This window comes from Phaseolus vulgaris, chromosome 3, assembly GCF_000499845.2.
Source record: "Phaseolus vulgaris cultivar G19833 chromosome 3, P. vulgaris v2.0, whole genome shotgun sequence".
Classification (NCBI taxonomy): Eukaryota; Viridiplantae; Streptophyta; class Magnoliopsida; order Fabales; family Fabaceae; genus Phaseolus; species Phaseolus vulgaris.
Window position 1 is genome coordinate 46,756,630 of NC_023757.2, and position 141,950 is coordinate 46,898,579.

The following is a 141,950-nucleotide window of genomic DNA, read 5'->3' on the forward strand; positions in this document are numbered from 1 at the left end:
GTGATCAAGGTGTCGGAAAAATTTAGTTATGGCATTGTGAATGGTTAAAAAATAATACTCTACTTAGTAAGAATAAAGGGTTAGTGGCTAATGGAAGTTTTTACCTTTACGTCTTTTTAGCATTGCTTAATTTTAGGATAATCTTTATCATCTAAATTTAGCTAAAATTCAGGAGTTGTTTCCTTATTTTCAGCATTATTATTCATCTGTAAAATAAGAAAGTCTACTTATATTTCTCAGTTTAGTTATTAAATAAATTACTGATTGAATTTTACGAATTTTTGTCCATATTCTGAATAATACATTTTTTTAAGCTTAAACTTAAAAGTAGAAAGTTACTTAAGTAGTTTGGATTGGATGTAAGATGTTGCATTAACATTCTAATACTTAAAACTACAAAAGGTTGAATCTAAAAATTATAAAAATATAAAGTAGTTTTAGTTTATAGAAATTGTATTTATGACACTTATTGTTATTATGATTATTGTCACCTCAATATAATTATATTTTTAAAGTAAATTGAAATAATCAAATAATTCAAATTAAACTAATTATAATAAATGTATTTTACTTCTAGTTGAAATTAAATTCGTGATAATTAATTTAAGGTATAATTATTATTTCATTTTGACCCATTAATTTAATAAATATTACTTCATTTTGACCCATTATGTTTTTTAATTACTCATAATTTTCTTCCATTTTTTATTTTTGAAAACGTTCGACAATACGCTTAACATTGACTAATTAAGTGTGTTTGATATAATACTTGAAAACTGAACTATTAGATTTTATTTTTTCACTAAAATGTAAACTGTAATATTTAAGAATTATAATTTTTAGGTAAGTTATTATTTCGCTTTAGTCAATTTATTGTGATTTTTTCGTTCTCATTTAATTTGAACGCAACCCATCCTTAAAATGGAAAAAGAAACCTATTGACATGAAGTTGGTCTCTTAAATGCTAATAAAATAATTCAGAATTTACTAAAAAAAATATTAGACAATGCATAAAAACCTTCTTTTAACTGTATAATAAAATGTTTTAAAAAAAATTATGGGTGATTAAAATTTAAATTTTGAAAAATTAAAAATTAAAATCTGTGGATTTTTAAAATAATAATTAAAATTACAAAAAATTGAAATTAATTTATTTATTAAATTCATAAACGAAAATTATAATTAACTAGCGTGGTATGTTCAGACAATTATTTTTTATTAAAATTATTTAAAAGTTATTTTTCTCACCTAACAAAAATCTTTAGGCTGTGTTTGTATTTAGGCATAGAAACACATTGAAACACTATTCACAATTAAAAGAGTTAAAAGTCACCTAATAACAACAATAAAGCATACAAATCTAAAAAAAAATTCATGCAAAACTTTCTTCGCAACTTTGTGAAAAGAAAGTGGTATATATATATATATATATATATATAATTAATTAATTCTAATTTACTTCTTTACTCTTTTTATTTTAAACTTAAATTATTATTTTTTATTTAAAATATAATTATAATTAAAATATAAAAATATAAACATTATAAAAAAATAATTATTATAAAAAATAATTAATCATATTATATATAATAAGTTATAAATGTAAATAATAGTAAAAATAAATATATATTTTTAATAATTAACAAATAAATTCATATAATAATTATATTAATTAAAAAAAGTAAAGATAAAAATTATAATGCTATTTAATATAAAAATATTTTTTTATCAAATATTTATAATTATAAATATTTAAATAATATTTTAATTAAAAATAATTATAATTTATAAATAAATAAATTAAATTAATTTTTGAATAATTTTTAAATGTAAGGGCAAATATGTAAAGTTGCATTTTTATCAATTAAAAAAAATACAATTTCAATCACACTCATCACATCACTCACAAACTTTCATAAACTTTCCTCACACTTTTCACTCTATTTACCTTAATCCAAACATCCTAACTTTCTTTACAATTTCTCTTCAAATCATCTCAAATCCACTTTATTTTAAATTTTCAGACTGTTTCTTCTTCTTCTTTTTTCGTTATATTAAGTAAGGTGCAACATTTTATAAAATTTTATTTAATTTGATTTCTCTTATGCATTTTGATATCTTAAGTAATTTTTTAATCGTCTCACAAATTAATTTAAAAGATATTAATAAAATTAATTTAAAATATCTAAATTTTTTTTCATGTTATGAAAAATGATTGTTGTTACTTGAGGTGTCAGCCTAGCTGAGATGTCAAGTAACGTAGTGATTCCTAACATGAAAGTTTTTTATAAAAAAAATAAAAACACATTAAAAGAGATAAAAAAAAAGGTCTCTAATGATGTAAATTGAATATTGTCACGTCAACACTACCATCATGCAGTTTGCAAACAAGATAATGAGTGTTTTTTTTATATATATATTACCAGTGCATTAATATTTTTTTATTTTTTTAATAAAATTTTAATTTTCTTATATAGACTGACCCAGTCTCTAACCCATCTCTTAGGGAGATCAATGTGAAACAGGCTAATACAGGACAGACCAATACATGTGAATATTTAGCATACCAATACGAGGATTGACCAACCCATATGGTCACCCTTACCTTCATCACACATTCTTAGCTAGAACACTTAATATCAACCTATATTATTGATTTAAAATAAATTAAAACAAATACAAATTATACATTATACATTAGTGATACTTAACACAACTAAAATCTTTAAATATATCTCCTATGATATCAAAATAAATTTGATATTACAAGACGTGTTATTTTAAGTATATTTTATTTGGGATTAATTAAAAACACTATTAATAAAAATCAACATCAACTTTTTATGTTATAACGTTTCCTTGTATTTATTATATAAATTTTTAATACATGTAATGTAGAGAATGAAAGAACCTAAGATATCTTATATTTTTTAATGATTTCATACACTAATACAAAGACTATAAATCACTATATATTATCCCAATCAAATATATCTCAATTCATTCATATCAATTTAATAAATTTATATAATACACAAACATGAAGATATTTTTCAAATTTTAGAATTTGGAATACAATTTTGAATTTTAAATTGTAGAGTTCAAAATCTCTATGATTATATAATTCAGAAATTAAAAAAAAACAAAATCTGCACTTTTTGTGGAAAGGTAATTTTGGAATTGAAATATGATGACTTTTTATATTAAATGCACCGCGTTTTCAAAAGTAATAATGCGTCCTTAATGATAGATATTGAACCCATAAGGAACAGTTGAATAATCAAGTAAAATATTTACTAAATATAAAACAAAATAATAAAAGTTTATTGGAGTTTGTTGTGATGACAATGATTAACAAGAAAACCAGGCAAAGAGTTGTTGCTTTAATTGGAAAAATAGGGATTAAGTTTCATCTTTCTCACTCGTATGTATCTTGATTAGCATGGTAACATTATGTCCTTTGGTTGATATTGATGTTTGTATAAAATTCATTTATATTGATTCCCCGCATATAAAATTATTAAGATGCTTCATAAATATCGATTCCTCGTATATTTATAAAAGCAAACTTAGAATCAAACTCAGACGTTGATAGCAATTAACATTTCAAGTATATTCCTATAACTTAAATATGTTAAGTATTATTGTTTAGCTCAGAACCATCAAAATACTTTTCAGTTAGATTTAAGATTCTAGATCAAGAATTAGAAACAAAACAATAATACCAATAATCAATCAAGAACATAATATTATATTCAAATATCACCTCAATACATAAGAATTCGAATAGATTACTCCCAAATCCACGGGATAGAATTAGCCACACATCTTCTAACACCTTCTATTCTCCCAATTGGGTTAAGAGTCACTCAATGATGTTTCCCTTTCAATCTTGCAAACTAGGGTTGAGTCTTAAACCCCCTATTTAACTTAATTTGCTATGATTAAGTGACTTCCTGCGTGGTGTTGATGGGCTCGTTGAATAAAACATAAAAGACCTAATGTCTTTGGATTTTTGTGCACTTTGTATGTTTTGGGACTTTTCAGTTTTCTCCTTTTAGCTTATATTATTCTTCTTTAGCTCAGTCATCTTCATTCTTTCCTAAAAACCTGAAATTAATACCAAATTTGGGAATAAAATGTCTTTATTCAAATAAAAAGCATAAAATATGTAAGAAAAGTATAAATCCATAAATTAAGGATTATTTTATATTTATTTTAAAAATTAATACTCATAAGTGTTTATATTTTAATATAAAATATTATTGAAATTAGACACTTATCAAAATATTTATGATGGTGCAGGAAAAAAGGTGGAGGAAGAAATTGTCTTTGTTTTATCTCTTTTACCACAAACCTTAGAAATGTTATTTTGGACTCTTTTCTTTTGTCCAATATTTTTTTCTTACATTAGAACAAAAACTGTGGGTAGTTTGGTTTACTCCAAAAACTAAAAAGCCCGATTATTCTGAGTTGAGTGGTGATTACTTTAGGCAAATGCTCCCTGCACCCAACACAATTTTAAAAATTCCAAAAATGCCCTTTATTCCAGAAATAAAAATCCAGAATTGAAAATAATATATTCCGGAAAAATATATCCAGAAGTGGTTATTGAGTTTCGGAAATAAAAATCCGGAAACAAAATTTAAAATTCAATTCCAGACAAAAAAATTCGGAATTGATAAATAATACATTCTGGAAAAAAAAATCCAGAAAAGAGATTATTGTATTTCGGAAATAAAAATCCGGAAACAAAAATGAAAAACTCATTCCGGATAAAAAAATCCGTAATATAAAATTTCGTTCCGGAAAAAAAAATCCGGAACACATATTTCGAAATTTTTTTTTAAGGATAGTTTCGTCTTTTCCGCTGGAATCAGGTGCAGTGATATGGTGCAAGAAGCAATTGTCATTACTTTAAGGGTGTGTTTGCTTCCAAGTGGGAGGAGGGAGGGAGTGTTTTTTGTGTTTGTTTCTATGGTTTTGAGGGTGGGGGAGAGGATGGGGGAGAGGGTGAAGGGTTTTTTTTATTCTTCACAAAATGAAGAGATTTGTGGTATTAAATAGGATAGTTGTATTTTACCAAAATACCCTTAGACATGCATTTTATTAAAATATCAAAATTAAATATTACATAAATTTATTTATAAGTTCAAAAATATTTAATTATACTATTAATAACAACATACAATTATAAATAATAAAAATAAAAATATACAAAAAATTATAATATTAACAAAATATATATAATTATATAAAATAATAAATAAATATAATAATAAATATTATTTTCATAAATTTTAATATATTTAATAATTTTATTTCAATTTAACACAAAAATATTTTCTATTATATTTTTTAATTTTTTATTATAAAATATAAGTAATTATGAATATTATATATTAAAAAATTTAATTAATTCAAACCTACACACAAAAAGAATCATAATTCATTATTTTAATAACAAGGACAAATTTGTAAACTTACAATAAACTATCCTCACCTCACAAATCCACTCTATCATCTTTCAATCAAAACAACCTCACATATCCTCACTCATCCTCCCTAATCCACTCCTTCCCCTCCTCACAAATCCCTTCCTCAATCCAAACAGAGCCTAAAAGAGTTGTGTATTATAAAATGACCCTCCTTGCGTCAAGTTACAACAAACAATGAAAACTACTTCATTTTATACTATTTGTTGGACAACGTACGAGAAACTAATTTCCTTTTGTTGATGATATGAAGACTAATTTCTATATGATTTAACATTACAAAAACTAATCTTTGTAAAAGTAATTTTCAAAAGAAAAAAACTATGCACATTGTGAAGGGCAAATAGGAGGTGTGAATAGAAGTCATTTTATGTAAGTCCTAGCCTAATATATAGGTAAAAACGTGAAAACCCAAAATATTTAAGACAATTGACTTGATATGGATCTCAATTAATCATGAGCATGTGATGCATAGGTTGGAAAAAAAAGGAAATGATGACAAGTGAAATGTGAAATAGCAAAAGATCATTTGAAATAAATCTGAAATCACTGACGAAAAGACAGCATCTGAAGTCATTAATGATGAACATCTTCATGAATTGGCAGCAAAGAAGAAAAGAAATAAAGTGAATGATGAAAAATGAAGTGGTAGGGAAGTAGGGATCATAATTAAGGAGCAGACCAAAGTTTGATAAAGTGTGGTGTAAATTGAAGTGATGGGAAATTTGACGTAAGGAATTAGATAAGATCTACTAATGGGTCTAAAATAAGGTATCTAACAATTTACTTTCATGCTATCTTCAATTGTATCATCTTTCTTAGTCATTAAGACAAAAGTAGATAGATCATCAACATTAGACCCAATAATGAAGACAAACAAATAATTCAATTTCTATAACACCGTTTCCTCCACGTTCAGTCGCTTCCTCACTCCCAAACTCACCAACTTAATGTTCAATCACCATAATAATAATACCAGAAAATAAGCAATTTTGTAACGGTAGGCATTTCAAAAAATTGGAAACTCTATGAGACGGTAACATCAACTCAACCTCTCTTTTGTTCTTAGTTAATTATCATTCTTTAAAACAATTAATGTTGTGATTGGGAAGAATCAAAATTATAAGTTTGTTCGGCAGAGGTTGTTATTGTATCACCTTCGCGTAATGTTTTAAAACCAGTACCTTGTCCAGTTGACTATTGGGTTGTGACTTCTCATGAGTTGTAGAGTCCAAATTTGACATTGCCAAAGGAGTTAGGATTCCATTACCGACTTAAACAATTACAATAGAAAATGTTATATGTTTTTAACTCCAGATTATAATTATATTTTTTTTTATTAGTATAGATTTCATTTAAAAAGATTAATCTTAACATTATACTATGTTACATTATCGTCGTAATTTTAAAACTTTTAATATTTCGCTGTGAAAATAACATTTTTAATTATAATAATAATTTTGACGCGACACATTAATGTCTAACCCTTGCTATATGAATAGTTCAAGAATAACAAAAATTGTACCAATGCCGTTAGTGTGTGCGATTACCTAAACAGCTTTTTTTAATTATGTCTAATGTTCTTATATGATTATATAAATGCATATTTTTATAACTACTTTGATGTTATTTTATAATTAAACAATTTAATTCTTTATTCAATAAAACAATTTTTTATTTAATAAAATACGTAATAATACAATATTTTTACGCGAAATAATTACATAGTTATTCTGTTTAAAAATAACTGCTACATATACTTTTAAAATTATGATAGGACTTTGAATTCTGTTTCATTATAGTATTAATTACAATAAATATAATTCTCTGCATCATTTAAATTAAGATTTAGAGTTCTGTACCCAAAAATTAATATTTAGATTTAATTCAGAAAGAACATGTATACCTAGACTTAACTTCAAAAAAACATTGTGATTACTAGCTGCCAAAAGTTGCAATAATTGCATGAAAATAAAATCATTATTTTTTTTTAGAAAACTAAATTGAAATCATTATTAGCAGGAGCTTTTTAAGGACAGATAGAGGTTGCGCTAACGAACTTATTAATATGTGCTTGTATATTAAACTTAATTGTGGTGCAATTTAGAAAAATATACATAAGTTCTCTATTTTTTTATTTGTATCATTGAATATTTAAAATTATTCATGTGGTATAACATTATCAAAACTATTATATTTAGTTTACGCATTATAAACTAATTTATCTCTTTGAAAAAAAAAATCAAACTTGTTGTCGATTATTACTATATTAAAAACTATATAATATATAGAAAAAATAGAGTAAATATCAAGATCTTTGAACAAGAGGAGTGTATAGAATATATATACTCATGCATGAATGATCAGAATGTTTTAAAGTATAGTGGTTACTTATAAAAGTAATGTAAGTTTTAATTCATAAATTAAATCAATAAGTAATGATATTATAAAAAAATTATTAAATATAAATTAATTTTAAAATAAAAAAATAATTAATTATTATATTAATTAAATTAGATACTATTTTATAAATTAAAAAAATAATTAATTATTATATTAATTAAATTAGATACTATTTTATAAATTAAAAAAATATTAATATTTAAAATATTTTTTATTACTAATAAAAAATTAAAATAATTTTTAAATTAATATCTAACATTAAATATTAAAATTTTAATTATTAATTACTTTATATTCTAGATTAATTATTAATTTAATTTAAAATTTAAAATAATTAATACTTAAAATCTTATAATTAATCTTAAATATCAATTTAAAAACTATTTTACAATTTTTATTAATACAAAAATTAAAAATCAATAATTTTTTAATTTATAAAATAATATTTAACCTAATTAATATAGTAACTATTTATTTTTATTTTTTAATTAATTTATATTTAATAGTGTGAAAATACATTTATATATAAATGTAAAAACAAAACAGACAATTAAATTAATCAAAAATTCAAAGAGTATGTAATTAAAATAATAATATTAACATGTGTTTAAGGATTAAATTGATTATGAGTAATTGAATTTCCAAACACTTATTTAATTCTCTTAATTTCATATATTAATGCAATGTAAGGTGTATTTTTACTTCAATAAATAATGACTCTTTTTTTTTTCTGATAAAAAATTACCTTTTTTTTTTATTTTACACATTTTACTCTATGAACATTTGTACGTCTTGTTAAGTTGGCTTAATAATTGTTAGACTTTCTACTTACAATCTAACACTAGACTTACCACTACTCAATGTAACGCGTATGCTTCAGTAAATGAGATGTGGAAAGTAATTTGGACTGTAAGGGTAAGTGAGTTGTGAAAGCATAAAAACAAAGTAATCTTTAATGGAAGAGTTGTTGATGATTTAGAAGTAGTTGTCTTGGTTTAAGTGAAGACTTAGTCTTGGATGACGTTAACGTCTCTCTCTCTGGTTTGTTATTCTTTTTCGAGTGGTGTCTCGAACCTTTGGTCTGTATGATGATGATTTCTTGATATATCTTTTAGCTCATGTGCTTGTTTTTAGTGTGTTTATTTTTGGGTTAAGTCAGGGATGTTTTGTAATCATAGGCGTTCGGCGGTGCGAGTTTTAAGATGAAGTGTCCTAGGTCTTTTATTTTATATAAGAGTTAGACCACCTCTGAAGTGATTCACATTTTTTTTATTGCCGATAAAAAAAAACCACTCTCACACTACCTATTTTCTCTTTTTATTCTAAAACTATATCTTCAATTTTAAGATATCTTTCGTTATAGCCTTTTACAAATTTTAAAGAAAAATAAGCTAGCACTGTATTGTGAAATAAATTTCACAATACCATCCAAACACAAGCTATAAAACAAAATAAGTTTGTTAAAAGGTACAATAATTATCATAAAAATCACACTAATAATGATTTTTAATTGGTTAACATTGTAAAATTGTTTTACACCAACACTGCACAACCTTTAAACTTAGCTATGCATCTTTTTTCCCCTAAAACTTATAATAGAGACTAAAAATACAACAAAGAGATTTGACTTGTGTTAAAGAAAATATTTCACTAAACACAAACTTAGTGAGATAATATGTGGAATGAAACTTATTTGTCTGAAAAAGATGTTTTAAGTCAAATATATATTAAAAAAACAAAAGAGTTTTTAGATTGATAGTCTCATAATGTTTATTTCTTAACAAATCCACCAAATTTCAGTTTGACTTTGAAAATTAAAATAATTGTTTCAATGGTAGCTACTAACTTAAACCAAATAGCTTTTTAACACTTTCTCCTAGCAAACACTCCAAAGGTTACTTTAGTATTAAAGTTCTTTCAATTATCTTATAAAAATTTATCATCTATTTTGTTATTTGGTTGTTTGTCTATCAATTTTATTTTTTTTTGTCTTTCCATTATATACCAAATAAGGATCTTTATAGCATAAGTGGATCCCCACACCCATAACATTGATGAATTCAATAAATTTTCTTATTTTCCTTCTACAATTGTTCTTTTTTATTTTTTTTCCTCTCACTTACTCGACCTAACACCATAGAAATCCCCTAATAGGCACTAGAGGATATTGTTACTAACCTCCTTTTTTCTCTTCAACTATTTCCACATTTTTATTTTATTATTTTCTTATTCATAAAATGGTATATATTTATAATAATAACATTTCTTCGTTTTTTCTTTCAAATCCATTCGAGACCAATATAGTCTTCACTAGTAAGAGAATTTGTTGTTTCAAAAACATCATTATCTAACACGTATAATAAATCACCCACTAAATTTATTATTGATTTTGCATTTCCTTATACCTCCCCACATCCTGTGATAGAATCTCAATTTTGTTTATTCTTTCGTCATCTCCTGTATATATAATAAGTACATGTTTTCAAGTTCTTTAAAAAAAAAATTCTTCTACCCCAACATTAATTACATCTCATTATCGTTGTGATTCCTCCATACCTAATAGAGAAAATTTGTAACTATTTTATTGACAGACAAAAATTTGTAAGTAAATTGAACGTAAATATTATTTACCTGCGAATATTATTTATGATTTTATTCGTAAGTAATTACCTATAGATATTAATATTATTATTATTATTATTATTTTTATTTCTATTCATATTAATAATGATATTATAATTATTACAATTTTGTTATAGAAGGAAATTAAACTCAAGTCCTATGAATACACATGGAACCTTTAACTATTGGAGCAACGAAATTTTGTAATTATATTATGATTAATATTATTAACAATAATATTAATAAAAATATTAATAATAAAAATGTTATCATTAATAATAATAATAACATTACAATATAATATTATCTCATTTTTTTTCTACTGCTATAAGAGTTGTTACCTAGATAAAATCCTCCAGTTGGTATTGATAGGTCTTGTCCTCCGGTAACACTGGTATAGGATACACTTATCACTTTTCCTAGCCTATTCTTGATGTTCTACTGCTTGGTTATTCATGTTTGTCTAGAACAGGTAGTTTAGCTTCTAATTCTTCTTATCAAAATATGTTTTTTATAGGCACTTGTAATTATTGTAATACAATTTATTCAATATGAAAATTTTAAAAGAAAAAATTATCTATTTCCATGACTTTTTAAAAATATATTATTGATATGAAAATAAAAAGTTAAATATTTGTTTAGTCACGAGACGGAAGAAGATGAATCAGATTAATATTTGGAAGATAAGAGAAAAAAATAAAAAAAAAATAACTGAATTTTTTAACTTGTTTCTACTTATCGTTTAATTCTATTTTCCATATATTTTCATCTATTAAACACACTTAATTTGTATTTTACTTTTAATCTAACTATCCAATTTGTTGTTGTCTACCAAGTATCCAAGATACAAGACATGAGGAGCGAACATCCCACACCCAAAACAATGATAACTATGTCATCCTGCTCGCTGCCCATGGATTATGACCAAATTCCGGAACCGTCCCGTTTAGGGAACATTACATTGCGTATCAGTCTATCGCATTGTGTCAGTCAACACACTCAACCCACCCATCATCAATATACAATATACAACGGCCTTTACTTTTGTCTTTGGGCTCCTAAAATTAAAAGAGTTCCATCATTCTTCATACAAACAAATACATTTAAATTATTAATGCAAGTTAATAAAATTGACCGTCACTACTTATGATGTAAAGGAAATTAAAGATACACTTCGCCAAGTTGCAGATTTAGTTAAGACAAGTTTTTATATGTAATCCTACATACTAAAGTAATAGAAAAGTTCAGTTGAAACATACTCTGTAATAAAATGGTAAAATGTAAGCGCATTTTCACATACCAAATTTGTGACGAGGAACTAAAAAACCAAACCATCACTCATGTGGTAAAGCAAATTTAACTTAAGGCATCTGGTGATGAATCTAAGATTTAAAAATAAAATAAAAGATAAGGCGTTGAAGCTGTGGTGGGTCAAGCCAAGAAGGGAAAGTAATCACTACCGAACCCATTTGCAAAATTACTTTTCCAATTATAAAAGAGTGCAGAGACGGCAAAGTTACGTTCAATTCAACTCCCAGGTGAGTTTTGCAGATCCAACACGCCTCAACTCAACTCAACTCCTCAATCTGTATTTATATCCACAGTCCCATCCTTGCTATAATATATTCTTCTTTTTTTCCTTTCATCAACTCATTTCTCTACCCACGCCTCTCCCTGTTCACATATTTGGCCTTACATTGCACTCGTCTACACATCCCTCACCCACGCTGTAACCACCATCACACAACCATTTCTAACTTAGCCATTTTTCATTTATTTAAGAAAAGAAAGATTCTGGGTATTTGTCGGATTCGGGTTTGCGTTGGTCACATCCATCAAACACACCTTGATTCTTGGCGTGCGTCAGTGAACCTGGAAGAGCGTCAGGTTCATTTATATCCAAACCCAAACAACCCAAGAAAGAAACATACCCCTCACTCTCTCTCACTCCCCCCTCTCCTGACACTTACCGTGTTGTACGTGTCTTTCAAACGTCACCAAATTCAAAACATATTCATTATAATATTTATTTTCCAAATTGCTACTACTCAAAATTAATAAACCCACCACACCACCACCCATTTTTCCACTACAACAATCACCGTAGCAATCGTTGTGTTTGCAAGCTAGTTCAGGGTCAGTTTGGTAATAATAAAGATGGGGAATTGCCAAGCTGCGGAAGCGGCTACGGTTGTGATTCAACACCCGGGGAACAAGATCGAGAGGATTTATTGGTCGCTTAGCGCACACCAGGTGATGGACTCCAACCCTGGTCACTATGTTGCACTTGTCGTGTCCTCGCCTACGCTTAAGTCCGACAATGGGACGCCAATGAAACAACTTAAGCTTCTCCGACCAGATGATACTTTGCATATTGGCCAGGTTTATCGCTTGATCAGTTTCGAAGGTATGATAAATTAATACCTCGTATTCTAGCCTGTCTTCGCCTTTTTATACAAAAAATTGACTGTGGGAGTGTTTGTGTTTTGGTGGGCCATAGATGTGTTGAAGGAGTTTGCTTCCAAGAAATGTGGCAAACTCGGGAAACTACTGAAGGAAACAGGGGGTCATGGGGTTCAGATGAAGCACAGAGATAACAGAGCTCCAAATCCTAGCCTGACTTCCAAAACTGAATACGGTTCCAATAAGGTAATTAAGTTTCTTCTTCTCTCTGTTTTCTTTTTTCCCCTTGATTTCTCTCCTGCAGCTAATTAGATTGGTTTGAAAATATTATAGTAGTATGCATGGTTGTGTGGGGATGATTTGATTATGATTATGACTATGATGTTGGATCTTTTTCATTTCCTTGTTGTCCAATTGGAGTGTCGAGGTGCGGCGTTTTTTTTTCTTCTCTGAATAAGACATGAATAAAGGATCTTTACAATACTTTTTCCCTTCCTCTGTTTGCATGTTAAATTCATACAAACCCTTAACTTCAGTACATTGCCAGAGTCTATCATTATTTAATTAAGTACGGATCTCGAGGGTGATTTTTTTTTTTTACAAGTTTGGTTATTATAAATATTCCTCACTTTTAGTTGGGACAGAGACACTGGTGAGTGCATGTAATGATTGTTTATTTTAGTTGCAAGTTTGTGCTCTACGATATTTGGCACACTCATCCACAATCTATCCAAACCTTCTACAGATCTTGCGTTAAGGCTGTTCTCATTACATAATTTCATTGTGTTAAATGGTTATAGAAAAAGGTAAAACCTACTAGAATTAATTTTAGTATATAATTAAATTTGAACCATTGAGCATAATTAAAATGTGTCTAAATTAATTTTAGCTAGAAATGGTGCATTAGAACATGTGTAGATGAAAAGAAATGAATTTTGAATCTAGTCGACCATGCAGTGGTAAATTAGGAAAGTACGTGAAACAGTGCATGCTTCACCATCCAAATAACGATACATGCCTTTGTTAGGTTGGTTTTTATCACTGACTGAGTTTCTTCACGTTTTCACTTCAAAAGCACTACCAAATTACAAAAGGCATGTCAGGACCGCTGGTGAGCTAATCATAGAATACCATGGATGCTTTTAATTAAAGATATCATCTTTTCAACTTTTTAAGTAACTTTTTTTTCAACAAAAAGAAAAGAGTGAATAAAGAGACCTACCTATACAAATAGTATAAATGGGTGGGGGTATTTTTCCACCCACTTAAATTCAATATATTAGTATTTTAATTGTATTTCTACTTTAAATATTAATATATTATTAAAACGACTTATTAAGTAGGTGTTTTATGTTTTAAAAAATTCAAAGTTTCATTTTTTTAGTAACATTTAGCTGTTGTTTACATGGAGAGTTGTACTATTAGCAAAAATGGAAGCAAATAGATTAGTGAGGACTGTGTTTGCCGGATTTTATGCACAATAGATCTGCGAGGATTGATTTAGGAAATTTTATATTTCAAAAGAGAATGTTGGTTTGCAAATTAAAATCATTCTTCTCTTTTATCTTTCCAATCAAACACATCTTGTATTCTAATTCTTTCCTTGTATTTTTTAATTCCTTCACCTTCTTTCGTATATAATTCAAATGAAAAGTTAAACGTACCAGTTTCTTTAAAGGGTCACTTGGATGATAAGTTAAATTTACCCTTCATGTGGTCAAGTTGGAATTATCTTGAAAGAGCCACTCTTTCTCCCTACCAATTTGTAGGCGTTAGACCTAAGTTATTATGAAGTTTATCTCGAAGACTATTTCATTCCTGTCTAACTTCAAATTTTACAAGCCTAATATGTTATTACAAGCAAACAATTTATGATGTTTGACTAATTTATTTTCTACAATAGAAAAAAAATGCAAACCACAGGCGAAAAGCAATAAAGTGAAGATATAGCAGATAAAGACCATATGTACTAAAAGTATTTATATTTCACAGACATGGATGGTTATTGGTATTAATATTATTATTAAGCACAGACATGGATTGTAATCGCTGTTGAAGCCTACCATCTATGATTTCTGTGATCTGTACTATGAATCAATACGATTTGTCATTTTCCCCTTACCCCTTGGCGTGTGCACCTATCCAACGCAATGCCAAAGTTATCTCTTTTTCCTGTTCATTGTCAGGTGGAACAAGAGATTCAACGAATGGAGAGCAATGCCAGCAGCAGCAGCAGCAATAACAAAGGTGTTGGAAGGCATTTCGTTGGTTCTAGTGGGCAATGGAAGCCAGCCTTACAGAGCATTGCAGAAATTGGAACATAAACGCACTATTAGCCCCCACTCCCATGAATAAACCATGCAGAGCAACATCATCAACAACCCTTCCTTTCATTTCACTCTTTCCAATGCATTCACATTACCCTCCTCCTTCATTAGTCTACTACACGTAGGGTTTGTGTTTGTTATGCTTATCTCTCTATGGAAAGGACATGTACAATTAGACATTAGCCAAGTTGCCATAGAATATAGCATATGGTGTTTTGTTTAATTTGTTAAACATAACCATGTTCTAAGTAACATATATTGTTATGGAACTATGGTAGTAGAATAGTGTAGCTTTGTTTGCCTTGAAATTTTAGTAGTGGACCACTATGGATTTTGTTAATTGAATGTTCCACGGCTTTTCAGACTTCTCCATTTTTGCCAAAATCACTTTCCCAAGAAACTTTGGGAATATTGAGGTTGTGCGTGTTCCTAGGGTCTATTTTTTCTAGCCAAATTGGTTCTTTTTCGTTTATTGATTATTAATATTATATATGCATAACCATCAGCGTATGCGATCAATTGAACACTTAGGCCCTGTTTGGATCAAGAGGGAATTTGTGAGAAGTAGAGGGAGTGGATTTGTGAGGATTAGAGAGGATGTGTGAGAATATGTGGGGTTGTTTGGATTGAGGGATGATAGAGAGGATTTGTGAGGATGGTTTATTGTAAGTTTACAAATTTGTCCTTGTTATTAAAAAAGATTTGAATAATGAATTATGATTCTTAAAAAAGATTTGAATAATGAATTATGATTCTTTTTGTGTGTAGATTTGAATTAATTAAATTTTTTAATATATAATATTCATAATTACTTATATTTTATAATAAAAAATTAAAAAATATAATAGAAAATATTTTTGTGTTAAATTGAAATAAAATTATTAAATATATTAAAATTTATGAAAATAATATTTATTATTATATTCATTTATTATTTTATATAACTATATATATTTTGTTAATATTATAATTTTTTATTTTCATTATTTATAATTGTATGTTGTTATTAATAGTATAATTAAATATTTTTTAAATTATAAATAAATTTATGTAATATTTAATTTTGATATTGTAATAAAATGCATGTATAAGGGTATTTTGGTAAAATACAACCATCATACATTCATCCTCACAAATCTCTTCATTTTGTGAAAAATGAAAAAAACCACTCACTCTCTCCCCCACCCACTCCCCCACCCTCAAAACCCTTGAAACAAATACAAAAAAATACTCCCTCCCTCCTCCCCCTCCCTCCTCCTCCATGGAAACAAACACACCCTTAGACTACACAAGATAATTTTAGTCTATTTTAAAAGATAAATAAAATAAAATGAAGTATGAATTTTTAAATTTAAATCGTATTAAAAAAATAATTTTCATTTTAGATATAATGGTGAATATGTATTTTAATAAAAGAAGTACTACTTAAAAAAACATAATTATGAGTTCAAAACAGTTGGGCTCATTAGTTTATGAGCTTAAATTCATTTTAGATCATTGTTATTTTGTTCTATAATCCATTTTATAGATTTTCAAGATCCATATCTAATCGTGATCTTAAATCTTTAGGATTCGACATACCCTTGCTAGTGCTAGTTCCAGTATGCACCATTTATATATTAATGGTTGAATGTTGGTTGGTTGCTTTGTTTGGATGGAAGCACAGGTCAATGGTACAATCAGTTTATCCCTTGTTTTTCATTCAATCGTGTCTTTAATTTAAAAGACAGGGTACTTGTTAAGAAGCAGAAAGGTTCATAGCAATTCAGACGTGAATATTTCTTGTTCAAAGAGTTCAGGTAACTCTGATCGTTGCTTGCCATTGTATTGGCACGAATCACAATGAAATCTTCCTTTAGGGAGCATAAAGGTTCAGGCGATTCTAGTGTGAATACCTCTTGTTCAAAGAGCTCAGGTAACCCTGATCGTGGCTCGCCATTGTATTGACACGAACAAAAGTGAAATTTCCCTTTAGGGAGCAAAAATGTTCATAGCGATTAGCGTGAATGCCTCTTTACCGCGAATCACATGAGGAGTATGAGGCGGGGTTCGAAATAAGGTAAAAAAATTGCACATTATAGCGATCTTTTGAATAACCGATGTAATGTATACTTATTTTACCAATATAGGCGCACACTACATCGGTTGTGTAATTTGACCGATGTAATATATTTAATTTTTTTGCATTATTACAACGGTATTTTAATGTTCAATGTAACATATATTTTTTTTACCACTAGGCGCACGCACTACATCGGTTGTGTAATTTAACGTACGCAAGTTTTGAATTATTATAGCAGATAAGTATAAATAGTTCTATAACTACTATTTGTTAGGCGGGGCACTATAGATTCGTAATTTTTGGAAACTTATTAACTAATTTGTACTTCTTATGGACAGTTTCCAGTAACTGTTATTTCATAGAATGTGGTAGTTTAGAACAATTATTTCTATAACTGTATTTATTTATTATTAACTAGTTTGTAATAAGAAATAAAGGATTGTGCAGGAATTTTCAAGAAAGTTATTATGAGCCTTTTATTCTAACAAACTGTACCCAATCTCAAAGACTCTTTCATAGCCAAAACAGAAGAAACTTTTGAACACTTTCATAGCCAAAACAGAAGAGTTCGAGCAGCAATGACAATGGCGACACTTCTTCACATCACTAGAGGTAAATGGAAGAAGAGTGCCTTTTGTTATCGATCAAAATGTCTACAAATAGAAGAACAGGATTATTCCAATTTTTCTGGCCAAAAATTCCAGAAATTCTCAGGTATGTGCTGTTGAAAGTTATGGATATGTGTTTCTCGATGTTACCTTCTTCTTTGCCTAACCACAATTTAGCTATCTCTATACTGCCGCAGTTAATCCGAGTACATTCACTACTCTAGTAAAGCAACAATGCTGGCAGAAGGCAGACAAGGTGGATGGTCGAGATCCTAACCGCTGAAGGAAGGACGTAATTGGAAATACTGTATTTCGAATGTTCCTTGGTGGCAGGGGTGCTTTGGTTACATTTGTGATCATATAGTTCCTTATTCGAAGGAGGAAGCCTTATGTATAATTGTCGAATCTTGCAGACAAAAGCTAATAGGATAAAAGGTGATCAAATTATGAGCATAGCCAACCTTGTTAAGATAAGTCCTCATTATTCCAAACCGTTTTAGCACTTTCCAATGCATACTTCTTCTGACCAATAAAAACACCATCAGATCTTGGCAAGACTTCAAGACTAAGGAAATACCTCATTTTACTAAGATCTGCCTATCAAACTCATGCTTTAGGTAAGCTTTAAACTCTCTAAACATCAACTCATCATTTTCAGTAAAAATAAGATCATCAACATAAAGACTTACAATTAACACTTTGCCTTCTTTTCTTGTCTTGATGAACAACGTATGCTCATAGTCACACTTCTCAAAACCTTCCTTCATGAAATAGGCTTCTATACGGCTATATCAAGGCGCGTGGGGCTTGCTTAAGTCCGCAGAGTGACTTTTTTAATTTGTAAACCTTATGTTCATGTCCCTTTTGCACATAACCGCAGGGTTGCTCCACAAAAATCTATTCATTTAACTCTCCATGTAAAAATGCAGATTTTACGTCTAGCTGGTGGATGAACCATCCTCTTTGAGCTGCAAGTGCTACTACCAAACGAATTGTCTCCATAAGTGCCACAAGTGCAAATACTTCAGTGTAGTCTACCCCATGTTGTTGAGTATACCCCTTTGCTACAAGCCTAGTCTTGTATTTATCGACATCTCCATTTTCATTGAATTTAGTCTTATAATAAATCCATTTTACTCCAACTTACTTTTCTCCTTTGGGTAATTTCTTCAATTCCCATGTGCCATTTTTGTTTATTGCTTCTATTTCTAGATCCATGGCTGCAGTCAACAAATCCGAGTTTCTTCTTTGCCGTGAGTGCATGTACCATTGTTATCTTCCATAATTGATAATTGGCATCTTTCAATTTGGTCGACACCAACATGTGTCTGGGTTGGTCCGAAGGATGAACATGGTAGGAATTGGTTGGGATCCATGGCAGCCGACTTGGTGGCATTACCAGTGTCTTCTTTTCTAGACATATATCTTATTTAGCAGATAAAAATGAAGAGGCTGTCAGAGCACTTATGTAGTGATCCACTAATCATGAAATTCTATCATTATCAAATTAATTGCGTATAATAATTGCGTACACTACAAGAAAAAATACATTTAGCTGCAAAAAAAGTGACAGTGGCACTTGTGGAAACTAAATAATGTCAACTAAGCCTTCACAATTAAAGAAAATAAAATAAAATTTGGGAAAACATGGGTTATACTCACGCAAACTTAAAAAAGAAATAAAAAATAATAATAATAAAATTTTAAAGGTTTAGAAAATTTGAATAAACAATAAAATTGTGAAAGTCAAATAGCCAACTATTCCATTTTTGGGGCATAAACTCATTTTGAATTTGAGTTTGAGCATTTGAGCACGGGAACATGACCGTGAGCTTGAGCATTTGAGTAGTAAGATATTGAGTGATTAAGCTTGAGCCATTGACCATTTCATACTCAACAGTGACCGCCGCCATAGAACATGACCGTGAGATGCACAGTGAGTTTCGCTTCTCCTTTAAATGCTTCCATCATCAGTGGCCAAAGACTCTACGTATCCAATTATATTGTTGGAGAGAAAAAGATCATATATGAAACAATCTTCAAAACTTCTTCAAAAACCTATGCATGCATTCACAGCAGGTAATGAAAATGAATACAAGCAACCCAAGTGGAATTAAATTTCAGAACAATCAATAGCCTTCCTAACAGAATGTCGCAACAAAAACGAATGTCTCCTTTGAAAATCCAAGTGCAAAGTACCAGTTAAACCAGCTTAAGTTGTTCTAACATCACATTATTTTATCACAAACTGAAGCATACTACTCCATATTAAACCTAAAAACATAACAAGCTGTCCAAAAAAGTCAAGGCGCGAGTCCTTATAATCACTTTATATTCTACTATATAGATGAGAACATCTAAAATACTCTCATCGGATTTTCTTATTTGAAAACCTCATGCATATAATCATCCAACAGGTAACCTCTGCTTTAATAAATGTGTAGCATAGACGCACACAAGAAGACATTGGGGGTGGGGGACATCATCAAATCATCAGATAAACATGATTCAGAGGGTAAATAACTTGCCCATCAGTTGTTAACATTCTTCGCATTATGGGAAGCAAGGTTGGCTCGAATTGAACAAATAGTTGAGGAAGACTGCTCACTGATTCAAGTATCGTGCTAATAGCACGCAGACAACCCACAGCAGCAAGAGCACCTGGATCGTCAGCTTCATCATCAGCTTCAGCGGTGTTCATGCACCTCCAAAATGCAGCTGCCTGTTGTAAGAAAGAAAATGACAATGTTATAAAGCAAACAGAACTCTTTTGGCAGATTCAAATGTTTAAAAAAATATATATTACCAAATTTTGGCAAAACCCAAGAGCATAAGGTGTCATTTCTTCCCAAACTTATCGACGATAGTCTCCAAGGTAAATACAAGGTCCTCATTCTCAATTTCATTCATAAGTTTGAAGAACTCTGGATTTTTTTTGTTTTCGTCAGTTACATCACTAGCGAAGCCAAATAATAAATAAACAAGTACAGACATTTTTTCACATTCACCTACCATCAAGGAGTTGAGGGAGAATGGGTCGAATTTCATTCAAATCTGCATCAACACAATAGAAAGTAAACATAATCAGTGCTAAGCTTTAGAAAGATTTATTAAAATCAAAATAGAACCAAAGACTATAAACCCACCTTTGCAAGCCTCAACAAAAGAACGCAAAGCAAAAACAGAATCAATGCGAGCAGGAAGTTCAGGATCACGCATTATACAAGAATTACTAGAATTTTCAAGTCCTCTCATAGAATTAGTGAGACAATTAACTTGAAATATTCCATTTTTCAGTTTCTCTTTTCAGGTACTATTTTCACATGAAGCATAAGTGATAGAAGTATAGAACTACTATACATAGTATTTATGCATTCCTCCATGTAACCAATTCCAGTTCTCATATGTTGAATACTAAATAGACCAAAATAGATAAATAAAAACATGACCAAAAAATATTGATCACCATCATAATCTAAATTTCAATCCCTTTTAACTGAAAGTATTAAATGTATGAAATATCTACAATACATGATTTGAACATTATGAAACTAATCCCGTTTGAAGCAGAAAGTATGGAATGAAGATTTGGTATGGAATCTGCACTTTCAATTTTTACAATCACGTGTATATCAGCATTATAACCTATAGAAAAAGGTTTACAATAATTTAGTTGATAATGAGAATGATGGGACTAGTAATCACTGTCATGAGAAGTCATGTATTATTAAATATTGAATGTAAGTCTAATAATAATGGTCATGCAATTTAGCTTAATTTGCCTCTGTTTTAATGAATAGAAATAAATGAAGAGATTCAAATCTACCTACGTAATCTTCTTCAGTGAAGAGTTTTGCTCTACAACTTACAAATTGCTAGAGTTAATTTATCAAACCATTAAGACAGCTATCCGGAATGAAATTCACCACAACTGAAATCTCTAAGATCCAAAAATCAACAGAAGAAAACAATACCAATCAAATTAGATAACACTAGATAAATCAAACTCAGAAAGAATTTGAACAAATCTGGACAAAGGCTCCGATGGTGACAATTTCGGATAATCACAAAATGATTTCCGTTTGAGTGTTTAGGGTTTGGTTGGGTTATGACTGCCAACTTGGCAGCATTACCTGTGCCTTCTTTGTCAGACATGATTATAAAAATATGGAGAGACTATACCTACAATAATTATACGTATAATTTAATAATTATTATTTCCTTAATATCTAAACGTTAACATGATATATGTATTTCATCTTAATCTTAAAAAATTCCCATAATTTATATATTATATATTCTCATAAGTGATGCGATGGATTTTTTTTGCTAATTCTTTATTGGTGTTTTTCTGAAACTTTAGGAGAAAGTGTTCTGAAAATTTGTGAAATATTACAGGTAAGTATTATTCGTAAACTTGATTTCCTTTTATTTATTTAATAAAAATTTTATCATAATATACAGGTAAGTATTATTGAATTCTATGCGTACGGTAATGTCAAACCCTGTAGAATTTTTTTGTAATGACGTTCTCTGCAATTTTCCATTATGAGAATCTGCTTGAATTCTTGTGACTTCTGTTAGATTTTCTTTTCACCATGTTCGATTCTGGTAGCACACTCCTTGCGTGCACCCTCTCTTTTTCCATGCCAGCACTTTTTTGTCTTAAAAATCTCCATGATGTGGCCTCATCTGATTGGAAGCAGCATTGCTACATCCACACACGGCTTTCCTTTACTGTTTGCTTTAGTTAGAATCTCCATTCACTATATTTTATTACATTTTTTTAAACAACGTTTTTTATAGTTTAAATTATTTAAATTATGTTTTCAAATATTCAACCACACACATTTTATTATCAATTAAAATTTATATTTTATCTTTTTACTATAGAACTATAATTTCAAAGTAGATTAAATTAAGTATGTTAGATGATAATATATGAGACTTTATATTAATTCAAATAGATTTCTAATGTCAAACTTTGTATATTGAGTTCTTTCCTAATCTTATGTATATTATGTATTGTTGTATTTATACTACTAGAACAACATAATTTGGATAGTGTATAATGTTAGATATCACAATAATTACTATGTTAATTAATAACTAACAAAATTGATTGACATCTAATAAAGAATTCATCAAGTATTGACATAATATTAAATGGTCTCCTAGATTCAAGTGCGAAAATAAAGAAATTAGAAAATAATGTTTTTCAAATTATTGCTTGAATGACACATTTTTCAAGTTTTGGTAATTTATAGTAGTTATAATTTGTAGTTATTTATAACTCCCACTTTATATAGAGAGAAAAATCTTATCTTTTAATTTGTCTTTATTAAATACTAGACAAATAAGCTCATGTCGAATATTTATCATAATTTTCTGAAGTTCATAATTTGTGTAATTCAGTTGAGTAAAAAAAATTGTTAGGGTAATAATAAATACAACTTTTTTTTTCTAAATACAAAATCACTCTGTCGCTAATATATTATGTTAAGCTTTTAAATGTTCTCATTTTTTTCATTGGACAACTTTTCCTCCTGACAAAGAGAAGAAAGCCATAGTTTATAAAAAAAAATGCAAATAATGAAAAAGGCGCTCCCTTTAGCATCTTTTTTCCTTTATACATGCTTAATCTGATTTTTCTGTTACAAAGATTCTTACAGTTCATTCAAACACTACAATCAAACTATTATATATTTACAGAAACATAATCCATTAATAGTTAGACTTATTTTTATTAATTATTTACCTTTTGATATGTTAAAAAACTTTATATTATTCTCACCAAAAAGTTGATATTATAAATTTATATTGAAAAAACTTCGGTAAGAAATTAATCTATTCCCCTGTACATGTTTTTTTTTGTTGAGAGAGTGAAAATGGGGAAGCGAGAAATAAAAGAAAAAGAAAATAGTGGAAAATATGATTTTTTTTTATTAAGGAAAAAAAGGTAAAAAGTAAAAAAAAAATTAGGGATGAAAAATACATTTGTCTCAAAAGTTTTACTTCGACTGTTTCAGTTTTGTTGAAGAATTATTTATTGACCAAACACAAATTTGAGTATAAGTAGAAATAGTATATAATATTTTATATTAAGTATAAGGATGTGTATGTATATTTTGTCATGTTCTCTCTCTTCCTACTTGGTACGGTTTTAATCTACTAAATACACTTAGTTTTAGTTTATTAGGTAATATAAATAAATTATTTTTAATTTTCTGTCTAATCCATTATTTAATTTCATTTAATTTTTTGCTTACGATATATTTTTTCTCTCTCTTTCACTTCGTTGAAAGACTCGTTCAATATCCACAAAGTTCACTTAATACTTTCTCTCTATTACAACAATTTTAATTATACATTTTTTTTATGTGATTTTGTTCACTAAATGTAAACATCAATTTTAACAAATTAAATCATTTATAAAACACACATTTGAACATATTGTTTCTTTTTAATATTTATTGATAGGCCGAAAGGTCGAGCCGAGAGGTTAAATATAAAAAATATAAATAAATAAAATTATAAATGGTTACGGTGGCAAATCCTATAATGATAGGGTCCAAATTAACATATACGTGTTTAAAAAATATATTAGGTATAAAAAAAAAGTCCAAATAGGTTCTTGGTCTAATAAGAGAATTTTATAAATAGGTCATCAATCTAAGAGGTAGGTAGATTCTGACTTTGACATCAAAGCGCATTGCAGGTACACACTCAACCGTGAGAGGAGACAAAGAGGAGAAGCTGAGAGGTCCAATTGATTTAGCCCAACCTAGTAAGCTTGTCAGCCATAGGCCCAACCCGAAGCAAGAGTGAACTGAAAGCCCAACTTGAAGTAAGAATGAACCGAAAGCCAACCCCGAGAAGTTCAGAAAATCTGAGAAGTCAAAACATTTTGCCGAAAGAAAAGTAGGTTTTTAGGCCATTTTTGTAAGAACATTTTGGCGCCCACCGTGGGACCGAGAAATAGGACAACTAAGAAAGTAAGCAGATATGAGTAGAAGAGAGAAACAGTTTGGAGAGCAAGGAGACAATTAGAGTATGATGCCAATGACAATGTTGATGTAGTTGCAAAAGAATTTGAAACATTGAAAAAAAAAATTAAGCATATTGAGAGCAAAAAATGCATATATGAAAGAAAAGTTAAACAAAAAAACAATTTTAAATACATAATTTGAAACTCTTCAACCAAGAATGCAAACGCATGAAAGAGTTCATAACGATGAAAGTTTTCAAGCAATAAGGAAGAGGTTACCTGAAACTTCCGAAATCTTTGTCGGAATGTTTGCTAGGAAGCATCCATTTTTTGATACCATTGTGGAAACTCCGTTACATAAGAATTGGAAGAGTTTGACCATAAAGAAGTATGATGGAAATACGAATCCTGACGAGCATATTGTAGTTTATATAACTCAGATCAGTTTGTATACCTGAAATGCATGTTGCTTCCAACCTTTTTACCTAATATATTTAAATATTTTGAAAATTTAAAACTTCGAAATTTAAAATTTTTGAAAATTTAAAACTTTGAAATTTTAAATATTTAAAATTATTATTTTTTCAAAATTTAAAGTGTTTCAAAAAGACTTAAGGTTTAAAATTTTGAAAAATTTAAATTTAAAATTTTATTGATATAAGGATAAAATGATAAAAGAATTGAGAGAAATTAAATAAGAAAAATAATATAAAGGTATAGATAAAATAAAACACAAACCTATATATTTTTTTCCAATAATTACATATGCTTTGTGATTAAATAAAATACTTATACTCTTTTGAAAATAAAGAAGCTAGAAGCTAGTTTAAAAGAGAATTAAAAATACCAACTATTTGTTGTGGTCGGTTTATTCGAATCTTCATCGTTAAATAAGGTGAGTGGTGAGGGTGAGAAGAGAGAGAAGAAAAAGGTCAAAAAGTTAACGGAAAAATTTGAAAGGTGCTTTAAAAAAAAGGAGGCAGAGGGTAGTGGAAAAACAGAATGCAAAATCCAAACTCAACGGGAATATGTTGTTATTTCCTATGTTATCTTAAAAAGAAAATATTGAGCAGATTTAGAACGCGTTTTTGTTTCCTTAGTCGATTCAGTTAAGCGAAAGAAACAGGAAACTTCTTCCTTCTCTCACCGCCACTGAATTCTCTTTATATACAACACAATAATCCCTTTCTCTTCCCTTACATCACAAACTATTTACTCCCGTTATTCGATAAGCCTAGTTCTTGAGCACACCATCAACATGAGCTACTACGATCATCAGCAATACCCTCCAGTTGGGGTTCCTCCACCACAAGGTATACATCTATCTCTTTCAACGCTTCTTTCTTCAACCATACTTTCTTCTTTCTCTTCATACCCACTCGGCATTCTCAACAGGATATCCAGCAAAGGACCCTTATCCCCCACCAGGGTACCCTGCACAACAAGGTTATCCTCCAGCAGGCTATCCTCCTCAAGGCTACCCTCCCCAAGGCTATGCTCCTCAGTACGCTCAACAACCTCCTCCTCCCAGACAAGAAACTGGTTTTCTTGAAGGATGGTATGTCTCTCTTTTTCTTTCTCTTTCTACCTATTATGCCTTCACGCCCTGTTTCTTTTTCTTTTGTTTTTATCAAGATCATTGAGAACAAAGTCAATAAGTTCACAGAAATTAATTTAAGCTTATGTGATCGGTTTGTATTTGTTTGATATAGGAGTCAAAGGATCTAATGATTCGTGATTTGTTTGTTTGTTTCGATCTTTAATGTTTTGTTCTGTCTAGTATTCATACCTGTAACTTCAAAAAAATAACAAAAAGCTGATGTTGTCTTTTTCTGTTGCAGTTTGGCTGCACTCTGCTGCTGTTGTTTACTTGATGCTTGCTTTTAAGTTCTTAAGAGACGTGACGGGTGGCTGAAACAGTGCCGTTGTGGGAGGCGTATTCAGAGTTCTTTCCTCTACATGTTCTGTTAATTCAATATTAGATTATTAACATTTGTTCAGGTTTAAATTGTAGCAGTATCAATGAATTATGTATTTACACGGGTTAATTCACGGATTCATTTTTAGCATAGTTATCATAATCTTTCTCTTTGATATATTTTTCTTATCTACGATCTCTATCTCAATGTGAATTTTAAACAACTTTGATACATTAGTCTATGTAATTTCTTGTTGAGATGTGATTCAGCAATTTAGGTTTTTACTTTTATACCAATTCTTATGAATAACACTAAAAAGTAATATATTCAAATTGTATTAATTTTATTCAATATTTGCAAAATCTCGCATTTTTTACTATTTTATATTTAATTAGACATATACCAATCAAGTTTAGGTAAGATATTTCAGTTTAAATTGTAAGAATGTTCATAACAATATAAAATTAACCATAATATTTAAAATTATTATTATAAAACTCTACGTAATTATGTCAGTTTAAAACATTAATTTATATAAATATATTATGAAAATCAATCTTATTAATGCAGATATCTCAATCTCAATGAATATTTTGATTTACCTATACAATATATCTAATTATAATACATAAATGTTTTAATTATATTATATAATACTTTGATTTTATATAATGATATTTAGATTTTACATGAGGATACAATAATATGTCACATTAAAATTCTGGAAAAATTGATGTCAAGGATCCAATCTCATCAAGATTTATAAAAACATGACCATTAATTATGATTATTATATATATAACTTTGTATATTTTTCATAATCATAACAATAATACACAATCCTAACTTCAAAATAAAGATGAGCATTTAATTATTTTGTACCTTTTTGTGACATATTATAATATCTTTTCATAAAATATAAATATTATTATATAAATAAGAATATTCTTTAATATAATTCAAAATTTTAATGATTTTCACGGATACTTATAATAATAATCCTAAAAATCATTATAGATTTTCTTACAATTTAGACTGAAATAAAATATATCCAATTCGAACTATTGGTAATCCAAAACGTTACACCGATAGATTTTGCAAGTATTCAATAGAATTAATACGATCACAATTGAAATTTCAACATATTACTTTTCAGTGTAGAATTGGTATAAAAATAAAAATATAAATTGCTGAATCACATCTCAACATGAAATTACATATACTAATGTATCAAATTTATTTAAAATTCATATTGGATAGACATCGGCAGATAAGAAAAATGTATCAAAAGAGAAAGATTATGAATACGCTTCCCACAACGCCACTGTTTCAGTCACCCGTCACGTCTTTTAAGAACTTAAAAGCAAGCATCAAGTAAACAACAGCAACAGAGTGCAGTCAAACTGCAACCGAAGAAGACAACATTAGCTTTTGTCATTTTTTTCAAGTCAATGATATGAAAACTACACAGAAGAAAACATTAAAGATCGAAACAAACAAATCACGAATCATATCTTTGACTCCTATATCAAACAAATACAATCCGATCACATAAGTTTAAATTAATTTCTTTCCAACTTATTGACTAAATTTTAAAATCTTAATTCAACCTCCAGTCCATAGTGAAATTTGTGTTCTTTCTCAACGATCTTGATAAAAACAAAAGAAAAAAAACAGCGTGAAGGCATAATAGGTAGAAAGAGAAAAAGAGATATACCATCCTTCAAGAAAACCAGTTTCTTGCCTGGGAGGAGGAGGTTGTTGAGCGTACTGAGGAGCATAGCCTTGGGGAGGGTAACCTTGAGGAGGATAGCCTGCTGGAGGGTAACCTTGTTGTGCAGGGTACCCTGGTGGGGGATATGGGTCCTTTGGTGGATACCCTGTTGAGAATGAGAAATGACAAGAAAAAGAATAAAGAAAATGAAGAATGCCGAGTGGGTATGAAGAGAAAGAAGAACGTATGACTGAAGAAAGAAGCATTGAAAGAAAGATGTATACCTTGTGGAGGAGGAACCCCAACTGGAGGGTATTGCTGGTTATCGTAATAGCTCATGTTGATGGTGACGAGGCTTTACAGTAAAATAGGTTGTGATTTGTGATGTGGGGAAGAGAAAGGGTTATTGTGTTGTATATAAAGAGATTTTCAGTAGCGGTTAGAGAAAAGGAAGTTTCCTGTTTCTTTCACTTAACTGAATCGCTTAATGCTACATATATTTTTGAGTGATATCTATTTTTTTTATCTTCTTATTATATCTAATAATTGTAAAGTTTAATTACATGAAATATAAACAGAAAATATATTCAATCAAATCATATTCTATATTTTTATTAATTATTGTTTAAATCAATGATATTTGTTTACCGTTGTATATAAAAATGTTTTATGTTAAATATTATTTTGTTGTTATCATATCATATTCTTTATTAATACTAGCAAGAACACATGTGCATTTGTGTATGCATTTTTTATTTTTTCATTTATATATTAAATAATGTTATTATTTGCATACTTGTATTAACAATAGAAATTTATAGTACATTATGAATAAAAAAATATCATTATAATCACTATTATGTAAAATCATGTACAATCATTATGTCTTAGTGTGAATTGGCTTAACCAATGCAAGTGATTAATCATCATTCTAAGTGTTTCATTCTTTACAAATTTTGTTTCCTACTAAAGAATGTCAATTATGAATAAATTACAAAATACACACACATATATGCAATATACATAAGTACTTGTTTGTGTAGATAAATGTGTGAATGCTTTGTATTGATATGTAAGGACTCCTTGTATATTATGTTACCTTTAATATATAATAAATAATGTAAATAAAATATTCACATGTACTTATCTTTATGTCGTGTTGTACGTTGGCCTTGAGGGATGCGTTTGGTGGCGATACGATCGGTTAACGATGTGGTGATGTGGTGTTGGGAGTAGCCGAAGTGATCTTCATTTTCAAAAGCGTTCGCGAGAATCATGAGATCATAACCTTCACCTGTGTATCTAAGCACAAACAACCACGTGTGATCTTCATTGTTTTCTCTCTCGCTCTAGATTTTCTCTCTCTACTCCCTCTGAAAAAAAAAAGTCAATAAAGGTTCAAAGAGAATGAAAGATAATAGATCAAAAACAAAAAAATTACACAAAATATTCAAATCTGTACTCGCATAATATTGACACGAAAACATACCCGGAGAATGAAAAAGAGAGGAAAAGAAGAAATCTGCAAAGAAAAGAAGAATAAATTTGTAGAGAAAATAGATAAGAAATGAGAGGTGAATAAATATAATGACAAATAATATATAATCATAAAAAGTGTAACAAAGAAGTTGGGTAAAGTGAATAAGAGAATGTGCATACCTAAGAAGAATGAAAAAGTTCTTTTTATTGAAAACATGAAATTTTATTCTTCTTCTTTTTCATCATTTTTGTTGTGGAGAGAAGTTCTTGGATGATGTAAGTAATTTTTCTCAACCATTGAAAAAGAAATGAAGAAGAATGGAATTTGAAGGAAAATGTTTGGTTGAATAAGTGAAAAGAGAAATGACTCAAAACATTTTAAATTATGTTTACAATTACTCCATAATTCACAATTCAAAATTTAAAATTTAAAATTTAAAATTCAAAATTCAAAATTCAAAATTTAAAATTTAAAATTTAAAATTCAAAATTTAAAATTTAAAATTTAATTCAAAATTTAAAATTTAAAATTTAAAATTCAAAATTTAAAATTTAAAATTTAAAATTTAAAATTTAAAATTAACAATAAAGAGATCATGACAAATATATCATCTCATATATTTTTAAAATAATAAAATAAAATATAAAATTAAAATTAAAATAAAACAAAATAGAAGTTAAATGGGAGAATTTCCTTTATATATTGGTATATATGTGAAATAAAGATGGAGGTTCATTGGGCTTTTCATTCACATATTTTATGTATAAATATCTCCTATATTTATTTGTTACTTTGATTTTAAATTATTTTAAAATTTAAACTATTTTGAAAATAATAAATTTAGAAAATGATATTAAACTATTTTTTAAGCATTAAAACTACTTTTTAGAAAATATAGATTTAAATTTCTCTCCAATTTTTTGATTTAATTCAACGAAATTTTAAATGATTTTTTAGATAATATAAAATTGAATTTAATTTGAATCCTGGATGTATAATCATGATTGGATGAGTAAAATAAAAAAAAGGATGTGATGTTTTGATGTAATGAATTTTTTTTCTTAAAAAAAAAGGTGCAGAGTATATAATTGGAGAGAATATAGTAGCGTTTGTTGTCATTTGTTGGTGCTACCTTGTGTAGAAAATCTGTGAGGGAAGAAAGAGAGTTTGTGAATTTGGGATGCTCCCTGCAAACAAAGAAGAATTCAAGGCTTTCATCAAAGCTACTCATTCACTTCTGTCGTACCTTCTTGGGATAATCTCGCAGAAATGTGCGCTTTGCTGAAACAGAAATTCTTGCACCTTTCAATTAGGTGAGGAAAGAAAGGAGAAGAAGAGAAGGCATAATGGGTGCGTGTGGGTTTTGGAAGCAACCCTTGTCTCTGAAAAGCAGCCGGGGAAATTGGATTTTCACGTGGCCCCACCACTGTGTTCAAAGCGTAAGGTTTAGTTCCGCTTCTGGGTGGCGGTTGTTAAAGATGAGAAAAGAGAGAGTCAAGGTTTGTGAAGAAATGTTGGGAGTGTGAGCAAAGGTGTGTGGTGGTGGCAGGGGAATCAGATGAAGAGTTGGTGAAGGTTCTCCGGCAAGTTCAACCTTGCATGTCTGTGCAGACCAAGATGGTGTTTGTTGTTGTTCTGTCTGCAGAAATTGTTGGTAGTCCTTGTTTAGGTGTCACTCTCAAGGTACCTCTTATCTCTCCAATCTCATCAATCATAAAATAAAACCATTTTTGCTACAAAACTCCAACAGTTTCTATTATCATCTGCTTAAAAAACAATGACTTCTTTTACTTTGCATGCAAACAAACACTTTTGATTGATAACAAGAGAAATACTCATCATGAACTCTAGAAAGCACTTTTCTTAATTACCTATTAATTAAAATTTGTTCACAATTTTAAATTCCACCCCTTATTTACTTAAAGGGTTTATTTCTATTTTCTCTCTAACAATAAATTTACTTGAATGGGAATAAATATAGAAAAAGGTGTGAATTATAACCTCTTTTCTTATTTACTTTTAAAAAATGAAAGAGGTTGACTTTGAAAACTTCTTTTTTCTTCAATTCAAATCTTAAAATTTTATCCTTTTTTTTATATCAACTTAACCAGAAGATCCTTAATTAATTAATATCAAAATCCGTTTAAATGTAACTTTTTTTATAAAAAAAATGCATTCATTACATTTATTCCCTTTTTTTTCTTTTTGGATGTCGGATTTTTAATAGAAAAATATACTTTATGTCACTTTTTAAATTTATATTGAACTTATTTTTTTGTAATTATATGCTTAATTTAATCAATATGAAAAGAGAGAAATATAACGACACATAAATATACATTACATTAAAAATTAAAAAATATAATAGATAACTTACTTAAAATTATATTAAAACAACAAAATAAATATTTTTCTTGATTTTGGTGAATTTTTTTTAATAATTATTATAAAGTACTTCCATTTGTTTTTAGTTGATAATTATTTAAGAAATTATTTTTTATCTGTTATTTTTTAATTTGAAAGTAACATCCTTTTCAATTTAATTAATATAAAAAAGAAAGATTACTTACAAAAGTTGCAATAACACATGTAAATTGGGGAAAGAAAACTGTTTTGAAGATTAAAAAAGTCCAAAAATTTGAAAGTTTTAAAAAGTCCTTGAACTTAAAAAAATTTAACAAGATTATTGGTTAATTTATGGATAGCATCTGATCTCATTGATTTCAGTAACTAAGCATACAATCCTGATAACTATTCCATCACTCGAGAGTAGCAGAAGTATTAACAATGATTTTTCTGGTTTCAAGGTTTTGCAATTTCCAGATGCTTCATATTTTGGAAAATTGTTTGTTATAGTATAATTTGTTGAAGAAATTAAGAAAGTTATAAAATTTGATAAATTGTATTTTACAAAAACACCTCTTCATTATTAAATATAATTTTAATAAAATAAATTATATAGAAGAAATTTGTATGTATCAAACATATATTTTTCTGTTATAAAAATTTAAATTATTTTTTTAAAATGCAGTTGTAATTTTTTAAACATAAACTTTTGATTACAAACACAATCATTGTTCGGACTGAAGGATTATTTTTACGGAGAAGAAAAAAAAAGATAGATTTAAAGGAAAAGGAAATAGAATGTAAAATTGTTTAGATCAAAAGAAAGAAATAACTCCACAATGACAGGACATGAAAGAAAATATATATATATATATATATATATATATATATATAGTTTTCTATGTGATTTTACGAGTTTAATTAATAAAAGTTTTTTAATTAATAAAATTGTGAGATTACAGTTGAAATATGATTAGTTATTTGTATATAAAATTTATACGAGATTAAAATATTATATTTTACTCTCTTTTTTACTTTTTTATTTTTTTTCTCTGTTAATTTAATATATTTTTAATTTGTTAATTGAAATAATGTTTTGGTGCTGTCATATATTCCTTGTTTTCAGCAGATTTTTGAGAGTGTTGGCTGGTATGGAAGAATTTGCGTCATTGCGTTCTTTATATGTTTCCATGCCTGCAACTCAATCTATTGTCTCCAGAAAATAATTGTCATCTTTGGATCCCTTTCAAAACAATAGAAATATGAGTGAACTGAGATATATAAAAATAAAAATATTGTGTCTGTTTATGAAAAATAAGAAAGAAAATATAAATTTTCCTTTCGAATCTAAGTTAATATTTTTATCCCAAAAATATTAAATTATTAACATATACTTTTATGTGAAATATCTGCACATGTTAATATCTACTATATAGGAGCTTAAACTTTTAGTGCATCATGAGATTGAAAACTTTCCATTAATGCAATGAAAAACTAATTACGCTTTTATTTTTAATATCAAATCGTTTCAAGATTTCATCTTTAACATATAATTATAATTAAAAAACTCAAATATAACTCAGACAATTTTGAATATTTCAAAAAAAACATTTTTTAAAAGCTATTTATTAATTTTAAAGATCTAATAACTTTTGTAAATACAATGAATGATTTTTAATAAAATTATCGGTTGTAGATTTTCAGTTGAAAATTGATTTTAAGAATAGATTTGTTAATGTAAGTTCACTCAACGATCTTTTTAGTAAGTTATAAATAAAGTTTTATCAAAACATATATAACTTTAATTTATTAAAATACTTATGCTATAACATAAGTGAGTAATAAATATAATTACTTTAAAAAAAAAACTTTAATACTAATTTGGGTCTCGTATACAAAAACTTATACATAATTTATGAAGATCAATAAAAATAATTAAATTAGTTATTTTTTTAATTAATAATGTCAAGTTTTATTTCATAAATATTCATAGAATTATCTGGTTTAAGTAGTGTTTTGATATAATGAGACAGCTAAATAATTTTTTAACCTTGTATTATTAATTATTAATAGTTCAACTAATGCATTCATTTTTTTTCATGAGAAACAATTATTCTAATAAAATTTGTCTTAAGATCCAATAAAATAAAGAGACGTCACTGTGATGATGCTAAAAATGTGTTGAGGAGACAGAACCTTGGGGTTTCTCTTCAGTTGTGTTGCAATCGCAGAGTCTCATGGCGGCTTTGTCTTCCACCTATCGCACATCCCTTCAAAACCTTCCCAAATTTTCATCCCCCAAATTTAATTTTCACCCACAGCATTTCAATTTACGCCCTCGCTCCCCAAAATCGAAGCCAAACAAACCCTTATCTTGGAACAGAGTTCCTACCTCAACATGCGAACGCTGCAACGTGTTCAGCGAGGAAGTGATCGGAAGCGTGGCGGAAGAGGAGGGTTACAGCAGCTCCATGGACGATAAGCAATTTGTGCGTTGGTTTCGTGAGACGTGGCCGTACTTGTGGGCCCACCGTGGTGCTACATTCGTTGTCATCGTTTCCGGTGAAATTGTCACTAGTCCTTACTTGGATCCAATTCTCAAGGCACCTCCAAATATTTTAGTTTTTTATTTTACTGGCTCATTCAGACACAGATAAATGTATCAAATTATTTTTTGGAATGTATCCTCGCAGGTATTATATGAGAGAGAAATATTAGATAGTCTGGGATCAAAACGTGTTTATGATCTTAATCAGTTTCTGTGTGACTCATACTTCAATGTTTCTATGTATGAAAAATAATTAATAAAGGGTGGTGTGATGGAGAGATTAGTTGAGACTGTGATGGTCCTGGATCGTGTGATAATTTCTCTTAGGGAAATAATCCTGAGTAGGATGATGAAAATTTCCTTTCAAGAACTTAACTATATATAAAATTGTTGAATTAATTAGTTTTTTTTTTATAAAGGAAATATTTTCTAGATTTATCTCATACTTAGCTATGTAATGTGCGTGCAGGATATAGCCTTTCTTCATCACCTGGGAATCCGGTTTGTTCTCGTTCCGGGGACCCATGTGCAAATTGACAATCTTTTGCGTGAGAGAGGTGAATCATACTTGCATCACGGGGACGAAATCATGGGTTGAATATGAATGGGTGCTAGCGGCTAGTTTTCTTAATGTAGTGAAAGTGACTATTTTTTATGATCTTATGTTGATTGATCCTTGCCAACCCAACAAGAGAGAAATGAAATTTTAGCTAGTGTGAATGAGCATTGATTAGTGATGTTGCTATTTTGTAGGGAGAGAACCTAAATATGTTGGTCCATATAGGGTAACTGATGATGAGTCTCTAGCAGCTGCAATGGAAGCAGCTGGGAGAATAAGATTGATGATTGAAGCAAAGCTTTCGCCTGGGCCCTCCATTTGCAATATTCGTCGACATGGTGACAATAGCCGTTTGCATGAAGTTGGTGTCAGTGTTGCAAGTGGAAACTTTCTTGCAGCCAAGGTTTGAATTCTGTGATTCAATTTTCTTCATTCTATTTGGAGAACATGGTTTCTTTCGATTCCCTTGTTCTGTTGTTGCGGTAACAATGAGATTCCAATGTTATCCCACTGTATTCTGCTTCAGTCGCTGTTTTAGAGCAAGTCTTTTTTAAACATTTTATTTGGCAGAGAAGAGGGGTTGTCAAAGGAGTTGATTTTGGGTCAACTGGGGAGGTTAAAAAGGTCGACGTTTCTCGCATGCGTGAGAGGCTTGATGGCGACTGCATTGTTATTTTAAGCAACTTGGGTTACTCCAGCTCTGGACAAGTATTAAATTGCAAGTATGCTTTAAAACCTCTGATAATTACTTTTTACAACCTGGTCCTTCTTCATTGCTTCCTGACATATATATTCTGTTATACAATGTTTGTAATTTCTGATTTTTACTCATGATCTATTATTATTTGACTATTGTAGAAAGCCTCAATATTTTATCGTTCATGTTTTCAATTCGGAGGTTAGCTGTGGACCAATGGTGAGGTTGTTGCCTTGTAACTAGGTCAAAGGTTCTAGTTGTGGTTCAGCCTCTGCTCTCAAGTGAGCACGGCTGTGCTGATTTTACCATCCCAAAACCAATCATTGAAGAAGCTTACTATCTATCATCAATTATGTTTCTTATATCAATACCTTGGAGAATATTAATATTTTTCTTTCAAGGCTAGCTTTTAAAGGTTGGAGTTAGACATAGATTGGAAGAAACAGCTTCATGGAGACTGTGTTAAAAAAATAAAAAAACGTTGGTTTCTTAGGAAAATGTTACATGCTGCGGTTCTGGTGCCAGCTGTCCGGTTTTTGTGTCAGCTGTCGATTATGTCAGTGTTTGTTTTGGTGCCAGCTGTCCAGTTTTTCTACAACTGCCGATTATGATAATTGTTTGAGAGAGTGACTGTTCATAAACAAAGATATGCGTGTAATTGGGGAATAATAATAAACACTCTTTGTTTTCATTCTTCCTTGTGTTTTCTCTTCCCTTGGTACCGCGCTAGACGCTTGCTGTATTGCGCCAGAGGCTTTCTTTCCATCACGTTCTGCGTCTACCTTATTAGAAAACAATAAAAAATACATTTACAAAGTTTTACATAGTTATTTAGTAAGCAAAATAGTTTACTATAGAACTTGACTTGTGGAATGTGAAAACAAAATACTGAGGAAATAGTGATACAGGTTTTTAAATAACTAATTTGTTTGTGAATCAGATTAACATCTGTGTCAATGTGTTCAATTTATTTTTCTTTTGAATTTGCTATATAGTAGTTGGATGTGATCCAGCAGAGGAAAAAGAAATGCTTAAATAGTGGATACTGATGATTTGTTTCCACAGTGCCTATGAAGTTGCAACAGCTTGTGCGTTGGCCATAGGAGCAGACAAGCTTATATGCATTACAGATTGTCCCATACTGGATGAAAGTGGACACCTTATTCGGTTCTTAACTCTTCAAGAGGCAGACATGCTAATTCGTAATCGGGTTGAACAAAGTGAAACAGCTGCTAACTATGTGAAAGCTATTGCCGAAGGAAATTTCAACTCTCTTAAAAAATTTAATGGGGCTCCCCAGAATGGAAAACCATCTTCAGAATGTCATATTCCAACCTTTCATAATGGTGTTGGTTCTGGCAATGGGAATGGCCTTTGGTCTGGGGAGCAGGGTTTTGCTATAGGAGGTCAGGAGTCTCTAAGTCGAACTAATAGTTACCTGTCAGAGCTGGCTGCTGCAGCTTTCGTTTGCAAAGTAAGTTGATGTTTCAACTTTTCCTTCACGCCATTGGTTATATAGGTCTGCAATGTGCTTTAGTATCTTCAGTCACTGCAAGTGTGAAATTTTTATTTTCATTGCCTCGTGTTCTGTTTAAATATGGCAGACAGGTTTGTTTCATTATTTTTAAAAAACCCAAATAGTTTTTAAAGAATCGTCAAGTGACTGATTTCTGTAAATATAATGACCTCAATATAACTATTTTTTTAGAAATTACCCGTTTTTTCCAATTATTTTCGTATCACTTCATTATTATACTGAAATTCCTTGAAAAGTTGCTTTTTCAAATAAGACGGCAATGCTTGATATCCCAGTTAATATGTTGCTAAATATAATTTCTTCTGTCTGTCAGGGTGGTGTTCAAAGAGTTCATTTGTTGGATGGCACTATTAGTGGAGTTCTATTGTTGGAATTGTTCAAGAGAGATGGGATGGGGACAATGGTGGCTAGGTGGGCAAGTTTTGTCTATCTGGAAATTTTTTCTTATTATTATGAAATATTTTCTCTATTACCTTGGTAACTAATTGGTGAGAGTAACAGTAGTATGGTAAGTTGTATCCTCATTCGTTCAACTAAAGTGTTCTGTTTCTTGTTTTTTATCAGCTATTGATGTTAATAAATCATAATTTTAGTTTGCATCCCTTTGGATTTCCTGCTAGAGTCATCACATCGGTTATACCAGTGAGATTCAAACTTTTTTGTAGTTATCTATGATGAGTTGATGGTTACTGTTACGCGGTTCTTTATTGAGATTGAAAGATGCAAATATTTGATTTGGGTGTATAGACCATTTGTGATCATTCTCCTGTTTTACCTTTTAAGGATAGAAGAATTAGTTGCAATAACTTGCTATATTAGTTATAAAGAGAATAAACTGGTTAAATTCTACTATTCCATGACCATATGCCACGCCCTTGAAAGAAATTTTTGCCTGCTTTTATTTTCAAATTAAATTAGTACCAAAATGATGTTCATGGGATTTCCATGGCTGGTACTGCCTACTAGCATAAACTATATGTGGCAGATTGCTGATGTTGTCATAGATAATTGAGGTCTTTTTTCTTTTCTTTTCTTTTATCTCGTGTTTCTGAAAGCCTTTTTATCTTCATTTGCTTGCCTTCAATTAATTTTGCAGTGACCTTTATGAAGGCACCCGGATGGCTCAAGTAACAGATATTTCTGGAATAAAACAACTCATCCAGCCTTTACAGGAGTCTGGCATATTAGTTATGCGGACTGATGAAGAGGTTTGCTCACTTTGCTTATCTTCTTCATAGCTATTGTAGAGGCCACATTGTAACCATTACTGGGGATTTCCTTAAGTAGTCCCGTACCTTTGACCATTGTCTGTTTATAGCTGCTTCAATCATTAGGCTCCTTCATTGTTGTGGAAAGAGAAGGTCAAATAATTGCTTGCGCTGCACTTTTTCCTTTCTTTGAAGAGAAGTGTGGAGAGGTTGCAGCAATTGCAGTATCCCCTGATTGTAGAGGCCAAGGACAGGGAGACAAATTACTTGGTATGATATGCTACTATTGCCTCTGGATTGACAATCTTGTTCTTAATTGATAGAGAACCAGTCAATGATTCACTATTGTGTAATATATTGAAACTCCATAGTGATTTATTGTTGTTTATTCTGACTTGTATCTAGTATTTTTTTCATAGGGTTGCATTAATAAAAAAGGTTTGAAACTTTGAATTGTGACTACAGATCCTCATATGAATTCGTTCCGTAGTGTCTTCAAGTCCTTGCCTTCCATTTCAATTTTCCAGTCATTTACTGTGGTTCTACTGAGGTTCCCATCATAGTATAAATTATTAGGGATTTAAGGACACTTTCGAAGTTTTCAATGTCTTTATCTGATACATAAAAAAGATCGTATTGTTTCACTACACTAGGAGGGACTGATTTTGTACTTCTAGTGTATACTACTTTTGCTATCGTATTTCAGAGCACCGTAGTTTTAAACCCAGAGTCCCAGATTGACCAACTCGACCAGGTTAAATGTAAACTGGTCTGATTAAACCTTTTAAACTGACATTCTAGAAAGGCCACTAGACCGAATGAACCTATACTGAACTGTCAAGACCATGCAACTGCACATGGTTTAACAGGTTCGTGCTGAAACCAAAAAACAGGAAATGAATATTCAAACTTCGGACCTGTGGTTGGTTAGGGTCCCTGAAACTGTCTTTCTGATACCAAGCTACTGACCACGTGAATTGGTACTGAACTGTCCAAACTGTTCATGATTAAACTTAAACAGCTTCAACCTGTCCAAGTCTATATTATAGTGATGATAGCCTGAAACTATTAAACCATGGTTTAACGTTAAATTTCTCACTTTGCCATTTCAATCACTAATTTAATTTTGAAATCATTGTTCAGGGTCCATAAATTTTGGGAAATTCATGTCAGAGTAACAAATGTCAACTTATATTCATAACATATTCATCTTATATTCCTTACTAGGGGTATTCAATCTGAAAGCATATAACCACTCTGTTCTTCCTTTTACTTTTTTTTTCTCCTATTTTGGCTTTGAAAAGTAGTGAATTCTACTAGGTTTGTGGGTTCTTGTATACACCTTCAGTTGCTGACTAGTTCCTTATGCAATTCTCCTTGGATCAGAAATTGTTTGTAAATATTGTATATCAGATCATGACATAAAATTTTAAAGGGAAAATTGTTTCTGATTTCATCCAGAACCTACTTTTAGGGTGTAGTATGAAGCCTATGCAGTGCATGGTAATTCACAGTTTTGAGAAGCCGTTTGATTTGATTATACTCTTTGGATATTTTCACTCATTCATAATAGTATTTATCTCATGTTTTGACTTTATCTGTTTAATGTTATGATCAAATGTAACAGATTATATAGAGAAGAAGGCATCATATCTTGAATTTGAAATGCTTTTCTTGCTTACAACTCGTACAGCAGATTGGTATGTACCTTGGATATCAAGCATATGTCAATATATTTATTTAGAATCAACGTCAGTTTTTGCTTTCAGTGGATTGTTACGTACTGCATACTGTATATTTTCTTGGATGCTGCATATGGTTTGTTAACTCCATAAATGCTTTTCTAAAGACATGGGATTCCTATTGTGTTAACAGGTTTGTGAGGCGGGGATTTTCAGAATGTTCAATTGATTTTATTCCTGAGAAGAAAAGGAAAAGGATTAATCTATCCCGCAAGTCCAAGTATTACATGAAGAAGCTTCTACCTAATAAGAGTGGAATTACTTTTAGTAGCAAATTTACTTCCCATTAGCATATCTTTTTTCACTGCGGAAAGGTTGGTTAGATAAGCCGTTTGGCATTTTCTTAGAGTGTAGGTAATAATCTCATAATTATATTATATGTTTGCTAGAAATCAATAGCTATTACAAGTTTTCTACCTCCCAGTTTTCTGTTTTTTTTTTATTATTATTTAATTTCCAGATTTAGAGCTTTTTCTCCCGCAAATCAATTAATGAATAATCTTGATTTTCTATTTGTTACATATATATGGGATGATTGTTCTTTTGTATCTAATATGTGATAAAGAAATTAGCACAGGTGAAGATTGGCAATTAAATAAAGCAGGATTTACAAAGTTCAATATTTAAGCAAATATTTTACTAACAAAGGACTCTTGGAGCTTTATAAATTAGAGACTTAAGCTACCAAGTCACATAAATAGGAAGTTTGTGACTCGGCTTTCTATCTGACATATCCATTGCTGAAAGTGAAAGGGTTTTAGTGTGCATATTTGTTGTATTAATATCAGGATTGGTATTATAGCAGTCTGGTGATATCAACAGCAGGAAGCACACAATTTATGGTTGTATAAACTATACTATTGGCATTCAGCACAGCGCATTCATCCTCATCATCATTTCAAAATGAAGGGGATTGTGCAATCATTTAAATGGGATTCATGTACTATTTGAGTAGCTTTATTCATGTATTTTTTAATTTTTACCCAAAGAATGATGAAAAGAGTATTCAGATGTGTAATCCACTTCATTGTTCCCGTTTCCTGTCTGTACATTCAATTACCAAGAACATCTTCAACAAGAGTTGGTTACAAGAGTCTTTTAGAAATAAAAGTATTGTTTTGATATGATTAAAATAATTTTTTTAATTATAAGCAATTCTTGTGAACAATAAATGTTCATATAATGTTGAACAATAAACTTTCGATTGGACAATCTTTTATAGGTTAGTTATAAGAGTAAAAAGGTTTGTTTATCAATTAAAACTAACTTATATATTGGTTAAAAATGAGCTTTTTTTAGAAATTAAAACTAACTTTTAAAAAAGTTACTTTTAGTAAGTGCATAAGAGCTAGACTAAATAAGTTAATCCATAAGCACTAAAAGAAAATGTGGAAGAAAATAAGTAATTTTTAAAAGATTTTTTTTAAAAAAAAAGGTGAAAAAATTGAGTGGAGGGTGAAGGATGAAAATAGTGTTTGGTGGAAAAAGACGAAAATATAGATTTAAGAAATAATTAAAATTTACTGTATTATTTCCCACTTAGTACATTTCTCTCTATCTCTATTTGTTATATTTTTTAATCAAACACTTTTCATGAGTGTTAACTTTTTGTCATGTGAGAAATGGAGTTCCATGTAAGCTATTTGTCCACAATGACCATAAATTTTCATCTTCTTCAACCACTTCATTTTTTCAAAATCCTATTTTCCCAATTTTCAAACCCTCATAGAACCCAGTCTGTCCTTTCATCCCTTTTAGCTTTCTCTCATAAAAAACTTTTTTCTTAGAATGAGATTGTTGCTTATTATCCTACTAATTAAGCTACATCTTATTATATGTACACTCCACCTTCATTAATATGTTGGTATGACCCTGATTTAGATGTTCTGATAAATATGGGTTTGCTTTTATTTCCTAAACCCTAAGCCTCACATCCACTCGGATTCCGACAAGTATCACACTGCAACTTTTTTTTTCTAAATCTGAAAATCAGGTGAATTTGGAAGCCACTGCAATTCCCACACCAACGCCAAAAATGCACCTTGAGCCCCAGCGAAGAGCAAGTCCAAATGCTTCGCGTAGCGTGAGGATCTGCAACCTCTCTTGCTCCTCCATCTTCTTGAAGAAGTGAATCGGCTTAATCGGGCACTACAACATAAATGCCACCGAGAACGGAAACGCGAACGCCACAAGACTCGACACAGACACCTCTGTTATAGGGCCCAATTACAAAACCACAATACTATAACTATTGCAGTCCGTAAAGATGGTAGAAGAGGAAGCTTCAATCAATGCTGAGTTGGCTGAAATTGCTTTTGCCACATGAGAAACTCCGTATGACATGCTGGAAATTTTTTAACACCGATTGCTAACGAGAATGTTACATGACTTCATAAAGTACAAGAATACAATCTACACTTTCAGTCACAAACGAAACAATTATTTAAAATTGTTCGATAACGAAAAACATATATTTAACCCTTTTTATAAGGGTTAAATAATACTTTATAAAAATAAAAAAAAGTTCGGGCCATTTTGTTTAGAAACTCTCGTGAACATAAAAAAAAACTATTGCCCAAAGTCAGTAGCTACTGTTGGATCAGTTTTTTCTTGCAAACAGTTGTTCATTAAAGAATACAGTTAAGATGTTAGGCAGAATCAATCATAATTAGATGCAGTGTCTACATAATAGAGGAAAACTAAGCCAATGACAGATCAGTCCGATTTTATTTTCAACAAGTAATTCACATTAAAACTTTCTTTTTTCAAGAAAAAATGCAGAGAAAACTGCTGCATGTTGAAACTCCTGAAGCCGGAATACATTAACATGAATACAAACCAAACAATCACTCTTCAGCAGGTTTGGGTGGGCCCTTCCATTTAAAGTTGTCCGCATATGATTTAACCTGCAACCACAAGTAGTAATTAACACGTATAGAGATATATTATTATTGATCGCACCATGCTGCCACAAACAATGTTGTGAAAGAAACAAACTCCACTGTTGTTCAAACTATGTCGTTCAAAAACACCCAGTTAAAGTACAAAATAGTGTAAGATGTTAAAACCTTCAGCAATGGTGTGTGGGGCTTCTTGACCTGCAACATGTTCAGAGCTTTTGTTAATATAATCATAAAATAAAACTCTACCCGGCAAAACATAATGAAAGCCAATGAACAATTGAGTTATTTCAATATAGGGGCATGATTCTTGAAGCAGAATTAGTGAATAACAAACATACTCTAATGACAAACATTTCACAATCATTTGAAAAACTAAAGGCATGCCATACTCAAACTAAAGGCATCTCCATCGTAAGAGTCATATCCTGGGTCATAAATTTAAGATTTGGGTTTCAAAGACCTCTGTGCATTGAATATGCTAATATGCTGACATGACAGGAAATTTAAGACCCCGAGTCATAAGAATAAAAAATATTTGTCTTAAAAACATCAACAACCAAATAGAACATTAATAAGTATGGGTCTTATAAGACCCTTCTATTAAAGTAAAAGTGATAAGGAGGTCTTAAAAGTGATATAGCTCAGTGGTGGCACCCACAAAAAAGTAAATTAAGACCTCATCTTCTAATGCTATGACTCTTATAATGGAGATGGCCTCATCCCATTCACTTAAGAAATAATACTATAATTTACATTTCAAAGGGCCATGAATATAGCATCTACGCATAACTTCGGTCTTGGAAGTTTTCTAGAGTTTCAATTTAATACGATTCCTCACAATTTTTAATTGCACATATTCACAGGTTTTGTTACATTGGCTGTGTGTTGTGTTCAACAATTTCCAAGTTGGTGGTAAAATGTTGTCTTCAGCAATTACATATCCAGGACCTCTGAAACAAATAGCTGTGTTCTGATGTATTGATTCTTCAATACCAACTACGGTTTCATGTGAATTGCAATGTCTATTGTATCCTCCGCCTTTTCTTTAGCAATTTGAGTTCTGTACATCCTTTGCATGAACAGGTTAGGGGAAGAAGTCAAGGATGAAATGAAGTGGCAATATAGATATTTTACCAGAGATGATGGATTAAGCTCTCCAAATCACCGAGAAGAGCTGAACATTTAACAGATGGGAATTTTCAGACAAGGAAAGGCCACATCGAGAAGTTACCCACCATAGTGGTTCTAGGTTATCTATGTGCCAAACAAGCAATTTGCAGTAATTATAGAATGAGAGAGATGGAATGTCCATTGGAGGATAGGCTGTTGAATTTCACCTTGAGGTCATTGATTATGAATTAGGACAAGGTGAAACAAAAAAATTTGGAGGGGAGGCTAGGGCATAGGAGAATTACCAGAGACCATTCGATATGGTCACATGACCATGGGACTTGATCACACTCGTATGTATGTTTAGCAGACAGTTAAGAGTCACATGTATAATCGAATCGGGAATAAAAGAGGGAGATGTGGAGTTAGCTAAGGGAGTTATTGATTGATTGAGAGGACGTTAGGGGAGAGTAAAAGGCTCTCAATATAGGAGGGTTAGGGACCTCTATTCTGCAATTGCTTTTTATCTTCTTTCCTTATCACTGTAGTATTCAATAACACAACCCAGAGGCAGATATAGAGGTCTCTGTCAACAAACATTCCATTTACTTTCTACTTTCCGATCCATATCCATTATTAATAATTTATTTCAATAAGAACATACATGATCTGTATCAAGAGACACATTGAACACTCCAAAAATACACGAGATATTATCTATGTTCCAATATTTGGATAGTAAGACATACCGAATATTCCCAACCATGTTTCTCTGCAAATGCTTTTGCCGCTGCTTCACTATCAAAAGTCAAGGCAGAATCACCAACATGAGAATAGGGATCCCCAGTGGATGTCCAGCCCATCAGTGGATTTTCCCACCTACAATTAGTAAAAAATTAATATTTGTTGAGCCATTACATATGATTACACAACAATTAACCCAGTTTAGGATATTCTACTGAAATTGCTAGTTGTGACTCCTTAAATTAATCAGGGATGCCCGGAATCACAAGTGCTATAAGTGTGAAACTAAAAGCTATGCAAATAGCAATAGGACAGGAAATGTCAATAATAGCACAAGTTTTCCTGTTATGAATAAGTCTAAATCATTAATTTGCCATGCATACAAAATCCTTAGCATCCCACCTACCCAATTATCAAACTCTCAAGGGGAAAAAATATTCAAATTGTACAACTCAGACAATGATGTTCATAAAAGCAGTGAAAAAACTGTGATAAGGCGAAAAAATATACTTTTGGGTTGATAAGAAGTTGATCTTCCATCTTCCAACCTTCCCAGATCCTTGCTGAGATGCTGTTCTAGCTGGAGAGTAAATTACAACCTGCATTGCAGTTAAGCACAAGACAGAAAGGGCCAACTGTGTCACAATGATTAACAAGTGAAAGTAGGGGATCTAAAGATGCATAAATTATTTGTAAACTGTAAAGTCGGTATATAGAACATGGGAGAGCCTACTAGCTGAAAGTGGGAAAGGCGAAAGAAGCCAATCACGAACATTGAATCCCTAGATGATTGAATGGCCAAGATTGGCCTCCTTCACCACTCACACTCTCAGTTAATACGCCCAATTGAACATTGTTATCGTCTAAAATCGTGAATATGGCTGCAGTTGTTTACACTAAGATTTATCAATTCGTATAATAACCACAAACATAGACGACGAGGTATGCATTTCTACACATGATTAAACTATGGTAAGAAATTTTTGGGTGAACAAATGGTAGGTTTTCTAAACAGATGAGTATGCATTGAAGGCGATTGAGAGCGTCAGAAATTGAATGAATTTAAAAGATATATACATATATAAAAGAGAATAAAAAGGTAAAATACCCTCCTACGAAGGTGTTCTTGTGGAATTCCGGAAACCATTCCGATCTCGCCTGGTTTGGTTTCGACCAATGCTTGGGTGGAGAAGCGACGGACCATGGTGCCGCGTAGGAAACGTTGTAGCGTATTCGCCATCGTCGAATAGAATTTCGATTGTGCGCACAAAACAGGAACAAGTGAGATTGGAATGGCAAAATGTTTGGTATTTCATTTATTAAAGGGTGCAAATCTGGGTTTTTGGCCCTCTAAAAAAGCTTCCAACATATTGCTTCTTAACACTTATTTTAATATCTTTGTTCCGTTTTTACAAAATACCAATACATTTTTTTATAATTTTTACCATCAAATTTGACTATTTTGTAAAAACGAGTATTTATTATAAAAATAATAATTAATTAAACTAAATTAATAATTTACTATTTATATAAAAAATATACTGTAAAAATTACAATAATTTATTATATAAATTTAAATTTATACTTATCACTAAATAATCAATAAAATTATTTAATTATATTCAACCTCCAAGCAATAATATACAATAATACAAAAAATGTAAATTACAGACAACACTATCACCTCACACTTTGTCTTGCAAGTTGGAAATTAAATATTTAGTCTAAGCTACACATTCTTTTACAGTAAATCCACAGTTAGTCTCATATTATCATGCTTATATTTTATTTTGAAAATTAACATATTTTACAACTACTAAGGAATCATTTGTTATATTATTTATAATAAATTTTAGTATTTATAATAAATACATGCCTTTAAAAAATATTTATATACTTTTCTGAACCTGAAATAAATTCATATTATATATATATATATATATATATATAACTTAGATAAGAAATACATATATGATTCATATAAGAATTTTAATCAGTGCACTATTACAATTAAATAATAATTTTTTATTGAATACTTATCCTCAATAATAACTCAGGTTATAAAATGTAGTTTGCTAGAAGATAAGGTGTTTGAGCAACTTATACTTCAATGTCTAAACTAATAATATTACGAGAGCTTCCTCACTAGTAATCTCATGAATCATATATTACATCAGTGCTTGAAAGTTTTTTTAACACTTCAAACATAAACTAAAACTAAACTTGTTCCCAAATCATGTGAATAATTATCTATCACAACTTCAGGATTTATGTTTTAGTTAAGATCTATAACTTTCGCATTCAATTAACACAAAAATAAATAATTAATTACATTATCTAAATTTTTAAAAATTAAAAACATGAAAAAACTCATACTTCTTTAAAAAAAAACACAAAATTAAAAAAAGCTAACAAACACGATTAAAAAAACAAAAAAAAATTATAAAACGTATTTTTTTTTTCAATTATTTATTTTATTAAATAAATAAATAAACCATCTAATTAAAATATGACACCAAAAGAATGTACCAAATCATATTTATATATTGATATAGATGGTTTTAATTAGCATGCAATTACTCATATATTAATTTTGTATAATGAACTTATAATTAGCATGTAATTATTTATATTTATATTTTGTATAATGGATTTAAAACACGATTTAAGAAAAAAACAATTATTTTTTAAAAAGTTAGTTCACTTAATAATTTTTTTCAATTTGATAATTTGATTGATAAAATTTAACGGAAAAACAAAAGGGCTGACTCAATATTTATGTAACTATAAAATAAACTTTAAAAGAACACATTTTAAATTGGTAAAAATACTTTATTAAAACTAAAAGGATTTAATCTGAGATTATTATCTTTTTATGTTTTGAAATATGTAATTACTTATTAAGTTGTGATAATTTATTTGTTTAACATTAAATTTTCAATTTTAAAAAGTAGTTTAATTCTCAAATTAATAATTTGTATCAAGCAGATCAAATCTATAAAACAGATCCCTATATTTAAAGATTAGTTTCTAAAATAATAAACCTAAAGTTGCTTGTAGAATGTAAAAAGAATTAATGTTTATCAAGTTATTTTGATTTGGTGAATGTTAGATTTGGATATGTTTTACAAAATTAGTGTTTTTTTTATTAAATTCATATTCTGTCTATTACCCTTCTCATGTATTCAGAGGACAACTTCTCAATGTGTAGAATATTTTTCCGACTAAATCACTGGTTAAATCAGAGACATATTTTTCGTACAAGGTTTACTCAGAGGCGTAAATTAAGAGATACTTTTTATTTGTATTTATGTATTTATTTTTCATTTCACCTCGATTAAATAAAACTCACTTCATGTGTCTCATTCTTCTCTGGTTTTAGGCAAAATCGTTTGGATTATTCATTTTCTGTGGGTAAATACTTCAACTTTTCCAATTCTCACCGTCCTCCGGTTATTCGGTACGGCTCTCTCCAGCGATTCTTTTATTTATTTTTTACCCTTTGGTTTTTATTTTTTCCCCCCAAAGAAAGTTGTAAATTTTGGCATTCATCAGAAGTATATGGTGTGGCATTTCTCTTCCCAGTTGAATGCATGTCTTTGTAGTTTATGCTGTTCTGATTTTTTTAACTTAAATGTTGTTACTTTGTCCGTCCGAGCTGAAAGGCTGTTCCTTTTCGTTGTCATTCAGTTCAATGTAAATTTAATTCGATCGATTCAATGAAATTTGAGGCTGAGACATTGAAATACTCAGATTTTGCGTATTGCATAATGCATAATTTTAGATTATTTTAGGTTGTTCCCAAACTACACCATGTTTTCATGAGGCCTGCCTGATAGCACGGGCATTTCATTAGTACATTGCAAAAATGTTTCTGCATGGTTCACAATGTTATAATTTCCTTTTCCAGCTATATTAGAACATTGGGATATTAGGGATGACATTGAAGTGAATATAGGAGTAAGGTCAATATTTGGGATTTATGGGAGGAGTTTTATTTATTTTTGATTTGCTGTTTTGTTTATGAACCTTGAAAATAACATGTTGAAAAGTGAAAGTATTTATTTTCTTGTTGGGGTTGTTTGTTGGTCAACAGTAGTCAGATTTTTTCTTGTTCAAAGATGCACAAGTAGAAGAGGGAAGTACTGCTTTCCTTTTTCCTCTAGAGTAGAAGCAAAGAGTAGTCTGTCATAAGCTGTAAGCTTTGCTTCAATGGGTGCTCCTAAGCAGAAATGGACTGCAGAAGAAGAAGCTGCGCTGAAAGCTGGAGTAGTCAAACATGGGGCAGGAAAATGGCGCACCATACTTACAGATCCTGAATTCAGTGCTATTTTGCGCATGCGTTCAAATGTAGATCTTAAGGTACGTCTTTACAATAGCATAGCAGGTTGTAGGAAGTGTTGCAGAAAGGACTTTATTCTTCTATCTTTTTCTGGTTGGGAAGCTTATAATTGCACTAGCCAAATGATTATCTGTGCATTGCACTATAAAATCAGTATATAATGTTACTTTCCTTTGCTTCAATCTAATTTACAAAGTTATAGCCTACCTGTGCTGTACTTGTTTATATGCTTTTGAACTGTGAACAGGATAAATGGAGGAATATAAATGTCACAGCAATATGGGGATCCCGGCAGAAGGCAAAACTTGCTCTTAAGAGGAACCTACCTGCCCCCAAAATTGACAATAACCATATGGCCTTAAGTACTGTAGTTCGACATGATGAAGTTCTTGATACTAAGCCTTTAGCAGTTTCTGGTGGACCATTGCGATCTCCTAATTTGAAAGAACAAATATCGAGGTTGCAGAATATCCAGTTAAATATATCTGCCACTTATCATCTAGAGAAAATAAATTATCTGTGACTGTGGTGCTGGATTTGTTTAATTTTGTTAGTGAACAGTATCTGGAGATTGTACACCTGTAGACGATACATCCCTTACTAGTCATTTGTTCTAAGAGAAGCTGTGTGTGTGCTGTTACCCAATTTTTGCGAATGAATAAATTACTAGACTGTTTGACATTCATATGTTGTCACATTTCCAATGTTTGTCTCTGTTCTGAGCATGGCAAAGGCATATGAAATAGAAGGTTTTGTTACCTATCTGGAATAAAGAAAAGGAATAGAAAGATCGTGGACCATGTTAGCTACCTAATGGGTCATTACTTTTGCTTTTTTTGGGGGAAAGATTACATCGTATGTTAGATAATTATTTGCTTAGTTGCAATTCTTTTATTCTATTATTTGAGTATCAGAAAATTTAAATCATGTAACACCATATACAAATATTTCTATCTCTGACTTTTTATCATTCTTTTTTTCTATGCATGCATCCAAAAAATACACCTCAAAATCAAAGGGGATAACTTTTATGCTTCGTATAGGAAAATATTATAAATAATTAGCAATGATTTGTACTTGGACTCCTTTTCTAAAGGAGTTCATGCCTAGGTATATTTATCTTAATGTTGTCACATTCCAGTGTATATTAATTCTAAATTAAAAATTCATGGCTGTGTACATAGGTTCTACATACTTTCAGGTTGCAATTGTAAATATTTGTAAACTGTTTTCCTGTTTGATGTCACTTCTGATTACATTTCATCTTGATCTGAATGTTGAAATTACGCGGCAATATATACTTTTGACTTATGAAAGCAATGATGATGCCAGGTTGGTGGATAATCATATATTGGAGGCCATTGTCAACATGAAGGAGCAAAAGGGTTCTGACAAGGGTGCCATTATTTCTTACATAGAGGTATTTCTACTTCACTTTTCAAATGATTGTAAAATCTAAACATCAATAAATGTTATCATCCCCTGAAGTAAAGGATAGTTTCACTTTTATATCAATTGATGGTTGATCTATCGTTCTAAAATATACATAATTCTGGATGATCTCTCAGCATTAGAAACCTTTGAAATGAATTAGAAATGTTTCCCTCCACGGTAGTTTTTCTTAGTTGCTAGTAATTTCAACCATGGTTATCAATATTGCATTATTCACGATATTACACATGATTCTAGTGGCTTGCATTATCAATTGGTGAGCAAACTGTTTTGATGATTGAATCACATCATGACTCACATGAATTTGACTTGAATCACAAGAATTGAGGCTGGGAGAAGAATTACATCAGTCTTGCGTAAGTTGTATGAGGCCTCAGAAGCAGTGATGCCACTCTGTCACTCTTCAAAGGGCTGTCGTGTCTGGCTCGAACAGCACCTTTTGCCTTGTTATTTAAGTATTGACTGATGTCTAATATCAAATAAAAAATGTTTACTGATATGATGATTATTGTCATATCAATTGTTTTTTAATATCTTTTTGTCATAAAATCTATTGTGTAAAACATAATAAAATCTGTTCTAGTTTTTTAAATTTAAAATTTAATTAATATATAATAAATTTAATAGCAGAATATTTATTAAAGTTTTATATTATTCTATTATCACAAATTTTGACTTCCGCAGCTCATGTTCTAGGGTTTTTCTTTTTGTTATTAATAATTAATATGTGCTTTAATATATGTCTTTGTTAGTTGCATACACTATGTGATCTCATTGTGTCTGCTCTCACAAGTAACAACTGTTAGTTGTTTTCTCTCTACAATGGTTAAAAAATAGCATAATTCAACCCATCATACTATGTGCTATATGTTTCATATCTTGTCTTTGGAAATGACCTGTGATTTACCTTTAGAATATTGGTGAATAGTCAATACAGCTAAGCGATATAATGATTGTTTACATACTTGTCTGCATAACTGCGACAAAATTCCAAAGTAATTTTGAAACTTTTCATGTGTTTAGGAAAAATATCGGTCTCCACCAAATATCAGTAAATTACTGTCAACCAAACTGAAGAATATGGTAGCAAGTGGCAAAATAATCAAGGTAGTTTTACTATGAGAAGCTCTCTGCCTGGAATCGTACGTAATAGACATAGTCAATCTGGTTTGAAGGTCGTATTGAAATTTTTCATGTATGCAAGTGATAAATATTTGATGTTGCTGAAAGTCGTTGAAAGAAAATGATTGACATTGAAGTTAATTGGTTATATCATGTTAAGAATGAGCAACTGGAATAGTGTATTAATAGATTTTTTTAGAACTGACAATATAAACAAAGAGTGAAATTTGTACGGTGTTGGAATGGTGCTAAGCACCTTACAATTATCAAAACAGAAATAAAGGCAAATAGGAAAACCTTGAGACACTCCACAGCTCAGCCTTGCATCAGCCATTCAATTGAGTTTTTGAATAACCTCCTGTTATTTGCCTCCCCCTTGCCACCTCCTTACTTGCCATTTGTCCATTCAGTTACTGCCCTCTTTCCCTCTTCCAAAATCCATTTAAGCTGCCTTAATCAGGCCCACACTGCCTTTAGGCCCATATCCCTCCAACTGTCTCCTTTCTTTTTCTCCTATTTACTTGCAAAATGGGCCTAGCAATTGCAATAAGCATAGATGGGCACTTTCTTTTGCGAGGAGAGTTCTATTTGAGTTGATACATTCCCCCATACAATAAACAGTTATTCTTTTGACAGGTTCGTTTGGCATGAAAATTCAATATATGATAAGTTGATCATGTGTATGACATCTATTGATAGGAGAAGCATAAGTACAGGATTGCATCAAGTTCAGTGGTCTCTGATAAAAGAAGATGCTCATCATTGGAGGGGAGGTCCAAAGATCCTTCAGAAGCAAATAGGAATGATGTCAACATCCTTTCAAAATCCCAAATTGATGAAGAGATATCAAAAGTGAAGGGCTTGACAGCTAAAGAGGCAGCTGCTGCTGCTGCAAAAGCGGTGGCAGAGGCAGAGGCTGCAATTGCACAGGCTGAGGCAGCAGCTAGGGAGGCAGAGGCTGCAGAAGCTGAAGCTGAGGCTGCTCAAGTATTTGCAAAAGCAGCAATGAAGGCACTAAAATGCAAAATGCTTCATATTTGGTAGCGTCCTCTCCATGAAATCTATATTGATTCCTGTAGATGAGATGGTCATGATAACTTCATTTAAATCTTATGTTCCTGTTTATATTGCATATCACGTCATAATTATTCAAATATTATGCTTGTTCTCTGCACTCTTCAGTTTGTCATTCCTTAACAATCTTCACATCCTTTATTTTGTTTCCTTTTGTTCTAGGTTACTTAATTAAAGGCTGATCTGTATGTGGTCAGACTTTCTTCATGTGGGTAATTTGCTCAAAACATCTTTTAGCCAACTTTTTAATACCTAATCTTAAATTTCTGATAACGTCTAAAGTGGGATTTCAATTTCAAAAAATGAAATGTACAACTCTAATATTAGTGAAAATTATAAAGACTTAGATTTAGAAGATGACATTGATGATTTGTACTTAGGAAACTTGTATTTGACTTTTATTAGTATTTACTTGTATGTTTTGCTTAAGACGCCTATGGCTTTTTATTGTTAATTATGAATTATGTATCTTATCATTTTTTGAGAATTTATACATTACATAGAAAATTTCGCAACAGTGGCTAGCTATAGCATTTTTTTGGGCCGGGTGCTGTGTTTTGTTATCCAAGATATAAGACATTGGTTATGACTCAACAACAAGCTCTACTTTGATGTCCTATTTGGTTGAGAGAAGAGACATAGAGTGGATGAAAATAAAAATAATGAGTGGAAATCGGACAGTAATAAAGTAGAAATTAACAGTGTTGAAAAGAAATATAAGAGATGAGCCAAAATAGGTGAGAAATTGTACAACAAATCCTACCATTTCAGAATTAATCTCCTCTAATCTATTGAACCAAATACCACCAACTTATTTCTCTATCCACTTGAAATATTTTCATCTTACATCCAAACATGGCCTTATTATACTCATGAAATTGAGGACTGGAATGAAAAGCTCAATTTCATTAAAGGTGACATATGAGACATAGAAATGATGACTTTGTGGCCAACAACACTTACCATACCAATGAAAATACATTTGATAGTCTGTGAGTCTAACTTTCTACACTGTTGACTGTGAGAGTGAACTAAGACAAGACATTCAAAGACAAGAGTTGAGAAACTAGACATGATAGGAGAGGAAGGGAAGAATGATAACACGTGTTGTACTGGGCCTGTATCATTTAAGAGCCAAGAAGGTAAATTGTTGATGATTAACTTCTTCCCAATAAATTTGGGAACAAACATCTATAAAAGTAGAACTCTATCTGCTTCAGGATGATGGTTTTCGTTTCTACAACTGCATTTTTGAAATTTGGGAACAAACATTTAGAGAAGTAGAGTTCCAACTTCTTCAAGATGACAGTTTTTGTTTCTACAACTGCATTTGAGAAATTTGGATTCACATACTTATTGCCATTATCAGACTGCAATCTTTTGATTTGATAGATTTTCTAAACTGATTTTGAATAAGATGGAAAATAAATTAAAGGACACCTGAAAAATCTCATTTATTTTTCATGGAAGTATCCATCTGACTCAAGTTTTTTTTTTATCAGCAAACCACACAAACCACTTTACCCCAAATTTAGGGGATATACAAATCGGTCTCCACACATTTGAATGAACAAAGTAAAAAGGTTCAAGACATGATTACTTAGAAAAAATGTTGCACAATGGTGTTTTGCTAATTGAAAATATTGCAATGAAAAATACTCCATTAAATCTTTTGTAAATAAGCGAGGAAACAAAAGCTTACAAACACTAAAAACCGGATGTGGGAGATGCATATCTTGATGCCAAACCTGGGAAACTGCCCAAGATTCTTAGTTTGCTTGATGATAGGTAGGCAACACCTTTTTGCTGGTACCACCATTGGTCTCCATATATTGTAAGCATATAATAGACCCTGCTCCTCGGCAATGAAAAACACAATGGGATTGAAAATGTTACCGAATATTTCTAGTCCTCTGCAAGTTTTTGTCTAGAAACAATGTTATTAGCCAGTTGGGAGCATGAAGGACATTATCTATCTATCTATATATGGTAAAAGAGATTTGAAAATCTTGTATTTGTTGATCGAAGTTTCAACTTTATAATAACTGGCATTGTTTTAAGATAGGGATGGTCAAAGTTGAATGTCACCTAATCTAACGATAGTGGCAGGAGTTACATTAGCAATAGCAATGTGTTAGTTTCTAGACAATGTGTAGTAAGATGAAAAGTATGAGGTCAAAGGTGTAATATGATCCGTTGGCTTAGAGTCATTGATCCAAATATCTTGAGGAACAATATTAGAGACATTGAAAGAACTCTTACCCGTCATTGTCATGGTCAAGGATAGGTGGTAGAAGGCTTACATAGAAATCTATAAGATCACGTAGAGGATACAAACCTAGCAAGTTTAGGATGTTATTGAGACCCAAGGATTGGAAGGAAGAACATGTATCTTCATCCATGGCAAAAGAAGGGCAATTACCATTGTGCCTAAGCAGGAGTAACATGTATCTTCTAAGAGGAGTAATTAGAGCTTTCAAATAGCCCCTAAGCAGGACAAGGTTGGGGAATATTTACCATTGTGCCTGAAAGGGGGGCTCACCAGTGATGATGTGAGAGCGGAATGGGCTGTTTGGAGATAGTGCTCCTTCGATGCAATTGCTGATGACCTCAGTGGTGTCAGTGGAGGAAAATGGAAAACTATTTGATGTTGATTCAATAAGGTTCTAATTCATATTAAGGGAAACTGCGATCAAGTTTAAGATGGAAAAAATGAAAAATCTATATTAATGATTACAATTATAATCTTAATATGTACCAAGATATTCTATCCTGAATTAGTGCCTATTTACAACACCCCCACCCCCATAGAAATGCAAAAGTGTGCTAGCTTCCAACAACAAAGTATGAGCAGTTTCATTAAGATGACATATTTTATTCTTAGCCAATCCATTTTGTGGAGGTATGTTAGTGGTGTTGATTGATGTAGAAACCCGAAGATGACAAAAATTCGTAGGAAATTATTATGTTCTCTTGTTCCTTCTCAAGATAGAATTGACTGGATAAATTGATTTTGAATTTCAACATAAAATGACTAGAAGGATTTAACCTTAGAGGGAGTTTGAACTTTCCAAATAGGTTTATCAAGGTGGAGCGAAACTCTGAATGGACTAGGAATTGAAAGGAATATAAGAATCACCAAAACACCCTAGGACTGAGGAGTAACTTCCTCCATCACGTTCTTCCAACCAATATTCTACTTGTTGTGAAAGGACCCTAGCTGTTAGTTACTGTTGGTTAAGTGGTTTTCCTAAGCTTTAATCAGTGGTGTGCATTATTCTGATGTCTGTAAAGTAGTTTATTTTAGGTCTGTCGGTTTTGTTGTTTTAAACCTATAGTCATCACCTCATTATTCTGATGCCTATATAGAAGTAATTTAATTTAGTTCTCTTTAGTTCTTTCTAAGCTTTAATCAGTGCTGCTTTATTCTATTGCGACATTGAAACTTCTGTCAGTTCTTTTAGTTAACCCTGTTTAATATTTTGTAAATTCTTTGCAGATGGTGTAGACGCGTGATCAATTATCAGCTGAGTTTACTTGAGATGATAGATTTTCTGCTGCGCTTCCTCCCTGTTTTCCTTAACTGTACATAATTTTCGGCTTGTAAATCTGGAATAGTGCAGGATGATTCATGGAATATTGACAGGAGTCAATAATAGCCTTTTTTTTTTCTTTCCGTTTTCTTATTCTTAAAGGAAGACAATGAGGGGAAGTTACTAAGCAGTAACAGAAGAGTAGAAATGGCCATGTTTTGCTGTAGTAGAATGATTGACATCCGCGTAGAGTAAATGAAGAACAATTTTTAGTAGTGTTTCAATAGCATTATGGCTTGTCATTTATAGGCAGATCTTATATTCAATTCAATGATGCTTGTTCTAAGACTTTGCTACATTACTCTTGCTACTATTATATTGACTTCCCTGTTCTGTAGTCTTTTCAAATTTAGCCCATACTGAGGACAGTACGACGGTGTATGAGTTTTTGGTAAACCTGGGGAACGAATAGTATAAATTATTAACAATTGTGCATCTGTACATTACTGACAATAGAGAAATCCTAGTTCAAAACTATTGGATAAATGTAGAATGTTACTCGGTCATGCGTACTGGTGTTGTGCTTGTTTGAAAAGGCTAGTATGATCTTTTACAAGCAATCAATAATATGCTTGAATAACAATTGGTTGCATTCTAAAACTGTAGCTAAAATATTTTTTTAGTCAGCCAAGAGATATAATTCAATGAAAAAAAAGGTACTAGTAGTGCCAGAAGTAGAAGACTATAATTAAGTCCAGCTGAAGTACATCAAGGATTATTGTAGAATACATGCACCAGTTAATTCAAGATAACTAAACCAAATGAAGTTTCCCACCTGCCAATAGACGTCGAGTAATTCATCCACCAAATTTTTATGCAGTTACCCTACTCACTTTCCAATGACCAGGTTAAAATGTTAATCGGTCAAAATCATGGTACTACGAAATGAATGAACCGGATTGCACAAAGCAACTAGGAAAAAAAAGGTTGGACTTCAGCCCCAGCAGTCACATATAGACAGAATGAATTTTAGTTGGGCACCGAATTCCCATCAAAAGAGAAGAATCAAAAGTTGAGAACCGAAAGGAGGTTTTGATGATGAGGTATTGTAAGATCACCTACTGTTGGTCACCTTGAATGTTCTAGAGAGGTCACCTACTGACTAACAAGTATATTGACTATTTGACGCCTTGATCAAAGGTCAGAGAGGGAAAGTCGAGACCATCGAGACCAAAACTAAAGGGACCAGGAGCAAATTGGTGAGGTAATAGTTGACAATTTACTAGATCACTTAAATCAATACTTAACTGATAAATGATTTAGTAATTTTGTGGGATATTTTTACAAATCAGCAATTTATTGTCTACATGGCCTCAGTTAATCACGCCACTTATCAGCAATCCTTTAACGGTAGGAACTGAATCTGACCAAGTTTAATATAATGAGAGGAACCAAAAGCAAGAAAAAAAAAGGAAAGAACTAGCTCTTAAATTTATTATATTTATTCAAGAAACTAAAAATATATTTAAATCATTGTATTGAAACATAAGTACAATCTCATGCAAAAAATATTATGACAAGGGAAAGGTTGCCAACATTTTAATTTTACAAGTTTTAATTGGGTTCCCTTGTTCTAATTATAACACCGTACCAGGTATCACCAAGGTTGATTGGAACAGGCAAATCTACAATGAAAATGGTTACATCTACTGTCCCTGTCTAGATAGTATAGGTAAGCACTTGAACAACTAGCAATCACTAGCCACGACCAAGTTCAGAGTGTAACAAACTCCCGTCCTCCTCTCTCAATTCCTTCCATAATTCTAATATTTCATATGCTGTGGGTTTGTTAGTTACTCCCTCACCATTATCATCTTCAGAGCTTCCATCATCCGAGAGCTCCTTGTCCAATTCATCAGAAGACTCGTCAAGTGCCAGATTATCAGTGCATTCCAACCTATCAGCTTGTGAGCTCATTCCATCTTCAATATCAGAGTTTTGAGGTCTGAAAACCATGACATCATTATTATCTCCTTCATTGACTCCATCACTAGTACAGGTAGACGTCACTAATTCAGTGTTGTAACTACCAACATAAATGTCATTCTCAGATTCAGTACCTTCAATCATCATTGTTGTGGAAAAATTTGGTACATTTTGATCATCATCAATTCTTTCATTCCGACCCTGACCATTGACAGAATCTTTACTTCCAAAAGGGATTATTCTAGATATACCTGACCCACAAAGAACATGTAATGATCTTGTTAAATTAGAGACTGTTGATTCTGAAATAACATCACAACTACCGAGAGCATCCAACAATCGCTCTAGATTTTCATGACTAATTCTGTCTTCACTTTCCTTAAACAAGTTTGTCCACTGTTTTTCACTCACTCGGAATGGTGCATAAGCCAGGGTGTTTATTAAGATCACAGCTCGCTCATAATTATGTTGAACTATAGCTTGAATCACCAATTCAAAAAAGAAAAGATGGTGAGGAATTTCTCCAGCTTCCAGAATCATGTTAAACGCATGCTCCAGTAAATGCAACTGCATTGAAACAAAAATATGCCATCAAATTCAACGTTTAGCTAAACACAAAATTAAAAAACCACTAAGATATATTTTTTGTGGTTCCATCAGATGACTGTGGAAACTAATAATAATAAGAAAAGCAATTGAATCTAGAAATCATCCAACAGATGTTAGTCTGATTCTAAAAGATTAAAGATTGAACTGCAAAGGTCTTCTATGGAGATCTTGGCCAAATGACTAAGTATATTACGTTTTTGAGCTGAACCATACATTCAAGCTTTTTACATATGATTGCGCACAGTACAAAATAATTTATAAAACTTATGCTGACACTAACAAAAAATAGCAGTCTTTTTTCACCCTGATAGTGAATTGATGGATGAAACAGAAGCCGTCTTAGGTAGAAGCATAGTTTGAAACACAAATTAATAGGATATGACACCATGAGCAGACATATAAAATAAGCATAGACTGAATATAAATAAGTACATTTTCTACCTTGCCGGCTCTTGAAGCTTTAACAAGTAATAACAAGTGTTTATTTTGATCCAATTGATAGCCAGAAACAATCATCTCTCTGTACACATGCTCAAAGTATTCCCATTGCTGTGCACTAGCTGAAGCTTCCAACATTGAGTTATATGTGTATGAATCTGGGACTGCAGAGCTATTACCACCCCCTGGAGTGGCATAAGATTCTGATTTGGCTGCTTTAACTTCCTCAAACAAAACTTTGGCTTTAGAAAACATATCATTTTGGCCATAAACTTTCAGCATTGTATTTATGGCCCCTATGTTAGGAGCACAGTGGTCTCTCATGTATTCAAATATACGTATGGAATCATCAATATGCCCACCACCCATGGAAGACTTAATCATGCCAGTGAAAGTAACCTCCAAAGGCTTGGCACGAGGAAGATTTCTAATATTGTCAACCTGTAGCCATGAGGAAGATTTATAATATTGTCAACCTGTAGCCATGTGCGAAGGTCAATGCATCTTAATAAGGATTTATAAGTAGCTACATGTTCATCTAGCCACATATATGCAAAAAGAAAAGCATGAACAACCAAATTCATAACCTAAAACCCCACCCGTAATCCCTAACAGTGTGCTCAAGAATTAGAAGACAGGGGGATGGGATCAAAGGGAAAGGAAAGGAAGGGTAAATTGTCTCTTGTTTGGCTGTTACTAATATTCAAGGAGAAGGAAATGACGGATTAGTAAGTAAAACAATTAATTGCAATATAAATTTAAAATTTTACCTTTTTTTAAAATAACTAACATGAACAAACAATATACTTTTTTACCTAAACCCCTGACTCCCCCCACTTTGAAGAACTCAATTGGGAGGTTGTTTGGAGATTTATTGCAAATCCAAGTTCCTTTCCCATCTCATTTAGAAGACTCCCAAGCAATGGAAAAACTGACCATAAGCCTTTTGTTCCCTCTCTCACCCTCCTAAGCCCTCATCCCCAACATTCCTCAAGGAAAAACAGATGTTGGCCATAAATCTAGGGCTAATGTAGTCAACATTCATGGTTTGTTGGAGACCACTGGGTGGATTTTATGTTCTCAGGACCTAATATGTCCACCACCAAATTTCTCAAGGTCAGATTTGAGTTTACTCAAAGATTAAAAACAGTACCTCTAGAATAGCATCTCGCCACCTCCCACAGTTGCAAAGGCAACAAGCTAGCTCGTAATATACACCAGCTGTTCCAATTACTCCTCTTCTTTCCATGTCCCTGATGGCTTTCACAGCTTCTTCAACTTTACCTTCCTTCCAGAAGGTTCTAACCAACACTAGAGAAGTGAGATAAAATATGTATTAGGCTATCGGCTACCAAATAACAGTAGCAAATAATACCAAGCAAGTAAAGTACTACCTTTATAAGTAAGGGCTTTCGGAACTTCCCCACTTCTCTTCATCTTTCCAAAGAACTCATGGACAAGATCGTAATTCCCTGACTCCAGCATTACCTTGTAACAAGCACCACCTGTAAGACTTGAATACAAACATGCTTTGAGGATGATAACATCCGAAGGTGACATTTTCCTCATCCAATAATTTTCTATTCAGCCATAAAAGACTCTGAAATAAAATATAACTTAAAGTAACTTGTAAATAAATAAAATGGAAATCTGAGCCACCATACAAGGATATATAATGCTTCTATACGGGGAAGATAGCAATAGCCACTTTATAACAAAATAGTTACCCTAATAAATAAGACAAATAGAATTAGTGAGCACACTTTTCCCAAGAACAGCTGATCTTTTTTTATTTCAAATAACATGAAACTGACTTAACTGTACTGATCTAAGTTGTTACTTGTTAATAAACAGGCTAAAGATGATAGCACAAGAAATACAGATTCAGAAAAGCAATTCTCAAATAGATTCAGCTCATCAAAAAAAGTAAAAACAGTTGAGTTAATTGTATCCCCCTTTTCAATACTACAGTATACACGCTTGATAAATTACTTGGCGTTAGATGCTTTCATCCTGTAATTACCTCCATTGCAAGTCCATAAGTTGCTCCATTAGGTTTTAGACCACTTTTTCTCAGTTGCTTAAAAACCCATGACACACCTTTCCACTGCTTGGATGGAACACAAGCATTAAGCACCTAAGAGCAATTGAAGAAATCTGACTATTCAATAAGTCTGCAAAATTGCATTCATTAGAAAGCTGTATAATAAATTTAAATATGTAGTTGTTGTCTTACAGCATTGTATATAACCAGATCAGGTTCAAGAACTGGATCCCAATTCTTACGATGCATAAATGCTTTGGGTTTCTGCCTCATGCATTCCACAATATTCAGCAACTCTTTCAAAAGACCAGCTTGACCAAGCGTAACCGCAATGCTGTGATATGCAGCAATATCAGGATATATATGGATGTTTTCCTGAATAAGTCGAAAGCAAATCAATTATGAAACATCCCAAAAACAATTAAAGACAAGTCTTAATGTGGAAAATAAACATTTGGTTCTTACACGCATCAAATTGAAAATTTGAAGGGCCTCCTTTGGCCTTCCTGCCTTCCCAAGAACTGCAAGAAGTTTTGTATAAACAAACCTACAAATTCATTATTAACTTCTTCGTGAGAGGACTGAGAATGCAAACATGTAAATAAAACAACCAAAATATAGACTCTTTAGAATTAATCATGCATAAAATTTTATACGCCAGGTTCAAGACATTCTCAACCAGTCCTGTACTATCCACGCTGTTTACACAATTACTAATAAAAAAAAATCATCTTTTCAATCTCCACATCAAATTTTGGCTGAAACAATACAGCACAAGATTGTTGCACCAGCTTAGTGTTTTTAAGCTGTACGTCCCATTCTTTTTATTTGCTTCCCATTCCATTTGTTAACATAATAACATTAACAAAAGCCATCTAATACCGTCAATCCATTTCTTTTATTAGTTGTTTCCTCCAAAAATATAAAACCACACACAACACAAATTTCTTAACGAGCCTTAAAAAACAATACCAGTAAGCCAGACAAATATCTAAATTCACCTGCTTTGAAACTTGCTTTGATCCTTATATCTGTACACCCACTGAACCACAGAAAGAGCTTGCTTCCAACAACGTTTGAAACCAAGCAGCTCGACAATCCTCAATAACTGTCGTTCGGTAAATGGCAATCCCGAGAGCTTCATAATCCTCGAAAACTTCCAATCCCTCGTTGTAATCTCCCTATAACTCAGCCTACATCGTAAAAAGAAAATTAACAGATACATTACTTTTGGGTTTCTCAATATCCTACATTAGAAGCATTGTCCGACACTAAATAAGGACACCATTTTCGGTGGTGATTCAATTACAACATCGAGGAAGAATAGTATATTCAGATAAACCCAATGTCCATTGGTTAACGAAGATATTTATTAAGTGAACACAATCCACATGAAAAAACAAATTGATTAACGAGATTGAACAAGAAACGAACCTATCAACGAGAAACTTGATAACCACACCCTCGCTTCGTTTCCGAGTGTCGCCCCTCGTCTCATGCCCTTCGTTGAACCAAACCTCATCGATTTCGAGGTCGGCGTCGAAAACCCACTTGAGTTCATCCATCTTCCGCTCCTCGAACATTTCTTTGAGCTCCGTTAAGCTCTCTCTTCTAAGCTTTCCTCCTCTGTACTCCTTGATCGCCCTCGCCTTCTCCAGAAACTCGACCGTTCCAAGCTCCTCCCAGGGCTTCCCCGCCACGACGCCCGTCTCGTGGAGGGCGGTGGCTTCCATTACTTCTCTAAATTCCCGTTTGATGACATGGAAGTGTTGGTCTTCCGCCAAGGCTTGGGCCTCGGCGGGAGTGAGTGGAGGAGGGGGCTGGGACTTCAGTTTTCGGTTGTGCTTTTGGATTTCCTTGTTGCGGAGTATGTGGACGATCTTGGGAGTTGGATCGACTCCCTTTTGGATGAGTTTGCGTCGGATTTTGTCGGTGTCTGGGCGGAATTGGGCGACGGGGCGACCTTGGAGATGGAGGTGCAGAGGCTCCATGGGATTCTGGGAGTTCACCGGTGGAGCTTCAGTTGCCCATTGTTACAAGATAATACTCGCGGGAAGGGCAAGATATTTCCTTACTCAATAAAATAATTATTCATTTTTTTTATACTAGTGGAAACATGTCCGTAAAAAGAAATAAATACTTTTTTATAAAAAAAATACTATATTTATAAAAAATATGTTCATAAAATATAGTCATTAAATAAATAAATACTCATAAAATATAATTATAAATAAATAAATACTTTTTTAATTTTATAATAGATATCTTTTACTGTAGATAGTTAATTGATTTTAAAAAGAATTACAAAAATTTAAATAATAAAACAATGAAATAAGATATTGTTTTGGTTAGAGATCTTAATTAATAAAAATCTCTTTCCAGATCAATAATTAGTTTCTCGACCTTACTAAAATTCTTACTTCTATCTAGTTTTCGAAAAATAAAGAATCAAATATTCTTTTCGGGGAGAGCTTATCTTAACTTTCCAACTTTTTCAGCCTTACTTTGGGGTTAATGGAGGCAAAATGAGTTAACCAATTCAAATAATTTGGATTGCAATCTTTTACTTATCGTATTTATTGGCTAATTATGCGGAATTCTACATGTCATATTTGCAGTTAGTTTTTTCGTCCAACCCTCAAGACACGTTCTTATCCAATCATGTGGATTATTTCATACCGAAACCCCAAAGTATAACATGTCAATAATCTTCAAAAACAATTTTTAAGTTAATGAGTAGTTCTTGTCGACATGGACATTTGAAAACTTTCGTGACCCACCTTCGTTTCTCTCGTTTGATGAACCAAAAATCTTTCCAAAGTACAACAAGTTTTGATACTGATTTAGCATTTGGGGTTTGCTTCGGTTTGAGAAAGAGAGCAACGGTCAGCTCCGACGACCGGAAATCCTTCTTTGCAACAATTCAATGTACGTCCTTTCATTCTTTTTCCCCTTGCGATGTTCACTCAAGCTTCAGATCCTACTCTGGCCCTCGCAGTTCCTCATGTTGGTTGGGTCCATCGGAGTGAATTATAAATGATATGGTTTGCTATTGATGATTTTCTTATGACCTGGGGTTTTTAGTTTTTGGCAATGGAATTGGAAAAGTGAGAAAAAAAAGGAAAAATAAAAGTTAATTGAAAAATAAAAAATATGAACCATCAATTTAAAAATAAAATTATCTAATGGTTCTCAAGTGGTTCTTTAGGGTGGGAGACATATATTGCTCTCCCACTCTAGCCTTCAACATTGAAAATCTGAGAACATTGTCATTACATGAACTTTATCAGCAAGGTCTTCAAAATTCTAACATACATATTGTCATGACTAGAGGAATAATGATAGTCATACGTTAGTTAGAAAACATCTTGGCATTGAAAGTGGATCCTCACCGGTACAAGAGAGAAAAGAATACGGGATGTGTAAGACCCACCATTCTAGGTGTCTTCTCTCTTTGGAGTTGTTCAATACTGGAGAGGAGTTGTGCTGGTTGACATTAGTATCGACGGATAAACTCTGAATATGAAATAATTTTTTTGTATAAAATTTATTGACTTATCCTTTTCTGTTTTGCTGGGATTGTAGTAGAAAGCAAGAATCAAAAACTTCAAACACGATAAAATAACAAAAAGAATCCACTTAAATTTGTTTGTATTTGACAGACCCCAGGAAATAACAATATCACACACTGCTCTGATCATTAGAAAAATCTAATGTAATTTACAGAGATAGACAACCAATGGCTCTCACAACTGCAGTTCTGCAAAGTATTCTAAAAAATGCAACTAAGCTCACAATGACAATATGATTCACTCGTAAAACAACCATTCACATTTCATCTTGTTGTTTGATACCCCATTGGACATGATATTTCATTAAGAAGCAAATGAGAAGAGGTCAGGAATAAAATATCTGCAACAAAGTTAGGCATGCAGATGCCTCCAGCAACAACTTCCAGATAGTAGAGTACAAAACATTAAGGAACCTCTTAGCTCTTTGATTTGGAGTGCTTTACAAGCCAATCGATAACAGAGTCAATGTTAGTCGAGTTTTTGCACGAGATAATGAAGCAGCAAACTTCTCTGTCAGTAATTGACTTCAGATCCCTGCATACCAGATAGCTCTTTTAGCACCCAAGCAATATAAAAGTAAAAGAAAAAAGAAACAGGAGAACATGTAATACTAAAATCAATTCAGTACATTTACTTTCTAGTGCTAGTTTACTTCGTTATTGCTCCAAATTAGAATAGAAGCGACATATCTTACATTTGGTCAGTCAAAGCTTCTTTAGAAAGAGCCCCTGGTTTGTCGATCTTGTTCCCCAATACCAACAAGGGAATACCATTCAATGATGGCTTACTCAATAGATCATGTAGTTCACTCTTTGATATGCTAAGGTTATCTGGATCTGCAGCATCAACAACGTAACTGCAGGAAAAATCATGTTAGGGGAACTGTAACCAAAATCCAATCATTAATAGATCAAGATAAAATTGGACTCCTACACTAATGCTAATGTAGGAGAAGACGTTAACTTATAGAAACATTAGCAACAACTGCATAATCCAATCACACATCTATAGAAGATCGAAGAGGAAGACCTATTCAGCAGCATCATAACCTCGGAATAACTAGGAAATCTGCATTGTAATATAGCAAACTAGGTCTTCTAGAACTGGAAGCAATAAAACATAGACAGTGAAAGATCTAACTTGTGAAATCGTATAACTCATTCAGTGAAGGACAATCCTGTCATACAGGACAAAGTTTCAAAGAGCTAGGCTCACTTCCTCGCACTACAAATTGCACTAGCCATGATAAGTCATATTAACTAGTAAATAAACTTTATCGTGACACGTCTTAAAGAGTCATTAATAAAATCAACTAGTGTGGACAAATCCCTCTGCACTTTTTCCCCTTTTTTTCGGGTACAGTACAGACAAAATATAATATTAAACCAGGGCAAGAGCTGTCGACATGGGCATCTAACTGATAAGTGAGTTCGCATCAAGTTCACTAACTAAAAATGAGTTTGGGCTCATGGAGGTAAAGAACAACTCGGTCTGCAGTCCTAAAAAGGATAAAATTTACCATAATGAAACAACTGTGGAAACCAAAACAAACAATTGTGTAATTTGATGAACAACTCTATTATGGAATTACCATGCATAGGTTGGAAAACTACCAATGCAAAAGTACAAATATACACTAGAAGATTTGTGCATTTATCAGTCATGTATGTCTCATTGCGTCTACCAGTGCTGAGAGAGAGAGAGAGAGAGAGAGAGAGAGAGAGAGAGAGAGTGAGAGAGAGAGAGATATTTAAAATCAGAAGGAAATGAGATGTTTGCTCCATACACAATAGCAGAAACTGCACGACAATAGCGCTCCCACATGCTGCGGAACCTAGGTTGCCCTCCAAGATCCCATAACTTTATTGTAACATTGCCTTTTGTTACTTTCCTCATATTGAATCCCACCTGGAATCAGATGACAAATAGATTCATCAGAATATCATGCTGCTTGATAAGCAGAAAACTTCGTATAGTAACTCAAGGAGAAAGCTATAACCGAAAGCATTTGGCAAATAACACTTACAGTAGGAATCATGTCCTCGCTATACCCACCGGTCTAGAAACAATATCAGGAAAATATCTTTCAGTGAATCAGTTCAATTAATAACAAATTACTAAAATAAATCCAAAATAATTATCATACTTACAGCAATAACATTTACAAGTGAAGTCTTCCCAGCATTCTGAAGTCCAATCAGAGATAATTCCATTTCCTGCTTGAAAAAGAGGCTGCAATCAAATTTACAATGTGGTAAGCTACTTTGAATAAAGTACTCCACTAAGCCCAGACCAAGCATCCGCATAAAAAGTAGATACCGAAATTCAACTTAGGTACAACCTAACACTTCAAAAAAGTAGTGTCATAAAAATAGAAGCAGATTTAGTGCAAACGTTCCTAAAATTCAGCAAACACTTTGTTCAAAAGTTTACAGATTACCTATACAGAGCAGCAGCTCCTGTCATAATCCGATGTTTGGGAACACTTTAATTTCGCAAGTGACAAGAATTCATTTAAATTGAAATGATTTTCCAATCATTAGACAACATTTTTGTAAACGAATTGAATACTTAAACTAATATAATCCAAAACAAGTTATATACAAGAATCCATTTAAGCTTCCATTTAAAATTTTGGAAACACAATCAAGAAAGAAAGAAAAAATAGAAAAATTGGATTTGCTCATACATATCTAATTAAACAAAAAACACATGCCTAGAATTATCACCTATTCAGTGATACAGAGAAACTATTTTGGGGGCAGTGAACATCTCAGGAAGTCCTATACATGATTACACTAAAACCTTAAACGAATTCACAATAGTTCATCTCAACAATCAATTAATTCGGAGTTTAAAATAAATATATAAATAAATAATGAACAACTGCATTGTGATAATTTGTTGGAGTAGAAAAAGCTAACTAACCTGCGAAGCCAATTGAGAAAAGATTCCCACAACCCCATCGCTTCTCTTCTCTGATAAAGAAAACTACACAAACAAACACACGGATCTCGATTCCCTTGTTTCACCTCGAACCCCCACACAGATCCTTCAACACTGTTTATCGCATTCGCATTATGGAAACTACTTTTTATTTTTCTAAACAGGGCTTATTGCTTTGGGGTTTTGAATCGCACGGGTCCCACGTAGAAGAGACAAATGAAGCGCATCTAGATCAATAATGGTGGCGATGCAGGGGATCATAGCTCCCGATTAAAGTTTATTTACACAATCTGAGCCTGTCCATGACCTTGCCTCCCACCCTCGTTATGAAGCGCGTGACACCAAACTACTAGAAAGTTGGAGCACGAGATTCCACTAGGAAGTTGCGTGTTTACACTCGCGCGTGGTGAGAGGCTAGAGCGATGATATCATGATTATATTTGAACGTTGTCAAATGAAAACATTCCACGTGTATGATGAATAGTGATTAACATCTCTGGCTCACGCCATCGTGTGGCCAACCAGGTGCTCACAACAATCAAAAATTGATCACGTAAGATTTGGGTCAAGGGGATAGTTTTGAAAAAGTTATAAAATTAAGTAGATTTAAAAAAAAATTAAAGAAATTGATAAGTTATATTTGTTAAATATTATTTTAAATGGTAAAATTGTGTTTCAAAACATAAGTTTAAATTTTGAAATTTTCATTAAAATTATGTTTTAATTCACGTTTTCTTATTTTTCTTTACATCTATGGAATTAACATAACTTTCCCTTCTGAACACACTATATCTCTAAAAAAAATATGAAAATCGTGTTCGTTTAAACACAATTTTTCAAGAAAAAAATAAAAGAAAAGTTGAATTTAAAAATATAACTTTCTTATTTTAAATTAGAAAATTAAATTATAAAGTCATATTATAAAACATATTTTCTCTTGTCGAAATCGTGTTTTAAAACCGAGTCGTTTATTTTATAATTTTTTTAAATTGACCATTTCAATAATTCTCGTAAAAAATTACTTCAATTACATAAAACGTTGGGTTGACCAGAATTGAACTTAACTTAAATACTTTAAAAGTAGTTTAATTTCAATTGGTTTTTTAACAAAGTAGTTTGTTTTGGGTTTAGGTTGAGTTTTTTCAGTTTAAAAGTGTAGACTCGTTTTTTTTCTCATTGGTTTCCTTTTTTTTTTATACATTGAAATTGTTACACATTTTCTTTCCAATTTTTTTTTTATAATTTAAAATCAATTTTTTTATTTATATATTATTACACTTATTATTTATTCAATGAAATCTTTTTTGAAAGTCTAAGCCTCTGTTTGGATTGGGGGTTGGCACTGTAGTCGCGGACGGATGTTGGGTGTCACCCCCGTTTGTATCCGTTGATGGGTGAGGGTGAGGAGAAAATTAGTTAAAATTAGAGTTCTTTGATAAGTGAAGAGAAAGGAGATGGTGAGTGAGTGAAAGTCAGGTATAATGAGTGCAAAGTCATTTCTGCCCTCAGTATTGTGTGAATTTTGGAAGTATATGAAATGACCATGTGAGCAGCAACGTCACCATGTGAGCAAACTGAAAATTCATGACATAATCGATTATGAAGACTATACAAAAGTGAACATAATCGATTATGTATGACCATAATCGATTATGTTGGTTTTTTAACTACATGAATAATTGATTATGTGTCATAAAACTTTGATAATCGATTATGTGTTGTTTTTAACGGAAATGATAATCGATTATGTGCCATTAAATTATATTTTCTTTTATTTATTATTAAAACTTTAATTTCTTTTAATTAAATATAATATGCACAAAATATAATGTGAATCAATTTATCTTAATTAAAATCCATTTTAAATCTAGACCAAATTAATATAATTATTGTTTTTTATTGATTAATAGGAGTTTTTTTTTTCATATTAGTCATAAAACATTGAATTTTCTTTTCTGTTTTTAAAATATTCCTTTATTTTTTGGATTCTTTTGTTTACAAAAGTATTTTTTAACATTTATTTCTTTATTAAAAAAGATTTTGTTTTTATTTGAAGCATTACTTTTTATATATATATATATATATATATATATATATTTTAAAGAATCATAAATAATATTAAAATTATCTAAATACATTAATTTAACTAACAAAATTAAAATAAATTAAAAAATAATATAATTATATTTACATTTTACATTTTATTTATTTATTTGAATTTTAAATTTTATTTATTTATTTATAATTGAAATTTTAAATTTTTTTTATTGAATAAAATGTGCACAAAATTAATTATCATTTTTTTTATACAAGGGTAAATCTGTAATCTTATCATTTACACTATTAAAAATAATTCAAAATATTCTTACAACCATCACATCACTCATATATTTCAATAAACTTTCATCACACATCCACTTTAACATATCCAAATCCAAATCCAAATCCAAACACCCTCAACTTTCTTCACACTTTCTTCTCAAATCTCCATACTTCCACTCTCCCATACCCTCAACTTTTCACTCCCCCACACCCTCTAATCCGAACAAAGTCTAAGTAAATACATTTAAGCTCAAGGTTTTGGTAAAAGAAAGTTAATAATATTTTAATCAAAAATAATTTATTTTTTTTGTTTATAGTACATTAAAATTAATAAAGTTACAAAACTTTTTAAAATTCAAAATAATTTATTCTAGATAACTTCAGTTATCGACATTGTATTGCTTTTTGCATTGACAATTTCTTTGGCAATTTACTAACTTAAAATGGTTGTTACTATGAGGGTATTTAAAATTTAAACGATTAAGATATTATAATAAAATAATTTTTATGAATTTTTTATTTTTCAACGGCTTGGTTTAAATTGAAAATTGAAAATTAAGAATCAAATTAAAATGCGTATTATTATATGTATATAAGTATTTTTTTTTTCTTCTATTTCATTTATAATATATTTATATTTATCAAAATATGATGGCAAATTTATACTGTATTTATTAACTATAACATTAAGAATTTTATTTATGAATATAAGAAAAAATTTAAATTGTGAATATAATTACAATCTATATATTTGATAATTTTTATTATAGTTTAAAAAAAAAATCATAATAACAAAAATTGTGTGCTCAAATTTACTCATATTGATATTATTTATTTCATATTTTATGTTAAATTAAAATAAAATAAATTATGAAGACATAAGATGAAATTATTGAATTGTGCATTTAAATTTTTTAATTTTTTATAGAATGGCGTATGACAATCTTAAAACATGAAATTTAAGTCAGACAGACACACTATCAAACTATTTTTCTTAAAAGATGTTTTTGACAAACACATTGTTAAAAATATTTTAAAAAAAAAGTTTTTGCAAATGTCTCCTTTAACTAGATGCAATTAATAACATGTAAATATATAAATCTAATAGACAAGATTATGCAAGTTATTTTTATATTGGTTAGTCTGATAAATTCAGACTACATCTTGATCTTGATCAACATGATTGAAATTCCACTGATGTTGTAAGTTAAAGGCAAATATTATTTGGAATGAGTCACTTTTGGCTAAACTACAAAATCTTCTTTGAACACAACCAATTTTGGCTAAAATCATAAATATTATTTGGACACAATCATTCTTAGCTAAAATCACAAGTATTTTTTTGACATAACCACTTCTAACTAAGAATGAGTATTGTTTTTGATCTAGTTACTCCTCGCCAAAACACTTTGATAAACAAAGTTTGTGATCTAAACGATCATGGGTTTCATTCGGTGAAAAAGAATAACATCCTAGGATGAATACAATATTAAGCATACTCTTCTATATAGCTATGTACACAAACAATGTTTTTCTCACAAATAGAAGGTTAAGGATTGTTTAAGATTACGAGAACTTCTTTTTTTTTTTTCTTGTTGTAAGAGCTTTTGTCAAACTTTATTCTTAATAGTGCTCTTATACAGAATTGATAAGAAAATAGTCGTTGCAAATCCCTTTGAAGTCATTGTGAGATTTAAAAGTCTTTCATCTTCTTCATCTCACGTCTGACCATGTTAGAGATGACAACGGGGTAGGACATATGCAAGTTTGATTATCCTATCCGCATCCTCAAAGTAAAAATTCATCTTCATTCCTATAATTATATCCAATGGATATAAATTTTTAGTCTTATCCTCATAAAAAAAAAAAGTGTACCCTTACTCACCCACAAAGTCACTCCCTTTTTTGTTCTAAATATTAATTCAATATTTTTTTATAAAAAAAATCACAAAAAATTACCTTATCGAATGTTAAACCCTAAATCCTAAAAAAATACATATTTTATTTTCTCCAATGATAAATATAAAGAAAAGAATTATAATTGTATAAATATTAAATGAGAGTTATTAAATAACAATTATATAAATATTAAATAATTATAACAAATTAAAAATATCAAACAGTGTGTGAGCGGTGTGTCAGGTGCTGTGTAAACTTATAGTGATTGCAAATCCACATAAGTTTAAGGGGAATCCTACATAGTATATTGTGCATGTGCTCTTGTATAAATTTCACATGCCTATATATTTACGTTTGCTCCCTCTATGTACTCTCTTTTCAAAACCATAATAATAAAACACACTCTTCATATGCCTTTCTCCTATGCTCCTCTAATAACCTTCATAATATCTTATACATCTCTCATCATTTAATAAAAAAGGATAAAATATTATTTTATTATACTATATATACTACACTTTAATATAAAGTTAAAAAGTTAAAAAGAGTTTGATTGAAAAATAGAGAAATCATATAAATGTTTAATGAATAAGAGATAAGATAAACAATTTAATTTTCTCACTTATATATAATTATTTCTCTGTCTTTATCATCATAATCAATTGATCATTAATTTAAAAAGTATAGCTTTTTTTCAGGTGTAACAACACAACAAACGAACTCATTAACCAGAAATTTAAAGAAAATGAAAGTCTCCTATTAGAAAACATGAAGAGAAAATCCCGATGTGATGGATAAATTTAATGAAGAGCATTAAGAAAATTTCAAAGTCAGTCTTAACTATTATATTAGTTATTAAAAATATTTTTATTTATTATAATAATCAAATATCATCACACACACATTTGTAGCACAAAGTGTTTCTCCGATTATCTACCCTCTAAACATTGAATTCAATTTATGGAAACCTTTGAATTTCTCCAATTTTCTAGATATGCTTTACAATTAACTTCATTATGAGTGGTATCACTTAGTGATGACAAATCAATTGGTCATTCGGGTATTAATATAGATAATATTTAATTTTTTAAATTGGAGATAGATATGAGAATGTATATGGATATATTCTTTTGTTAAAATATTTACACTCATCCTCTAATCTTTCTCAACTTAAATTTTTAAATTATTTTTAATTTATTAAGTAATTTTAAAAAATTATATTATTTTTTAACTTATTTTAGGTCATACATTTTATATTTTTATAATTATTTAATTGTTATTTGATATTTTCATTTGATATTTATACAATTATAATTTTTTTTATATTTGATATTGAAGAAAAGAGAAAACATGTATCATTTTGATATTGAATACATGATAATATTATGTTTCATTTGTTGTAATTTTTACTTTTCTATAAAAAAATTATTTAATTAATATTTAGAACTATAAGGAATTGGGCACATACATGTGGATGAATTTTTATTTCAAAGATTTAGATGACAATCAAACTTGCACCTCCTCCATATCTCTAGATAGTTTAGGGTAGGGACGTGAATGCAGAATAAGTCGTGCGGACCGAACTGTAGTTTGATAGGAAAAAATACGGGGTGAACTGACTATTTTAACCTGTTGATCCGTGCATAACTTGCAGTCTGCACGGGCCAGGTATGAGACAAGTTAGTCCGTATACCTTAAAATTTGATTTCAACCGGGTCAATCAATCTTAAACGCCATTCCTCTTCATACATACAAGTCCTACCTCCATTGCTAGGAAAGTTGTTGCATGGGTTCTTGGGAAAGCTAGTAAAAAGAATCCAATTGTTCAACAATATTTTTTTTTATGATTAATGGAATTTAAAAAAAAAATCCTTATGCAAGCTAACTCGTAAGTTTGCAGGTCAAACATTATTTGGAGTGGGCCAATAAGGACGGATTATCCTGCATTGCTATCCCTAAGGTTGTCTCTTCCTGTACCTACATAATTTCTTCTACACCTCCATAGGGGTAGTGAAATTATCATTTGACCCTTAATAAAAAATCATGCAACAACCCTATTCTCTTCTCTTCTCTCTGTGCTTTGTCCATGTCCCACAAATATGATCATCCAAAACTCAGTCACAAAAATGTAAACCATAAGATAATGGTGGTCAATACCTTCTCCTTGTGGTGGCGTCAGGGAAGGACAAAGGAAGTGAGATCGACAAGCAGATGAAAATGAGGTGAGGGAAAGTGGTGGTGTTTTGGTGGCAAAATGAGTGATAATGGAGAATTCAAAATTCTTGTTGGGTTTTTGAAGATGTCGTGCCAAGGAGGTCGTGGAAGGCTGCGTGCAGAGGATGTGCTCGAGGTTCTTGGGATGGCATATGACAGTGTAGAACCCTTGCCTGCGAGCCAAGAAATGGGGATAGGGAAAGCACGAAAAATTGGAAGGGGAAGAATTGGAGGGACGGTGGAGGATAGAAAAAAAGCAGGAGCTAAATGACACGTGCGGTTCTCACACAATAATAAGGTGTCATTTTTTTTACATAGATATTATATTTTGAATTATATAATTTAAAATACAAAATTTTATAAATTGTGTAATTAGAATACAAAATTATATAATATAAAATACAAATTTTATATTTTATTACGAATTATACAGTTTAAAATATAAAATTTATATTGTATTTAGATTCTACAATTTAGAATATAATATAAATTTTGTATTCTAAATTACACAATTAAAAATGTAGAATTTGTAATCTCAAAATACAAAATTCGTATTTAAAAAAAAATCTTATGTAAAAAGTATCCAAATTTTATAATTTAAAATTAAAAAAAAATCAATAAAATATGAAATAATTTTAGTATTTGGTATGAGATGTTTCAAGAAAATACGGAGAAACATGAAGAAATCATATCTCCCCAATTTAGGGGTTTTAGAAGATTGGAAATAAATATTTTTGAAAAGGAATTTTTTTGTAAGAAAACTGAGGGAAAAAAATGAAAAAGTCAATTGTATGTCAAAAACATTTTATGGAGAGATTTATCTGTTTTAATTAAAAGTATTTTAAAACTATGACAACCTTAGTATAAGTTTTGAAATTAGAAAGACTTTATTAAAAATATGGTGAAAGTAGATGGTGGTGCATGTTAAAGTAAAATTGAGATGGTACTGAATCTAAATGAAATCCTGGTATGTGGCGAAACTGTGAGTGTGATTGATTCAGCATAGGAAGAAGTTGAAGAACCGTAACTTAAGAGTCATACATAGCTGTTATAACTAAAAGACAAAAGGCACCACCGCAACACAAGGGCATCTTTGGTTTCGTTGGTTGTACAGTCAACGTCATAAACTCAGATCCAAACAGCGCCCTAAGTTAACTTCTCAACGACAACTTCCTCTTCTTAATTTCCTCCTTTTTGAACCGCAAAATACTGGATTCACCCTATCTACTACTCAATGTGTCTGTAACGAACAAGAGAACCTCATGTCGGGTCGTTTTGCTACTTTCATAGTTTGGCTTGTTCCAGGTGAGTGAGTGTTCTACTTCAACCACACTTAACTTTGCTTTCTAGCTTCAATTTTTTGTTTTCTTTTTTAAATTGAGTCTGGGGAGAACAGTTCTTAATTCTGCAACACGGGATTGAACTCTGATTCTTAAAGGAATCACGCATTCTACCCTGCATTATCCTCGTGCTATCTCGTGTGTAAAACCCTTTTCACCTTTGTAAAGTTTAAAATGATGAATTTAATGTGATTAATATGTTGGTCAGAATTTTGAAATAATTTGATTCAGTGGCAAAACAGTGAAACAAGTAAGGTGGCTTCTGTAAAATCAGCTTTTAGCGCTACTTGCATCTCTTTTTGGGATGAACATAATGTTATTCTCACTTACTTTTCGACTGCAGGGAATTCGTTTCCAAACTTTTCATTTATAAACCATCAAATAACGATTTTGAGAATTCGAAGTTTACAAATATAGTGAATCCGAGCTTAAAATTGTTGCCTTGAATCTTGAAGAACTTGCTATAAAGAACTGAAACATTTTTGTGTCTCTTTCCTTTCTTTCTTTCTTTTGGCTATCTTCATATACATTTAAAGGCACAGATAGAGACTGCTTCAATATCCTTTCACACACATGTATATTGTTCTCATTAAGTCACTTATTTCTTCATCAAACAATACCTCCTTCTCCAAACTTTTGCCTAAGTGTCCTGTGTCTCTGCATTCAAACATTGTCCACCATGTCCTTATATTCAGTTATCAAACTACTATATATATTTATCACACACGAGACATTTATTTTGATGTGTTCAATGCACATGAAGGGCAAAAACCCAATTATGCAATGCTTTATTTTACAATTTTCAGATTTTCTCATTAAGAATTGCATGTAAGATTTTTGTGACTTCTTTCAATTGTGTTATCGGGTCTCAATATGTTGCATTTTGTTAATTGCAATTTCCAGCATGATTTTGAAGATACTAAAAAGGAAGAGAAAATGAGGATGAGGAACCTATACAGGAAACCAACCACTTTACGTTGCAATGCAGGGAGCAGATGCTATTCTGCATCAGCTGTGATATGGAGCTTGTTAGGATGCCTACTGTTATTTCATCTGTATTCCAATATCCACCACAAACATGGGGAAGGTAGAGAGGTGCAACTGCGTGTGACTAATCATCCTCAGTTCCGTGAACTCCAACAAGTGGAAGAGGAAATCATCCAACTTCCTCCACCAAAGGGGAAGAGGTCCCCTCGGGCTGCAAAACGCAGGCATAAGCGGGTAACCCCACTGGTTGATGAATTCTTGGATGAAGATTCAAGACTGAGACATGTTTTCTTTCCTGGTAACAAGAGTGCTATTGATCCAGTGAAGGTCACAGGGAATGATAGCTATTACTACTACCCTGGGAGAATTTGGTTGGATACCGACAGAAATCCTATTCAAGCTCATGGAGGGGGCATTCTATATGATGAAAGATCAAACACATACTATTGGTATGGTGAATATAAAGATGGGCTCACATACCGTGCTCACAAAAGAGGAGCTGCTCGGGTAAGTTATTTCAATTGAAAATATTATTGTTTTAACCATTAGTCAATAATTAAACTGATGCTACGGGAGTTTATTTAGTATTTGTTATTTCATTAAATAAATTTAATGGCTGTCAATGGCTAGCTTCTATTATGTTGGTGTGAACATTTTGTAGTTGCATTGCATCCTTTGCTTAAAGCTAGATGATGATTTTCTGGTGAGAAAAACTAAAGATACACATTTCAGTTTGCCGCATGCATTGATCCTTCTTTGCCCCTAGCTACCTGCTTAGACATGTATTTAATGGTTTTATTGTGGTTACTGTTTTTGTTTAAGAAGGGGCCTTTTATTTATAACTTTAGTTCTAACATTTTTATTATCATCATTATTGAGGTCTTTTAGCTGAGAAATTCTGTTTCATATGCCAATTTACCTTTTTAGATGCTAATGTTGGAATAATATTTCAATATTCTTGTAACATTGTTACTGCATGAAAAGAAGATATATATATATATATAAGCTAATATAATCTTTTCAGCTTGAATCAAATGAAAATACTAACATAATAACACGTTGATAGCTTTTACAGAAAAAATGAAACATACTGAGATTTAGTTTAGGCCTTAGTATCCTTGAATCAAACACAGATGACAGAGGTGGCATAGAAATACTGTACTGGAATGCACCACTGTTTGTTTCTTACAAATTGAATCAGCCCCAATTGTGTCAGACAAATTGTCCACCTCACAGTGAATACAGTCACCATCAAATATGCCTTTCTAGGAGGCTCATTTGGATATCAAAGTGTACAAAACGTCTCAAATGGCTTGTCCTCGGAGGATGTTAGTTAACTAATCAGTCACCACAGTAAGAGAGAAAAAAATCTGTCAAGGCTTGTGTGACTGCAAGTTAATTAGGTCTCCTAAACAGTTTTCTTCACAGTTCTGCATCTGCAGACGTATTACCATCATTTTCTGTAAGTTTGACAGTAGGATTTATCGGGATCTGACATGGCTTCGCTTCGAATAAACCACTATTGCCAACCAAATCAATGATATACCTTCTTTGAGGGAGGATATACTTCAACTTTGACTAAGTTGAGGCATGACAATGGGTTAGTGCTTTCCCAAGACGAGACCTTCTGGCTTGACTGAAATTTCCATAGCTTATATGTCCCATCAAGGCTCAGAAATCCACTGAAAACATGTTTTTTTCTGAAACAATATGTTTTTACTGCCAAGACATGTAAGTTTTCTCAAATTCTGATGATCAACAGATACTTGTTTCTCCTAAATTCTCCAACCCCTTACACAACTCTAATAAGATTTTACATAGTGTTACATTCAAAAACATAAAAAAAAGGAACAGATCTTGGTCCCTGATAACTATTTACGGCAAATGTACCATGTCAGAAGTAATAAATTTGTCTCTAAGGATGAATATCGAACCCAAGAAACAATTGAATTCTCAAGTATAATATCCACTAAATAGAAAACAATATGTAAAAGTTCGTTGCAAAGGTTGTTTGTATTTGCAAGAAATTAAAAAAAGCAAAGTAAAAGATGTGTGTGATTCAATTGAGAAAACTGAGAAAATTGAGATTGAGGTTTATCCTTCTCACTCGTCTATATTTTTACAAAATATTATAATATTCAGTCTTGATTGGTATTGATGCACATATAAAAATCATTCATGTCGATTCCTCATATACAAAATTATGCATAGAGTCTTTTAAATATCGTTTCATTGCATATTTATAAAAACTCATTATGAACAAATGTTATAAAACAATTAACATTTCAAATCTACTCCTAACATTCAAATATGTTAAGCATTATCACACATTCAAATATGTTAAGCATTATCACACATTCAAATATGTTAAGCATTATCATTTAGGTCAAATTCTTAGAAATACTTTCCAGTCAAATCTAAGGAGGATCAAAATCATGAATAATTCAAGCTTTGAGAATAAAATGAGAATATCAATCATCAATTAAGAACTGAAATATTATAGATAAATATCACCTCAATACATAAGAGCTTGAACAGATTACTCTCAATTACAAAGAGAAAAATTAGCCACTCATGTTGGCCATTACAAACATGGAAAACAAGAAAAGAAGATCTAGGATGTTTCTCCTTGACGACTGTCTCCTCTAGGGTTTTCTATGTCTTTCTATTCTCCCAATGATGTTTAGGTTATGCCTCACGCCTCCTATTCAACCTAGTTGAGTTTGGACTAAATGACATCTCAAACAAGTTTGACAAAAAAAAGCCCAACTTCACTGGATTGAACTTGCTTGGGCGAGTTCCTCTGGTGATCTTGCTTGGATGAGTTTTGAGTGAGTTTCCAATGTTTCAACTTTTCCTTTTCATCTTGTCCATTTTCCTCTAGCCCTTTTATCTCAATTTTTTCCTAAAATCCTGAAATTAACATAAATTTGAGAATAATTTGTTCTCATTCATCTTATAATCACAAAATATGTAAAAATGTTTAAATTCCTAAACTAAGATTTGAATTATAGTTATTTTATAAATAAAATACCATAAGTGTCTATCTTTTAATATGCTTTTAATGATTTTGCCTTCTATCCCTATACTTTGTGAACATGAAGTAACCTTGTTTCTTCAACAGTAACATATTCTTTACCAAAAGATTTATAGATAACTGTTTCCAAGGCAGTTTTGTGAGAATATGTTATTTCAATGATATGAGCCCAATCAAGGGTTTCTTTTTTCCCAACCAAACATGTATGTGATACTCAGCTGCATACCCTGGTGATAAAAATCTGGCCTTTATCTCTCTTTCTCTCCTTCAGGTGGACATTATAGGAGTTGGTTGCTATTCTTCTAAGGACTTGTGGACATGGAAAAATGAAGGTATTGTATTGGCTGCCGAGGAAATGAATGGAACCCATGACCTATACAAGTCTAATGTGCTTGAGAGGCCAAAAGTAATTTTCAACGAGAAAACCAGAAAGTATGTAATGTGGATGCACATTGACGATGCCAATTATACAAAAGCTGCTGTTGGCATAGCAATTAGTGATACACCTGACGGTCCATTTGAATATGTTGGTAGCCAAAGGCCCCACGGATATGAAAGCAGGGATATGACAGTTTTCAAAGATGAGGATGGTGTGGCATACCTTATCTACTCCTCTGAAGAAAACAACGTACTGCACATTGGACCCATGACTGAAGATTATCTGAACTTGATGCCTGTGATGAGAAGAGTTTTTGTGGGACAGCGCAGAGAAGCACCAGCTGTGTTCAAACACCAAGGTACATATTACATGATCACATCCGGCTGCACGGGATGGGCCCCAAATGAAGCACTGGCTCATGCAGCTGAGTCAATCCTGGGGCCTTGGGAAACAATGGGAAATCCATGTGTTGGAGGGAACAAAATGTTTCGAATTGCTACCTTTCTTGCTCAAAGCACTTTTGTGCTTCCCCTACCTGGGTTTTCAGGTTCATTTATTTTCATGGCTGATAGATGGAATCCATCCGACTTACGGAACTCAAGATATGTTTGGTTGCCTTTGATAGTAGAAGGACCTACTGATCAAGCCCCACAGTACAGTTCTACATTACCACTGTGGTCAAGAGTTTCTATCTATTGGCATAGAAAATGGAGGCTGCCTCAAGGGTGGAGCACATTCAAGTAATTTGTTTTTTTGTTGAACACTTGTTTTTTTTTTTTTTTTTATAAACACTGTTGTACATTTCTGGTCATCAAACAAGTACGGAGCCTTCAGACTTTACATACACGAGAAATATAATAACTCAGTCTCCAACATACTTTTTTTAGTACATTCTTTGCTATATAGACTAAAGTTGGTTAGAGATCACAAAATAGTTTACTTCTCACTTGTTTAACGAGTCTTACTTGAGATTTTATAATTTTTAATAAATTTTAACAAATAATAATAGGTCTGATAGAAAGGTATTAAAGAATCTCTTATTAGCATTTCTTTTACACATATTTCATATACTATTTGGTTATATTTTCATTTCATGTACGTTGTTATTATTAAAGTATAATTTACTCCTAAATGTAAGGTGAAGGGAAGGTGAGAGATGAAAGGTTGGTGAAAAATGAAAGTTACTCTCTTTTAATAACTTGAAAAGACTCAAAGATCATTCAATCAAAGTACTATATTAGATAAATGATAGCTTTTCATTGGGTCTACAATGTTATGGAGTAATCTGTGTCCTAAATATTTGGCATTTGTTATAATGGTATTATATCTATCTCATGATGTCATATGCATAACTTTTAGCTTGTATGAAGACTCATTGTATATCTTACCTAGTTGCATGTACATGTATTCACTCACTCTGTCGAGGACTTTGACATAGAAATTTCAGTTTCAATAAGCACTTGACATCTTTCAATTAAAGTCACTTCTTAGTTGGAGGAGATTGGCATATGGATTTTGCTGAGAAGTTTTTCACGTTCTCTTTGGATTGAGGGATGAAGATCTCTTTGGATTGAGGATGAATTTGTGAGAGAGAAAAATGATGAATTTGTGAGAGAGAAAAATGATGAATTTGAGAGGAAAGAAAATAGGAAGTGAGATAGTTTGAATTATGAAAAAAATAAATAAATGGAAATATATAAAAGTTTATAAGTGATGTGATAAATGTATTTTTTTTAATTGATGAGATTGTAAGATTATATTTTTAACATTATGGTTAAAATTAATTTAAAATAAAATATGATTACTTATTTATACCTGAAACTTATCAATTAAAATATTATTTTCCCTACAGTTCCTAAACTCAAGACAAAATATAAATTATCGCAAATTTGTTAAAAATGGATTTTGATAAAATTAATTAAAATTTGAATAAGAATAATTGTAAAATAGTTAACCAAAATTAGAAATTTCTTCAAAATTAATAAAATAAATAAAAACTAGTATAAAAATTCAGTACCAAAACATTAAACACAAAATAAATGATAATAAGTTAATTATACCTACTACCAATATTTAGTTAAAACATTATTTTGCAACTATCCGTAAACTCGATTGAAAAAAAAACTACAAATTTTCTAACACCTACATCTTAAAATAAATAAAAAATCATAAAAAAATAAAATTTAAATTTTATTATTATTTTTTATTAATATTATTATTTTCTAAATTTATTTTGATTTTTAAAATTTTATTATTATTAATTTATAATTTTATTATTATTTTATAAATTTATTATTACTTTTAATTATAATAATTACTTTAATTTTTATACTATTTAATTATTATTACCTATTTTATAAATATTTTATTATATTATGTATAACATGTAATGGATTATCAATTAAGTTATATAAATAATAGATTATTTAAGTATAATTGATTATAGATTAGTATATATATATAATTAATTAATTGATATAATTTTTTTTATGAAGCATGCACTAACTACAACCGATTATGGATATATTTTCCCCTTTCCTGTCTAGAGACACTGAATAATTTCTTGAAGTTTTTGGTTGAGGAAACATTTATGGAAAATTAGCTAGGTAAAATCGATTTTGTATGTAGATTTTCAAGAAGGAAAATCGATTTTTTGTATTTTGTTCATCAGCAAAATCAATTTTGACTCATGCTGTAACAAAGTGAAAAACTTTCATGATAGAGTCGTCATACTGCCAAAAGTGATAGATTTCCCATTTTTTGTCACATCTGGGTTTTAGTTTCAAGAACATTTGAATTTCCAAGGATTGCAACAATTTCTTAGTATAAGACTACCATATTATAAGGATATGGTTGGGGGTTTTATTCAAATCTTCATTTAATGACACATGGTTACATTTGTACTCAAATCGACACACAATATTATAATTAGATGTAGGGATTGGATGAATGTGACAAATCTCAAATATCATGGTTTGTTGTTAACCCCTAGTACCATCCCTGAGGACATACATTTTGATAGTCAACAGGACCTATTAACCATGACAGAGAAGAAGTGCACAATCAAAATGTAAGAAACGTAGGTAGTTTGACTATGAATGACAAACTACTTCATTATATATGGGTGCACATGTTGTGTCCCCAGGGGAGCAACTTCTCGCAAATGGTTCATGATAATGTTTTCATTTTATGATGCTTGAAAAGTAATATAATGATTAATTGGCCTCATTATATCATGAAACACATGATGAAATCCCGCGACAATGATATGCCTCTTACCTCATGTTGTTGTATGACATGAACTTGATGGGAGAGTCATCAATCACGTTAGGGTGAAATAACTTCTTGAGAGAACAACCATGAAGAAAATGAATATCTTTGAGGTAAATGGTGTATGACAACTTGGAAGACCTGACGACGAACATGAACAAAAATACGAATACATTCCATTACCACAAGAACATGTTGCAGGCGATCATCCTTAGCCCAAAACCCCCCATGGTTTGACAATGTTAACACAAATTTGGGAGGAAATTCAAAATATACTGGAAAGTATGTTGACCATGATGTTGGATATCAACACATGTTTGGGTTGAATCGAGGATAGACTTCATCAACTTGAATGCACTGAAGAACATTGGTTGTATTTTTGTTATGTTATTCTTATTTTTTTATGTTGCACTTATTTTGATTGTCAATTAAATTTATTATGTTATTGGACATTATTATGTTTGTAATTTTTTTTTATATTCCCATAACATCAACACGTCTCTTCATTTGGGATTATAATATAATGACTTTATCTACTGTGTATCGTAGTCATAGACTATTTCATGTTCATCTCATGTTTATCAAGATAAATGAAAATTGTTATTTATTTTCTTTGTTTTATTCGATACAAATTGAAATAAAAAAATTACATAAAAAATAAAAGATAATTTTTTTTCATTTTATCCTTTCATATTTAATATTATTTATGAAAATATACTGATTTGATTGTACCACTATCTTTAAATTATACATTATTTTTAAAATATATTAATTATTCAAACTATTAATAATATTATTTATTTTTATTATTATTATAATTATTAATATAATTATATTTAAACAATATACAAAATTAATATATTAAATATTACATTAATTTATGCAACAAAATATTTAATTATATTATTAATAACAACATGTAATTATAAATAATAAAAATAATAAAATAAAATTATAATATCAACACAACATATATAAAAGCATATATGATTATATAAAATAACAAACGTGTATAATAATAATTATTATTATTTTCATAAATTTTAATATATTTAATAATATTATTTCAATTTAATACAAAATTATTTTGTATTATATTTTTTAATTTTTTATTAAAAAATACTGATAATTATGAATATTATATATTAAAAAAAATTAATTAACCCAAATATAAAAAAACATATATCATAATTTATTATTCAAATATTTTTTAATAACAAAGGTAACATTTGACACCTTTAAAATAATTTATAAATTTTCCTGACTATCATATCAATCACAAACTTCAATACATCATCGTCATAAATTCACTATAACATCCCTTCCTTCAAACAACCTCACACATTTTCTCAAATCCTCTTCATCCTCTTCTCAATCCAAACACAATAAGGAGAACTTTTTGAATTATGATATTTCACTGAATTTTGAAATTTTAAATAAATTTTAGACAATAACCTTGTTATTTTAAATAAATTTTAGATAAATTTTATTTTATTTTAAATAAATTTCAGATAATAAATTTTTCGTAGTTGAAGCTTTTATCTTTCATGATTTATATCATTAATTATTACTTAAAATTTTAAGTAAATATAATAATAAATTAGTTATTTTAGAGATTTTAAATTATCTGTAAGCTTACCTATAAACATTCTTATTTATGAGTTTTCATGACTATTTTCCTCCACTTTTAATATTTATGTCTTCACCGCAAGTTTAACTATTTTTATTTTGCAAAATATTTTTAATTTTTTTTATTGATTGGCTCCATAAATGGCACGATTATAAAGTAAGAATTTCCCATAAAGAAGTTGGAAATGAGCTTTTATTTATTTTTTTAACGAATTTTAATCCAGATAGATCATCTTAAAATTTGTCTACAAAAAATAATATAAATATTAAGGTTGAAATTCTTTTTGTGCTTTTATTTTGGTTCCAAATATGTTCATCATTGGTGACAAGTTCTACATACATTATCTATTGATTTCTCTGCAAAAGAATTTGGGCCAAGTTTTAGTAAAAAAGATATGTTATGTTGAGACAGACCTGATAGTGGGCCTAGTTATGGGGAAGCCTATAAGCTATTTCAAAGTAGGTGGCCCTAGATCTGGTGTGGGCTCTTGAACTGCATAAAGCCATAACGAAATATGATCCAAAAACAAGTGGGATATGCAATTTGAATTGCAAGTCCCGAATCCCAATTTTCTTTGTTCATTATTGTTGAGATGTTGTATTATTGAAAATTAACAAGATAAAAGTATTCTATTATTGTCGGAAAGAAGAGGTAGGGGTTTTGTTTGAAAATGGAAAACACAGACAGAGGGACAAAATCCTGAAGTACTATGAGTTGGAAAATTAAGCTTAAGTTGGGTTTCTACTTGAACCTGGTCCCATAAAAACATAAAAGGTGTAAACTGGTCGCTGTCAATTCTATAGAAAAAGGAGACTAAAGCTTAAACCTGTAGAAGGTATGGGCCAGCATCAAACACTCTTTAAATAAACACTGAACAAAAGCAGATCCACATTTTTTTATAACTCAACCGGGAAAAAGGTGCAAAAGGAAGGTTGCTTGTGATATGTTACAAGTTGGAGGGGGCAAGTACCATCAATATAGAAGTTTAAGATACACAAACCTAAAAAGATGAACCCAATATTAATAAATACCCGCACATATTTTTTGATTGTTTATGTACTTGGAGTGTAGGTATATGGCTTCATGAAAAAGGTGAGGCTTATGTGGGGGCATAAGAGGGTAAAAGCTGAAATGTTTGTGAAATGTAAAGATGATAAACTTTAGACTTTGAGGTACAGAGAATGGGAAAAAAAAGAGAAAGAAAAAGAAGAGCATGCATCATAGACATAATGTGCAGGCCACTAATCTAAAACCCTTAAAGTCACTAATTAATGTACGCCTTTCAAGGATTCCCCAAAACTATCATCTAACTCAAGGTAGCATGCTAACTCCAAAGATTCTGTGGCCCCAAAATCCCAAACCTTGGTTATTTATTAAACTCCTAAACATTTACACATCATGCATGCGTTCTTCATCATTTCCACATCAGTTTTATTTTGGACGCATCTAAGAAAAGGAAATTACCATCATTCTGGGTTAAACTACTTTAAAAACGATATTCAATGTTGTCAAAAATACAAGATTCTATTGAGTATTCCCCGGCTTCAGAGGTTTTGCAGTTGGGTAGCTGCGAACACAAACAATTATGCACCTTATCTCTGCTCAAATTGGGACCAGAACCACCTGTAAGGAAAGCTCTTCCTGAACTAAGTCGATAAGATTCAAGATTCTCACGTTCACTATTATACAATATTATTGATTTTAAAAATAAAATTAAAGTATTTATTTTCTTTAAACTTACTAATATCTTAAAACCATCCGAGTAAACCAGGAAAATGATAAAACTTGGGACGAAGCTATATATGGACGAATGTGAAATATGAACATATATTACATGATTCATAACGGAAGCCCACTCATAACTTTCTGAAATTTACAACTTTTGTGTCTCCTCTTTAAGGTTGAAAAAGGAAATAAATTTTTGAGGAGTTCATGGATGATACATATATGAGAGGAAAACCATGTCAATCAATTACTTTATAGTTCATACAAATATGGATGGAGATGGAAAGCCACAAGCTATTGTTTGGTAAACAAAAAATCAATCATAAAATGTTAACAAAAAAATAATTTACTTAGTTCCTTTTTAACACAAGCAAACGCCCATGAATCCCGGTGTCTAACCAAACTTATATATTTAACCAAAAGAACAAAAGAGAAAGTAAATAAATAAAGCCCGATAATAACACTGAAAGAAAACTCCATCATCCTTGCGCACGTGCCAAAAAAACCAAGCACACGTGCGAGGCATTCATCCACGTCAAAGCCAGCCACCCACATGATACGATTGCGACACGATCATCATCTCGTCGTGAGTTTACGTTAAGGCCTCCATGCACTGGCCCACACCACCGGAGTTTCCCTCCACGAAAGGAATATTCCGGTGTCGGAGCACGGCACCATCGACCAACCCTCCTTGTACCTCCTCAACAGCGCCCTAACGTCGTCGCAAACCTCTTCGCTGAACGGCACCGCGCTTAGCCCTCCCCCATGCAGCCGCGTTCCCCACCGCGCCGCCGTCTCCCGACGCTCAATGGAATCCGCTGGCGAGCACGCCACCAGGTCCACCACCGCCCTCCCTGCCGCGCGCTCGAGCATCAGCCTCTCGTTGCACGTCTTCACGAAACTCTCGTCCAGCGCCTCGAAGTAAACCCTAAACCACCTCAAACACTCCTCGAAACCTCTAACGAACTCGTAGCCCTCGATTCCCACGTCCAAATCCGCCTCCTCCTCCACCACCGTTACGATCCTCGGCTGCAACCCTTGCAACGACGATATCAACGCGTCGCGGCTGTTCCCCGCTGCGGAAACCGAATGCAGCGCGTTCACGCAGTTGATGGCCAGGGCCTCGTCGTCTTTGAGGTTGAGTTCAGAGAAATTGAGTTCGGAGAGATCGCCGGCGTGATGAACGACGTTGAACTTGAACGGAACGCCCATGAGTCGCGCGAACTTCTCCATTCTTGTTCCGATTTCCTTCATGACGCGCTGCACGGAGTTACCGGTTCTCCCGGTGACGACCGTGGTTAACCTGAGGTGCGGTGTTTCGTCGGTTCGAGTTGCCAATGCTTCTAGAAGTGTTGGCCATTGGGTGCAATAGGTGTTGCTGATGTCAAGTATGTGCAATTTGGGGTTTCCTTCTAAGGCTTCTAAGATGGCGCCGTTGGACGCCACGTGTCCGAATGTTGTCCAGGGGCTGACTTCTTGGAATTTCAACACCGTCTTCCTCGTTGACTCGAAGGAGCATGTTTTCTCCGATGCCGAGGCTAAGGTTCGGTAGGTTCGGTCTCCTGCGTCGGTGACGCGGCTGAACAGAGCTTGGAGGAAATAAGCGGCAAGCTTTTGATCGGTGTCGCCGTATGGGGAGCTAAGTTCGTTGAGCATCCAGAGGAGGTGATGGAAGCGCGTGCTATTGTTGTCGGCGAAGGAGCGTGCTGTTTCGAGGAGGAGGTTGTGGGACCAGTTGGGGGAGAATTGGAAGTTGAAGTCGGGGAGGGGAGGGGTGGGAGAGAAGGAGTAGGAGTAATCGGTGTTGGTGGTGGGGCTGAAGGTGTTGGTTGTGGTGGTGGTAGTGGTGGTGGTGGATACGTTGTGGTAAGGGTAGTAGTGTTTGGAAGAAGACGAGGATAAGTCTTCTTCATCCATGTAAAAGTTGAAGCATTCTTCGTCTTCTTGGTGGGAGTAATGGTAGTAGTTTTGTCGGGAGGATCTGGAACTGCTAGAAGTTCTGCTGGTGGTGGAGTTAAGGGATGGATCGGGTTGTGGTTGATGGTGTTGTTGCTGTTGAAAACTTACTAGCCTAAACAAGGTATCCATTTAACCCACATCAATAAACAATGTGACTCTCTTAGGTACCTCAGCTTAGCTGCTTCTCAGCAGCACCAGACCAAACGTGTTTTTAACAGTGGGAATTGGGGCACTGTTGGGGAATGATTGGGGGAAGAACTTGGTCAAATTTCGATAGATTCTACTTACCTTACAAACTAGGTTATTTTCCTTTCCTAAATATATATATATAAAAAAAAACACATAGTGGAGCTCAAGGCCTTTAGGTCTCACCCAACCTAACATAGAAACAAAATTATATTAAACCAATTTACCACATCACTTATTTATATGACAAGTTAATAAATTATATATTAAATTACTAAAAAATATTTTTAATACATATATTTAATTTAAATTTGATGTAATTTGAATTGGTTGGGGTTTAGTGTAAGGTAATGGAGGTGGGGTTGGGTTTGTGTGTGGAAGGTTATTATTTATTTTGATTGGATTGGAGGTTATTGAGAATGGGAGGGGACGGAAGATTGAGTGAGATGAGTTTTGTTGGTGAGTAGCTTGAAAAATCTAGTAGGGTCGTGAGCTAGCTAGGTGATGCTTAGAATAGAATTCTCTCTGACAAAAGATGGAAAAATAAGAAAGTGTGAGAAAAAAAGCAAGGAAGGAAGAGATAGTGGGCTAGCTTTTCATCCTTTAGAGAGAGAAATATAAATAAATTAATTAATTAGACACATAAAAAGAAAAAATAAAATAGAGAGAGAGTTTAGAAGCATTGGATGAGTGGGAGCAGGCGTGCCCAACTGCCAAATGGGGTTTGAGAGGTAGAGAGAGAGAGAGAGAGGATAGTAAAAGCTGCCGGCGTGAGTCATCATCATCAAACCCACTATCATCCCGTAGCAGTAGCACAACCCACTCACGTTCCCTGCCTCCTAATCACTCTCCAAACTCTGCCAAATTTCCAATCCACTTTTCTCTTTCTATTTTATTACTAACACAACACACCCAATCTCTATCATAATTCACCACATCAACCATTTCATATTCTACACTCCACACTGCTCAATTTTTTATTCCATCATTTCTAAAAACATATCTATTATAAAGGATTACAATATTAACATAACAAATTACTACTTATTTTATATTTCTATTTCACTTGATATTTTAAAGACTAATTAAAGATTTAGTTTCAGAAAAACATAGAGATAATGATAATGTCGTCTCATAGTAATACAAAGTGTTCCCCCTTCTCCAAATTCTAGGGTGGCATGCCTTGCTTTTCCTTCTCCACACCTATTGGTGTCCATGGTTTTATAAGTATGCACTGTTTTCCTCCTCAATCCTCGCCCAACACCAAAACCCTATGATTTCTTTGCATTTTGAATACCAAAGCAACCCATAATCTCTAAATATCTGTATCTCACTTGACCTCCACCTGTTTTACATTTATCTATTTTCCCACAAAACCAAAACTCATTTATCATAATCACATACAACTTCTACCAACAATCCCATCACATCTACGAATTGACGTCCCAATTCTTTTGGAGTTGAATTAGATTTCTTTAATGAGGCATTTAAGTGACGCGGATTGGTTATTGAGGTTAGGAGATGTTGGTTGGAAATGTTAAGGACTTGTTTGTTTGCCATCATCAATGATTGGGCAAAATCCATGTTTGAACTCTTTGTCCCCATGTCTTGAAGTGGGCCTAGGAGTTGAATTGAATCCATATTTTTAATTTACATCTAAGTGACATTGATCCCAGACAGGATGAGACAGGTTATTACGGCCATACTGAAACTCATGGCCTTTCTTTCATCTTGCTTTTCCTGTTCTGCTTTTTCCTTCTTCTCTTTTCTTGCTTCCCCTGTTTTGTGGGGATGGTGGGTGAGACTGAAAGGGATCTATACTTTTGCTTCCATATTTCAACTAAGTAGTGAATAATGAGTTCCTCAACTAGCACCCATCGGCCCAACAATATTTTTAAACTACTAGTACCATAGTTCCCAGTTTAATATGTATGTAGGGTCACTAATATTTTTTTTGGTATATATATAACTTTTCATGGTAATTATTATAAACTTTGCAAATTAAATGCAAATATAAGTTGTTATCAAATTAAAATATAAAATATTAATTATTTTAATGTTTGATAACACCGTTAACTTTTTGTTTTCATCTCAGATTTAAAGTGATAGATAATGTTGCTGAAACATATATATTTTTACTCTTGTTTCAATTAATAAATTAAAAAAATTGAGACATTGACGTTCACAGCTTTGGTGACTTTACTTTTCCTTTTCTTCGTTGAGGTAAGCCGCGAGCCTCATCCTTTTAGTTATAAAGGGTATAATAATAATATTTGATACTTTCATGTTGAGAGTAAGTAGCTGAATATATAACAACACGTTTATCTCATTAAAAATAAAATAAAATTTAGAATCCTACATTAATAAACAATAATACAAATCATCATCAGATTTATGATTCTTATACATAATATTCAATTATAATATGATAGACACTTATTTTATTTCATATAAGTATCTATGTGAATAGTTTTTTTAATCTTATTTTTTTTAATTATTTTTATCATATTTTTTTATTGATGATCAATAACAAGACAATATTCTTTATTAAGATAAAATTCTATTTTTATTCTATTTTATTTTTCATCAAAAATATATATATATATAATTTAAATATATCTTTATTTTATTAAACCATATTCAAATTCAAACTCTAACATCTATTTTATATGAATGATATTATAAAATTAAAATTAATTTACATAATTTTTTAACATAGAAATCATGTATGATGGTCTGCCATCTTAAAAAATCCTCACAACCTAATATCATGTACGGCGCTTATTCAAATAAGAGTTTGGTGCTATGGTTCCAAATAGAAGTTCAATAACTGAAATGAAAAGAATGCGAAATAGAGCATGATAAATGAGTTGACGTAGAAAAGTATATAGCATAAAATAAAAATGTATTTGGGTTGTTTGTAAGTGTAACACTAAAGAAAAGGTAACTGGGTAGCTGCATTGAAGACAAGGTTGCCGGAATCTAGTATTCACGCCAGACAAGGTCGCAGGAATGGAAGGGAAAAATTCCCTGAAGGCATAACTCGATTGGATTGGTAACGCCCCAGAAAGCGAGGAGCAGACTTCTGCGGTTAAAAGATTTGCATACTGGTAAACTTTAATCTCTGCTATTCAAAAAATAAAGTTGAAAGTTTTCCAATACTATTTGCGAAGCCACTCATCAATTATATTCAGAACCAAATTATTAAATTCTGACAAGCCAGCAACATAACATGATTGCAACCTGCGAAGGGTCAGAGAGATGGAGAACACACTTTGGACAAAATGATTCAAGTATAACCATTTCATTCTCCTTTATTATTTATTTTAACATAAATACTCATACATTATGCCTTATACTATGTCTAATCATTTTAAAACCTTTTAGACTAATAATACATATCTATTCAACTTCAAAATATTTTTAATAGCTATATATATTCCAATGGAAAGATAATGTTAAAACAAACCTAGAACCCTTTTCTCTATAAATGGTACAATATTGGGTTCCTACCATTGAAAATAATCTTTATATTGATGATGATTCTCCCTTTTAATTTGATCCCTACCAGCAGTGTACTGGAGTCAGCATAAACATATTCCGCTTTGAGCATTCCTAGTTTTGAAGTACTTGCCACCACAACAGCACCCCATGCACACAGTATTAATAAAAACAATGTTATTATAGAAGAAGAAAGCAGAGATATGTCTACCTTGCAATGTTCTTCTTCTTCCTATTTTGTTTTCATGTAGATTTGGCAAAATTAGATGAGATGATGATAAAGTTGTATGTCTATCCTCTGCTGCAAGACAGAATGATATGCAGAGAACACGAAGTGGGAGCATGGCACCATCGATAATTAACTCGAAAGTCATTAGTTGTTCCACCAAGCTATAGCATTATGGTTTATTAAGTTAAGAAGAACTTATTTACAATTTATTTTATGTTACAAATACTAAATATTTAACAAAATTAAACTTCTCTGTTAATCTAAAAAAGTAAAAAATGTGTATAATTAAAAAAATCAGTATTTATTATTAAATTTTGATTTTAAATATTAAAAATTAAAGTACGTTTTTAAATTAAAAATATCTTTTCATTTCAGATGTTTTAATAGTTTATGCAATATTATTAACTTTCTTCTTAGAGTTTCGAAGAAAATAAATCCTTCAAATTTTAAATTAAAAAAATATTAATTAATTATAAATGTCTTAAGAAATATTTTTAAAAAAATAACAATTTTGTGAATAAAAAAATACAACTTGAATAAAAAAGTATAACTTTAAAGTTAGTTATATAAATATGAAAATTGATTTATCACAACATCAAAAAAATATTATATATATATATATATATATATATATATTATTAAAAAATTCTAAAGAATTCCTCCAAATATAATGTCAAAAGATTTTAATGCAAAAGATTATCTATTTTGTCTACATTAAAATGTTTGATGTAGACTCAAATTTGAATTCATCCTCGGTGGTTATAGATTGGATTACTAAAATTCCAATCTAAATTCAAATATTTGATGACATTTATAATCAAATTCATATTTTTTATAAAAGTAATTTAAAAATTCAAATACTTAAAAATTTAAATACAAATATTTGGATTGAATTTTAAATTCAAATCTATCTTAATATATATATATATATATTTTTATTTTTATTTTTTTTGAATGGTATTAAAAAATATTTATGAGCATATTTCTCATATAAGTATATTTCGTTGTAGTAGCATATTCATATAGTGAAAATAATTTATGTTTATATGCTATTTACTTTGGATATTTGTATTGATTAAATTTTTTTTTAGAAATAAAAGTTATGTTTATCATTTTATTCTAAACTTATCTTGTGAGTAGGAATTTAATATTGCATTTGAATTAATCTCTATAAAAAATAAAGTTTGGACCAAATAAAAATAGATATATATCTAATTAAGATCATATTACGATCATATTACTTCTAATTTTGATGTCGCTTACTCATATTTGATGAAAGTTGTTATATATAATTAAGAATGGTGATTGTTGTAAGTCATTTATATATAATTAAGAATGGTGATTGTTGTAAGTCATTGACTTTACTTTAAATTGTGACGGAAAGTAGCGTAAAAGCTTGTTGCTTTATGAGATTGTCCAAAAATAAAAAATTGATACCAATTTAATAAGCAAATACAAGTCTAATTCATTAGAGAATAATTGTTCTTCTCAATACATTAAATCATGAGAATTTTCTCTTTTCTTACATTTTTAAAGAGAGAAGAAGGTCTTAATATTGTGATTTAGTTGAAAAATATATATTTTTTCCTTCTCTTTTATTAAAAAATTAGAAAGTTTTATTTTATTACTTATTTAGTATTTTATAAAGTTAAATTAAAATATTTAACAAAATATTTAATATCTCTCACATAGTTGTTATTATAAAAATTTTCAATATGAAGTTTGAACCATCTCATGTGATATTTCTTGTCAATAAACTTATATAAAAAAAAGAAAGACATGAGATTTTAAGACTAGTGTTTATTTTTTATGATAACTCTCTGAAAATTTTCAATATGAAAATATGACATTTCAACTACAAGGATGTGTATATTAAAAAGAGAAAGGAAACAATACAAACATATATGAATGATGAAACAAAAATTCATGTTTAAGAAAACTTATATTTAGGTGGCCTAAACAAGTTTCTAAAAAAGACTTTACTAATATAAAATGACAAAATATCAAACTATCTCAAATATTATTAGACTTCACTCCTAAACTAGTAAAACTATCAACACATTTATTCCATTCTCTAAAAATGTGAGATACATGAAAATTTAAAAATTCTAGGCATAGCTAAATTGTAGTCTTATTTTCTATTTAATCACCAAGGCACCACCAATATAAAATCACTCTCAATCAATAAAGAAGATCAACCTTTAACCAGTACCAATTCAATTAGTAACATGATACATATACTTTCCGCCAATATTAATATTAAAATAAGAGATTTTGATGGTAGCATATTTCATACAAATAAAATTTTCAGGAGAGATGATTCTTAGTTGGGTTCATATATAGTTTTGTAAACAATATTTTTCATCTAGCATCTTCATTACCTTTTAACAACATTTCCTAATTTGAATCTTAATTTGAAAGCTATGTTTCAACTCCTTACATTATTTTTTTTTTATTAATTCAGATTTTATTACTCTTAAATTATTTACCTTTATTATTGCATTAATGGTCAGTTTACAAGGCTATTAGTATTCCTATTTTATATCTTCCCGTAATTGTAATTTTATTATATATATTATTGAAGTAAATCAAAGTGAATGAATTAGTTCAGCAGTTTTGCAATTTCGTGCAATTACGTTCAATCTACAACCTTTTGTCTTTTGTTATTTCTTTTGAACAAGATGTTTTGATGTCTCCAAATCCAAGCGGAAAGCTTGAAGACCTTGTTGTTGTTGTTGTTGTTGTGTGTGTCTAGTTATTTGAAACTTGTTAATTCACTCCTTAAGTTGATCCAAGTTCATTTGAATCTTTAACCTTTTGAAAAGTTGGGTTTTATAAAAAGCTATTGAAATTTCAACAAGTTGTTTTTTCGAAACAACCAGTTGTTTTATCTTAGTAGTTTTTTAAAAGTTTTTTAAAAGTTTGACTTTGTCGTCAAAGTCAATTCAACCAATTGTTTCGACAAAACAATCGATTGTTTTTCTGAAAACCTAAACATAATTTTGTTAAGTGGTTTTAATATGTTTTAAATGATTCTAATTACCTTGGCTCCTTTATTAAATGTTTTTGACCACTTGGTTAGTCTATATAAAGGTGGTTTTACGCCCCCAATCTTGGTGTAAGAAAAAGAGTTTATCAAAAACAGTTTTTCCACGATTTGAAAGAGCTTTGGATCATTCTTAAGTGTGTGGAATATGATTGGGTTGTATTCTGAACTTTAAGCTTTGTAATACCGAGGTGTATTCTATTCCCTTCTTCCTTTATTACTGTATTTCTGGTGGTGTGTTGCCAATGAGTGTTGTGTGTTCTTGAGGTGTTCAAGATCAACACTCTTGGTGTGGTTTGCCGGTAGTGTGTTTCTTGAGGGGTTCAAGGTCACTACTTTGGTGTGTGGTGTTTGTAATCTGGTTTTGATTGCATAGTGGATTACCAAGTGGTTTCTGGGGACTGGATGTAGCTCTTGGTGCAAGAGTGAACCAGTATAAATAAGTTTGTGTGATTCTCTCTTTCCTTGATCTTACATGTATTTGTTTTAAGTTGTTTTTATTAACTGCTGATAAAAACAATCTGTTGAATCGAAAAAACAACCGGTTGATTTTCTGAAAATCAAATAAAACAACTTTGTGCTTTGCTTTCCTTAGTTTCTTTCTCTGTGATTCTTATTGATCTTCATTATACCTTCAAAGTTTGCGAAAATCTTTCATAAACAATTTACCCCCTTCTTGTTTAAGACCATATATTCTAACAATTTCCTTCAATTAGTTTCTACAACTGGTATCAAGAGTCATTTTGTTATCATGAACTCTACCCAATTATTAGATGGAAAAAATTACAATCGTTGGTGTGTGCAGATGAGAGTTTTGTTTGATTATCATGAGTTATGGGATGTCGTTGAGAGCGGAGTGTTTGCATTAGCTGCTAATGCAACTAAGACGCAGTAGCGTTTCGTGACCAGAGGAAGAAGGAAAAGAAAGCTTTGTATCTCATCTATCAAGAAATGAATGACGAGACGTTTGAACAGGAACAACAACTGCAAGTGAGACTTGGATCATTTTATCAACCAATTATAAAGTTGATGACAAGATCATCCATTAAATATAAAATATAAATACAAATAAATTATTAAATATAAAATATAAATACAAATAAATTTTTACTTCAATATAAAGATAATCAATCTCACATTCACCCTTCTCTTTAATCTCTAATGAACGAGGAATTCTCTTTAATCCCTAATGAATGAAAAATGTTTTCTTTCAACTTTATAGATATCTTTGTGTTTATAAATTAATATCATCATAATGATACTATTTTTTACACCAGTTTTCTCACTCTTATTCTCCTTATATTAAATTATATCATCAATCATATTAATGGTTTAATTAATTGTTAAAAGGTACACTACAAGAAAATCATCAAATAGAAACCAATTTTTAAAAACCAAAATAATTAGTTACAATAGTAACTAAATTAGAGACCATTTTAGAAACTAAAACAAAAATTGGTTTCTAAATTAGTTTCTATTATTTTCTATTATTGTTAAATAGTTTCTAAATTGGTATCTAATTAGCAACCAATGTTTTATCTACCAATTATTTAGTTTCTAAATTTAGTCTCTAAAACCTTGGTTGCTAATTAGAGACTAATTTAAAAACCATTTAACAATAATAGAAAATAATATAAACTAATTTAAAAACCAATTTTTGTTTTAGTTTCCAAAATGGTCTCTAATTTAGTTACTATTGCAACTAATTATTTTGGTCTCTAAAAATTGGTTTCTATTTCATCATTTTCTTGTAGTGGTATCATAATAATAGACTGTTAATAGAGTCTTGGGTTGAAAATAGTGTGTAAATGATTTTAAAACTCGGACCTCAGGTTAAATTGTTTAGGTTAAATTGTTTTAAGTTGTTATCTTTGTAAAAGAAATATAAACTTTTATCTAACAAAATATTAATTATTATAAACATTAAAGTTTGAGATTTACATTTTTAGCATAATAAGTATACTAATAATAAAAAATTAAATACATGTTTTTTTACAATAATATAAAATTATTATTATTTTCTTAATTCAGACTTATTTTTTTAGTATTTGTAATAAAAAATTATTAAAATAATTAGCATTTGTTTGTTGATGTAAAAAGAGTGAACTTTATTATAATATTATAATATTTACGTTTATAATAAATTATGAAATATTTTAATATATATTAAAAAAATCGTTTGTCATATAAAAAATATAAAAAAAACTGACAGAAATCTATTTAAATTATTTTCTTACTATAAATACCATTAAAATTTAAATTAAAGATAAAAATTAATTTGACATAAAAAAGCATATTTAACCTATCTAATAATCAAAATGGCTGATTTATACTATTAATGTGTTTTAAATGTTACCATGTTATAAATTATATTTCAATTTATATTATATATATATAAAAGTCGATAACTACGCATACACATATAAACAATTTAAGAATTCAATTGTAATGAATAAATATATTGATGAGTCTCATTCAATGCAGTTAGGAATCTTTTCCACTAGTGAATATATAACTGCATCATGTATTTCTTTGAAGTTTAAATGACCTGCAGACTTGTATAAAGTGAAAAATTGGAAATCATTAATGGGTGGCCCATGCTAGCAACACCCTTCCAGACTGAAATAATTTATGGCTTTCGTCATTTGATCACTTCCTTTACTTGTGTAGCAGGATCACCACTTGAATTATAAAGTTGGTCCATAAATTGATGATCAGATATCTAGAAATGAGTCTAGAATTATTCTAGAGAGAATAAGCAAGATTATGATACACACCTGTACCCAAGGTTCCCATCATACTATGTTCCACAGAAAGAAACTCCATTATTGTGTCACAAAATGTGATAAAGTTCTATCCTTTGACGTGTCCCTGTATCACACTGCAGATGAGAGTTCACATCACCATGTCCATGTGTTTAGTGCAACACTCAAATTCCAATTCAACTTTTAATATCAGGCATTGTTTAAGTGAAAACTGAAAAGCCACACTGGTACAATTAAAAAATTCCATCGTTCGGTTTTTCCTGCAAATTTCTTTTGTAGAACTTTAAAACGTTGACAAGAAAATTTGTAAGAAATGTTTACAAGTTTTTATAAAAATTCATGAAATATAACTTTTTAATAATATAACCCTAATTATATCAACGAATTTACAAGTTCTGGAATAGAGAAACAAGTCTTAGAAGAGTTTTGCCTTTTAAGTAGATGAACACACCTATAATCAAAGTGACCCATTTCAAACAGGAAGATTAAGAACATACACCTTTATATATAATTGTCATTTAGTTCAAAATGAATTTTTATTTAATTAGCCTAATTTTCGAACTACATCCACAAAAATATATATACTTGTCAATGTTGATTCTTTTGTTTGTTTTTTATTTATAAAAAGTTTTCATGTTAGGTATTACAATACAACTTGACATTTCAGTTAGACTGATACTTCAAGTAACAACAATCATCTGTCATCACATGAAAAAAAATATTATTAAAAAAAAGAAAGAAGAAAGAAAATACAAAAATATGGGAGAACTAGACTAAAACCCATATATTAACAAAAACGATACATAGGTAGATTATACCTATTCATAAAAAATTCTAAGAATAGACTAGATGGAAATCTATTATACCAATGAAATGATTCTCTATGAATAAATTCTAAATTAGCCAACTTATCATTACACACATTCCCTTCACGAAAAATATGAATAACCCTAAACCTGATTGTCCCACAGAAATTAAACCCAGCACAAACCAAGGCAGAATCACATTCAAGCCAGACACTAGTAAGTCCCATTTTTCAAGCTTCCTCCATAGCATGTATAACTCCATAAAACTCAACAAAAAAAGCAGTATGAACTTCAAGAAATGCTGAAAAAGCACCAATAAATTCTCCCATACTCCCACGAAAAATACATCCACAGGTAGCAAGACCAGGATACCCCTAGCAACCACATCAGTAATCACGTTGAAATCCAACATATCATTCTTCATTAAAACTTTAGACGAATTTCCCTTAAGTCAAATTCTGAAAAATATGTATTAGAAGAAAGTGGACTTTAAGCCTAACTCAACCCCATCAAACCGGCTCATAGGGTTGAGGTCTGCACCCATTTATATATTATGAAATGTCCTTATCTCTAGTCAATGTGGGATCTCCAACACACCCCCCTCACGCCGAGAGTGATAGATAGAAGCTCATGCGTGGGACTATATATTTTGGGTGGTCCGATAGCGACCCGATAGCGGGTGGCACGATAGGCCCAACACAAATACTCGCTAGGATAGGCTCAAAATGGCTCTGATACCATATTACGAAGTGGACTTTAAGCCTAACTCAACCCCATAAAACTGGCTCAATAAGGTTGAGGTCTGCACCCATTTATATATTATGAAATGTCCGATAGCGGCCCGATAGCGGGTGACACGATATGCCCAACAAATACTCGCTAGGATAGGCTCGAAAATGGCTCTGATACCATATTAAAGAGTGGACTTTAAGCCTAACTCAATCATAAAACCGGCTCATAGGGTTGAGGTTTGCACCCACATATATACTATGAAAAGGTCCTTATCTCTAGTCGATGTGGGATCTCCAACACACCCCACTCACGCCGAGAGTGATAGATAGAAGCTCGTGCGTGGGACTATATATTATGGGTGGTCCGATAGCGGTCCAATAGCGGGTGGCCCAACACAAACACTCGCTAGGATAGGCTCGAAATGACTCTGATACCATATTACGAAGTGGACTTTAAGCCTAACTCAACCCCATAAAACCGGCTCAATGGGGTGAGGTTTGCACCCACTTATATATTATGAAATATCCTTATCTCTAGTCGATGTGGGATCTCCAACACACCCCACTCACGCCGAGAGTGATAGATAGAAGCTCGTGCGTGGGACTATATATTATGGGTGGTCCGATAGCGGTCCAATAGCGGGTGGCCCAACACAAACACTCGCTAGGATAGGCTCGAAATGACTCTGATACCATATTACGAAGTGGACTTTAAGCCTAACTCAACCCCATAAAACCGGCTCAATGGGGTGAGGTTTGCACCCACTTATATATTATGAAATATCCTTATCTCTAGTCGATGTGGGATCTCCAACAATATGTCTTAGTTTTTGAAGACTATTTTGTATATTCTAATAGAAGTCTCTTTGGAAATTTAAAGACAAATTTAAAAACCAACTACACAAGCTAAATCATAATGCTTTGAATATTCAATTTCTTTTCCATCGTATTATACCTATATTTATTATATATACTTGAGAGAGTCAGATTAAAACCTAGTTTGTAATATTCACTTGATAGACATTTATAAGTCAAGAGAAAAGGCCTACTCTTAAGTTTAGTAGTGGGACCTGGACATAAGGATTATATAATTGCTGAAAGAGTATTTGGATTATTATTTTAAAAAGCAATTGAAATAATATTAAAAAAAAATCAAAAGTGACAATAGTTAGTTAAACTTGATTGGTGCGAAGAATTGAATAATCTTACTTATAAAAACTAATTAATATAAAAATCTATCTTATTTCTTCTATTTATTTTCAAAATAGGTTTCTAAACTTGAAATTTTAATAAATTGTAACATAGACATATTTGATCTTTGTGAAAAACCATTTATAAAGCAAAATTCAACCCTTTTATATAAAAGAAGGTTATAGTATTAAGATTTAAAAAAAGATTTAAGATTTTTTTTATCAAAATAATCACATTAGTTTGAAATTCCAACTAAGAAGATGAGTTATGGATAAGAAGTTTATTAGGACAACCCTCATATCAATTAGAAACGTTTAATGTGTCATAATAAGTATATTTTCAAAATGATTGTTTTATGCTTTGGTTAAAAATATTTTCTATTCAATATCACTTTTACAATTATGGCATCATTTAGGGCGTAGGTGCATTATGTGCTGAAATGAAAACAAAATCTTTAATTGCTTATATTTTTATTGCTACTTCTTTGATTCGGGATTACATTTTTTGTTTGTTTTATACCATGGGTCTACGTAAAGTTGATAGGAAATGTTTTGTGAATGACAAATGGTTTCTAAAGTAAAAATGCTACACAACCTAATGGCTAATTAATTGAGGTTTACATTATTTAATGTGATAAAATATTTTTTTTTTCTTCATGATAATAAAAAGTTCAATTTTAATTCTCAATTTTTTTTTATCGACAATAAAATAAATAAATACGAATAACTTTAAGGGTGATCCAACCCTTATACATGAACTCAACCATAACTTTCATCATAAGACTTACTCCAAAATTTGTTTATACAGAACTCTCCTAGTTAACCCATATAAAAACATCTAGGGAAACAATTATACTACTTAAATGAATACGTCATGAGATCATCCTCATATAAACCAACAGATCTATGCATCAATCAGAAAATAAAAAATTCGGAAACTGTGACTTGGATGTAACCCATGATCAAGCCTTTAATTGAACCAAAACGAAAGCCATCCACTATTCCCCTTTAAAAATTACTCTGTTTTTATGTTTCCAAACCTCGTTGACTACTGCGATCAATAATTTTCCAAACCTCATTCACCGAAGCAGACGTATTGCTCATCTTAAACTGAGAAAAATGTAACAATGAAATGTTGTGAAACATCAAAATATGATAAAGTTCATTTTATTTTTATTTTAAAAAATAAGTGAAGTTTTACTTTTTTTATATCATAGTAGTATTATGTCATGTAAAATGAGAGTGATAAGTGATCGATTATGAAATGATAATTAATTAATCAAGTCAACCTTTAATATTAGATATTAAGTCTAAATCTAATAAAAGTTAAAGTAAAATTTTCAATTTGATCCTTTATTCTTTGCAATGATTTTGTTGTGCGTGTTTAAAAAAAATTAATTTAGTATTTTTTGTTTTTGAAGGAAGTCAAAATTAACTCCATAAATATTTTAAATATATTGTTAATTAAAAGTCATCGCAAAACACTGTTTCTTTCTGAAATTTTTTACTACTCATAACAATGACTTTAACTATTACAATAATTAAAAATAATCACACTAGCTATATTTTGTATAAAGCTTTAAGTGCATGTAAAAATGAGGTTGTTTTTTTATTCCCAAATGATTAAGCTTTGTAATCCATAGTTTAAAAAAATTAAATACAATAGGAGGAGGAATGAATTATTGATTTGAAGACAATGGTTGCATTTTCTTTAGTTTAATCTTGATCAAGAAGTTTTGCAATTTTTATTTATTTTTTATAAAAAACTTTTATTTTAGGCATTATTATGCTACTTGACATCTCAGTTAGGCTAGCACCTCAAGTAGCAACAATCATTTGTCATCACATAAAAAATATATTATTAAAAAAAATACAAAAAATGGGAAGACTAAACCAAAACTCATATGTTAACAAAAACGATACATAGATAAACTATACCTGTTAATAAAAAATTCTAAGAACAGACTAGAAAGAAGTCTATTATACCAATAAAATGATTCTTTATGAATAAATCCTAAATTAACAAATTTATCAAGACGTATATTTCCTTCACGAAAAATATGAATATTTTTAACTTATTTTTACAGCGTAAAAAAAGTTTTGCAATTCAATCATGAGAAATGTTGATTATATCCTCCACCTTTCATCTTCCATCATGATCAAGAAGCTACGACATATGAGAGAAGAGGAAAAAATATTTAAACTTTTTTATGTTTTGATTAGAGTGATAATTACAATTCATCATTATGTATAGTAAAATATTTAAATTAAAAAATATATTTTACAATGACTTTTTTAACCGTCAATATTTTAAATTATAATTCGATTTGATTTTAAGCCGATAGAATTGTTTTAATTTTTTAAAAATATAAAAAAGCTAAATTCAAGTTCTTAAAAATGTCAAACTGAATTCGATTCAAGAGATAAAGATAAAATTGACAATTTAACCTAAAATTGATTTAAAAGGTGAAGGTTGCTTCAATGGCACGAGTCACAAAAATGGGTGTATAATTTAAGAATCTTAAGTCATTTTCAATTCTATTCGGCTTTTAATTGAACAGAAAAGTAGTTTTCAAAGGCCTAATTTCTTGAAATAAAATCTAAGTTATTGATTCCAACTGGGCCTAATTATCCATTGCCACGAGAAAGCCCAATTATGTTGCGCAGACCCTGCTTACTGAAGCGATGATGGTGATCTGTTGTTTTGCCCTGTCCTGAGTTGAACGAAACGTCGAAACCTGAAAGCGAACCATGGCAGAAGGGGAACCCACCAACGGTTACTGCAGCAGCAGTGGCGAAGAAGACGGTGACGCCGCTTGGAGAGCAGCTATACATTCTATTGCCCAAACCACCACCTACGTCTCTTCCACCACGAAACACGGTCACCCAAATGCCGACGACGATGATTACAGCAAACCCAAAACACAACAGCTTAAGCACTATCATCTCAAGGTTTCCCTCTCAATTTCTCAATTTTCTGTTTATAGGTTAGTTTGAGTATGAGTATATTTAAGTTGCCAATTAATATTTTTAAAAATTTGGAACTTGCCCTTTACTCTAATTAACATATGCCCATAACAGATAATGTGGATTTGTTTACTAAGTTGGCATTTTTTTTCAAAATGAGGTTACGAATAGTTTCATGGGTGTTTCAATTTCTGAACATGTGGTCTGCTTAGTTGCAGATGCTACACCTTTTTTTCTAAAAAAATTCTTATCCAAATTATTGTTCATCATTTCTTTATAACTTTACAACTCTCTCTTGGACTTTTGCTATCTAATTCTGATTACATGGTGTACCATTGTCCCCTTTCTTTTTCTGTTCTTTCGTATTGTGTATATGTGGATATATATACCGTGGATGTTCTTGACAGGCGCAAAAGCTTCTGAATGATATATTGGAAAATACAATAGAGATAGTGAGAAAACCTGTCCCTGTCGAGGATGATGATCCCAAGATCAATGAAAGCGGCATTCGATTGTTTAAACATGCTAAGCCAGGAATAGTGTTTGATCACGCAGGTAAGCAACTATGTGGTACCACCTTGGCTTAAGTTAAGATATCTGGTGCAATTGATTGTTATGCCTATAAAGGGTTGATTTTAGATTTTTGGTAGTTTTGTTGGCTTTTACTATGCTATGGTAAGTTGGCTTTATGAGGTAGTGTTGGTGGCAGTAGGTCACTAGTCACCATTGTTCTTGACTTGCATATGAAAAATTGCGAACTTCTCTGAAACATGAAAAAGCTGCATTAGATAAAAGTAGCTTCTGGTGCTGGTGCTGGTGGGTTGCTGTTAACAAAAGGTACTACTTTTTCAGAATAGTGCACACGCACCTAGCGCCAGTTGTTAAGAGAGTGGAGCCCAGATCAGCATGCCATGCATCTCTTTTTTCCACTCTGCAATCTTTTGTTGACATCAGAGAATTCAGAAGATTAGAGTTATTTTTAGCACTGCTTTGTGATATAATGCTGTGTGATGCTGCATTGCAATAATCCATTTGTTAAGTCGTTAACCACTGAGAAATTGTCAGTCATTGTGCGCTAGCCACTAGCCATAGAGCAGCATGCTTGGGGCCTTTGCCATGACTTTATGGCACTTTGGTCTTCCTCAGTTGGCCAACTGAACCAAAATTACTGGTCCAGGTTATCACATGGACCATGTAATTATGAAGTATGAAGAAATTCAGAGTCATACTAGCACATGTTTATAGAAAACCATTGAAGTTGAGTAAAGTGGTGAACAACTGGTTTACTGATTGTGACAAATTTTGGTTTGAGTAACTAAACTCAAACCTTGAAAAGTTGAATTCAATGCCACATCCTGCTATGAAGTGGCCTCCGGTCCCAATTGTAGCAAGGCTGATTTTTGTTTTTGACATTCACATCCATTAAATGAGTTTAGTGATTGAAATTCAAATTAGTCTATTACAGGTAAAATTATTGCACCAAAGGATTACGAAATTGTTAACTTAAGTGATTAATCTTGAAATATCACCACATTATATGGCTGCAGATGAACCCCAACCACTAAGGAAACGGCCTAGAATACTCCCTGGAGAGGATATTGATGAGAAATCAAAGAAGGTCTAATAGTTAATTCATCCCAAAATGTCGTTGTATATATTGTTTCTCTTTTTGTGTGTGTATTTGCTTATTTTCTTAACGACTATCTGTACCTTAGCAGTTTAGAAAACGGATTAGATCTGTTGCTGTGAATGGAATAGATATATTAGCTGCAGCAAACGATTCATGCAAGAAGTCATTAGCTAGACTAGAAGCTAAAGATGCAGCAGCAAAAGCTAAAGTAAAGAGAGAAGAGGAAAGAGTTGAAAATTTGAAAAAGATCAGGGGAGAGAGGTGGCTGCCTTCCATGGCCAAGGAGATGCAGGTTAAAATTCAACGCTGACTTTTTGTCTTTCCATGCTCTTAACTTTGATGCTATTTTTTGGGTTAGTGTAGCTTGTTGTACACTAAAGAATTATAATTTAGTCATGAAACGTTTTTCTTTTTCACTATATTGGTGCAACTTGCAACACTATTCACAAATCCACATTCAAATTTCCAAAATTGTAAAACAGTTGCTGGGTATGAGGGCCAAGGCACTTTTTTTTGGGAATCTTTAGATCAAGACATGAAATATTTATTTCTTCTTTGAGAGTGAGGGATTGACTCAACGATTTGTTCAGCACTCCGTGGGGACACCCGTTGGTGGGCTTGGGACTGTTTTTGGGTCCATTGATTAGAATTTCGAGAGTCGAATGAGAGAGTATTTATGCTTGTTAAATGTTTTTGCCACAAAAAAATGCACTTGTTGGATGTATTACCAAAAAAAAAAAAGGTACTTGGTGGATATCACACTACATTTTGTATTTTGTGTATTTATTCATGCATTCTAATTCATTTTAAAATCAACATTAAGTAACATGCTAACAAGTTCTAAATTTAACAGTAGTAGTATTTGCTTCAAAATCTATAATTATATGAACTTGATACCTATCATAAATAAGGTAACTAAAGATGTATAATTCTATATGATTGCATTTTCATATCAAAATAGAAACTAGCTAGTATGCCAAAAAGCCTCTGGTTTTTGCATGTCCTAACATTGTATAAATCCAAGAAGTATCAAAAAATACACGGTTATTCTCATCAAATATTTCATATAGTCTCCTGAATCTTGGATCCCTGAAAATAAAAACCCGGTTATTCTTCCATCACTGAAACAACGAAAAAATGAATCCAATGCCATCTTTAATAACGGCAATAATGATAAAAAAAACCCGGAACATTTGTATGTTATGGGCACATGTTAATGATAATATTTCTCACAATATTAAATTTATGACGGGGAGAGCTGTTTAATAAAGTAAACATTGGCATTAATGAGAATAACTTCAACAGAATCAAAATCATTATCATGAGGGGGGTTTTCTTCTTCCATCTCCATAGTTTCTTCTTGCATTTCCATATATCTTTTAGTTCCAAAACTACCCTTTCACAAAAGGTGTAGGTTTTTTCTTCTTGTTCTTATTTCCAAATTGTATAGTCTGTGGACCTTTTGAATTTTAAAGTTTAGAATACAAAATTATATTATGAATTCTAGAGGTTGAAAAGTATTTTCGAACCCAAAAAAGACATTTTAAATTCTAGAATTTGAAATACAAATTTGTTTCTTGAATTCTAAAGTTCTAAGTTCAAAAGGCAATTTATGAATTCGAATACATTGTATTTCGAATTCTAAACTTCGAACTGTTTTTTTAACCTAGAAAAATACATTCTGAATTCTAATCAGAATACAATTCAAAATGTATTTTTTAGAATAAAATACAAAATTGTATAACAAATTTTAATTCAAAATTTTTAAACTTGGAAGAACAAGAAGAGGGGTGTCAATAAGGAAGGATAAGAAAAGGATAAAGTTGTTATTTCACGTTTTTTATGAGGAAGTGGTTTACATATTTCACGTTTTTTTATGAGGAAGTGGTGCACAAAGCATAGAGCGGTGGGTTGTTTGTAGAACTAGTCCTCCAAATTTTTATAACTCTGGCCTTAATCATCTTTAAAAGACATGTTTATAAATGACAAGAAATAACTTGAGAAGCCAAACAAAACACTCTAAACGAACTAGGGCCTTCAAATTTAAAAATAAAGTTATAATAAGCTCTTGAACAAAAGTTATATAGAGAGAATTGATAAGCATTTTATAAATAGATACAACATTTCTATAAACATTTTGAAAAACGTTCATACAAACGTGAAAGGTAAAGAAAGAGAATAGAAAAGCACACCAGGGTTTTACAATGCTTTAATTTGCCATGAAAGTTATATTCAATCTCTTTAACATAAAAAATTTCTAAACCCTAAACCTTACTTATAATTAGAAATGTCACACCTGTGTTGCATGTTCCAGTCTATTGAGCTGAGTGAAATTTTTTAACAAGCTAGGCCGACTCAAATTCTCAACAAATTACAATTTTCACAGCTTTAGTCTAATCTTATATTGAACCATTTTAATTTTATTAAATTTTTTAAAAATATAATAAAAAAATTAAAATGTATATATTTTTAATTTAAATTATATGAATAAAATTGTTTTTTAATTTTTAGACGTAGTGATTTGATTTATAAATTTCAATACGTGCATTTTAATAAAATAATATTACTTTCAATATTTTTATAATTCTGACTATTATTTTTAAAGACAAGTGGATATATCTAAGTTCATATTAAATATAGACTATTATTTTTCAGCCAAACCTAACTGATTTTCTGGATTAATCGGGTCAATCTATCTAACCAAACTTAATTTATCCCTTTTACTTATAATACCACATATTCTCTAAATCACTTTAGGCTTCACAATAATATTATCTTATTCAAACCTCCCTAGTAATAATTTATCCCTTTTACTTATAATAATGTTTTATTATTATAAATGTGCAGCAATAAGTTTAAATGATTATCAAGAAAAAAAATTAATCAAAATAACCTCAAATAAAGAGATTGAGGGAGAAAGTAAAATTAAATGAATCATATATCAAGGATCATCAATAAATATAAATATACTTTTTTTCTCTCTCGTATGAGTTAGAAAAGATAGTACTAAGAGATAGGGTAAGCACGATAAAAAGGAATTCAAGATATTCTAGAACCTATAGTTTAATAATTACGAGTTTTAGTTTTTTTTTATATTATTTAAGTCTAAACTAATTTAATTATTAAATTGTGCTATCATTTTCTATATCTGATTAATTAATTAATTTGATCTATTATCGAGAGAAAAGTATAAGACGTAGGTTTTTAAGTTTTGAAGAAAATGGCAACGTAGTTTTTGATTTTTTACCTTGAGTGAAACAAAGGTAGTACATGCTAACTAACTTCATTGATAACATGACTGCATTATTATACAAACATATTTATATAAATGAGTGATTAATGATTAAATAAGAGTTAAGAGAATATGAAGGAAGTGTTGTATTTGTAGTTAAGCAGACGCAAGGATTAAACTGTACTCTTCTGCTTTACTTTGCTTTGTTAATTCCAGTTTTGCATGTTTCTAGTCCTGTCCCACTTTGCCCTGTCACTGCTTTCTAAATAGAAAATCTGGCTGAATAAGATAAAACTTAGGAAACACCGCGGAAGCAGCCCTCGTCTCTTTATCTGCTGCTTCCATGTTCCCAAACCAACAATCCACAATTTCCCTACCCTCCTCACAATTGCAATATCGTTCTTCAAAGATGCCACATTTGCTAGCAATGGTGGTAGACGGTGTTGGAGGCTTCGTCAAAACGCTGTGGGCACTACAAGAACGTCGATGGTCCTACACTTTTGACGCTGTGGCCTCAGCTGTGGTGTCCGTAACCATGACACTGGTCTTCTGCTTCTTGTCTATCCGCAATAGTCATAGATATAGACGAGGTGATATGGTATTTGCCTTTGCCTCTTTCTGATGTAACCATTCTCTAGTAACCAATAAATGTATGTTTCTCTTGTTATTCATTTTTTAGTCAAATTCTGAATAATCATACATTGGCTGCCCCTGATACCCATCACTATTGTTTGGCTTATTGCCATCACAAATCGTGACTAAATCAATTCAATTTTAGTAACTGTAGTGGAATAAGGTCTGGTGGTAAAGGTCACATTCTTTGGCATTAATGTGGAGTTCTTCTGATCAGATCGTGCAATACTTTTGAACTGCGAAACATCCATTATCCATACACCCCGCTTCCTGTTTTTTGGTCGGAGCCTATTTTCCCTCTGAAACTGATTTTGCATTTTCTGGCCAGGTTACTTCCTTGTTCAAACTGCATTACGAAAATAGCAATAAGGTTCACCAAACCATTACTACGCCTCTTCACCAATTCATAAGTACCCTAAGCCTGGGATTCTCAAGAATTTACGTTTTCTAAAAGTAAGCTTCCCATACACTACATCTATATTGAATTGATAGTTTTCAACTTTTTCAAGTGTAACTCTTTACTTATAAGTTAAAACACACGTCTTTCTATACAGACAATTCCTAAATTAATAAAATTTGCTAACGTTGGTTGAAAATGAAGAATTATATTTAGTGGGTCACTTCATTATATCTAAAAATGTATATCCCTTGCTGTGCCCGATACAGAAATGTCGACAACAAGCATTCCCAGTGTTACCAGTTACCATTGCGCAATTCTTGGGATGACACCGATTTTCACGCTCGCTTTACATTCCACAACAACGAATTATTGGATGAAAGATGCAAACCAAATACAATAATAATTTGTTACTAGGTGATTACCAATCGGCGGTAACTCCTTAGTCCTTCCCCATGGTTCTCTCTACCTTTTCTTATTTTGTCCTGAAGCAGATTTGCAGGAAACGATGATTTCCTTACTGCTGGAAAGGAGAATTTACTGGGAACACCATTGACCCAACGAATTTCCACATGACATCATTTTAATTTAAAACTGCCATGTAGAGATTGGCTAGGACCAAGGAAGGAACAAGTTTTTTTGCGCCAAAACTTATATTACACACAATATAATAACTATAGGTTACAAGAAAGGCCCCTTTAAAGCAATCAACAAAGAAAGGCTTTAAAATGAAGTCATGCCCTCAGGTACCCATTCTCCTCCAAGTAGGATATCACAATTTCAGCCATATCACTGGGAGACTTACAGCCACTTCCTTTCTGTTGTAATACAATCTGCAAGATGAAGAAGGCCCAGTCTTTTAAAATGAATATGAAAACTGGAACTAATAAAATGGAAAACAAAGATTGAGAATCCCAGAAATGATAGTTCTGGTGAAAAGTTTCAAAAGGGAAAGTGTGAGGCTAAATCTGGCTTATATAGTAAATCAGTAAGCTTATGATCTATCAATCCAATCTAAGTTCAGAGAAAGCAAAGAAAAGATATTAAAAGAATGAAAAAAGAATAAACAACCCTGTTCAGAAGACAACAATTTTTCCCTTCCAAGTTGGATCCTCAACAGAGAGAACTAAAATTTCAATTATAATAGGAACAGTATTTGCTATTTGGTAGTTAAATGAATGTTGAAGTTTTTACACTGCTTTTACCAGTTAATGGCAACTCTATTATTCGTTAACAATGTGTATGGTTGATGCCAACGGTGACTCAATGATTGATTAACACAGGGTTTTAAAGTAATCAGTAATAGATATTGTTGGTAAAAAAACACGTGCAAAAAGGCCAACGCAAAAATAGCGACAAATACACACCTCACAACTACACGGTGCTTCATATGGATCATCTATACCAGTGAAACCTGCACCGTACCAAATAAAAAATTCAGTCCCGTCAGGAGAAGTGATACCCCTGAATATTGATTAGAAAAAAAGAAAAATAAACATGATATATGTAACCGAACTGATGATGTTAATGTAGTTGGATAACGGATCCAACATTACAGTGAAAATTTATATCAAGATAACCTTTGATCTTTCCAGCTCGAGCAAGCTTGTAGAGTCCCTTTGGGTCCCTAGCTTCACACACCTGTAGTGGAACGTCTATGAAAACCTGCAAAGTGTAACCTTTGCATCAGCGATGATTTAAGAAGAACCTTTTCTTGTTCTATAGTTGTACAAATACTATTAGCATAGGCCATCTACGCGGATTATTTGGATAACAAATAAAAATATTAATCTTACCTCAATAAAATCTCCTTTCGGAAGTAGTGCTCTACATGCATCTCTATCCTTTTGGTATGGTGATATTAAACTAGTGATGCAGATAACACCAGCATCTGCAAAGAGTTTTGCCACCTCACCTGCAAAATTTTAAATCGCGATGTCTGATTATTAATAGAAATAGACAACCTTACTAGAAGATATAGGAGAATCTAGAAAAACTCACCAATCCTGCGAATGTTTTCTGACCGATCTTCTGCTCTAAAACTAAGATCATTGTTTAGACCATGCCGAATATTGTCACCATCAAGGATGTATGACAGTTTCCCTCTGGAGTGCAAGCTTCGACTCAAAGCACATGAAATAGTGCTTTTTCCTGCAATTAATAATGATTAAAGGGTAACTGATCTCGGGCTAAAACAATTTCAACTTTTATTTCACAGGAACAAGTGTTGAACTAAAGCTGAGCTTGATTGAAGGACAAAATTGGTAGACCTTGGTTGTAAGATAAAGTAAAAATCAGTAATTTGCACTATCGAGATTTCAACACCGTAACTTGCCAAGGCAATTTTTCAGTGCCAAAAAGTTTATTCATTTGTCGGAAAGAAAAAATAGTAGAACTATGTGTTGGATGATTGTAAGCGTCTATTATGGGTCTATATTAGCGCATGCCAAGATCAGTTAAGAACTGTGTCTACAATTCTAAATTATTAAAATTGAAGAGTAACTAATGTGTTCCTTTCTTGACATCTGTGATGTCAATTGTCCGGTGAAAAATTATCAATAGTAGTTACAAATAGATTATGACACTGCAACATTTGAAGGGTCACGTATATAACAACATTAACAGTAACAAATATGGAGCACATACCAACACGAATGGGCACTGTTTCTACAATCACTGAATGTATTACATCAGACAACATATAACAAAATCAAAGGAAGCATAGCCAGAGTTACAAACCAAATCACCTACAGAATGGGAATCCAAGAGGCATTTAAGATATAGGCGGAAAAGAAGTGTGGACTATTCTTGCTCAGTGCACAAAACCATGTTCTTTACTAGATTAAATGAACTAATCAGACTTTCAGATTCAAGAACTATCTAAAATGCCACAAACCTGATCCACTGAGGCCAGTTAGCCATATAACGCAGCCTTTTTGCTGAAGCAGCTGCTGTCTATCTTGTTTCTGAATTGGACAGTCATGCCACATAATGTTTGTTGAGTTGCCAACGTTTGACATCTGGGGGAGATTTTTACCTAGTTAGATAATAGATTGGTTAACTCGGAAACAATTTGAGCCCAAATTCCCCGAAGAATCATATATTCATTCGCTTCAAAGGGAGACAATAAATGAAGGGGGAAAGTCAACTACCCATACGTATGCATCAATATTCAATCCTCACAATATGCAACAAAGTCAACGAGACTTCCAGTTCCACTCAACCAAAATTCAACAAAGAAATCGTCTGTTTCACTTAACCTAAAAAGGCTTAAAAAGAACATTTCATGCCTCAAAAGATGAACACGAATAAGAGCAAAAAAGTAAAAATTACCTTTTTTTTCTATTATTTATGTGCACGATGAAGATGCTTACCAGAAAAGTAACCTTAGTAGGCTTTATCAGCTTTCAAGAGCCACTCAACAAGAATCTGTTCGTTTTTTTTTCCAGGAGAAACAGATGCATCGATTTAAATTGAATGTTCGGCACAGTATAGATGAAAAAAGTTGCTTGCTCTGCTACACGCCACTGAATTATGATTATGACCCACGTAGCTGAGCTGTACAATTTTTAAATGGTTCAACACGAATTTCTTACCTCGCCGTCTTTTCTAATAATTATATGGTTGAATTAGAATGATCGTGACCAATTTAAACAGACGCATTTTTATTTGTAACTTTTTAAAATAAAAAAAATTAAGATTCCGAATGTATCTAAATTCCTCTCCGCACAGTATAAAGAAGCTATTCGAAATTTATCTACAACAACGACCCTTATAATTTGCATTTCAGAAAAAGACATTAATTCCAGATTCCAGATCTTGATAGTGAATAAAACGAAAATCGCAGTACCAGAAAATGCAGTAGCACGATCCTCTGTGTCCGAATCCTTCTTCCCCTTAATTGGCTTGAACCAGTCATCGATCAAAGAAGCGCCTGCGTTCTCCTTCGCCTTAATCGGCTTCGATCTCGCGTGGAGGACGAAGCAACTGCGACTTCGGTACAATCCACTGACATTGATTCCTCGTAGCTTGGCAAACCCTAGCGTCTCCGCCGCCGACGACGGCCCGCTTTCGATTTTGCGGAGTAATCCGGAGCTACACGGCGGTGGCGGTGCTTTGGCGGTGATCATCTGCGGCGGAGGAAGAAGAATGAGGCGGCGAAAATAATAAAAACAGTCTCTCCGTAACCGTTTTCTGTTATGGCTAAGGTTTGTATTTTATATCTAAAGCTTAGTGAGGATTTGATTTTGCATTTTACGGGTTAGCAATGGCAAAATGAAAGCAGTGGAGGACAGATAACAAATACACCTCATGTTATTTGCCACCCCTTCTCTATCGTTCCCTATAGTAACAAACAACACATTTTCCAACATAATCAGATAAACTTTAATCTGATTTTATAACTTTTAATTCCTTTAACAAATAAAATATGAAAACCAAACAAGAAAAATCAAATAAAAAACAATTACATTAATACAAATATTTAGTTTTATTACGCGGCCATTATCAAGAGTTTAATAAAAACACAAAAAACTGCAGTGAAGCGTGTTTTTATTCGCGCGTGAATTGAAAAACCTTTTTTTTTAATTTTATATCATTGTCGCTACATTTAAAAAATACTTTTTTTCCCTAAAGTGTTATTTGTTGAAATTTCATATCAAGAACCTCAAAGACTCATTAAAATTAAATTTTCATCTAATTAAAATATTCTTGTCTGAAATATAACATCGTTAGAGTAGATTACTATATTTGAAGTACTTTAAAACTTAGAATAAATAACGAAAAAAATATATTTAAATTGTAATTAATCTTAATTTTTAAGGTATGTGAAAACATGTAATTGAACGTAAACAATTTAAAAGTGGTAAAAAAAAAATTATTTGAATGCATCAGTTAGTAATTCTCTAAACATAGATATTATTTCAATAATTAAATTAAATTCTACTCTAATTTTTTTTTTCTTAAATGAGAAAATTAATAAATATTCCTAATACTTGCAAGATACTATTAATACACTAGAGGAGCAGCAACGCGCAGACATAGTATTTTCAGTCAAATTCTATTTCAACGTTTATTTTCCTTCTTAAATGAATGAAAATTTAAATATTTATAACATTTTAAAAATATTAAGTACACTAATCCACCGTGCATAGAAAAAATAAAGCTTGAAAACAATAGTATTTCTCAGAGTTAAATTCTATTGAACTTTCTATATGAACATTAATAATGATGTATTTTTCTTTCTTGTCAGAGAATAAGGATTTTTAAAAATGGTTAAAACAAATTTGATTGGTGAAAATTTTTTAGAAGTATTATGTATTTTGTGAGTAAAAGCTTTTCACATCTAATTTTAACAAAATGTTTCCTTAAACTTCAGCTGAGGATAATTTTACAGGCAAGAATTGTTTTTAACTTTGAAAAAATTACAGTGAAAGTTAAACCAATTTTGTGGAAAACTTGTAAAAACAAATATTCTTGGTAAACATTGTTTTGAGCAAGTGATGTCGTGTCCCACACCAAAGCAATCAGGCTGCAAATGAGTGTATGGCGTAGATTTCATTTTTCTGAAGTTCAAATTGACATTCACTGGTAGCAGTGCACACCAATTATTTTGTGTGGAGTTGTCGATTCACTGGACGCCAATTCATATAAAATGCTTGAGATGTAACTTTAATGGGATTCGTGTACTCAACTAATTTCCTTTTTTAACCAAATAACTGAAAGAGAACAAAACACTGCTTATAATTGATAATTTTAGATAATGAATTGTTGTATGCATGTGGATTTAAACACGAGGACAATTTTTATATCTTTAAAATAATGTATTTTATACCAATTTATCAAGTCAAAAAGCCCAACACACACGTTTTTCTTTTCACTTACTAGACATGTGTTTATGTGAGATATATCTCGACAATCTAGGGGGAGGATTATGATATTAATTCTTCATTTAGTAATATGCGTGTTGAAGGGTTTAAATTATAAAAAAAAAACTTTTATAATGTCCAAGATGAATCATCATAATGCATATAAAACTACTAATATATTAAAAGAAGGGTTTTTTTTTTACTATCATGGTTTTTTTTTTTTTGTTTTTATCAAAATGGGGTCCGTTTAAAAAAAATTATAAATTTAGGTAAGTCGTGCCTAATTGGGACGACTTCATATGCAGAAGTCGTCTCAATTAGGCATGACTTTTGCCATGTCATACTAAAATCGTGTCAACTTGGCACGACTTCTGCCCTGTCATAATGAAGTCGTGCCAAGTTGGCACGACTTTTGCCATGTCATAATTTTTTTTTAATTTTAGTGTTTATATATTGTAGTAAGTTATGTAATGTTAAAAATTAATTTGATACATAATTTTCTAAGAGTGTTAGTTTTAAGGAACAAAAAATTGGATAATTGTGTATGGATTATGTTTATGTAACTTAAAAAAATTTTGTTCATTAAAACTAACACTCTTAGAAAATTATGTATCAAATTAATTTTTAACATTACATAACTTATTACCCATTATATAAACAATAAAATTAAAAAAATAAAATAAATTATGACGTGGCGGAAGTCGTTCCAAGTTGGCACGACTTTTGTATGACAGGGTAGAAGTCGTGTCAAGTTAGCACGACTTTAATATGACGGGGCAGAAGTCGTGCCAAGTTGACACGATTTTAGTATGACATGGCAGAAGTCATGCCAAGTTGGCACGACTTTAGTATGACATGGCAGATGGCGTGCTTAATTGGGACGACTTGCCTAAATTTGTAATTTTTTAAAACGGATCCCATTTTGATAAAAACCAAAAAAAATAACCCCATCATGGTAAAAAAAACCTAAAAGAAGCATTCAAAATGGAATATTAAATAAGAAGCATTCTCACACTTATCTTGCAAGAGATCCCACCTTATAAAAAAATGATTTTGCATAAAATACTCTAATAATGGACAACTTTCTTATCAATCACGCTAATCATACATCGTGTTTGAATCCACTGACTTTGATTTTGTTGTAGTAATAGAAAAGAAAGGGAGATGCCTTCCAATGTCACGCACTCACAACACTATCTAAGTTATTTAAAATCAAAACTTCCAATCTTGCATTGTCATTAACAAACTCGTATTACTCACATTGGTTTTCCTCTTACCATTAACAATCTCCTTCTCATTGGTTTTCCTAAAGTTGTTCATTTAGTGAATGTCTTTATCTTTCAAAAGCTTTAGATGTAACCACTAGACAAATACAATTTAGGACATGTTTGCTTTTAAAAGAAGCACTATTCATATAGATGGATGTTTAATGATATTCCTCTTTTGGATTTATTGATGTTTGCAGAAGTGGAATGGAAGGATCAACATGAACACTGTTTTGAAACCCCTCTCAAATGAGAAGAATCCTAAAACAAATACATAAAGGGTGTGTTTTTCCATTTCAGAGTAAAAGTAATAAAGCAAAATATTTCAAACCTTAGGAAAATAAAAGAATGTATAACGAGAGAAAAACCTACAAAGGTCTTTGATGGAAATCTCCACCCAACCAATTTTCTATAGGAAATTCTAGTAGACCTGTAAATAATCATATTAGGTTTTTAAGTATGGAAAAAATCATTATGCTATAAAAACTGTCATATTAAAGAACTTGCCTCTTTCAAGTGAAAAACTTGGTCATATGTTATTTGAATGTGAACAATAAAACCACATTCCAATCATTGTGCACCCAAGGCAAAGCTACGACAACTCTGGGAGAGTCTACATCATGAATGGAGCTTATCTTCAAATGACAAATAAGATTTTATTCCCACTTATTTTGTATTAAGCTTCCATGTTATTCATAATATGAGTTTTTTTGTTGAGTCGAGAAAAAGTCTTAGATAAATTAAGGCTATACAATCTTTTGTCTAATTAAGGGTTTTTGACCATGATGTGTTTTTTTTTTTTTTATCAAAATGGTGTCCGTTTAAAAAATATTTCAAATTTAGGCCAGTCGTGCCAATTTGGTTGGACTTCATATGCACAAATCGTCCCAATTTGACACGACTTCTGCCATGTCATAATTTTTTTTAAAAAAAATTTATTGTTTATATATTGAGTTGTAAGTTATGTAATGTAAAAAATTAATTTGATACATAATTTTTTAAAAGTGTTAGTTTTAAGGAAAAAAAAAATTGGATAATCGTGTATCACAATTATTCATTTTTTTGTCTGAAGTAATAATTTTTTTATCACAATTCAAATAATACATTTTTTAAACCTGTTTATTTTTTTTAATGTCATTTATATTAAAATATAAAAAAAGGTATAAGTACTGTAATTATTTTGAAATAATTAAATAATTTAAAAATAATTATATAAATTTTAAATAATTCAAATAATATAAATAATTTGTAATTATTTTGAAATAATTAAATAATTTAAAAATAATTATATATCCAATTTTTTTTCCTTAAAACTAACACTCTTAGAAAATTATGTATCAAATTAATTTTTAACATTACATAACTTACTATCCAATATATAAACAATAAAATTTTTAAAAAAAATAAAAAATTAAGATGTGGCAGATTCGCGCCAAGTTGGCACGACTTCCGTATGACAGGGCAGAAGTCGTGCCAAGTTGGCACGACTTTAGTATGACATGACAGAGTCGTGTCAAATTGGAACGATTTGTGCATATGAAGTCGTGCCAAATTGGCACGACTTGCCTAAATTTGTAATATTTTTTAAACGGACTCCATTTTGGTAAAAAAAAAAAAACCCCATGGTCAAAAATCCTCTAATTAATCCTATTAAGTTATTTACAACAATTTATAAAATGATAGTCTAGTTGAAAAAGATTTGTTTTCAATAAAATTTAGAATAATTAAAATAAAATAAAATATCTAATAAAAATAAATAAATTTATTGACTCTTTTTATTTTGACCGAAAGAAACTTTAAAACGTTTGAATTAAAATTTACTATAAAGATTAAAAAAACTAGAGATGTTAGTAAAACAATTTAATCCAAAAAAAAACTATTTTTGATTCTATTTTTATAAAATATGCTTTATTTATGGAATAAACATGAATATAACCACACACATGACAATTCTTTTGCACATATTTACCTACATGACACATATATTTTACACAAGCTTCATCACTTGACATTTATGTTCTTCAGAATTTCTATTTAAATCAAATTCGTATGTATAATCTTTTTGTAGATTTGTATGATAAATAACTTTCATTTTAAAATTTGTAATTTTTCTCCAAATATATAACCAATTCTTTAAATTCTAAATTCGGTAGAAAAATCTTGGTAGCTAATTAGATACTAATTTAAAAATTATTTATCAATAATAGAAACTAGTTTAGAAACCAGTAATTTTTTTTTTCTAAAATATTATCTAATTTAGTCATTAGCCAATAATTATTTTTGGTCCTTAAAATTAATTTTTATTTTATGATTTTCTTGTAGTGTTTAGTCATAAAACATAATGTTGTTTTCTTTTTTTAATTCTTCAATTAAATTTTCTGTTTTTTAAAGTTGACCTTTTTTTGTTAAATTAAATTATAAACAACTTGAAATAAACTTTTTAGAAAAATGATTTTTCTTTTTGTAGCTTAAGTTGTTGCAAAATACTGTACTGTCACAGAAACATATCTAAACAAAATAGAAATAAAGTTAGAAATGATATAACAAAGAAATAAAAAAAAACTGTTAAGTAATATTGTAAAAGCTATGCAAAAGAAAATGAGGATTGTACATTCAATTTTGTGTTGTCTAGGATGAAAGAAAGACAAACGGTGAAGTAAAAGTAAAAGAAAATGAGGATTGTACATTCAATTACACCTGTTTCTTATTTATTTTAAAAAAATGCTTTAAAAAAGTATTTTTAGTAAAACTGTTTTGGTTGAAATGGTTCATTTAAAAAAACGATGTTGTATAAAGAATCGCAGAGCAAATTATGGTGATTTTATAAAGTGACATAAATGACGATTATAACCCATAACTTTTTATTGTGTCTGGCTAAAATACTGTATATAACAAAAATATTTGTTTTTAACGACATACGCAATAGCATATTTCTATGGAGATAACTCTGATTAAAGTTTATCAAAATTCTTTGGATACGAGGAATGTGTTAAATTTTAAAATAGAACTTGCAAGTTTTTTAATAAAAAAAATAAGTATGTAGAGTAGGTATTGGTTTGGTTTCCCATGGGTTGTATTCTTTCTCTTTTCTAATACAATTTTATTCTGTAAAATGTATACACTTATTGAAATACAAGATATCATCTAGTTAGAATGTGATGTTTTCAAAGTAATGTTTTTTAGATAAATACTTTTAAAAAAAAAAGAAAAAAGTAAAAGTGAAGAGAGTAAAACACGATAAATGTGATTGAAAAAGAAAAAAAAATATAATAAAAATAAATGGGAGTAAAAAATGTGAAAGATAATATATATATTAGTTTACAAATAAAAAGAGGTGTGCTTATAAAGACTACTAAAAATATGTTATATAAAAGTTTAATTATATATTAATTTATTTTAATATAACACCAATTAGTAAATAACTCCTGGTCTAATATACTGCGTCTACACTATACCTTTAAAAGTAAAAAAAAAAAAAAATACAAAACTTGCACTGATATAAAATTAAATGGAGAATTCTTACAAAGCATTTATACGCTTGAATTGTTGAAATATAGAAAAAATTGGGTATTAATTTTTTTTATTAAAACATATATAACTTGTCAAAACATTGGTTAAGTGAATTACTCCTTTTTGAATATATGATATTAGTATAGAAAAATCATTTTGCAATCACAAAATCTAAAATGAAGGAGGTGAAACATTATTTTAACAAATTTAAGGTTGGAGTGAATTTAATATAAAATTCATAAATTTATGTTTATTTTAGAAGCGAAAATTTAAAAATAAGCAAAAAAGAAGGTGTATTGTAGATGCTCTCTTCCACAATAGTTGAGATGGTAGGTTACAATTGTGAAGTATGTACCACAACAATCTTCAATTCCAAACTTATCTATACGTGAGTAGTAAGTAAGGAGCGTGGTTTGTTTCTGGAGTCAAGTTGAGGCTGAGTTTTGCACCCGAAACGCGTTCCTGAGTCCAATCATGAACCTCTGCCGAAAAGTCTTGTTCATTTTCGGATTCACGCTCCCAACATCCACAGAGAAAGAAGATCTCTTCCCCTGACGCTTCTCCATTCTCCCATCAAACTCAATTTTCGAAGACGAACTCGACCATCGTTCCCCCTTCTTCACTCTACCATTCTCAACCGGCACAAAATGGAAACTCGCCGAACGCTCTGACCCCAACACACCCCTCTCCTCTTCCTCCTCCTTCCCTTCGCATTTTCTCAGCACTCTGTTCATGCACCGCACCTCTTCTTCCAGGCTTCCAATGCGAGCATTCGTGGAATCCATCACTGTCTTCAGTCGCTCCGTTTGCCGCAGCGCCGCGTCGCGATGGAGGAAGTCCCCGAGCGTCATGGAACGGCGTCGTTGTCGTCCCTCGTTACTCTCGAATCGGAGTTGATGACGTTGAACTTCAGAGCTTGCTATGGCGATGGAGTGGCGAGTGTTGAGATGTTCTACCAGCACCGCTCGCATCACCAATCTCAACGGTATTCTAGGGTTTTGAACACACTCTACCAGAGCATCACTCGACAGCTTCGTGCAATCTATGCAACTGCATATACTACTTCTCTCTTCCTCCGTTACTTTCTCAAACTTGTTTTCCTTCACAAATACCAAATATGTCTCTAAGATCAATAGTAATCGTATAACTTTGATCAAATAAAAATGAGAAACGTGTTATACCTTAAAATACGAATCAACCATCTTGTAGAGGACGTCGTGGTTCTCGTACCTTCTACCGAATGATTCAGCCACAATTTGAAAATCTCGAGGCTGCATTTCATTCACCTCATTTAAACGAGTGATGCCATGAACTGAAACAAGCGCTTCAATGCATCTGCTAACGAGAGACGCCGTCGTTTCAGCCTCGGGAAGTATAGCCATGCACGAACGTAGAACCGTTAACGCCTGCTCTGGGTTGGTAAAAACGACTTCGCGGAAGCGCATTTCCGCCAAGTGGCTCAGGCCGTCAGCTGCCGTCATTCCCAGCATCTCCGACGCCGTTCTGATGACGGCGACGTTCGCCGGCGTCATTTGGACTTGGATGTTGTAACAGAATTCGGCTACGGCGGCGAATGTCTCGACTGTTATGTTTAACGGGGGAGAGATAGTGAGGTCCGAAGTTTCCGTTAGATGGCGCTTTAGGTATGAACTTTGTGAAACCACACGGTCCTGGAAATAAAGTAAAAACGGAGAACATCATGAGTGTCCATCTTTTCATTATCAGCACAAAAAAGTAGAGCGCTTATTTCTATGTAATTGGTAATAATTAAATTAAAGAAATGTCCCTACTTATTATTAGGATTAAAAAGCCGCGCCATGAAAAGCAATTACTGATCTAAAAGGGTCATGTCAAGACAAAACAGGGCGTCACTGAAGCTTCCCCAGCATACATGAAATGGATTCTTACATTATTACTTTCCACTCAACCAAAACTGATCATCACAACAGTGTTTAATCACACAATAATTTTATAATAACTGAGTTTTACAATAACTATTTAGTATAACCATATTTGTTTCTATGACCTAGTATTCATTTTACAATGTTTATGGGGTTGAGACTTCACAGCAATCAGCAGCATCGTCAACAAGCTTGGTCTAGAATTATGTAGATATGTTGCTAGCTGTTTTGCATCCTCAATTCATAGGGATTTTTCAGAAAATAACTTGCTGGGTTCCTCTAGATTTTAGGTATAGGAAAATGATAACTTAATGCTATGTGTTTTTAATAGGAAAATGATGTTTTGAAATCTCTTTTTATTTATATATGCATATATATAATTCATTTACAATCTTCTTATAATAATATTTACAAATTATTCTGCTTACTCACATATTTATATTATTATAATAAGACTGTGAAGTACTTTTATATCAAATAGGTTCTTCAATTATTATTAATTTTAATAAAAATAAGAACTCTTCAAGCGTAAGTGTCTGATGTACATGTGTTGAATTGACTATTGATGTAGGCATATTAACAACATCTTGACCTGAAAGGCTGAAAAAAAAATAAAGTAGTTCTTAACTTTTCTTCGGTAGCTGGGAGTATATTCCTATACCCTGTTCATAGGTTAGTCTCCTCCTTGATGGCCATCCAACATTGTTCTTATCCATCCTAATTTGTTCCACTGTCACTACCAATAATCAGGTCTGCATTTGTTAACCCTACTAATCGCAAGTATGTAAACTACAAATTCAGCCAAACATTTTGCTGACAAAATCCTAAGGTTAATCATGATAATTTGTTATTATGACTGTAAAAGTTTGGATGCGGGTTTAGGGTTTAGGAACACTGTAACCACACGCAAGCTTTTGATAAAAACAGGGTTGAAGTAAGACAGTAATATTAGTTGAAGAGCATGACAAGGGAAAATCAACCAACCTTGTGCAAACGAAAACATGTCCCTTGAACACGAATCAAGACATCTGTTTCACGGCCGATTTTCAGAGACCTGGGTGAATTTTTAATATTAAAATAAGAAAGTAAACGTAATTGGAGACCAAGGGGGAGTCATATGACACCCAGAGAAAAAAACGCGAGATGAATAATGAAGAGAAGAATTTGTTACCAGGCCTTTACTCTGGAGTGAAAGGATGGTGGAGAAGAGGAAAATGACGGCGAAGGGGAAGCAAAAGGAGAAGATGTCGATGAAAACTCGCATTCTTCCTCGTAGATGGTTTCAACTGCCCCTAATTGATTCAAACCCCTCATCTCTTTCTCTCTCGTTTCTCGCACTACGCACAGAAGGGCACAGTTTTTAAAACATTTTTCAATGCTTTTATCATATCATCATAAGTCTGGTTATTCACCTTAGTAAGAACCAACATATTGGTCATCATAATAAAAAGTTTCTATTATTTTAATGGTTTAATCAGTCCTTAGTCTCTACTTTTTCAGTTCTAAGCAATATAAAAAAAATAGTTCACACACAAGTATTTTATTTATTTATTTAAAATTGGAGAATATGAATGGTGTGAGTGCTTAACATCTACCTACAGAGGTTTGGAAAATAGTGACGAATTTGTGGTGAAAGGCCATAAATGAAATTTGGGAGTGGGAAGAAAACTTAATGGCACATGTGAGGACTCATAAATGCTCTCACATTAATTTCGCCCTTCATAAATTTCCCATCCAACTTTCTCGGTCGGATACCCAAATATCCTACTACAATAGAAATTGTTTTGATGCTCATTTAGTTTAATTTATCACACTACAAGAAATTATTTTCTTCTGTCTATTTCTTTATAGTATAGCACGATTGCCGTGTAAATAAATTATAACAAGTTATAACCAATACACTTAAATTATTTAGAATAAACAAGTTATGTAAAATTTAGCCAATTTGTTTTAAACCTAAATTCTTCCATTTAGTTATTTTAAATTGAAAACCAACTAAATTAATAGACAAACAAGATATTGTGATTTAATTTGATTTTCAATTTTTAGCGTTGAGACTGGATTGAATCATACTAAATGGTATTTTTAATGTATTTGTATTCATTTGTAACTGTCTTTTTCAACAATTAATTTGTAACTGTGTGAAAATTTATTACAACAATTGAAATATCTTAATAATTTTTTAGGAAGAAATATATTGAATACCAAGTATATTGAATTACTTTAATAGACAAATATACTTTATGTTTGTGAGACTTAAAATCAAAATTGTGAATTTTATTTATTGGAACTGACAATAATATGTTTTTTACTTAAAGATACATCTCAAGTGAAATTTTAATAATGTATTTTGAATAAAAAAAATAAGAATGTAATTCATTTTTATAAATTATTTCAACTGTTTTATGAAAAAAAAAGTTCGAATAACTAATTTTAAAAAAATGTGTGAGTTTCAAATAAAAAAAAACGCATTCTCTATCCTTCTTCTATCACCTCCCTTCCATAACATGAATTGTTCATTTTATATATTGTGACCTTACTTTATAACCTTAGTTTTGAAAACCTTCTCAATCTTCCTACATAAAGCCCGTATGTAAGAAACAAACTCACTCGAAGTCAAGTTCCTGACCAAAGAAAGTTTTAACTACTACACCACTAGACAAATTTTTTTTTATCATATTATAATTTTTATTATACATATTAATAATATTAATATTAGTATTATCATTAATATTAATATTAATAATATTATTATTAATATTAATATTATTATTATTAATATTAATAATTTTAATTCTAGTATGATTTAGATGGAGACAATCAATATAAAATATTATTATAGATATTAATATTTATATTTATTTATTTTTATTTTTTAATAATTTTAATATTATAATTTTATTTAATTAAATAAAAAAATAAATAAACTCAATTTAATTTTAACAAGGTAATAAATCTTAAAATTATTTCAATTCCTTATGACATTCTTTTATATTTTCATTTTTATTTTTTTTTTTATTTTAGTTTGTTCATGGCTTTTAATTCTCATAAAAAACTATACGAATACAAATCCGTATGTATTGCTCACTTTACATATGCATCTGGATTCGTATGTAAAAATCAGTATGTAACAATTACTTTACATATGGATTTAAATTCGTATGTAAAAATTTGTATGTAATACTCACTTTTCATACGGATCTGGATCCGTATGTAAAAATTCGTATATAACGCTCCCTTTACATACGGATTCAAATTCGTATGTAATGCTCACTTTACATACGAATCTGAATCCGTATGTAAAAATCTGTATATAAATAGCAAATTTCTTGTAGTGTAGATAATGCCGAATACTGAATTCTGACTTGAGCGTTGGAATGTCTTTTGCAGGTACCATCCGAGTCTGGACTATGCGGAGACCTAGAGGCTAAACAACGAGAGAGGAGTAAGAAGCTCAATTTGAGAAGAAGGAAGGAAGACTTGACCGACCGACCAAGGAGTGTTGCAATCATTCTCTTGATTTCAACCCCGTTCGAGAATAATTGGCGCTCACCCACCGTGGGACCGAGAGAATTAGCTTGAAGAAGGAAGTAGATGATATCAACCCGAAGCATGGTGAATGAAAAGATGTTTGATGCTGAACAGATGACGCTCTTTATGTCTCTCTAGAAGACGATGACCGAGATGAAGAGAAAGAACATATTCTCTTGAGACTTGACCTTGTTCTTCAAGTCCAACAATTAATGTATATCAAATCATCTAGTAAAAGAAGTTGTCTTCTTAAAATATTTTGGAGAACATCATTAACAAACAAATTATCGAAAATGTAAGAGAAAACCTTTTCCTCCAATTTGCAATCTTGTTAAAAATCACTAATTTCCAGGTACATCTGATAACATTTATTAATAGGTTAGATTTCTATCATTTGGATTCTTGTTGCTACTTTGTTTTCCCTCATTGGATTTGTTATCACTAAAAAAATTGATTTTACCTAAGAAAAAAAATCCATAGGTAACAACAAACGAGTTTTTGTTATCATATTCTCATCATTACTATTTTTAATATGATTATACTTATTATTATTATAATTATTATTACTATTAATACTATTAATATTATTAATACTATTAATATTATTAATACTATTAATATTATTAATCATATTTATAGTTTTCATAATTTTCATATTATTAATTATTATTAGTAAATACTCACATATACATATTCGTAGATTTATCTTTCTCTCTATATATATATATCCGTGAATAATAATTTATAAAAAAAATATTAAATTTATCTACATATTTAAATTTATGTATAATATGTTGATAAAATTGAATTTATTGACGGATTGAAATTCAAACATAATAATCAATGGGAAAATTTGATTTTTTATTGTATTATTGTATTATAATTAGCATACCAAATGAGCTGAGTTGATTTTATTTCCCCACTTAAACTAGATATTTGGGATAATGAAAAAACTAGGTATTATGACCACTTAAAGCTATGCATTGCAGGAAATAAAACTACCATTGGATAGAAATAAGTAATTTCCCACGTGATCTGTCTTACGATCATTGATACATTCTATCATCATGTTGGAACAATTTCATTGTAAAAGTCATTGCATTAGGTTTTTATTTAATTTTTGTGTGTTATATTGTGTCACATCACTTTTAAGATCCTTTTTTACAATTTTATTTTAAGCAAAGTCTTATAAAACTCACACTCTCATTAATGTTTTATTTAGTTAGTGGCAGAAATATATACTTTCAAAATAAATAAATAAACAATTTTTTATGGCCTAGGATCTTACTTATCACCTTGGATCTTATTTTTTTATGTTATAGAAAGTCTGATAAGATGCAGATCTTAATATTATGACAGAATATATTATCCTTGCAATTAAAATTTTATTAGGAATCTTTTCCTATTTCATCCTTAGACATTTGAACTTCGAGTTCATATGTAAATTTTTTTATAACTCCTTGCTTATCAAGTGAAATTTATTTTCTCTCTTAAATTAAAATCAGATTAATATTTGAACTTTTAAAAATTAAATAAAAGAAATTATTTAAATATTAAGTGTAGAAGTGGATTTTAAATTTATGAAGAAATTATTTGTCAACTTATTTTTTCTCGTAAATAAAACTAATGAAACTTTATTTTTACATGCAAAACGACAACCAAAATTTGAACATAAAAAGTTTGTGCAAACGTGGAATTATTGATCTTACTATTTACAGGAGCTACAGGAAAGAACCGAATACGGCACTTTGTTTCTGAATTCTTTTATCGAAGAAAATAAGGTTGACCCCGTGGAATTCGTTCATCCCCAGTTTCCCGAAATAACGGACAACAACAGAAGAAATGGACCGTTATTCATTCTTAAACACTACAAAATTTCGGATCCTCACTCGTTTCCCTCCTCTGCTTAATCTCTCCCCTCTTCATTCATTTTCTTTGACTCCAACTTTGCCTTTCACGAGGTTCCCACCTCACTCATTCTCTCCCTCTCTTTCCATGAAAAGATATCCAAACCAAACCGTAACCTAAATTTTTCTAACAATGTTACTACTGGTCGCTGTTACAGTGTTACTGCAAATTATCATGCCTTTCTCAACGTGAGCTCGGGTTTGAAAAGAGTCTTAGAGTCGATTGATAACAGAGAAGGCATCGAAGAAGGAAAAGATCATAGCATATTAGAAGATGGAGAGTTATTTGCATGAGAATTTTGGAGGAGTGAAGTCCAAAAACACAACTGACGAAGCTCTTCAAAAATGGAGGAAGGTATGTGGGGTGGTAAAGAACCCCAAACGACGCTTTCGTTTCACTGCCAACATCTCTAAACGCTATGAAGCAGCTGCTATGCGTCGTACCAATCAGGTTATCAATCTCTACATGCATATTTTGAACCTCGAATGTATAGGTTAGACGTATCTTTCAATATAGATTTCAAATCTATTTATTGACATGCAAATTCATTCAAAATGTAATGATTCTTCAACACTGTAATAGACCATTTTCGTAAACAATATGATTCCTCTATTCCCCTTCTTAAAGAAATACCAAATATAGCATGAGAAGTTGGGACCTCTTCATGTGCGGATTCTCAAAGGCTTATTCTCTCCTTAATGCAGGAGAAGCTAAGGGTTGCTGTTTTGGTTTCCAAAGCGGCATTTCAATTTATCCAAGGTAAATTTCTTTATAATTAATGCATGAGTTTGTTGACTTTTATAATAATTATTTAAAAATCATACTTACCATTACAGGTTTTTATTGGTTGTATAGTGTAAAGTTTTTTATTGTATAGATATTATTAAGCATGCTGATAAAGAATCAAGTTGCTTATCTGTGAATTGTGATCGTATATATACCGGCAGGTGTTCAACCAAGCGATTATGTTGTGCCTGAAGAAGTTAAAGCTGCCGGTTTCCAAATCTGTGCGGATGAAATGGGGTCTATTGTTGAAGGCCACGACGTAAAGAAGCTTAAGTTTCATGGTGGAGTAACGGGCATTGCAGAAAAGCTTTCAACATCAACCACCACGGGGCTTAGCGGTGATTCTGAATCACGGCACAGGAGACAAGAGCTTTTTGGAATCAATAAATTCACTGAAAGCGAAGTTCGGAGCTTCTGGATTTTTGTTGTTGAAGCCTTACAAGACATGACTCTCATGATCCTAGGGGTGTGTGCTTTTGTGTCTCTGATAGTTGGCATATTAACGGAAGGATGGCCCAAAGGTGCTCATGATGGTCTTGGAATTGTTGCAAGTATCTTACTCGTTGTCTTCGTAACAGCATCAAGTGATTATCGCCAATCGTTGCAATTCAAGGACTTGGACAAGGAGAAGAAAAAGATTTCCATTCAGGTTACAAGAAACGGTTACAGGCAGAAAATGTCAATCTATAATTTACTTCCTGGTGACATTGTGCATCTTGCCATTGGAGACCAAGTTCCCGCAGATGGCTTATTTGTTTCAGGATTTTCTGTGTTGATTGATGAGTCAAGTTTAACTGGTGAGAGTGAGCCAGTGATGGTGACTTCCCAAAACCCTTTTCTTCTATCTGGAACCAAGGTCCAAGATGGATCTTGCACCATGTTGGTTACAACTGTTGGGATGAGAACTCAATGGGGCAAGTTGATGGCAACTCTGAGTGAAGGTGGAGATGATGAAACCCCATTGCAAGTTAAACTTAATGGAGTAGCAACCATTATTGGGAAGATAGGACTATTCTTTGCGGTAGTTACCTTTGCAGTTTTGGTGAAAGGACTCATGGGCCGCAAACTCAAAGAGGGAAGATTCTGGTGGTGGTCAGCGGATGATGCAATGGAGATGTTGGAATTCTTTGCCATTGCAGTTACCATTGTCGTTGTTGCTGTTCCAGAGGGGTTACCCTTAGCTGTGACATTGAGCCTTGCATTTGCAATGAAGAAGATGATGAATGACAAGGCCCTGGTGAGGCATTTGGCAGCTTGTGAAACTATGGGATCAGCCACAACTATATGCAGTGACAAGACTGGGACACTGACAACCAACCGCATGACTGTGGTGAAAACATGCATTTGTATGAATATCAAGGAAGTGAGTAATGATTGTAATTTGTCCTCTGAACTCCCAGGGTCTGCTTTGAAAATGTTGCTTCAGTCAATATTTAGTAACACTGGAGGAGAGGTTGTGGTTAACAAGAAAGGTAAGCGTGAGATCTTGGGGACTCCAACAGAGTCAGCACTATTGGAGTTTGGTTTATCACTCGGTGGGGATTTTCATGCAGAGAGACAAACATGTAAGATTGTTAAAGTTGAGCCATTCAACTCCGAGAAGAAAAGAATGGGTGTGGCTTTGGAGACCCCTGAAGGAGGTTTAAGGGCTCACTGTAAAGGTGCTTCCGAAATCATTCTGGCTGCTTGTGACAAGGTTATAAACTCAGACGGTGTTGTTGTCTCCATTGATAAAGAATCGAGTGATTATCTCACTAGTACAATCAACCAATTTGCTGGTGAGGCACTTAGAACTCTTTGCCTTGCATATATTGAATTGGAAAATGGGTTTTCAGATAAAGACCCTATTCCTGCAACTGGCTACACTTGTATAGGAGTTGTTGGTATCAAAGATCCTGTTCGTCCTGGCGTAAAGGAATCAGTTGAAATGTGTCGATCAGCTGGAATACTGGTCAGAATGGTAACGGGAGACAATATTAATACAGCGAAGGCCATAGCCAGGGAATGTGGGATTTTAACAGATGATGGCATAGCCATTGAGGGTCCTGACTTCAGAGAGAAGACTCAGGAGGAATTGTTTGAACTGATTCCCAAAATTCAGGTGCTTCATATACTTGCTATATGAGTAACATCTCTGATTGATTCAATCCTCAACGATTAACATGGTTGATGCATTAAATAATATGATGTGTTCAATTTTCTTCTAAGGTTATGGCTCGATCATCACCTCTAGACAAGCATACACTAGTGAAACATCTACGTACCACGTTCGATGAAGTTGTAGCTGTAACTGGTGATGGAACAAATGATGCCCCGGCCCTTCATGAAGCTGACATTGGACTTGCTATGGGAATTGCTGGAACTGAGGTGAATCAATTGCGATGATATATAAGCTTGGCTAAATAGGGAATGTATCTATCTCCTTTGAGATATTCCCGTGTGAAGAGAGAATCATATTTAAAATATTTGTTTCATTTTTGTCTCTTCGTATGAATATATTATGTGAAAATCTAATATGATCTATTCCTGGTCAAATATTTGAAATCAAAAGAAGAGGAAAGGGAATAGTGACTCTAATGCACTTCATTTTGATAAAATAATCTCAATCTTCTAAAGCAAGGAGATGTGTGCAGGTTGCAAAAGAAAGTGCAGATGTCATAATTCTGGATGACAATTTCTCCACAATAGTGACAGTAGCCAAATGGGGACGTTCAGTTTACATAAATATTCAAAAGTTCGTACAGTTCCAGCTCACTGTAAATGTGGTTGCATTACTAGTGAACTTCTCGTCAGCATGCATGACAGGTTAAAACATTATTTCTTAATTATCTTTCATGCACCCTTTCATCATTCTTCATTCCGTTGAAAGTGTAGTAGTAATTATGCTGAAAAAAATATTCTTTATCATACGATTTTACGTGAATTTTGTCTTTAGGCAGTGCACCCCTCACAGCTGTTCAACTTTTGTGGGTGAACATGATAATGGACACGCTGGGAGCACTTGCTCTTGCAACAGAACCTCCAACTGACGATTTAATGAAGCGTGCACCAGTTGGGAGGAGAGGTGACTTCATCAACAATGTGATGTGGAGGAATATCTTAGGACAAGCATTGTATCAGTTTGTGGTGATATGGTTTCTTCAGGCAGTAGGTAAATGGGTCTTTTTCCTGAGAGGCCCGAATGCTGAAGTGGTCTTAAACACCCTTATTTTCAACACATTTGTATTCTGTCAGGTGATCCTTTCTTAAACACTCGTCCTCACAGAATTTACTAGCAAGTTTAGATCAACACCTGCCAATAATCTCCACTAATTTTCGCGAGACACATTAATTGTTTCTTTAATTTACGAGAAAAACATATTAACACTCGAATATGTCTCTGGAAATTAATAGAAACCTAATCCTTGATTACCTAATGATCTCTTCAAGACTTTTAGTAACCTTAACATGTTTTTTTATGGAACCTTAACATGTTGCATAGGCAGATGCATGAGAAAATAATGAATTGACAACTGAGAAAAGATTTCAATTGTGTTTCACTACAGTTTGGCTTGCAGGGTATATTTGCCTAACAAGATATGGTGTTTGGTTGTGCAGGTTTTCAATGAGGTAAACTCACGTGAGATGGAGGAAATAGATGTTTTCAAAGGCATATGGGATAATCAGGTGTTCATAGCTGTCCTTGGTTGCACTGTTTTCTTTCAAATCGTAATAGTTGAGTACTTGGGAACCTTTGCCAACACAACACCTCTCAGTCTGGTACAATGGATCTTCTGCTTAGGGGTTGGATACTTAGGCATGCCACTAGCAGTTCGCTTAAAGCAGATACCCGTCTGAAGCATGCATGAAGGGATATCCAGTTTTTAAAACACAGTTTCATATTTGTTATGTTACAGGGCTTCGAGGTTCCTTACTCTTGTACAGTCACTAATAGGTCTGGTATTGCTTGAGGTTTTCTTGGGTAAGAACCAGAGTTTGAGCAAATAAAAGTAGAAATGTAGAGTCTCGTAGCCATTATATATAGTTAGTCTTGTATAAGTGACTTTCAAAGAACCTCTTAACCATTTTATTTAGCACCCGTTGTTTATTTTTCAAGGCTAGTACAAATTTAGGCTAGAAAACATGGACGATTTTGCAGAGTGGATACTGATGACTCTTTTTTATTATAGATTGAATATGATTGTAAAGAATGCTTCCAAATATTACATACATACAGCGTATTTCTTGCTGTAGCTGACAATGTGACAACATGAATCACTTGTGATAAAAAATTTATTTTCCAAGATAATTTTCATTTATTGAAATAATTATGAGAATCAATGACTAGCCTTTCAACTTCCCTGAACATCTTTTAATTGATTTTTATGAAAGGAAAATTCTGAATCTGCTCTTTGTGTGTGTGGATATATAATTAACTTCCTGTTTATGGCCTGAACCACTGTACAGAAGACGCCACGTAGGTGATCACCTTAGTGTATTTTACTTTTCAGTGAATACAAAAGTCTTCCTGCATTACTACTCCAAACCAAATACGAATTAACTAACCGAATTCAAGTTCTCCCACCATAAACACAAAGGATTTGCAAAAAACTGCTATTTATTATTAAAAAATTGTTCAATAAGATCATATTCTGTAGTATGAATATGTATGGGAAACTAATATAATAAAACCTATCATAACTATGGGATGTGGGCTTGATTTGAACTAACAAAAGCTACGCATGTCTTGAACAAAAGCACTTCCCATTTAATGTTCATTTCGGGTTCTAATGAAATTGAGTGGATGTGGTAAGCAAGGTACAGATCCTGTCAACAGCTTATTCTCTTCCTCATCCTGCCTAACTGTTTGTTCTTCAATCTTGTGGATGGAATTCTCTAGGCACTGGTAGAAATCAAATCTGTTGAGTTTTATACGTATAGAGAAATTAACTTAAATTTGGGAAAAACAATCATTTTAGTTTTAGTGTTATCCTAAGACACCCTCATTTCTTTCATATACACAGCACTAGGGGGATAAGCTTTCCTCATCTGAACTTCTATCTTGTCTTGCATGGTACCTGTTGAGAACAGGTAATGATGCACTTGCGGCTATCCTGAAGGATCTAGCTGAACCAACCACAGTTCTATCCTGCATCCTTCCCACTTCTTTACAGACTTGATCCAAACTATTTAGAAAGTCTCTCACAATCATAAAAATTCTGAAAGGGTGTGCTTCTTCCTTTGCTGCATCACCATGAAAGTAGTCTGTAACTTCTTTCACAAGGAACAAGGCCTTTCTCTCATCAGCCTTGATCCTAACAATTTCCTCTTCAGCATCTTTCAGAAATAGCCCAGTTGAGTTAAAGAAATTTCCATACATATCTGGTTTTCTGCATTGCAAAACTAAGCTCACTTTATCAAGCCCAATTTCAAGCTTTGAGACATAGCTTCTTAACACATTCGAGTCCATTCCTGCTGCCTTTTTTACATTACCTAGGTCTCTACTCAGTCCAGCCACAACCTGCAATCCTTTCTTTCTGAACTCGTCCTCGTTGAATTGGCGAGTTGTTTGGTTTTGAGCATTTTCATTTGCAGATTCACCACCTGTTCCTTCAGATCTAATGATCTCTTGGACCACAAAGTGGAGAAGTGTTGTCTTCCCATCTGTGCCCTTTATATCTACCAGTTTTAAAAGTGTGTCCAGTTTGAAAGATTTAGCATCACCACGGTTAGTGCCAACATTCATTCTGTTTCCTGTCCTTAGAACAGCTTCGAGAAGTTTGAGGAATAACCGACTGTTCTTTAATTCCTCACTTGCTGCCTGATAAATGTGAACAGCTGATTGATTAGTTTATAACGACGCAGAACAAAATGCAATAGAAAGCAAGACATTGAATATAGAAAGGGACAGACCTCCAGTGTCTGAAAGGACTTCCTAAGGTAGTTAACTTCTGTTTCAAAATTAGCTCTGTACAGCATGGCTTCAATTCTTTTAAAAGCTAAAGGGATATCGAGCACTGCTTTAAGAAATCTTTCTGCAGAACCAAGTCTTGATAGGTCACCATCATAAGTTTTAAGTTTTATTTCCTCCTCCTTTGTTAGAGCCATCTTCACTAGAGTCTCCAATAGCTCAGTTCCCAAACCTTCAGGGTTCCCTGTGTCATTCAAGAAACGATACCACCTAAGATGAGGTTTGCTAGGTGTAAACATTGGTTGAAGATAACATTAATGTATGTCAGGAAATAACCAAGGATGCTAGTTGATGAAATATATGTTTTCAGATATTTGAATTCACAATATTTTGCATTTTTGTTACCTATATATAGTGTAATTGACTTCCTTTTGAAGTTTGTCAATATTATATTAGTGAACATGGCAGATCTGCTGTTTTTTTATTCTTAGCCCATACAGAGGACATACGACGGTGATACGTATGAAGGCGTTGTTTCTAATTAGGAAAATGGTCAGTTCTTAATTATTAACAATTGTTCATCTGCACAATACTCACAATAGAGAAATTGTAGTTTGTAAATAAATACTCTGGCTTCAACTCCTTACGCCTAATCTTCTTATACCTGATCTCAGTAATATTTCTGTTACTTCTTTTGTCTAACCCATAAGATTAATATACCATAATTAAATTTATTTAATAGATGAATCTAATAATATTTCTAACATATTTAAACTATTTTAATATAAATTATGAGATTAAGGAGGTGTAACTAATAATAAATATAATGAACTATTAAGAAGATTAAAGAAATGTAATTAGTAATAAATGTAATGAATTAAGACTAAAAAAATGATTGGGTCATAAATGAAAAAGAAGAAACAAGCGAACATTATATTAAAAGGAAGAGTAGATAAAAGAAAAAGAAAACTGAATGATTTAGTATGTAGAAGGTTAGTGAAGAAGCTACAAGGGAGAGTTGCTGGTTTATCTTCAGTTGATATCATGTATCAGATTAGAAATTAGTAATGCCATGCAAGTTGGATGACACCAATTATCCGAAACAGATAAAATAAAGGAACAGTGAGACTGAAGCAATAGAGAAATAATATACTCAGGAAATAAAGAACAGAATATATTTGGGTTAGAAGAGTGGAACATAAATAGTAAAATGATCCGTCTTTATGATGACACAATCACGGTCGTGAAACAGGTACGACACTGCTTTTAGGGAAGTTTGACCGTTACAGCTAAAAAAGGCAAAGCTGGGTAGTTGAGAAGAGTGTTACCGTACTAGGCTGGTCCACTAAGATGCCAACGGCAATATCAACCTCAAAAAAAAAATCCTCAAAAAGAAGGGAAAATAAAAAGAGTTTATAAATAATGAATATGAGATTTATCTCATGTAAAAAGTGTAGAAAGAGTCACCGTGATGACACCAGATCATGGTAATACTAATACGGATGTTAATGACCAGATCATGGTATGTTTAACGAACTAGATCTGAATCTCATATTACATTTTGAAATTTGCCGTTACCTAGTTTTGCTTTGTTTTTATATCCTCTAAAATAACCTATATTAAATAATTTAACAAAATTAATATTTTCAAAACAGATAGAAGAGCAAGTACAGTGTGTTTGTTTTTTGGCAGGTGCACATAAACCCGTGAATCAAGAACAATCGAGATCAGGCCAGCAAAAAGCTGCACAACGCAACAAAATATCCGATTTTTGGTGCAGTTGAAGTATGATTACTATCGATGTCCAGAAATAAGAAAAAATGAAGAAATAAACTTACCATCTAAAAGAGCTTCGCACACCTCATCTCTTGTGACGTTAAGTGCCCTTAGTAGTATAGCTATGTTTTGGGATTTCTTGGGGTCTAACACCCTATTCTCGAGTTCAACAGGCGGAAGAACTGATCTTCTAGTCACACTCTCTTTAAAAGCAGAACCAGTAGATTTGCAGCCAAACAGGGTCTCCATCATGTCCTCATTTAACCTACACAGCACAAACAAACCAACATTAATCCACACACCACACAATCACAGTAACTAATAACTGATCTCAATTTACTTACTGAAAGGAGCTGGATTTTAACTGATCCCACACAGTGGTACGGTCCGAAGTAGCACAAACTTTATCCCAATGCAGAGCCTTCAACTTGGGTTTCACTCCATCCACGTCATCACCTGCATGTCTTTTCTCAACTTCCTCAGAACAACCTTTCCTTACACTAACACTGTTAGCAGAAGATCCTCCTTCATTTGGAGACCAAGACTCTCGCTGCTTCCTTGACACAGAGGACGAAGATGTACTAATTGACGGAGACCAACCATTCCGCGACGGCGGCAGCGGCGGCGGGGGAGGGGGAGGAGGAGGAGGAGCAGGAGCAGGCTTAATGAGATGAGTCAAATTCGGTGCTGGGGGAGGGGGAGGAGGAGGAGGAGCAGGAGCAGGCTTAATGAGATGAGTCAAATTCGGTGCTGGGGGAGGCGATGAGAATTTTGGTCTTCTAGAAGGACCCAAAGTAGTTGATTTTTCTATTTGCTGATATTTGGTTGAAGCTGATGGCGCCGGTGCCGGTGCCGGTGCCGGTGCCGGAGAATGCTTCATCGACGGTAAGACCATGTTTCTTATATCCGGCGAAGGAGCGGAGAACCGGGATTTCGGTGAAGTTCTCTTCGAGTAAGGAACCACCGGAGCAGCAGCCGCCGTCGCTGGCATGGCGGCGGCAAGGCAACTGTGGCGCGAGACAGGGGTGAAACAATTCTCTTCCCGGCTTAGCGACGAGCCGTGCGGCGAATGAAATGCTGTCTCACAGCATTCCTCCTCGGAAGACGATGAGTCGGAGAAACCTGCCGGCGGCGAGTGGCTTTCGTCCGGCAGCTTGTGAGGCGGTGGCAGCGGCTGCAACTCTGGACTGGGGCGGTAACGGTGATCGGAGTTAAGCTTTATAGAATCAAGCTTTCGATAAGGAGAAGTGATAGTGTTCGTTCCGTTGGGTTCGGTGAGCGACGTTCTGGCAGGCTCCACCGTCCCAATGTAGAGGAAGCTCGAGGGTGGTGGGGCCCGCGGAGAATCTTCCGGAAGCCTCCGAGAAACGAGTTTCTGCGTTTCCACTGGGTGTTTTGCTCTGTGCCTGTACAAGAAGAAGCCCAATGCGGAGAACATTCCCAGCGTCACGATTCCCACGGAGATCGCAATTGCCACCTTCTTCGCCGGCTTTGTGGGCTGCGTCGCCGTTGGGTTCGCGATCACGGCACCAGAGGTTGTCGAGGGAGGAAGATTCTGCACTGGCGGCGGCTGCCCCGCGGGATACTCATTGAAGAAAGGAATGTCGGGAGAAGAAGGAATATCCGGTGGCGGAGGCGGCGGTGGGGTGAGTGGCGGCGGAGCTGAGAGCTCCGGGAAGAAAGGCTGGTGGAGAATCCTTCTTGTTTCATTGAGAATGCGGAATTGGGTTGTGTTGGTAGCTTGGGAAGTGGGGAGTAGAGAGAATGATGATAGAATGAAAAAGAAGGTGAAATGATGATGATGAGGTTTCATGGTGATTTTTGTGGCCTTCTCTGCTTATTACCACCTTTTGTTCCACACAATAATACATCTCTGGTTTTGTTTGCGCAAATTACTTAGCTGGAAAGACAAACAGAAAAGGAAAGGAAAAAAGAAATAAAAAGAGAGGAAACTTCTTTGGGTTGTAAGGTGTAAATAAGAGTAAATAGTAAGGAGTGAGTGGAACATGGTTATGCATAACGAACGAAGACGACGACATTTATGATGTGTTACATGTTGTTTTGTTTGGGTGGTAAGGAGGCCAAAGCAAAGCATAAACTCTTTGAGAGATGCCGTGAAGTCCAGTGTGTGGACACACTCTCCACTTTGCCACTTTATCTTTTTCTTCACCTAAGTAGTTGCTTTTACACTTTTTAGTTAAATATATGAATAGGGGAAATTAATAGAAGGAAAATGATAGAGCCAAGTGCTTAAAAACTGAAGCAAAGAGCAAAGGAGATGGTATAAGGTTGATGGCGTGTTGATGGAAGGGAATCCATAATGAGGAGTACAACACGTTACCTACTTTAGGTAATCGTAAGCCATAACAAAATCAAATCTTACCATACGTTCTTAGTTTGCTACCACTCTTCAAGGAATTATATAATGAATAATAATTATTCATTAACTAATATTATTAATACAATTATTAAATTATAATTAATAATTTAAAAGTTTATCATTGCCAATATACATTTTGAAAAACAAATATATAAATGTATCCGTTTAGAAATAGTTCTTTAGTTCAATGTAATTATTAATTTTATGATTTAATTATGTAGTACAGTTAAGTTTGTAAATGTATAGATTCAAAATTATTTAACTTTTCTTTACATATATTCATCAAAATAAATTTAAATTTCGTTTTACATATAAAATAGATAAACAAATTAAAAAAAAACGACTATACGAAGTTTAAATATCAATTCAAAAGGTAAAACATCTTCAAGTTTTCTTTACACGCAAAAGAGTGAGAGTGAGTGTGTGAGAAAATTACCTAACAGACAAACACAAAACAGAAGATAACAATCTAAAAAGATAAACTAATATGTGTCTTGCATTGAACATAAGTTTTCAACAAATTTAGATATTTTTTACACTATTATAGAGGGTATATATATAATATATATATATATATAATATAATATAATATAATATTATATCGTGAAATATAATATTATATTAATTAATAATTAATGTCTATAAAGGAATTTCGCCCTTTTTAGTGAAATGTATTTCTGCCAATTATGACCACTACTAGAAACAATAATAATAAATAATGACTAACTTTAATAACTAAAAGTGTAGTTACTATAAGTGACTGAATTAAGGATATTTTTTTTCAAATTTGGTGACTGATATAATTGATCACGTAATAATATTTTAACTTATCTAATTAAAAATATTAATTAATAAATAACTTACAAAATATTTACATGAATGTGTTTTTAATATATATATATATATATAATTAAAAAATAAAATAAAATAAAAACTAGACCGTGACATGATTAATCTTCAATGAGTCACTAATCAAATTATTTAAGGGTAGAATCAATTTTCTCACAAAATTAAGAATCAAATGATACAAAATTTCCTTACAAATCACTATGTTTATCTAAGTTAGACAGATTCAATATTAGTTTTGTATTTACAAAGAGTAGAAAGTTTGACTATACGATTTATTGGTTACATGGAGTAGACGATCTATGACTTATATGTCAAAATTCAAATAAAGAAAGCACCTCAATAACTGATAAGTGCTTAATTTCAGTAATATTTCATATTAAAATATAGGCACTTATGAGGATTTATTGTTAATTTATATATAAAATAATCCCTAATTTATGAATTTATACCTTTTTACATTTTTATGAGCTTTATCTGAATAAGAGCATTTTATTATTCCCTTTGGGGTGTTAATTGCAGATTTATAGGGAAGATTGAAGATTTGGAATAAAGGATAATAATTTGAGCTAAAAAATAAAGCCGGAAGGTCCCAGAATGAAAAAAGATGCAAAGAAGCAACCTAGCCCTAGAAAACTAGGATAAATAGAGGGCTAGAGGCTCAACCCTAGTGTGCCATATTGAGAGGAAAACACCATAGAGTGAATTGTAAGTAACCCAATTGGGAGAATGGAAGGTGGTAGAAGTATGCGTGTGGCTAATTGGGAGATTGAGGTGATATCTTATATATTAATATTCAGTTCTTGATTGATTATATATTGGTATTGTTGTTTTACTTTTAACTTTCCGTGACAAATTGAGAATCTTAAATCTGACCGAGAGGTATTTTTAGGGTTCGGACCTAAACAACAATACTTAAGATATTTGAGTGTTAGGGATAGAAGACTTAAAATGTTAATTGCCATTAACGTATGAGCTTCGTTCTAAGTTGTTCTTATAATTACGCGAGAGATCCATAGTTAGGGAACATTCTTAAGAATTTTATATTTTATATGCGAGGAATCAATATAAATGATTTTTATACGGGCATCAATTTCAATCAAAGAATTTAATATTGACATGCTAATCAAAATACATGAGAGTGAAATAGATAGAAGCAACTAATTGTTTGTTTGTTTACTATTGATCAGTGCCAACATGACCACTTTCAACACATTTTTAATTGTTTTGTTCTATATTTAGCGATTATTTAACTTAATTTATTGTTCCTTGTGGGATCGATATCCGTCCTTAGGGACAATTATTACTTCTGACAAAGCGGTGCACTTGCCGTAAAAAGTCATCAATAACATTTAGTGTAACAAAAAAGATGAATGTGTAAAGAGACTAGTGTGAATAACATAGAGTAGATGATCTAAAAGCGTCTAATAAATAAAAAAAAGTTGTCTCAATAAATCAAAATGAAAAACAAAATTTGAGTAAAAAAATTAGAAAATAAAATCTATAATATTTCATAAACAAATTGAGAAACAAATCAATTGGAAAAATAAGAAAAAAGAGACTGACGAAACAAGGAACAAAATCTGAAATTTATGGAAAATTGAAAATTGAGAAATTCGTGAATAATATTTGAATCACAATCAAATTTCGAGATCCATGGAACTAAGAAACCTATTAAGATA

The 141,950-nt window shown here is 31.7% G+C and overlaps 15 protein-coding genes and 1 long non-coding RNA gene across 45 annotated transcripts; 7 read left to right on the top strand and 9 right to left on the bottom strand.

The window, feature by feature from the left end:
• Positions 1–11,958: 11,958 nt before the first annotated feature.
• Positions 11,959–15,618, top strand: LOC137808211 (uncharacterized). The gene is made up of 3 exons (XM_068609197.1): positions 11,959–12,927; positions 13,021–13,169; positions 15,110–15,618. Exons 1-3 carry the CDS (start codon positions 12,678–12,680, stop codon positions 15,245–15,247), a joined length of 537 nt encoding a protein of 178 aa, XP_068465298.1. The 5' UTR covers positions 11,959–12,677; the 3' UTR covers positions 15,248–15,618.
• Positions 15,619–20,767: 5,149 nt separating this feature from the next.
• Positions 20,768–21,145, bottom strand: LOC137805959 (uncharacterized). Its single transcript, XR_011080286.1, has 3 exons — positions 21,067–21,145; positions 20,933–20,974; positions 20,768–20,844 (listed from the first exon to the last, which is right to left on the bottom strand). It is a non-coding gene; the product is annotated as an uncharacterized lncRNA (long non-coding RNA).
• Positions 21,146–25,909: 4,764 nt separating this feature from the next.
• Positions 25,910–27,004, top strand: LOC137808212 (cysteine-rich and transmembrane domain-containing protein WIH2-like). The gene is made up of 3 exons (XM_068609198.1): positions 25,910–26,221; positions 26,304–26,466; positions 26,750–27,004. Exons 1-3 carry the CDS (start codon positions 26,167–26,169, stop codon positions 26,793–26,795), a joined length of 264 nt encoding a protein of 87 aa, XP_068465299.1. The 5' UTR covers positions 25,910–26,166; the 3' UTR covers positions 26,796–27,004.
• Positions 27,005–27,920: 916 nt separating this feature from the next.
• Positions 27,921–28,932, bottom strand: LOC137808213 (cysteine-rich and transmembrane domain-containing protein WIH2-like). The gene is made up of 3 exons (XM_068609199.1): positions 28,826–28,932; positions 28,545–28,707; positions 27,921–28,230 (listed from the first exon to the last, which is right to left on the bottom strand). The coding sequence occupies exons 1-3, from the start codon at positions 28,878–28,880 to the stop codon at positions 28,185–28,187; spliced, it is 264 nt and encodes an 87-aa protein (XP_068465300.1). The 5' UTR covers positions 28,881–28,932; the 3' UTR covers positions 27,921–28,184.
• A 2,203-nt stretch (positions 28,933–31,135) lies between these two features.
• LOC137808214 (probable amino-acid acetyltransferase NAGS1, chloroplastic) lies at positions 31,136–41,206 on the top strand. Of its 3 annotated transcripts, none has more exons than XM_068609201.1 (10): positions 31,136–31,704; positions 35,385–35,472; positions 35,669–35,877; positions 36,045–36,196; positions 37,237–37,645; positions 38,022–38,119; positions 38,805–38,916; positions 39,027–39,186; positions 40,544–40,616; positions 40,792–41,206. In XM_068609201.1, the coding sequence occupies exons 1-10, from the start codon at positions 31,621–31,623 to the stop codon at positions 40,946–40,948; spliced, it is 1,542 nt and encodes a 513-aa protein (XP_068465302.1). In that variant the 5' UTR covers positions 31,136–31,620; the 3' UTR covers positions 40,949–41,206. The 3 variants fall into 3 exon arrangements, with proteins under 3 accessions (XP_068465302.1, XP_068465301.1, XP_068465303.1); XM_068609200.1 differs by lacking the exon at positions 31,136–31,704 and adding an exon at positions 34,481–34,970; XM_068609202.1 differs by lacking the exon at positions 31,136–31,704 and adding an exon at positions 34,857–35,060.
• Positions 41,207–43,358: 2,152 nt separating this feature from the next.
• LOC137808216 (NADH dehydrogenase [ubiquinone] iron-sulfur protein 4, mitochondrial) lies at positions 43,359–46,799 on the bottom strand. The gene is made up of 5 exons (XM_068609203.1): positions 46,524–46,799; positions 45,926–46,014; positions 45,421–45,550; positions 43,727–43,756; positions 43,359–43,564 (listed from the first exon to the last, which is right to left on the bottom strand). Exons 1-5 carry the CDS (start codon positions 46,653–46,655, stop codon positions 43,505–43,507), a joined length of 441 nt encoding a protein of 146 aa, XP_068465304.1. The 5' UTR covers positions 46,656–46,799; the 3' UTR covers positions 43,359–43,504.
• A 1,799-nt stretch (positions 46,800–48,598) lies between these two features.
• Positions 48,599–57,294, top strand: LOC137808218 (telomere repeat-binding factor 2). 13 transcript variants are annotated; one of them, XM_068609209.1, is made up of 9 exons: positions 48,614–48,680; positions 48,798–48,875; positions 49,512–49,777; positions 50,005–50,231; positions 51,090–51,177; positions 52,233–52,316; positions 53,031–53,371; positions 53,568–53,617; positions 56,905–57,294. In XM_068609209.1, the coding sequence occupies exons 3-8, from the start codon at positions 49,628–49,630 to the stop codon at positions 53,578–53,580; spliced, it is 903 nt and encodes a 300-aa protein (XP_068465310.1). In that variant the 5' UTR covers positions 48,614–48,680; positions 48,798–48,875; positions 49,512–49,627; the 3' UTR covers positions 53,581–53,617; positions 56,905–57,294. The 13 variants fall into 13 exon arrangements, 10 of the variants coding, with proteins under 10 accessions (XP_068465316.1, XP_068465310.1, XP_068465308.1 ...); XM_068609207.1 differs by having other exon boundaries at positions 48,615–48,680; positions 53,568–53,613; XM_068609212.1 differs by having other exon boundaries at positions 48,616–48,680; positions 50,005–50,216; positions 53,568–53,613.
• A 1,124-nt stretch (positions 57,295–58,418) lies between these two features.
• On the bottom strand, positions 58,419–64,122 carry LOC137808217 (pentatricopeptide repeat-containing protein At5g67570, chloroplastic). The gene is made up of 9 exons (XM_068609204.1): positions 63,450–64,122; positions 63,017–63,208; positions 62,481–62,562; positions 62,208–62,390; positions 61,995–62,108; positions 61,366–61,459; positions 61,125–61,282; positions 59,975–60,412; positions 58,419–59,491 (listed from the first exon to the last, which is right to left on the bottom strand). Exons 1-9 carry the CDS (start codon positions 64,004–64,006, stop codon positions 58,697–58,699), a joined length of 2,613 nt encoding a protein of 870 aa, XP_068465305.1. The 5' UTR covers positions 64,007–64,122; the 3' UTR covers positions 58,419–58,696.
• Positions 64,123–65,637: 1,515 nt separating this feature from the next.
• LOC137808219 (ADP-ribosylation factor-like protein 8a) lies at positions 65,638–68,941 on the bottom strand. The gene is made up of 6 exons (XM_068609216.1): positions 68,516–68,941; positions 67,738–67,819; positions 67,614–67,646; positions 67,374–67,495; positions 66,282–66,443; positions 65,638–66,121 (listed from the first exon to the last, which is right to left on the bottom strand). Exons 1-6 carry the CDS (start codon positions 68,551–68,553, stop codon positions 66,004–66,006), a joined length of 555 nt encoding a protein of 184 aa, XP_068465317.1. The 5' UTR covers positions 68,554–68,941; the 3' UTR covers positions 65,638–66,003.
• A 6,948-nt stretch (positions 68,942–75,889) lies between these two features.
• LOC137808220 (uncharacterized) lies at positions 75,890–81,600 on the top strand. 2 transcript variants are annotated; one of them, XM_068609217.1, is made up of 3 exons: positions 75,890–76,273; positions 77,212–77,802; positions 80,604–81,600. In XM_068609217.1, the coding sequence occupies exons 2-3, from the start codon at positions 77,245–77,247 to the stop codon at positions 81,453–81,455; spliced, it is 1,410 nt and encodes a 469-aa protein (XP_068465318.1). In that variant the 5' UTR covers positions 75,890–76,273; positions 77,212–77,244; the 3' UTR covers positions 81,456–81,600. The 2 variants fall into 2 exon arrangements, with proteins under 2 accessions (XP_068465318.1, XP_068465319.1); XM_068609218.1 differs by having other exon boundaries at positions 75,923–76,273; positions 77,297–77,802.
• A 5,959-nt stretch (positions 81,601–87,559) lies between these two features.
• LOC137808221 (protein SHORT-ROOT-like) lies at positions 87,560–89,688 on the bottom strand. Its single transcript, XM_068609219.1, has one exon. The coding sequence runs from the start codon at positions 89,422–89,424 to the stop codon at positions 87,934–87,936; it is 1,491 nt and encodes a 496-aa protein (XP_068465320.1). The 5' UTR covers positions 89,425–89,688; the 3' UTR covers positions 87,560–87,933.
• Positions 89,689–104,331: 14,643 nt separating this feature from the next.
• On the top strand, positions 104,332–106,765 carry LOC137808222 (uncharacterized). 2 transcript variants are annotated; one of them, XM_068609220.1, is made up of 4 exons: positions 104,332–104,701; positions 105,124–105,271; positions 106,264–106,334; positions 106,432–106,765. In XM_068609220.1, exons 1-4 carry the CDS (start codon positions 104,501–104,503, stop codon positions 106,654–106,656), a joined length of 645 nt encoding a protein of 214 aa, XP_068465321.1. In that variant the 5' UTR covers positions 104,332–104,500; the 3' UTR covers positions 106,657–106,765. The 2 variants fall into 2 exon arrangements, with proteins under 2 accessions (XP_068465321.1, XP_068465322.1); XM_068609221.1 differs by having other exon boundaries at positions 106,435–106,765.
• A 4,191-nt stretch (positions 106,766–110,956) lies between these two features.
• LOC137808223 (adenylyl-sulfate kinase, chloroplastic) lies at positions 110,957–114,981 on the bottom strand. 14 transcript variants are annotated; one of them, XM_068609226.1, is made up of 9 exons: positions 114,459–114,924; positions 113,983–114,166; positions 113,761–113,868; positions 113,505–113,645; positions 112,610–112,759; positions 112,405–112,523; positions 112,189–112,273; positions 111,976–112,022; positions 110,957–111,441 (listed from the first exon to the last, which is right to left on the bottom strand). In XM_068609226.1, exons 3-9 carry the CDS (start codon positions 113,762–113,764, stop codon positions 111,343–111,345), a joined length of 645 nt encoding a protein of 214 aa, XP_068465327.1. In that variant the 5' UTR covers positions 113,765–113,868; positions 113,983–114,166; positions 114,459–114,924; the 3' UTR covers positions 110,957–111,342. The 14 variants fall into 14 exon arrangements, with proteins under 14 accessions (XP_068465327.1, XP_068465331.1, XP_068465326.1 ...); XM_068609230.1 differs by having other exon boundaries at positions 113,767–113,877; positions 114,459–114,894; XM_068609225.1 differs by having other exon boundaries at positions 113,761–113,877; positions 114,459–114,880.
• Positions 114,982–121,442: 6,461 nt separating this feature from the next.
• LOC137808225 (BTB/POZ domain-containing protein At3g49900) lies at positions 121,443–124,664 on the bottom strand. The gene is made up of 4 exons (XM_068609238.1): positions 124,323–124,664; positions 124,136–124,205; positions 122,432–122,920; positions 121,443–122,350 (listed from the first exon to the last, which is right to left on the bottom strand). Exons 1-4 carry the CDS (start codon positions 124,463–124,465, stop codon positions 121,676–121,678), a joined length of 1,377 nt encoding a protein of 458 aa, XP_068465339.1. The 5' UTR covers positions 124,466–124,664; the 3' UTR covers positions 121,443–121,675.
• A 3,955-nt stretch (positions 124,665–128,619) lies between these two features.
• On the top strand, positions 128,620–133,608 carry LOC137808226 (calcium-transporting ATPase 2, plasma membrane-type-like). Its single transcript, XM_068609239.1, has 7 exons — positions 128,620–129,040; positions 129,295–129,349; positions 129,538–131,477; positions 131,585–131,743; positions 132,010–132,181; positions 132,312–132,610; positions 132,974–133,608. Exons 1-7 carry the CDS (start codon positions 128,864–128,866, stop codon positions 133,211–133,213), a joined length of 3,042 nt encoding a protein of 1,013 aa, XP_068465340.1. The 5' UTR covers positions 128,620–128,863; the 3' UTR covers positions 133,214–133,608.
• A 347-nt stretch (positions 133,609–133,955) lies between these two features.
• Positions 133,956–139,157, bottom strand: LOC137808227 (formin-like protein 6). The gene is made up of 4 exons (XM_068609240.1): positions 137,387–139,157; positions 137,105–137,307; positions 135,269–135,510; positions 133,956–135,176 (listed from the first exon to the last, which is right to left on the bottom strand). The coding sequence occupies exons 1-4, from the start codon at positions 138,853–138,855 to the stop codon at positions 134,382–134,384; spliced, it is 2,709 nt and encodes a 902-aa protein (XP_068465341.1). The 5' UTR covers positions 138,856–139,157; the 3' UTR covers positions 133,956–134,381.
• Between the last annotated feature and the right edge of the window lie 2,793 nt (positions 139,158–141,950).

Excerpts from the sequence above, each read along its gene's own strand:
- LOC137808216 (XM_068609203.1), bottom strand. The coding sequence starts at position 46,655 with ATGGCGAATACGCTACAACGTTTCCTACGCGGCACCATGGTCCGTCGC. Across the intron at positions 43,757-45,420 it reads AACATGGTTGGGAATATTCG|GTCAAGAAGCCCCACACACC; the intron begins GTATGTCTTACT and ends AACATGTTGCAG. Across the intron at positions 43,565-43,726 it reads CCCACACACCATTGCTGAAG|GTTAAATCATATGCGGACAA; the intron begins GTTTTAACATCT and ends TTGTGGTTGCAG.
- LOC137808211 (XM_068609197.1), top strand. The coding sequence starts at position 12,678 with ATGGGGAATTGCCAAGCTGCGGAAGCGGCTACGGTTGTGATTCAACAC. Across the intron at positions 12,928-13,020 it reads TCGCTTGATCAGTTTCGAAG|ATGTGTTGAAGGAGTTTGCT; the intron begins GTATGATAAATT and ends GGTGGGCCATAG. Across the intron at positions 13,170-15,109 it reads CTGAATACGGTTCCAATAAG|GTGGAACAAGAGATTCAACG; the intron begins GTAATTAAGTTT and ends GTTCATTGTCAG.
- LOC137808218 (XM_068609209.1), top strand. The coding sequence starts at position 49,628 with ATGGGTGCTCCTAAGCAGAAATGGACTGCAGAAGAAGAAGCTGCGCTG. Across the intron at positions 50,232-51,089 it reads TCGAGGTTGCAGAATATCCA|GTTGGTGGATAATCATATAT; the intron begins GTTAAATATATC and ends TGATGATGCCAG. Across the intron at positions 51,178-52,232 it reads CCATTATTTCTTACATAGAG|GAAAAATATCGGTCTCCACC; the intron begins GTATTTCTACTT and ends TCATGTGTTTAG.
- LOC137808225 (XM_068609238.1), bottom strand. The coding sequence starts at position 124,465 with ATGAGGGGTTTGAATCAATTAGGGGCAGTTGAAACCATCTACGAGGAA. Across the intron at positions 124,206-124,322 it reads CACTCCAGAGTAAAGGCCTG|GTCTCTGAAAATCGGCCGTG; the intron begins GTAACAAATTCT and ends AAATTCACCCAG. Across the intron at positions 122,351-122,431 it reads TGGTTGATTCGTATTTTAAG|GAAAACAAGTTTGAGAAAGT; the intron begins GTATAACACGTT and ends GTATTTGTGAAG.
- LOC137808222 (XM_068609220.1), top strand. The coding sequence starts at position 104,501 with ATGGCAGAAGGGGAACCCACCAACGGTTACTGCAGCAGCAGTGGCGAA. Across the intron at positions 104,702-105,123 it reads TTAAGCACTATCATCTCAAG|GCGCAAAAGCTTCTGAATGA; the intron begins GTTTCCCTCTCA and ends TGTTCTTGACAG. Across the intron at positions 105,272-106,263 it reads AATAGTGTTTGATCACGCAG|ATGAACCCCAACCACTAAGG; the intron begins GTAAGCAACTAT and ends ATATGGCTGCAG.
- LOC137808221 (XM_068609219.1), bottom strand. The coding sequence starts at position 89,424 with ATGGATACCTTGTTTAGGCTAGTAAGTTTTCAACAGCAACAACACCAT.
- LOC137808217 (XM_068609204.1), bottom strand. The coding sequence starts at position 64,006 with ATGGAGCCTCTGCACCTCCATCTCCAAGGTCGCCCCGTCGCCCAATTC. Across the intron at positions 62,109-62,207 it reads ATCTGGTTATATACAATGCT|GTGCTTAATGCTTGTGTTCC; the intron begins GTAAGACAACAA and ends AATTGCTCTTAG. Across the intron at positions 60,413-61,124 it reads GGCGAGATGCTATTCTAGAG|GTTGACAATATTAGAAATCT; the intron begins GTACTGTTTTTA and ends TCATGGCTACAG.
- LOC137808220 (XM_068609217.1), top strand. The coding sequence starts at position 77,245 with ATGAGGATGAGGAACCTATACAGGAAACCAACCACTTTACGTTGCAAT. Across the intron at positions 77,803-80,603 it reads ACAAAAGAGGAGCTGCTCGG|GTGGACATTATAGGAGTTGG; the intron begins GTAAGTTATTTC and ends TCTCTCCTTCAG.
- LOC137808223 (XM_068609222.1), bottom strand. The coding sequence starts at position 114,738 with ATGATCACCGCCAAAGCACCGCCACCGCCGTGTAGCTCCGGATTACTC. Across the intron at positions 112,760-113,504 it reads AACTGGCCTCAGTGGATCAG|GAAAAAGCACTATTTCATGT; the intron begins GTTTGTGGCATT and ends TATTAATTGCAG. Across the intron at positions 111,442-111,975 it reads AAGCACCGTGTAGTTGTGAG|ATTGTATTACAACAGAAAGG; the intron begins GTGTGTATTTGT and ends TTCATCTTGCAG.
- LOC137808227 (XM_068609240.1), bottom strand. The coding sequence starts at position 138,855 with ATGAAACCTCATCATCATCATTTCACCTTCTTTTTCATTCTATCATCA. Across the intron at positions 137,308-137,386 it reads TTAAAATCCAGCTCCTTTCA|GTTAAATGAGGACATGATGG; the intron begins GTAAGTAAATTG and ends TGTGCTGTGTAG. Across the intron at positions 135,177-135,268 it reads AGTCCTTTCAGACACTGGAG|GCAGCAAGTGAGGAATTAAA; the intron begins GTCTGTCCCTTT and ends CACATTTATCAG.
- LOC137808226 (XM_068609239.1), top strand. The coding sequence starts at position 128,864 with ATGGAGAGTTATTTGCATGAGAATTTTGGAGGAGTGAAGTCCAAAAAC. Across the intron at positions 129,350-129,537 it reads GGCATTTCAATTTATCCAAG|GTGTTCAACCAAGCGATTAT; the intron begins GTAAATTTCTTT and ends ATATACCGGCAG. Across the intron at positions 132,611-132,973 it reads ACACATTTGTATTCTGTCAG|GTTTTCAATGAGGTAAACTC; the intron begins GTGATCCTTTCT and ends TTGGTTGTGCAG.
- LOC137808219 (XM_068609216.1), bottom strand. The coding sequence starts at position 68,553 with ATGGGGTTGTGGGAATCTTTTCTCAATTGGCTTCGCAG. Across the intron at positions 67,647-67,737 it reads CACTTGTAAATGTTATTGCT|ACCGGTGGGTATAGCGAGGA; the intron begins GTAAGTATGATA and ends TATTGTTTCTAG. Across the intron at positions 67,496-67,613 it reads GCGAGGACATGATTCCTACT|GTGGGATTCAATATGAGGAA; the intron begins GTAAGTGTTATT and ends ATCTGATTCCAG.
- LOC137808212 (XM_068609198.1), top strand. The coding sequence starts at position 26,167 with ATGAGCTACTACGATCATCAGCAATACCCTCCAGTTGGGGTTCCTCCA. Across the intron at positions 26,222-26,303 it reads TGGGGTTCCTCCACCACAAG|GATATCCAGCAAAGGACCCT; the intron begins GTATACATCTAT and ends CATTCTCAACAG. Across the intron at positions 26,467-26,749 it reads ACTGGTTTTCTTGAAGGATG|TTTGGCTGCACTCTGCTGCT; the intron begins GTATGTCTCTCT and ends TTTCTGTTGCAG.
- LOC137808214 (XM_068609200.1), top strand. The coding sequence starts at position 34,605 with ATGGCGGCTTTGTCTTCCACCTATCGCACATCCCTTCAAAACCTTCCC. Across the intron at positions 34,971-35,384 it reads ACTTGGATCCAATTCTCAAG|GATATAGCCTTTCTTCATCA; the intron begins GCACCTCCAAAT and ends ATGTGCGTGCAG. Across the intron at positions 37,646-38,021 it reads CTGCAGCTTTCGTTTGCAAA|GGTGGTGTTCAAAGAGTTCA; the intron begins GTAAGTTGATGT and ends TCTGTCTGTCAG.
- LOC137808213 (XM_068609199.1), bottom strand. The coding sequence starts at position 28,880 with ATGAGCTATTACGATAACCAGCAATACCCTCCAGTTGGGGTTCCTCCT. Across the intron at positions 28,708-28,825 it reads TGGGGTTCCTCCTCCACAAG|GGTATCCACCAAAGGACCCA; the intron begins GTATACATCTTT and ends CATTCTCAACAG. Across the intron at positions 28,231-28,544 it reads ACTGGTTTTCTTGAAGGATG|TTTGACTGCACTCTGTTGCT; the intron begins GTATATCTCTTT and ends CTTCGGTTGCAG.